Here is a 141,556-nt window from a genome sequence, read left to right as displayed (position 1 = left end):
TATTTGAGCCATCTGGAGTTTAGTTTGATGTAAGGAGTGAACCAGGAGTTAATGTGATCATTTGTTGTTCCTGAATACTCACTTTACCAGCACCGCTCACAGCTTCCCTCCCACTGGCCTGAGAGGCTGCCTTTATAACATCCTAAATACCCATATGTCATTAGGTCTACTTCTGCAATTAAAAAAAATTCTGTTCCTTTGATCTGTCAATCAACTGATGCAGGGCAGGGATTTTTTTTTTTTTTTTTGAGTAAAACTGTAAGTTAGAAAAGTAATACATACCACCGTAGAAAATTTATAAAATATAGGGCAAAAGGAAGAAAATAAAAATTATCTGTAATCCTGTCATCCGTAAGTAATTGCTTTTGACGTTTTCATGTCTTTTCTCCCAGTCACGTACTACTTAACAAAAATGAGATCATGGGTAAATACTGGTTTGTAACCTGCATTTTTTCGCTTAATGAATGCTTCATATTTTCTCATATCCTTAAAGGAAGCGAAATTTCGTTTCTAGGTCTTTATTCAAAGGCAATAATCAGAAAAGGTGCACAAATGAAATTGCTCAGCTAAAGAGAGTATTCCCAACAGTCATGCACCCTCCAGAGGATGTAGAATTTTACAATCACGTTAACAATGTAGACTCTTACCTATGTTTCTCTGAAGCCTCACCTGTTAATTAATAGCATTTTAACAACTATTCCCAATAGTTTAAAGTAAAAAATTATCGCTGGGTTTTAATTTGCATGTCTTTGAATAGTAAGATTAAATATTTTCCAGGTTCTCTGGCCGTCTGCATTTCAGCTCCCGTGTATCTGTCATATGTTCTTCTCTTGCCAGTTTTGTGTGTGTGTACCTCTCGCTGCTTAACGGCTCTGTAAGAGCCGTTTATATATTAAGGATACAACTCTAGTCTCCAATTATGCTGCAGAGGGCAGGTGTTAGTGTTTCCACTTTGTGGTTTGAGGTCACAGGGTGGTTGATGCTCTAGTGAAAGCATCTTGTTCCCACATCTGGAGAAGAATGATTGTGCTGCAGACCCACCGAGGGTATGAGTCCACATTAAGTTGTAGAGGCTGCCGAGCCAGGGCCTTGTTCGGCCTGGCCCAGGACCTCCAGGTTAACTACACGGCTGTGCAGGTCTCCCCAGGTCAGTCCTCTGTGCCGGCGTGACTCAGCGCCAGGCTCTGGCCCCATCACCAGGTGTGCACCGGGGTTATATTGGCCTTTTGGGGTGGAGGACTGTACAGAGACTCCACAGGCTGCGGTGGAGGTGAGACTGCGGAGTGGACCGGATAGGAGAATGAAAGAGTAGGAAGGCTGAGGCTAGAGCACAGATCAGTGGTGGTGGAGGTGCGCCCAGCTTCCCTGCTATGACCTCTTCCTGGGTGTGGTCAACACCTGTGAGCCCAGCTCAGCCACACCCACCTGAGGGCCGGGAGTGAGGGCCGGGAGCAGACCGCTTCTGCCGGAAGAGGGGAGATGTCTTCCCAGTGCAGGGGCCTCCAGCCCCACATCTGGGTCTCCCTCACTCTAGGCTGGATCTGAGAGCTGGAAGCCAGGATGGGTTCCTACTTATCACTGGTCTCCTGGACGTGGGACCCATGCACTTTCTCCCTCTATTAACCACCTGCTGGCCTAACCCCTTGCCTGTTGGATCTGTGGTGTCGCCCACCCTCTCTGGTTTGGCCAGTTTTCAGGACTGGTTTGCTCTTTTTCTGGATTTATCCTTGGTGAATCAGTCTCTGGTTGCCCATTTGGGTGTGTGTGTGTGTGTGTGTGTGTAGATGCAGAAATTAGACCCAGAGAGAAGGGCTACCCAAGTCCCCATGGCTCTGGGGGACCCAGTAAAGGCTGTGCTGGGAGCACCATCCCTTAGCCCCATGGGGTCACTTGGCCGACAACCTCTGGGGTAGACGACTAAGAACAAATGATCCCCGTCTCCCACCATCCCTGCCCTTACTGGACACACCGAGCCCAGGTGACATGGCAAGAGGGATGACCTTCAGCTTCATCATCGGGATGTCACAGTGCGGCAGGCAGAGGCACCCAGAGAGAACAGGGTCCCCCCCGAGAGAGGACAGGGTCTCCCCCACCGAGAGAGGACAGGGTCTCCCCCCAAGAGAGGACAGGGTCTCCCCCCCCCGAGAGAGGACAGGGTCTGCCCCCAAGAGAGGACAGGGTCTCCCCCCCCGAGAGAGGACAGGGTCTCCCCCCCCGAGAGAGGACAGGGTCCCTCCCCGAGAGAGGACAGGGTCTCCCCCCCCAAGAGGACAGGGTCTCCCCCCCCGAGAGGACAGGGTTCCCCCCCCGAGAGAGGACAGGGTCTCCCCCCCGAGAGAGGACAGGGTCTCCCCCCCAGAGAGGACAGGGTCCCCCCCCGAGAGAGGACAGGGTTCCCCCCCCCAGAGAGGACAGGGTCCCCCCCGAGAGAGGACAGGTTCTCCCCTTCCGCTAGAGGACAGCAGCATTGCTCACCTGCAGGTTGCTGTTGGTTCTCTGGGCTCCACACCTGTGCACTCGCAAATCACACTTTGAAAAACAGTCAAAGAAACTGCAGTCTTCATCTCCCGTGCAGTTCTGCTCAAGAATTTCCCTCATTTTAGGTTCGAAAAAGGCCATGTCCACGTCAATAGCCACCACCTGTAATTGAAACAGCACACGCCTCTCAAGAGGACCCCCAAGGCCGCAGCACAGAGGGAGTCCTGCAGTATCACCCCACCCCTGTTCCCCTTTGCAGGTGCAAGTGTCAGACTTCAGGGGTCACAGAAATCTGCCAGCAGGGAAGAGGAGCCAGGTTGTGCTGGGGACATACAAGCCACTGGCACAGATGGTATGGCAAGGCTTTAACTGCAAAAAGGACCTTTGTGGTCACTAGTGAAAACCTAGAATGGTGAAACTAGTATCACTTTTCATCTTTAAAAGTTTTCTCAGATTTAAAGGTTGAATCTCTGAAATATCTTTAAAATGAATTGATTTCCCCTTCTTTATCACTTTGGTTTCTGACCTTCAAGGCTCGGGAATACGAAAGCTGTGAGACACAGATAATCCATCCCTATGAATATAAGCAACAAAAGAAAACTACATTCAAGGGACAGTTGGAGGGTGTGATGGTGAGAGTGGGGCGGGCAGTGCGTAGGTCTTCTATGTATGCCGTCTGTTGCCTGAGTTGACTGGTTTCCAGCCGCAGGAGCAGGGGGAGTGCAGGGAGTGGGAAAGCCAAAGTTCTCCAATTAGGGTCGATACGTATGGACCCTGATCCAGAAGCATCAAACACTAAGGCCCACTATCAGCGCGAGAATGTGATGAGCCCCTGGAATTTCAGATTTATCTTCCTGGCTTCAACCCAGATAGGCTTCAAAACCAGAAAAAGAATAATGTCTAAATTATGCAGATGTTCCTCCACCACCTGAATTTAAAAAAAAAAAAAAAATACTCAAACCTGGGAAAACCTGGACTCTGCCCAAATCAAGCAGTGTATAGCTTCAAGGCATTAAAGAGCTATTAGAAGACTTGATGAGGTTAATGGAGTCTGTGGCATTTCACAAGCCTTCACAGGTCAGCCTCAAAATATCAGCCTTCTCCCTTTGGTCACGTCTCAAAAAAGTGTTCACTTACATCTCAGTTCTCTGCAAAGTCAGGAGGCACATACCCAGGTTGTTGTTTCTGTTTTTTCCTTCAAGATTGATGCCAGGATGCAGTAAAGCTTCTTGGGGATTATTCAGTAAAACAGAGGAGGGAAAATACTTCATTTCAAAATATGTGGAGAATAATGAAAATAAAGAAGAGGGAACTTTTCCCTATTTAAGAGCCTTGTCTAATTACTAATTCAGGCTCTACAAACAGAAATGATCATTTTAATCAATTTTTCCTATCTTAGACAAAAGAAATAGCTCACTTCATTATTTATACTGGTTAATGCCCTAAAAATATATGAGGCTGTGCTATTGAGTCTCTTGTCTTTCATAATTTATTTGGGTGGCTACAAGACACTTCTCTTCTTTTGATAGTTCTTGGCCATCTCCCCAGCTTCCCCTGGGCCCCTGGTGGAATTTCAGCTCCCTGTTACTTCTCTCCTCCAGCTCTGATTGTTCTCTTCTCATCTCCCAGGAAGAGCTAGATTTATTTTTTAATTTTAGTGTATGCTGTAGAATGGATTACAGCTACTGGAAGCATAACTCTATGTGCCTAAAATAAGAACAGTAACAAAATGAACAGAAAAACCTGCCTGTGGTTTCTTAGATAACATCGGGAGAATCATAAAATTTTTCCTGCACAAAATTACCTAACTTGCATCATCAGACATAGTCCTAGCATCAGACTACAACGGATTGATGAGGATTATTTCGTTCTCCACTGAAAAGTGTGCCTCTAGAGCAGGAAACATCATCTGTTTGAAAAGAGCACTTTCTGGCAACAGTTTGGGAGCAAGAAGTAAAGATGTTTCCCTAGTTCTTTTGCAACCGCAGGACAGATTCTCAAGACCTGCAAGGGGGGACCCGAGAAAGTGAATGACTGCGAGTCATCAATTCTTTTTTTTTTTTTTTTTTTTTTTTTTTTTTTTGCGGTACGCGGGCCTCTCACTGCTGTGGCCTCTCCCGTTGCGGAGCACAGGCTCCGGACGCGCAGGCTCAGCTGCCATGGCTCACGAGCCCAGCCGCTCCGCGGCACGTGGGATCCTCCCGGACCGGGACACGAACCCGTGTCCCCTGCATCGGCAGGCGGACTCTCGATCACTGCGCCACCAGGGAAGCCCAATAAATTCTTACATGTTACCTGAAGGACAGCGCTCCTTCCTCACTGCAACACGGACCAAAGGGGGAGCCCGCCTGCTGGTCCGTCCCTAGTTCTCACACTGAGTGTGCATCAGAATCACCTGGAGGGCTTGCTTTTAAAACACAGAGGGCCACATCCCACCCGGAGCTCCAGGCCTCCTGCTGATGCTTTCCCACCTCGGTTCATTCTTTGTAGGCCTGCACTGCCTGGAGTGGGACATAAAATCTTCCTGCCTCCTGCAAGAGCCTGCTGGGGCTGACGTGTCCCCCCGGGCAGGATTTTCCCCCGTGTGAGGCACCAAAACGCCAGTTGTCCCACTAGAAGTCTTACCCACAGAAGGGAAACTAGAATGTCTCCAGAGGAAAGTATTAGAAAAAGTTGTCCATCATCCTAGAGCATGGACAGCTTGAAAACAGTGTCCGCCTGCTGAGCCTTTGTCCAGAAGCCCCCACAGGCCGTCCTCGCTCCTCAGCCTCCGAGGCTCCTCGTCTCCTGGAGACTGTTTTCTGCACAATTTGCTTGCTTCCAAAATAGCCCTAAGAAGGCGCTAAGTCGCTTTGGAGAACACAGAGCAGCGCTTAAGGAGGACAGACCGTGCCTCCCGCTGTAAGCGGCTGTCCTCCCAGTTCGGCACCGGGCAGCCGCCTCTGTTCTTTAAATTCTCTCATTCCCACAAGGAGAGTTTGGCAGGTCGGAGTTGTCCTGGCTAGAAGGTTGCATAACGCTGCAGGGTCTCCCCCGATTTCAGAAACCCCCTCGTTTAGGACCACCCGGACCCAAGTCTGCCCTCCACGGGCGAAACACACGCCGCAGCCACTCACCGTGAAGTCGCTCCTGATGGCAAAGTTCTCGGGCTTGACGTCGCAGAGGTGCAGGCGGTGCGAGAAGTCGTGCTCGAAGTGGCGGACCATGTCCAGGAAGCTGAGCGCCACGCCGCTGAGCGCGCGCGCCTGGGCCCGGCCTCCGCGGGCCGCGCCGTCCAGGGGGAAGAGGGCCCGCAGGCGGGGGCTGCCCGCGGCCAGGTGCTCCACGGCGTAGAAGTGGCCGCAGGAGCCCAGCACGGGCGGCGCGTGCGGGCTGCGGCCCCGCAGCAGGCTGAGCAGGACGAACTCCTCCTGGTGCAGCAGCGCCCACAGGCTGGCCAGCTGACCCCGCAGCCGGGGCCCCCGCCGCCCCAGGCCCAGCCGCCCCAGGCCGCCCTCGGCCAGCTCCAGGCCCAGCGCGCTCTTGACCTCCCCGGCCGCCAGCAGGAGGAGCTCTGCCTCCGGGAAGCCCTGGCCGCCGGCCTCGGGCTGGCCGTCCAGGAGGCCGAGCGGCGGGAAGCTGGAGAAGGCCTCCTCCTTGGACTTGAGGACCACGGGCCGGCCGCGCCAGTCAGCCTGCAGCACCTTCTTGCCCCGCTCGTAGTACAGGCAGCGCCGGTACCGTAGCTGCCCCGCCACGCACAGGTCCTCGCACAGGTCTCCCCCGAGTGCGCCGCCCCGGTAGTCCTGGCACTGGAAGGAAGGGGACAGTCGGTCACACCGCGGAGGGGCAGCGAATAGACACAAGGCTGGTCCCTGCGACCAGCAGGCTCCTAACAGCTGTGCAGAGAACCTTCACCAGAGTGAACCGCGAGGCTTCTCGGGTCAGAGAGGAAGTATGAAGTGAAAGGCTTGAGGGCTTCCCTGTCGGCACAGTGGTTAAGCGTCCGCCTGCCAACGCAGGGGACACGGGTTCGAGCCCTGGTCCGAGAAGATTCCACATGCTGCAGGGCAACTACGCCCGTGCACCACACCTACAGAGCCTGCGCTCTGGAACCCACGAGCCACAACTACTGAAGCCCATGTGCCACAACTACTGAACCCACGAGCCGCAACTACTGAAGCCCGTGTGCCACAACTACTGAGCCTGCTTGCCGCAACTAGAGAAAGCCCGTGCGCAGCAACGAAGACCCAACACAGCCAAAATAAATAAATACATTTAAGTTAAAAAAAAAAAAAAAAAAAGACTTGAAAGAGCGCCTCAAGTTTGCTATTTTCTCCGTCAGGCCCAGGCCCAGGTCTCAGGAAGCAGGTCTCTGCCCTCCCCCACTTCCAGCTGAGGTGGTGATGCTGTCAAAGGCCTTTGGCAGCTGCGGTCAGTTTCCTTGACCATCAGTGACAGGGCTGGGCTAGGCCCGTGGTTCCCAACTCCTGGCCTCACGTCAGGGTCACCCAGAGAGCTTGCAACCCCCGGTCAAGTACAGGTCAGCCCGACCTCGGGAGGTGGGTCCCCGGTGACCCCAGGAGTGGCCTTTCCTCTAGAACCTCTCCTTGCACCCGTTGTGGTCTCCGGGAAGTGGTGTGGCTGTAAGGCCAGCAGGCTCTGGGGCACTGCGGGGTCTGGAGAGCCCACTGCAGGAAAAAGGAGGCAGGAGAGGCCTCGTGGCCGGCAGGGCAGGCACCTGGCGCCTGCAGAAGAGGAGCCCTGCTGGGTAAATTCCAGAAGCGGGAGGTGTTCGGTTCCTGGGGGTGGTGAGGAAGGCACTCAAGGACCCTGGAATGGGGAACTTCTCCTAAACATCAGGCTCTTAGGCCCTCCTGCCACATGGGGAACCTGGTGACCCCACCATGACACTACAAGTATCTGTCCTAAGAATACAGTCCAGCCAGGCCCTGCCCTTCAGACCTGCTAGAGGGGGAGCAGGAGATGCCAGTGTGAAACCGATTGAAAGGGAGGATTATTATTCTCTTCTCTTTCTTTTTTATCTCTTTCAGGAAACCTAAACCTCTGGACCCACGTTTATTAGGGGTTGAGCCTATTTCCTGACTCCACCTGTTTCCCCCCAGATGCATCTTCCTCCCACGTGGGCAAAGGCAGGTCAGGTACGTAATTATACGCGGGCCAGACTCTGGTGGTTCTGTGCTGCTCGGCTTTATTAACCCCGAGTAGATCATATACAGCTCCTTCAAGTCGGAAAATACACCTCCAATGCTTGGATATGTGAATAATCCCCAAATCCAAAAAGCTCTGAAAACTGCAAGTTTTTCCATGACTCATTCGCCCTCATGGAGTGTCAAATCCAGCTGAAAAGATGAGAGCCTGTCTATGATTCGAATGTATCTGGCCTGTGACTTTGCATATACTTTGCTGCAGAGTCATGAGTCAGCTGGATTTGTTTGATTACTGGTGCTGCCTCATATGCAAAATAGAAGGTTTGTATATACTGCATATTATCTAACACCCAAAACAGTGTGAATTCCAAAACAAGCCTGGCCACAGAGCATTGGATAAGGGATTGTGGATCTTTATAAATACTCTCAGTGACTTGTTCAAAGTATATGACCAAAATGCTTATTAAAAAGATATACTCCCTGTTCTTAAAACGAGTATCTGGATTTCAGGGACCATTTCAGGCAGTAACTGGACAACAGCCCCAAAGGACCAAGCCAAGCCATCAGACCTGACCCCCCAGCTTCCTGCTGAGGGGCTCCCACAAGCTGCTTCTCCTTTGCCACGTTAGGTCTCGGCACCAGCCAAACCCAAAGATGCACGTGATGGAGTCCCGATCCTGGAGTCTGGGAGTGCACCCTGTTTGCCTGGGGCTGGCTCTTTGTCTTTTGAAAACACAACCATAATGCAGCTGTATTAATAAACACCCATGAAACTGTTTTAAATACACTTGATGCTGTGTACATCTTGCAATTTAACTTAACACCATTTTGGTCAAATGCCATCCTTTTACTTTTCAGCCTGGTACCTCTTTCCAAGGTGTGGGGTCACGAGAGGAGCATCAAAGGGACCAGGACCCTCTGAGTGACTCTCTTTGCTTGGAATTGCTTCCATATCACTGTGCCTCGGAAGAAAGCATCAGCTGATTCTGGTTCCTCTGAGACCTTTCAGGATAATCTTAGAGGTAAGGTGGGAATGAAAGATTTAAATGATTGAGACTCCCAAGAGTAGAAAAAGATGTGAATGATGGAAGTAATGTGGGGTGTTCATTTTACTTGCTGCAGCTTTGTCCTGTTCTATCTGGTATTTACAGCGTTTCACATCTCTGTAATAAGCCTGACAAGAAAAGGCAACATTTCTTTCTTTCTTTCTTTTAATAAATTTATTTATTTTTGGCTGCGTTGGGTCTTGGTTGCTGCGCGTGGGCTGTCTCTAGTTGCGGCGAGCGGGGGCTACTCTTCGTGGCAGTGTGCGGGCTTCTCATTGCGGTGGCTTCTCTTGCTGTGGAGCACGGGTTCTAGGCGTGTGGGCTTCAGTAGTTGTGGCTCACGGGCTCTAGAGCGCAGGCTCAGCAGTTGTGGCGCACGGGCTTAGTTGCTTCATGGCACGTGGGATCTTCCTGGATCAGGGCTCGAACCCGTGTCCCCTGCACTGGCAGGCGGATTCTTAACCACTGCGCCGCCAGGGAAGCCCAACATTTATTTCTTGATTGCCTTATAAAGCCCCTGAACCCTTTGAGTATATCCAAAATGGTTTAATTCAATTCCATAGTCCTTTCTAGAGTGTGGTCAAATTTGTAGTTTAATCAAAGGTGTTTTTGTATGAAGGACAGAACAGAACTGGGCAAGAAAGAAAAGCAGGTGATACAGTAGAGTTTGGTAGGAGGAGGTGGGTCCTGAACTGGGAGCTTCAGAATCCTGCTGTGCTGGGCGGAAGGGAGAGGCGTGGGGAGGGCAAGATACGGGCGTGGGCCCTGGCGGGGCCACAGCACAAGGGCGGGGAGTGCCGAGGGTGTCCGCTGTGACTGCCCGGGGGCTTCACTCCCCTCATCTGGAGCTGCGGCCGAAATTGTCACTGGCCACGAGAGACACCCGTGGGCCCAGAAGCCCACTCCACACCCCCGGGGCGGGGAGTGGCCGTGGGCAAGCTGCCTCGGCTACACCCAGCCACCTTCCAGCTAACAGCGCCGTGTGTGAGCTGAGCCAGGATCCAGCAACAGGTGCCCGGCTCAGACGTCACAGAGCGAGGTGGCTGCCTTTCCGACTCCTCAAATGACGGTGGAGTGTAAGCAGGAAAGGCACGTGGCCAGGCTTGGCTTTGGGGCCGGCTGGGTTTGCCTCTGGGCTCAGCCTCTTGCTGGCCTGTGGCTGGATTCCAAGCCTGTAACATGGGGTGATGACACTGCGTCGTGGGAGACCTATGAAAGTCAACCAAGGTCATGGGGGCAGAGGACCTGGTGGCCTCTGAACTCTAGTTCCCTCCAGCCCTGGTCATTAGAAGGCAGGAGGCCGGGGAGGCTTCTTCCTGGAGAGATGCACCCGAGCTCAGTTTTGAAAGATGAATTGAGAGTCTGCCTAGCGGACCAGGAGGGAGAGGGCAGGGAATGACCTGCCGAGGAAGCCACAGATGCAAAGTCGCTCCAGTGTTCAGAGAACCAGACAGTTCAGGGGAGCAGAGGGCAGGGTTAGAGCAAGTGCCAGTGCGTCAGGGAGTGGGTGTCCTGCCAAAACCGCCACTTGCTGTGTCTCCACCTGACAGACTGCTCCCCCCTGCAAGGCTCGGACCCACCTTCCCTGGGAGGCCGCCCCACCTGCCAGTGGGAGCTCTTGTCTCCTCTGCCCCAGGTTCCGTTAAGTAACCCCCGTGAACTGCCACCGTACCATCCCCTGCCCCCGCTGGCTCCCCACAGCTTGGTGTTTTCTACGAAACTGTACCGCGTCGATGAAATCGAATTCAAATCGAACCCACACGAGATTTGCCCCTGCAAATTTAGAAGGCAGTTCCAAACAGGGGTTGCAAGGAAATCTGGCATATATAGTCTGCTGATTTTGGAGGGGAACATTACCTTTGGCTGTTTTTCTGAAGGTCAGCATGTTGAGGTATAGGCATGCCTCCAGATGGCTGGCAGCTTGTAGGGAAGCTGCACATCAGGAAGGGCGGGCAGTGGGGCTGGGCGCCCAGAGCCCTGCCGGGCCACCGGCCGCTGGAGGTGTTGTCCTAGGTTTCTGACCTAACTTCCCGTGCCCTGGCTACCTCGCTTGTCCTGGGAGATCGCTTACACCAAAGCAAAGTGTACGCAAGGGTAGTTAGTGCAGGGCTGTTCTTTGTTGTCACTCTTTGTGATGAAGCCTTTTTGGCACATCCGTCCCTACTCTGCTGATACAGAATGTAAAATTCATCCACTGCAGCTCTTCTGGTTACCAGAGTTCCAGTGAGTTCTGTAGGATCTTTTTGCATGCCTGTGCTTGCTAAACTCAGAGAAGGACTTAGCTCGGCTCTTAAAAACCAGTCAATTTACAGATTACAAGTTTACAAGCTAGTTAAACAGTGTCATCACATTAGGGACAAGAGTGAAATTATGCTATTAGCAGCATGTCCTATTGAGGTAGCTAATTTTGTTTAACTCAATAGAAGTAATGTACTTCTAACTCCATTTTTAAAAAATCACTTTCCTCTGGATATAAGGAGGCCCTAACTGCCATCTTGAACAGGTACATTTCTGTACCCAAATGTGTGTGCATACAAAATCCACAGGTATCAGATTTTAAGATAAGCTGGGAAAAATACCAAGTTAATAAAGTCTCATTGTAGTTAACTGGCATTTAAAAAAAATTAATGAAACTCACAGCGAATTCATAGTTCTTATAGGCTGTGTGCAAACGTGCAGACGCACACTCCCAGCAGCCCCAGTTCTTGTAGAAAGCGTTCTCAGTGGTGGTTACTTAGAACCTCCCTCTCTGGCTTGTATCTCAGTTCTCAGACAAAAACAAAACCTGTCCTCTCTAGTCTGGGAAACCGGTGACAGGGTCTCAGAGGTCATGCCCAGGGGCTGGGTTTTCTTTTGTGTGTTTGTTTTTGTTTTTAAGGAGAATTAAGTTCCTATGCAGTTAGCAGCCCTCATATCTCACGATGGAATTCCTTCACGGAGCAGTTACGCTGCGCATTGCAGAATCTCAGAGCAATTAGCCAGGCCACTCTGCAACCCTTCCCGACCCCTGGACAGCTTAGAAGATAGACATTACAAACGTGGCCAAAGCACTCAGGAAAGTAGAGTCATTCCCTGCTATAAAATCTCTCTGGGTATGTGCCCTGGATGCTGTAGTCCCACTGGGACCTTGGGTTTCTATCAGAGCAAAGAAAGATAAGCCTGCCCTGTTAAAAAGAAATCCCAGATGTAGGCAACTAAATTGAATCACATCAAGACCTAACTAGCCGGAAGGGACTTAAACCTCCTGAATAACAGAGTCTGTGGGAATCTTTTTGAGATGCTTTGAAAGTGATGTGCTATGGAGGGGTTAAGTATGCCCAGTTGTTACTTATGGATTTCAGTATTGGAGGAGCCAGTTCTGTAACGGGGTCTCTACTATCAGAGTCACATCGTGGCTCCGCGACACAGTAACCGCGTGAATCGGGACAAGTTACTTCACCTCTCTGGGGCTCGGTTTCGCCATCTGTGAAATGGGAGGAATAAAAGGACGTACCCGCCAGAGGCTGAGATCCGATGAATTAATACGCATAAAACTACTTAGCACAGAGCCTGCCCCGAGCGAGCCTCAGCGGGCACCCGCAGCATATGTCCCCGCTGCCCTGGGGGGCGCTCTGCCTGCAGAACCGGAAGCCAGGCCTGTGAACGGTCAGACCCAACGCTAGTCAGCCTGGCACAGCCTGCAGACACGGTTCCCTGGGAAAATGGGGCTCTGGAAACCTCACAGAGATGTCTTGATTACGGGATGAGCTGAAAAGCCACAGGAAAAAGGAGGGCTGCCGTCTGCCCAGAAAATTCTGAAGCTGGAAGACCTGGGCTCGACTCTGGAACCAATCCAGTTGGCTCTCCCAACACTCTCTCTTGAGACTGGAGTGTGGCGGGCCCCGCCAGAGGTGGGGTGAGGCTCGGGGGGGCACCAGCACCCATGACTCCCCGCTCCTAACCAGCCCCTCAGCTTCATCCTCCAGCAGTGTTCACCTGCCTGGCGTGAGGGCCCGGGAACGTGCTCAGAGGTTCACAACTCCCTTGGCTCCGCCCAAGGGAAAGGGGTTCCCTCCGGCTCAGCTGCAGCTATTCCTTCAGTGCTCTGGGATTCCGAGTGAAAGCTAATGAGAGTCTGGAGGCCAGTCAGAAAAATAACAGCCAGTTTTATTATTAAGGATAAAAGCCAGGCAGAATGAATTGAAAGGACCGGCGGAGCTGAGAGACAGAGGCTCGATTCAGTCCTGGGAGGCCACAGTGCCACAATGCCAGCCTCTGCGTGGCCGCCAGGGCCCGGCAGAGTCTGGGATGTGGAGACTGGGGTCCTATTCAAACCTCAGTCTAGTTCACAGTGTCCTGGGTGAAAGGGAGCCACGGTGCTGTGTGGGGTTCCCGCCAGCAAATCCAGAATGGAGAGGGTAGAGAGGGAAAGTCAGGTCCTGAGCAGAGCGTGAGAAACGGCGGCCTCAAAGTGGGCCTCCAAATGATGCTCCCCCCAAAGTCAGGTCATTGAGAACCGGTCAGGTGAACTTCAGGCAGACAGACAGACATGGTATTTCAGATTGTTCTTTTGGCAACAGGAAAGATTGGCTGCCACAGGAGATATGTTGGTTCAGCCTCCAAACAGAATTGGTTTTAACTTATGAGCTGGAATGCTGGGAAAGTTATGCTGAGCAATGACTTAAGTTATACTAGTCTATTTAATTTCTTTCTTTCCTTTTTTTTTTTGCGGTACGCGGGTCTCTCACCGTTGTGGCCTCTCCCGTTGCGGAGCACAAGCTCCGGACGCGCAGGCTCAGCGGCCACGGCTCACGGGCCCAGCCGCTCCACGGCATCCGCAGGCAGACTCTGAACCACTGGGCCACCAGGGAAGCCCCTAGGCTATTGAATTTCCATTAGGCCTTCTCTCACTTAACCAAAGGTAAAGGAATGAAAAAGTAGTGTTTGCTTTTTATTTTAATCTAAAAGGCTATTATGTTATTTTTGGTACATGGATATTCATCCTGGCCAAGCTATTAATTTTTTACTATAATTAGTCAGTCTCCCCAAAACAGAGGGGAAAAAATCTTTATCAGTGAAAGGAATTTTTAGAGGAGTTATTGAGGAAAATCAATGAGCTCTTGTAACTTAAAGAAAACTTGATAGAATGTCAGTGTAACAGTGAACAGATAAATGGATAGATTATTGATAGATAGGACGGAGGGAGTCGATGAGTATCTCACCAACATTATGATCAATTCACGAGGACACGTCAGACTCAATTAGGGAAAACGATTTGGTCTAGCTTGTCCATTTCATCTCATTCCTTTAGTTTTTCCAGTCTCACTTAAAAAAAAAAATCATTTACTTGAAAGCCTTTATGCTACCACGTTTTGAAATCCTACGGTCTCAAAAAGCTCACCCAGATGTAAGCAATTGGACTGAAAACTTCCCATGCGTTTCTTGAAAGTCTCTTAGAAAAGAGATCATTTTTCACACCAGATACTTAGATGGTCAGTATTTTAGGACGTGAATGATCACTCAATCAATGTAACGGTAGTTGCCGTTACCTTCACCTTGGCCTTCCTTTTAGGGATTCCTACCTTTATCCAAGTCTCCTAATGCACATCATCTTCCGAACCAAACAGAGAGACCAGAGAGCAGCCAGCGTTCCGAATCAACGAATGCGCCTCTGGGGTCCAGAGCGCGCAGCAGCAGCCTGCAAGCCCCGGCGTTTCTTTCTCTCCCTAATTGCAGGGCTCAGCTATGGAGCCCCCAGGCCCTCCCCTGCCCGGAGACCCCGCTCGGACCCCAGGGTCCGACCGCCTCCCTCGCGCTCCGCTCGCCTGAACGCGCTCGGTCTTGGGCCCCGCAGACCGCGCCAGGAAGAGCCGCGGCTCTGGGGAGCTGCGGGGCGGGACCCTACGAGCTGTCTGCATGGGGCTCGGCGAGGTGCAGCCCAGGCTGGACTCGCCGAACAGCGGCCGAGCGACCGAACGGCGAGTCCGGGGGCAGGGGCGTGGTCTCCCCGAGCTGAGCCCTCAGCGGCCCGCGCCCCGAGCCCCGCTGTCCGAGGCGGGAGACTGGGAGCAGACCCGAACACTTGCTTTAGGAGCGCGGGCTGCGGTCGGCGGGAGAGCAGTCGGGCAGGAAGAGTCTCTTGGGACAAAGGACCAATTGGGGCGAAACGGGGGAAGACATCCCCGCCCGCGCACGGAGGAGTCCCGGGCAGAGTCCCACGCTGGAGACCGCACCCCACGCACCGCGTCCGGGCCCCTCCCCTCGGTCCACGGCCGTGCCCGAGTCCCCGGCTCCCGGGGCCCGCGGAGGGTGTCCAGCCCTGCCCCCGGGGCGCGCGGCGCGGGGGCAGTGCGGCGGCGGCGGCACCTACCAGCGCGGCCAGGATGCGCCGGCTCTTCTCGTCGGTGCAGCGCTCGGAGAGGACGCCCGGGTGCGCGCGGAGCAGCAGCGCGGCCGCCAGCACCCAACCCGCGGTCCACGCGACGCAGACCAGCAGCGCGCCCCGCCCGCACCGCCCGGGCCGGCCCCGGGAGCCCGCCGCCCGCGCCCGCGCCCGCGCCATGGCCCACCCGCCCCGCGCCCCGCGCTCGCGTCTGGGCTCGGCGGCCCGGCGGGGGAGGGGCGCGGGGGAGAGGCAGCGCGGGCGCCCGGCCCGTCCTGGGGGGCGGGGATGAGGGGTGGGGTCCCGCGGCAACAGCCCGCGCCCGCCCGAGCCGCCGGGGTTCAGTGGGTGTGCGCGCGCGGGACGCCCTGCTCCGCCCGCCGCACCCCGCCACCGTTTGCACTTTTTTTGCACCTTTTCCCCAAGAAGACCAGCTCCTTCCTGGTACCGACTCTGCGTAGATTCAGGCTCGCCCCGGTTTAGACTTCTGGCTCCCTGGAAGGCAAGCTCTCGCCCCTTCTTCGGGCGGCTGCTTGGCTCCCTGCACTCTCTTTTACAGACCCCCGCCGCCCCTCGGGCCCCTGGGCACCCTCGGCTGCAGCCCTGCCCCCCATCCCCCCACTTGGGTCTCCTCCGAGCGCTTCCCGGGCTGAGATCCTGAGTCGGGGGTCCGGGACAGTCATAGGAATGTCGTGGCGGCCGCCGCCCGCCCTTCCCAGGCAGCTCCTGAATCCCACCGCCGTCTCCCAGGCTGCCAAAAACTCCAGGGCGTCCTTGCCAGGGGTAAAAAAGCGCCGCACTCTTGAAACGTTTCCCTTCCCCCCGGCAAGGAGAAATCGTTCACTGGATGTATCTAAACCTGTGTTTCTGTGTATTTGCAGCGTCCTCTGGGGAGCAGGCTTCGATGTTCCGTCGCAGTCGTCGTATGAGGTAGGCAGGAGCCCCGGCCTTCAGAGCTGCCCCTGGTTCTTTCCAGCCCTCCCTGACCCCACCCCAGCTGCCCTCCCCTCCCTGAAAGCATTTCTACCCTAAACGGAGAGCCGGGGCAGGGGAACTGTCACAGCCAAGGCCACTGAAAGCTGCCCCGCCCCAGAGGCTTCTGCATTCACTTAACAAAAGCTTATTTAAGGCCTGTTGTACAGCCAGCGCATCCCGGTAGGTCAGGCCCTACCTGACCGCCCTGCACCTGAATTTCACATATTCCCACCCTCCACCCCCAGCGAGGGGATAACAGGAATTACTCTCACCCTGATGGAGCATCCTGTAATCATCCCTGAGGAACTGGCTTCTTACCCTTGTGTATTCTGCAACTTGCTGGTTTAGCTTTCAGTTTCGTGCCCGCTGGTGAAGTTCTCCAGGAATTATGAAGCATCCAATTAACAAATGCTCAGCCATCAGGAACACTTTGGGTACACCGCAGCTATTCCCTAATGCAACAGACACTTGGGATTTGGGGATCACTTGGCTGGTAACAGTAGTGCCTGTTTGAGTTCCTTCTGTGTGACTGTTTCTCCCACCTCCACCCTACCCGTGCCCCCCCCCCCCCCAGGGCACACTCAACCAGAAGAACCACTTGGGAATATTTCCCTCGGCTGGCTCTACGAAAACTCGGTCTCTTCTTTTAAAATATTGCAGTTGTGAAGTAAAGGAGGCATCCTAGGACGCTGCTTTAAAATCTTGGCTTGATGGTGTAAAGCTGATTCCCTGTCCCAAGAATTGTATTGGGAGGGGGCGGGAAGAGGAAGAGGAATAAGATACAAAAGTGTTAACACTTCTCCTTTAAAACCTAGGTGTGAAAACCACAGGGGAAAAGCAGAACATGAAAGCAAAATTAATATTAGGATTTGCAAGGCAAGTTCTACTTTGGTAAGTTTTAAAAATACGTTATTAATAATACTTCTTTTGGCACTTTTATAAAGAAAAGTATACCAAGGGAAATGATAATCCCACAGTAAAGAGATCCTTTAAGCATTCAGCATATTTTAAATTGAAATATAGTTGACATACATGAGCATTGTTTTAAAACAGAAGATATTGTACTCTCTAGAGCCAAAAGAAAACACTTATTAGAATGCACAACTTACGCCGACTGCCACCCTCTAGTGCGGTTTGTACGCTGCACAGAGCCGCGGAGGGGTGGGTGGGGCTAAAGTCCACCAGAGCCCAGGCCAGCAGGCCCTTTTCCTGGGAGCCCCATCCAACCAGAGGGGATGCCTTTTTAAATGACCTGTGCAAAGGGGGCTTTTTTTGGGATTCACATGACAGCGCCTTACAGGCCAGCTGTACCCTTGGTACTAGATATTCCCCTAGAGCAGCAAACAACTAAACAAATACTTACATTAGCAATAAAACGTGACGCTTTGGCTTAACAAGCCAGGTAAAAGGAGTCTGGTCTCATCTCCCAGGAGCCCAGCGTGCTGGTAGCACAGCCGTAATTCCCAGGAACTGGCAGCTTCAGCAGGGCCTGGCAGGGAGCCTGTGGGTCAGGATTAGGGCACAGGCAGAGCTGGGGAGTGGCTTGGCTCAGTGCAGGCTTCACATGGGGTTGATCTGAATAGTCTTTGACTCCTTCAAAGAACTGTATGAAATCCAAGAACCATTTTTCCCCCACTCCCTTACCCGAACTGTGAAAACTGCAGTCATAACACTAGAAGTGGCTTGAGTGCAGTGACCCTGCCAGTCATACTCTGGTCACACAGATATTCACAAGGTGGTTTTCCTTTGTCTTGAAGGAGATGGAGACGTGTGTCTTTATAACCACACGAGGCAAAGAGTCCTCTGAGCCCGTGAAAGGGGCCCGGGGTTCCAGGGCCCTGTGCCCACACTCAGGCACCAGCACAGCCAAGTAGAGGGAGTGTACTACCCGGGTGTGTCTGCTTTGACTAGGCACTTAGACTAAACTGTATTTGTCCACTTACTACTTCCATCAGGCCAGAGGCTACCTGAGGGTAAGGACTGTGTCTCCCAGCACCTAATCTGGTACCTGAATCAAAGGAGGTCCTTAAAGACCTGCTAAAGAAATGAGCTTTTCCTCTGAAAGATCAGAAAACTTCGAGCACCCTGGAATTTTTCTTGAGAAAGTGCTTTTAACACATAAATATTTCTCTCTGATTTTCTGAGGCTAAAAGGAGCAATCCAGACACGTTACAGGGTTAGGAATACATCTGAACATACCCTTTGGATTCTGAACTCATCTATTGGCAGTTGAACTTGTCACTGAGAACAGAATATGAATATTTTGCTTATAGGCCTTTCTTGGAAGAAAAGGTAAAATTCTATAGTTTTGACTCTGATTATATTAGACAAGTAGGTTTATTAGTGCTCAATTCCACTACATTTCTATTAGCTCATAAAAGTATTTTTCTTCCTGAAAGGACTTTGACAACAACAAATATCCCTGTGTTTTTATAGTACTTGGTATATTCCCAGACATTAGCTCATACAATTAGCCTAGCGACCTGGTAGGGTGGATTGAGTGAATGTTATTCTCTAATATTTCATAGAAAAGGGTAACGGCCTTTTTTTTTTTTTTTTTTTTTTTTTACTATCATCTGTTAGTGGGAGTGACAGGGTTAGAGGCTGACTCACCTGCTTCCTAGGTGTGATATTCTAACGCCTGTTTCCATGTCAGAATTGCCCACCTTAGAAGTGAGCGGGTGAAGTGTTCTATGCATCTCACAATCATTTATTGACGTATCCTGCCTCAGGCCAAGAAAGTTGCAAACATTCATCAGCTTTGCCAGCCATTTGCAAAGTTACAGTTGGAATGGGATTCTAGCTCATGCCCGGCTTTGCCACGGTCTCTGTGACCCTCTCCCAGCAGTGGCGACCACATTTGCACAAGGGTCAAAGTGCAGGAAAGGGGAGGCCGCCTTTCGGAAGGGGTCGAGTTTCCGATCGCCTGCGGGGTTGCAGGGTGAGGGAGGATAAGCCTGACGAAAATGAGAGCCAGCCAAACTTCCCTCCCCACTCAAAATCATCTCCCCTCTGTGGGAGCATGTGTGTATGTATAACTGATTTAGTTTGTTGTAGAGGGAAAACTAACACACTATTGTAAAACAATTATACTCCAATAAAGATGTTAAAAAAAAAAAAAAAAAAAAAAAAAACATCTCCCCTCAAACTCATCCCACACTTCAGCAAAAGCTCAGCTACTCCATGCTTGGGGTTTTACTTTATCCAGATACTTACCTTGCTTTCCTCCGAAGCAAGACCAGCCTGTTTTAAAATGAGAGTTTTGTTTGGAAAGGAAGAAGGTACTTCGTTGTCTGGGACCAGCCTTGGGGTGGGCATGGGAGATCTGGGTGTAGCTCTCACCGGGAGCCCTTTATAACCGGAAGCCTGGGTTCCAAGAGCCGAGGAGAGAAGAGCTTAGAATGGTTAGCAGAAAAGTGGGGCTTCTCCCGCAGTTTTGCCTAGACTCCCCAAATCATCTAGTTCATAAAGATCAATAACTCTTCTACCCTGATTCGAGAGAATTAAGAATAGGTGAAGGATGCGGGCAAAGATGTCGTGTTGGGATTTCCTTTCCAGCGCGGTTGCTAACAGCAGCAGCTGGAAGTTACTTCGGTGTGTGTCCTAGGGGTCGGGTTGGTAAACGGTAGACACCCACCGGTGGAACCATGTGTACTGTCACCAGAGGGTGGACATGAAGCCTGTGTTGATAGGAAAGGTGTTATTGGAGAAATGGTCCTTTTTCCCGGCCCTGCACCGTCCCTTCGCAGCGCGCACCCCACGTCTTCTTAGGGAATCACACCTCTCACGCTCGGTCCTGTGGTGTGTCCCGAAATGCAGGGGTGGTGAGGGCTCGTGAGGAAGCCCACTGAGGAGGACAGAGACACACGCTCCCAGCCGCAGGGTTGGTCCAGGGCTCCCAGCAGGCCAGCGGGACGGAGGGGACTCACTTCTCAGCTTTGTGGGAACCATTGGGAAAGAGGAAGCTTCTTCCCCCCGAGGATACCAGCGCCGGGCTCTGAGGGTGTGGGGGCCAGAGGGCCATCGCACGCGGATCTGCTGGAGGAGGAGGCCAACCTCGAGGAAGGAGGAGATGGGGAGCAGCTTCCTCAGGACTTCATGTGAGCGCCTGGCTTTTCAGTTACCCAGCGGATAGATACCCTCTGTGGCTGAAGCCAATTTGGGTTGGCTTTCTGACGTTTACAATGGACAGTGTCTTGGTTAGTAGACATTCATAATACGTCATGGAGTGAAAACGCGGGTTTCAAAACATTATGTTCCATCTTAGTTTTTAAAAGCATGCCACGTACTTATTTATAGACACAAAAAGTCTTGGAAAGAGACATCACAATGTATGTTACCTCTAGCTGGAGGAATGACAAGTGATTTTTCTTTTTTTCTGTTAACTTTCTAATTTTATGTAAGACAGGCATGCCTTATTTGTGTAATGAAGCAGCGTTTTTATTTAAGGAGAAGAATTGTAGGAAGAGAAGCAGACACCAGGGCTCTGGGATCAGTAACTTCTAGTCTCAAGAGCTGCTGTGATGCTGGACATCTGAGAGGTGCAGCCCTTGGCCACCCTGAACCACTTTGTCAGGGCTAGTTCGTCTTCTGTGTCCTCTCAGCCTTGTTCCTTTTACTGTAAAAATGCTTACCGTGGTGGGAGTTCATTCATTCATTCACCCTGTAAGCACTGCTACTCTAGTGTTAAAGACGTCGAGATCAGTGACACAGGGTCTCAGTCCTCCTTTGCTGGGAGCAGAGGCTCTACAGCCTGGAATTCTCTGCAGAAGGATCTGCTGCACCTCTGCTCCTCTCTGTTCCTTCCTGACCCCCCGGGCCCTCTGAGGGACCCTGCCAAAGGACAGGTCTGGGGCTGTTGTTGCCAAACCTCTGCTGGACCCAGGACCACCTGCTAGGCCTTGCACTGCACGCGCACGTGGGGATCCTGCCAGGCCTGGAGTGGGAGTCCCGGGGGCGGGTGCTGTGGGCCAGGCCACGGGATGATAGAGGTTCATCCTTGTCATCTTCCAGGAGCCAGAGAAAGCCTCTCACCATCTGCCTGAAACTCAGGAACGGCTCCTGCCCCTCCCAACTCCTGCCTGGAAGATGAGGGGACACAATTTCCTCCTTCCTAAGGGGGCAGGTAGCCTCCTAGATCAGAGACCCTCCACACCTTCGGTTTTCAGATTGCTGGGCTATAGTCATCATGGTTTTTTAACAGATTTATTGAGGCACGTTTTACATACATGAAATTTCCTCCGTTTTAGGTGTACAGTGCAGTGATTTTCAGTAAATTTACAGGGGCTGTGCAACCACTCACACCATCGGCTTTGGGAACATTTCTGTCACCCCAGAAAGATCTGTCTCGGGCACCCATTTGCATTTGCTTCCTGTTCCCACCTCCAGCCCCAGGCAACTACTGGTCTGTCTCTGTAGGATTGCTTCTCTTTGGACATGTCCTCTAAATAGGATTGTACGATAAGTGTCTTTTGCTTCTGGTTTCTTTCACTCAATTGAAAGTTTTTTTTGTTTTGTTTTGGTTTTTTTTGCGGTACGCGGGCCTCTCACTGCTGTGGCCTCTCCCGTTGCGGAGCACAGGCTCCGGACGCGCAGGCTCAGCGGCCACGGCTCACGGGCCCAGCCGCTCCGCGGCACGTGGGATCCTCCCGGACCGGGGCACGAACCCGCGTCCCCTGCATCGGCAGGCGGACGCTCGACCACTGCGCCACCAGGGAAGCCCTCAATTGAAAGTTTTTGAGGTTCATCCGTGTGGTAAGAGTATCAGTCCTTCATTCCTTTTGTATTACTGGATGGTATTCTGTCCTATGGGTAAGTCATGTTGTTTATCCTTTCATCAGCTGATGGACATTTGGATTGTTCCCACTTTTTGGCTGTTGCGAGTAATGCTGCTATGAACTTTTACGTACATGTCTTTATGCAAACATGTTTTTATTTTTCTTGAATTCGTAGGGATGAAATTGCTGGGTCTTATGTAAATTTACCTCTAGCTCAAGGAACTGTCAAACTGTTCCAAAGTGCTTGTGCCATTTTACATTCCCATCAGAAATTACAAGGATTCCAGTTTCTCCACGTCCTTGCCAACACTATTACATTGGTTCTCGTGGCTGTAAAGTGGCATTTCACTGTGATCTTAAAGTGCATTTTCCTCATGAAGAGTCGTCGTCTTATTTTCCGTGGCCAGAAGTGACCCCATGATTTCTGTGATCACTCTTTCCTTGTCCTGCAATTCGGTCCTTTTGTGATAGAAACGCATTTCAGGACCTTTAGTGCAGCTCCTTGTCCTTCAGTCTGGAGCACAGGTGATGCTGGTTAAAGGGATGGGAGCTAAAGGCCGGCAGGTACTCAGCATGGTGTCCTGAGCTGTCTTGAACATGAGACTCTGGAACCACCCACTGCAGTCTTTGCTTTGCTGTTTTGCTGGTGCCTTTGCTGTGTGTTAAGATTGGCCCGAAATCTTTGCACAGAACAAATCACTGTGTTCCTTGCAGGGTTCACCTTGGTCGTATAAGCCTTGGAGTTTCCTAAGCCCCCAACACAGTTGTACTACATTGCTTGGGACAAACTTTAGGAAATCTCTGACCTTTTTTTGGCCTCCTTTCTTGCATTTTCATTTCAACTCAAGACACAGCTGCTGGTTGGGATTTCCCTCCAGTAGGAGGGGAGCGATGGGTGAGATCGCACTCCTCCCTCTCACCCGGAGCCTGTGCTCCAGCCCACGCCCTGTGAGGTGCTGTCTTCGCAAACGCACGCACGTGAAAGATCGGTATCACGCCCCTTACGTTCATGTGAAAGCACCTCGCTGGGAAAAAATGCATCCTGCGATTTGGCCTTGAGACTCCTACACAAGGGCTCTTAGGGAAGGGTGACATTCCAGAATTTATTTCCCTTTTGGCGAATGACATGCCGCTCTGCAGGGAGCCTGGGCAGCTGGAAATGCTCACCCAGCTCAGAGCTGGGTCCTGTTAAGGGGGTCTCCTTCACCAGCAGCTGAAAGCAGAAGGCCCTCAGCTCTGGCGGGTCCAGGTTGCTGAAGTCGGGAGAGCCTAATGCCTTTGCCAGATATGCGTCCTGAAAATACTGATAGTTCTGGGATGAGATTCTTCTCACCAGGTTATTGGATGTCAGCCTGTGAGAAGACACAGTGTCAAGTCACCCGCATTTCCCCTCCCCCCCATTAACCTTGGCTCTCCAAGTGCTGTTGAGAGACAGCGGTGGCCTCGTGAGTGAAAAAGATCGCATTATTACATCCAAGAGGTTGTGCCGCCTGAGCCCCACTCCCAGAAAGCATCTCCCGGCTTTTTCACCTCCTCAGGGTAGCGGGCTGGATGCCGAGGAATTCAAGACGAAGAGACACTGCTTTTCCCAGTTGGTGGGAGAACCAGGTTTGTAAAACACACACACACACACACACACACACAGGTGTTCAGACAGTGGTGGGTGGAACGAGGGGAAGGGAGTCAGGTGAGACCCTGAGGAGGTGGCCCTGGTGGTGGCTCTTGAGGGTGGAGCAGGGGCCACCAGTGACGAAGCAGGACCCGGGCCTCCACAGTGGAGACACGGAGGTGCAGGCGGAGGGCCTGGGGCGGGGCCCATGCAGCGGGGGACGGAGCGGCCCCGCAGGCCGTGCATCACAGAGCGATCAGGACCCTTGGTCTGGAGCGTGGCAGTCGGCTTCCTTGTCCAAGAAGGTAACTCATAGCTCTGTTGAGGTGGGACTGGAGGTGGCCTTTGGGGAGAGGAAGGGCCTTCATCCTGGATGGAAACCTGGATGTGAGGCCTCAGAGGACCAGCTGAGACGGTTAGTGACCCCCAAAGTACTGAAAGGGTGGTGGCACCCCGCCCCCCAACTAAGTCAGCATAAAAATAACCCTCAGCCGTAAATTAACTGCATGGAAGTCTAACAAATTTAGCTTCCCCCGTGATGATTATTACATTGCTTCTCATGAAATATCCAAAATAAAGTTGAATACTTTCAACACCTATGTTGAGTTTTCGTGCCATGCATATGTCCTAAGCCTGTGCTCACGACCCCCACTGAAAAATGCACTCAGCATCGTATGTGCTCAGGGGATTGCAAATTAAAACAACAGTAAGCTATCACTACACGTCTATTAGAACGGCCAAAATCCAAAACACCGACAAAACCATCCTTCTGGTAAGGATGTGGAGTCATAGGAACTCTTTGTTTTTTGCTGGTGGGGATGCAAAATGGTTCCATCCACTCAGCAAGACAGCTTGGCAGTTTCTGACAAAAGTAAACATACTCTGACCATATGATCCAGCAATTACACTCCTTGGTATTTACCCAAAGGGTCTGTGTCCACACAGAAATCTGCACCTAGATGTTTATAGCAGCTTTATCCATCATTGCCGACACTTAGAAGCAACCAAGTATGGAATGGATAAATAAACTGAAAGGTATATAATTCCCCATCGGGAAACATTTTTTTATTGTGGTAAAATATATATCACCTAAAATTTACCATTTTAGCCATTTTTAAGCGTATAGTTCAGTGGCGTTAAGTACATTCATTTAGTTGTGCAAATAATACCGCCATCTCCAGAACTTTTTATCTCCCTAAACTGAAACTCTGTCCTATTAAACAATAGCTCCCATTCCTCCCTCTCCCCAGCCCCTGGCCACCACTGTTCTGCATTCTGTTGTTATGAGTTTGGCTACTCCGGCTACCCCATGGATTGGAATCCTACAGCATTTGTCCTTTCGTGACGGGCTCATTTCCCTGGGCGTCGTGTCTCAAGGGTCACATCCATGTTGTAGCCTGTGTCAGAATTTCCTTCCTTTTCATGGCTGAGTCATACTCTGTCGTATGCATGGACCACGTTTTGCTTATCTATTCATCTGTCCATAGACACCTGGATTGATTCCACCTTTTGGCTGTTGGGAATAATGCTGCCGTGAACATGGGTGTACATACGTCTGCATGAGTCCCTGCTAGAATGCGTGATTGTTAATAAAGGAAAATAACAAGCGATCGCGAAGTTGAGCCTTCTGATAAAGCACGGTTGCTTCTGTGAAATCAGAAAACGGATTCTCTGTAAAGCACAGATTGTGGCTGTTCTGATTGCAACTAACATATACCAGCAATGGTTTTTTGTTTTTTTTTTAAGTTACAAAAACTATATTTTACGTGTTTGCCAAGGTACAGTATTACTCAGGAAGAAAATCTCGTACAACAAATGCCAGGCAATGCAAATAATGAAATGTCTCTCGCCATAGGGGGAGAAAAGTTGCCTTTTCATCGTGCGGACCAATTGCCTCACCTAATTCCCTCACTAGCAGCTTCTGCCAGTGTCCTGGCCCCCTTGCCAGTCTCATTGCCAAGGTCTCCTCATTCTATTGCGTAATTTTTTCCCTTACTCACGTGCTCCTTCCACCAAGTGCACTGACCCTCTTGCTTTCACAGATTGCCGTTTTCATGGGGAATTTCTGCTCACTGGTCCCTGAGCCTTGCCTGCCCCTCACATCCCAGTCGTCTTAGACTGTGAATTCCAGGAAGGCAGGCAAGGTGCTGGTCTTACTTACTTTGAGCTGGGAAGTTGCCTGCGTCCCCCACCTCTCCAGCAGCCCTGGACGGTAGATGCACTGAAGGGTGGGGAAGTGTCAGAGCAGGTCCTGGCCCCAGGGCTCCGTCCCCTCCTCACATCAGAGAGTGAACATCTCACCAGCATAATGAATGGGCTGGTCTGGTGCAGAGCAATCAGGAAGCAGATTTCTGCGTGTTTCTTTTCCATAACACGTAGTGTTTTCAATGCTCCTGGCTCCTGACATTTTTGGCAATTCTCACAGCTTAGTCACTTTCGGGGCTAAACAATAGCCTATTTTCTAAGTAGTAAAGAGTCTCATCCTGTTGAACAGGAGTGCTCCAGAGTTCACTTACAAATCCCCTCCTTTCTTGGCTCAGGTCAGCCTCGGACCAGAACATCTGTGCTGAGGAGGGGTTGCGATCTCTTTTCTTTGTATTTCTTAGCTTCCCTTCTTCCCTGCTTGCAAGTAATGATGGTGTGATTTCGGCCCTTCCAATCCTTCTGTCTTTAATTCTTTTGAACCTCCTGTCAGTCTTGTTTAGAAGTAGTAGTAATAAGCATCCATGTCTTACTACTACATTATTCTTCCCTGTGACTAAGTCAAATATTTTATTTGTATAACTGAAGAAAATGGTCAACTGGTATTGGGCACTTTAAGGAATTTTGCTATCATGGGGGCCTTTCTGACGCTGATCATTGAAAGTACATGGGAATAAACTGTGCAAGTTCTAACTGATCTTAGCTTCTACTGTTTGATTTTTAAACCAACATACAGTGGAACTGACTTCTGTGTGAACGTGTGTACCATTCTATGAATTTCCACACGTGTATATATAGAGTCAAGTAACCTTATATACAGAATAGTTCCACCATCCAAAAAACCCCCTCAGGCTGCCCTACCCCTCCACCACATCCCCTGGTAATCACTGAGTTTTGTCCTTTTGAGACCGTCACGGAAATGGAACTGATCTCGGGGGGCCTTGGCCTGCAGCGGCTTGAAGCCGGGTTCTGGTTCCCGGCCAGTGACTGAGGTCGGGTGGCGGCAGTGAGAGCACCGAATCCTGGCCACTAGACCAGTGGTCAGTGACAAGGCCCTGCCTCTACGGCTTTGCAGAAGAAAGAATTCCCACAAAGGTGGAAAGTAGTGAAACAAGTAAAGTATTTATTAGGAGGAAAAAAGAGTACGTGTGGATAGACACACGGGCGGACTCAGAGAGAGAGTCGTGCCCTCGCAACAGTTTAAATCACTTATATGGGGCATTTCTTCCGTGTTTCCTTTGTCCAGTCATTTCGCTTTGCCTGGTTCAGACTCCACATTTGGTGTATCAGGATTTTCCCGTGTGTGCGCGTGCATCTCTTAGCCAAGATGGATTCCACGGAAGAGACCTATGGGTAAGTGAGTGTCAGTTGACATCACGCCTCTTTGACCTCCAAGGAGCCTTTCTGCGCATGTGCAGTCGGGGAGGTCTCCTGACTTGAAGAATGAGGACTATGTGGTCTCTTATCTTCTACCTGGGCAGGGCCCCCCTCCTCTCTCAACTGTCCTGTGATTCCCGTCTTGGAGTATTGGTCCACAAGGAACGAACTCAAACGGTTGGCCCTGGGGACCCATCTGTCTCCTGCCCCAGAGCCGTACAGTTTTGAGACTAGCTTCTCTCACGCAGCATCATGCTTTTGAGATTCATGCAAGTAGCTGCATGTATCAGTAATTTATTCCTTTTCATTATTGAGTCGTATTCCGTGTACGAATGTTATCACAGTTTACCCATCCACCTGTTGAAGAACACTTGAGTTGTTTCCAGTTTGGGGTGAATATGAATAGACCTGCTACGAATAGTTATGTCCAGGTTTTTGTGTGAACATACATTTTTGTTTCTCTAGGAATCTCGTACCTGGGAATGGGATTGCTTAACTTCACAAGAAACTGCCCAATTGTCTTCCAAAGTGGCTGTGCCGCTTTACATCTCTCTACCAGCAGTGCTGAGAGTTCCAGGGGCTCTGCACCCTCACGGGGACTTGCTAGTGTAAGTATTCTTTTATTCCAGCCATTGCAAGAGGGAACAAGTCCCCTGCCCTCTTGGAATTTACAGTCTGAGGCGACATTGTTGTGAAGGGGCCTGTAGGGCTTGCAGACAACACACTGTGGCCTTAGTTTTCATGTCCCTAACATCTGATGGTGTCGGACATCTTTTTATGTGCTTATTTGCTGTCTGTAGATCCTCTTCGGTAAATTGTCTGCTCAAGCCTTTTCCCAATTTTTAACTGAGTTTTCTGATTGTTGAAGTTGAGGGTTCTTTATGTATTCTGGATAAATGTCCTTTAATGGCTACATGGTGTGTAAGTATATTCTCCCAGTGAGGAGCTTGTCTTTTCATTCTCCTAACAGCTGATTGCAGTCTTTGAGTTAATTTTTGAATAAAACCGAAGGATGTCGGGGTCCCTTTTCTGCATATGGGAGCCCCATTGTTCTAACACCATTTTTGAAAGAGACTTTCCTGGTTCCACTGAACTACTCTTTTGCCATTGTCAAAAATTCACTTGGCCATATTTATGTGGGTCTAAGTCTAGACTCTGTTCTCTTCCATTGATCTATGTGCTTATCCCTTTGCCAATATACACTATTGTGATTACTGTTGTCTCTATAGTGAGTCATAAAGTAGGGAGAAGTGTGATTCCTCCAACTTTCTGCTTCTTTTCCAAAGTTGACTTGACTATTCTAGTTCTTTTGCCTTGCCATATGAATTTTAAAATTAGGTTGTCTTTATCTGCAAAATAATCCTGCTGGGATCTTGCTCTGAATTGCATTAAATCTGCAGACTGTTTTGAGAAGATTTGGCACCTTTACTATTATGAGTCTTCCAATTCATGCACACAATATATTTCACCGTTTATTTGGCATTCTTTGATTTCTTTCATCACATTTTTAGTTTGCGGCATACAGATTCTGTATTTTCAGCACACAGATCCTGTTGTTTCCAGATTGTTGTTTCTAGCTTTCAAAGAAATAATTCTGTTTCCCATTTATGATGATTTATGTTGTAAGTTTTTTACAGATATTCTTTATCAAGTTAAGGTAACTTCATGAATGGATGTTGAATTTTATCATATGCTTTTTTCTGCATCTGTTGATATGATCATATATGGTTATATATAACCATATATGATCATCTGATCTCTTAATGTAGTAAATCAAATGTATAGACCTGAAAATATTAAAGAACCTCTGAATTCCTATGAATCCAACTTGATCATAGCATGTTATCTTTTTAAATGTGCTGTTAGATTCAGTTAATATTTTATTAGAACTCTTCATCTATATTCATGAGTAAAATAAGGCTCTAATTTCCCTTTTACGTACTGTTTTTATCTGGTGTTGGTATCAGAATTATACTGGCCTCATAGAATGATTTGGAGAGCATTTCTTCTGGGAGTGTTTGTATAAGATTGGAATGAGCTGGTTCTTGAAAAGTTGGCAGAAGTTTTTGGATATCGTATTCTCTCGTGGGAAGATTTTTAATTACTCCTATTTTTCTTAATAGTTACAGGATTATTGGGGCTTTCTGTTTTTTCTAGCCACATGTAGTAAATTATTATACCTTCTTATAGCTCCTATGTCTAGTCCTGTCCTCTTTTTCATTTATAACATTATTTATTTATAACTGCTCTTCTTTTTCTTTAATGAATCTACCAGAAATTTTAAAGGACCACATTTGGCTTGATCAGCCTTCTTATAGCATTGTTTTCTGTCTGGCAATGTACGGACTTTTGTTTATTATCTCCCTTCTTAGATTTTTTTTGGAGTTCTTTTGTTTTCCTAATGTCTTTTTTTTTTTTTTTTTTGTGGTACGCGGGCCTCTCACTGTTGTGGCCTCTCCCGTTGCGGAGCACAGGCTCTGGACGCGCAGGCGCAGCGGCCACGGCTCACGGGCCCAGCCGCTCCGCGGCACGTGGGATCTTCCCGGACCGGGGCACGAACCCGTGACCCCTGCATCGGCAGGCGGATTCGCAACCACTGCGCCACCAGGGAAGCCCTCCCTAATGTCTTTTTTTAAAAAATTGAACTATAGTTTGTTTTTCCTAAGTTCTTAAGTTTGAAACTTGGCTCACTGATTTTTTACTTTCTTTTGTTTAAAAGGTACAAGTATTTAAGGCTATTAATATATAAATACTTACATAAACATACAGCATACACATATAGGCTCTGAAACATCTTGTTCACTCTACTGACAACCTCGCTAGGATAAACCGCACTTGGTCATGTTATATAATTCTTTTTACATATGGCTAGATTCGGCTGGCCAGTATTTTCAGGGTTCTTGTGTTAATCTGCCATAAAGTATATGGCATATAGTTTTCGTTTCTTGTGATCTTTGTCTGGTTTTGGTGTCAGGGTAATACTGGCTTCATAAAATGATATTGGAAGTATTTCCCCCTCTTCTATTTTTTTGGAAGAGCTATGAAGGATTGGTTTTCATTTTTCTTTTAACATATGGTTGAAATCACCAGTGAAGCCAACTTGGGCTTTTCTTTGTGGGAGGTTTAAAAATTACTAATTTAATCTCTTTACTTGTTATAGGCATATTCAGATCTATTTCTTTTTTTTAAGATTTATTTTTATTATTTATTATTATTTTTTAAATTTATTTTTGGCTGCGTCGGGTCTTAGTTGCGACACACGGGATCTTCATAGAGGCACGTGGGATCTTTCGTTGCGGCACGCAGGCTTCTCTCTAGTTGTGGTGTGCGGGTTTTCTCTTCTCCAGTTGTGGCACGCAGGCTCCAGGATGCGAGGGCCCTTGTAGTTTGCAGCACGCAGGCTCTAGTTGAGGCACGTGAACTCAGTAGTTGTGGCTCATGGGCTTAGTTGCCCCGTGGCATGTGGGATCTTAGTTCCCTGACCAGGGATCGAACCCGAGTCCCCTGCATTATAAGGCAGATTCTTTACCAATGGACCACCAGGGAAGTCCCAGACCTTCTATTTATTCTAGTGTCGTTTTTGCTGGTTTCTGCCTACCTTGGAATTTATCCATTTAATTGAGGTTTTCTAATTTGTTGCCATTCAGTTCGTAGGATTCCCTTACTGTCCTTTTTTTTTTTTTTTTTTTTTTTTTTTTTTTTTGTGGTATGCGGGCCTCTCACTGTTGTGGCCTCTCCCGTTGCGGAGCACAGGCTCCGGACGCGCAGGCGCAGCGGCCATGGCTCACGGGCCCAGCCGCTCCGCGGCACGTGGGATCTTCCCGGACCCGGGCACGAACCCGCGTCCCCTGAATCGGCAGGCGGACTCTCAACCACTGCGCCACCAGGGAAGCCCCCTAACTGTCCTTTTTATTTCTGTAGAGTTGGTAGTGGTGTCCCCTCTTTTATTCATGATTTTAATAGCTTACGTCATCTCTCTTTTTATCTTGGTCAGTCTAGCTAAAGACTGTTGATTTTACTGGTCTTTCCAGAGAACCAGCTTTTGGTTTTGTTGATTTTCTGTGTTGTTATTCTATTCTCTATTTTATTTATTATGCTGTAATCTCTAATTGTTTCCTTTCTTCTGCTTGATGTGGATTTTGTTTACTTTTCTTTTTCTTCTTAAGATAGAAGATGAGGTTATTGATTGGAGATCGTTTTTCTTTTTTAATATAGGCATTTACAGCTATACATTTCTCTCCTTTAGCTGCTTTATTTCACTGCTTTAGTTGCAGCCCATAAGTTTTGGCATGTTGTAGTTTTGTTTTAATTCATCTCAGAGAGTTTTATAACTCTCATCTTACCATTTCTTCTTTGACCAGTAAGAAGTGTGTTGTTTCATTTCCACATATTTGTGACTTTCCCAAATTGTCTTCATTTATTGGTTTCTAATTTCATTCCATTGTGGAAGAGAGGTGAGAAATCGTGGCTCAGACCGTGCACTGCACAACTCCACAGGGCGACTTTCACACGTGTGTGGCAGCCTCGGGAGGAAGAGGCTGTGTTGGATGAGGACGGTTGTCATTTGACACTGGTGCCCTGGAGAGATGGTGTATTTCAAATGCTGATCTCCTTCCTCAGGAGATGCTTTAGGGCTTCCCTGGTGGCGCAGTGGTTGAGAGTCCGCCTGCCAATGCAGGGGACGCGGGTTCGTGCCCCGGTCCGGGAAGATCCCACGTGCCGCGGAGCAGCTGGGCCCGTGAGCCACAACTACTGAGCCTGCGGCGTCTGGAGCCTGTGCTCCGCAACAAGAGAGGCCGAGACAGTGAGAGGCCCGCGTACCGCGATGAAGAGTGGCCCCCGCTCGCCGCCACTAGAGAAAGCCCTCGCACAGAAACGAAGACCCAACACAGCCAAACATAAATAAATAAATAAATTTATTTTTAAAAAAAGAACAAGAAAAAAGAGATGCTCTGTCTTCAGAGCTAACCCTCCTGGGGCCGGGAGTCTCTGGCCCACAATCTCCTTGGTGGCCTAAGACTGGTGCTTATCCTCCATCTTCTGCCCTGTTCTAGGAGCCCCTCCTCCAGGTGGCTCTCTTGGGTAGATTCTCTCTCCACATGATCCAGACGGGTTCCCTTCTGCAGGGTCCACCCCTGGCCCACAGGAAGCTCTGGAAACAGGCCACTCCTGCCCCAGCCACTTCCTCTGGTTTTTCCGCGGATGTGAGTAGAGTTAAAAGGAAGCAGCCAGTGGCTAAGCCGAACTCCCCGGGAGGGGATGTGAGCCCATGTGGTTCTCTGGACACTGCAACGTTGGACTTTCAAGATGGGTCTTTTTTTTTTTTTTTAAAGATTTTTTTGATGTGGACCATTTTTAAAGTCTTTATTGAATTTGTTACAACATTGCTTCTGTTTTATGTTTTGGTTTTTTTTTTTTTTTTTTTGGCCATGAGGCACGTGGGATCTTAGCTCCCCGACCAGGGATGGAACCTGCACCCACTGCGTCGGAAGGCAAAGTCTTAACCACTGGACCGCCAGGGTCCGTCGAGTTGGGTCTTTGATCTGAGCTTGTTCATCTCCCAGGAGACTTTTCCACTAATACCTCACGTGTGGCGGGAGGCTGAATAATAACCCCCACCACACACACATGAGGATGTCCACGTTCTTACCTCTGGACCCTGTGACGCGACTCTCTCCACGGGAAAGGGGACTTTGCAGGTGTGACTAAGGGAAGGATTTAGAGATGGAGAGATTATCCTGAACTACCCTGGGGCCTGATGCACTCGCAAGAATCCTTGTGAAAGGAGATAAGATGGTCGGGATCGGAAAAGGAGATGTGAGGGACCAGGTGCTGGCGTGATTGATGCACTTGAATAAGGAGGAAGGGACCACAGGTCAAGGGTGGCCCCTAGAAGCCAGAAAAGGCAAGGGTGTGGATTCTCCCCTGACGCCCCCAGAGGAGCAAGCCCTGCTGACGCCTTGATTTTAGACTTCCGACCTAAAGACCTGTGAGAGAATGAATTGCTGCTGTTTAAGTCACTAGGTCTGTGTTGGTTACAATAGCCACGGGGAACTCATGCACCCGTCATTTACTTGGAGAACTGTCTCCTATAAACTGTCAACAGACTTAGAGGGAAAACTGGAGCACTTCAACATTCAGCAGATATTCCATCTTGGGTTAATTGAAGGATGAGTTCCTCACATCCATAAAACCAAGTTCCAATTCCTTTTCTTTTTTTTTTGAACCACAATGAATAGCGGCACTTGAATTGTGAGTGACAGCAACTGTTTACAGTTTGAAAACTTGCAAAATCATCCATGAGCAGATGGCGCCTTTGAACCCAGCACTTCATTTACCTTGCCCGTGTTTGCCCAACGGGAAACAAATGCTTAAAAAAGAAATAAAACTTTGTTCAGGGTTCCTGGCAGCATTCAGCAATGGAACCCTATCTATTCAAATAAAAGCTTCAGTTGGAAACTTGTCGTCTTGGATTGCATCGACAAAATTCTTTAACCCACCAAACTGAAAAAGGAGTTCCTGTTACTGCTGGCCTTGTGTCCCGGGTCTTAGCCGACCATAATGACAAACCAAGGATGTCCTTCTTCTCTCTATATATAGATAACATATAACATATGTTATATATGTTATAGATAACATATAACGTATGTAACGTATATCTATATGTTACAGCTGCACAACTGCCCAGACCGCTTGGTGCTATAAACACCCACCTCGTGGTGCCCCCGTTACTTCTCAGTGTCCCCGGTGGGGTGACCTAGGGCCCCACACTGCCCTCAGGCTGCAGGCAGTCCGCACGCCCCCCGGCTCTTCCTCAGCTCCAACACCTGTTGCCGCATGGGCAGCCCTGCCTGCAGAATCCCTCAGGCAAGCCTCACCCATCACCAGGACAACAAGGTCCCCTGTGGGAGCTGACGTCGGGGGGCTCAGGAGCCAGGAGGCCGCTGGCCTGGGGTGCAGGCCGGAGAACGGCTCGTCCCGCAGCCCTGCAGCAGCCCTGCCCACGGAAAAGCAGGTCCACCTGGTCTGGTCCTGGGGCCCCTCCCCTCGGGTGCTCAGAACCCATCCACACGTGGCGTCCTCCCTCCCCTGCGCTCCCCACATGCTCAGAGTCCTCGCTGGACCCACAGCTCCTGAGGGAGGAGGGCCTTCCCTAGGAATCTCAGCAACGGGTCCTGAAGGAAGTGTAGCCGAGGGAAGAAACCATCCACGCTCACCTGCAACCCCATCACCCTCCCCAGGTGGACAGAAATCCCCCCACTTCTCCCCTAACGGCCTCTCCTGACGACACAACCAGGCCAGGCAAGCAAACTTGGACCCTGTGGGCAGCCCCCAACCCGGGAGCCTGGGAGCTTTGGGAATCGTGGGTCCCAGCCCCGCCAGCTGCACGAGAACCGCCGTGAGCCCACAGGGAGACGCCGCGTTTCCTAAATCTTCCTGGGGGGATGTTCCATAGGCTGAGACAGTTCTCGAAGATAATCAAGAGGCCAAGCTAAAAGTAACAGCAGAAATGCCGGTACACGTGGTTTCTTCCATTTTATTTTCTGTAAAATTAAGTACAGTGAAAAGCTAAATGGGTTTTTTAAAAATAGCACAACTTAAATCACGAGGAGACGGCAGAAACCTCTGGGATGAAGCCCACACGTCGTCCAAATGGCGATTCCAGGCCGCAGCCTGGATCTGGGCTGGGGGGCCTTGCACATCTTGCCTGGTGGTCTGGGCAGCTCTGTCCTCCCTTGCCAGCCCAGCCTGGACTAAGGTTCGTGGGACCTGATGTCTTAGAATTCAGGGGATCTCTTTAAGAAGAAGAATACAGAACTGTGAATAAACATTAGGCACAAAAGTGGATACTTAGTTATTTAGAAGGGGCCTGCGGGAGAGGAGCCCTGAATCTTGACTGTCACTGATTTCAAGGTAAATGACTTCTCCAATTAGTCCCAAATATGCCATCACGTTCCGGCTCTACCGGTGCCGACCAGCCAGGCGCGTGCCGACGTGTCCAGCCTTGCTTGCTTCCTCGTTGTGATGACCTGCCTGGTGTCCTTAGCCCTCTGGGGAGGGACCGGCGTGTTCCACGTTCACTGGGTACTAGACAGTGGGCGGCGAGAGCCTTATTATCTTGCGGGAGCGCCTGACACACGTGGGGGGGGTGTGATGACGCGCCATGTGCCCTACGAACAAATAGCCCAGCTGAGTAAAAACTCCACCTCTGCCATCATCCCACCTGCACCATTAGGCTCCAAAGGTGCTCTCAGGACCCGGGGGTGGGCAGGTCTCACCACTGGCACACGTGTGGCCGCTGGGAGCCTGACCACCCGGCTTGCTCTGTCCTCTCCTTGCCTCGGGGCCTCCTCTCCACTAGGTATTCCTTTTTCCCATTTCCCCCCTAGTTTCCTTCCTCTTTCTGTTTCTCTCCTTCCCTCTGGAGTACGAGTAGGAGTCAGAAACTGCTCTGGACACTGATTATCGGGGTGTCTGTTGGGCTCCCTCAGCGGAAGGAGACCCAGCAGAGGGGCATGAGGGCAGCTGCGGCTTCCTCGAGGACGGGGACCTGCGGAGCGGAGTGTGTACTGTGCGCACGTGATTGTGCAATACACGTTCACTGCACTGAGCACTGTTCCCCCAAGTTCCTGCCCGTCCGGAACCTCAGAGCAGGGCCTTACTTGGAAATCTGTCTTTTGCAGGTGTAATTAGTTAAGATGAGGTCTGACTGAATTGGGGGGGGGGTGTCACCCTAAATCTAATGACTGGTGTCCTTTTGAGAAGAGGAGAGGCCACCCAGGTGCAGTCAGGGAAGAGGCCGTGGCGAGACAGAGGCAGAGACTGGAGGGCTGCAGCCGCGAGCCTGGGAACACCAGGGGCCACCAGAAGCTGGAAGGGGCAGGGAAGGAGCCTCCCCAGAGCCTTGTGCCTTGATTTCCGACTTCTAGCCTCCAGAACCCAGAGACAATACGGCTCTGCTGTTTGTCAGCCGCCCAGTCTGCCGCAGGAGCCCCGGGAACCTAGCAGGCACATAATACGTCACTTTGAGCAACAGTCTCGGGGTGGCTGAGTTCACGTGCAGTGGTAGGAGAGGAAAGCCCTCCCTATGTTGATGGCTGAAGTTTTTTGACTCGGCCTTTGTTTCACAGTCAGAGGTGAGACCTAAGTGCAAACGGGTCCGGGAGAGGCAATGTACTGACGTAACTGAGGCTGAAAACGACACTCTGGGCCAAGCAGCCTTCTGGAACCTTCCTGTGGACACCAAAGGTGGCAAATATCTGAATGTGAGCAGACATTTCTGTCGCATAACTGGACATTTCTCTGTACATCTGGTTATTTTGCTTTTCCCAGACAAGAAAATGAAAATTTCAGTCTGGGTTTGCAGAGTTTTGTGCGGTGTATAAAGAGAATTGTTGAGCGGGCTTCACCTCCCCCTGTGCGTCTGTTCTCCACCTTTGGACGAATTGTTATCACTCAAAACACACAGGATTCTTGATATTTGCTGGAACATTAGACCATTTCAATTTCCCTTTGCTTATCTGGGGGTCTTTAAACTGTTTATATTCTGAAACAGGATAGGTTTTATTGGGTTTTTTTCTTCCTCTCACTTAAAAAACAAGCTGGGAAATAGCCTCCAACTGCCAATGAAATGTAAACAGATCGTGAATTTTTAAAAACCCTCAAGTACATGCTTTGCTTCTCAAATAAGAAATTGAAAGGTAACTGGAGAGTTGGTCAATAAAAAAAAAAAAAAAGGAAAATGGAAACCCTTATCACCTAATTGCACTGGCTTAGAAATAGGTGAAGATGTAACAAATCATGGACCACAAAATAGAACATATATTTAGAGAATTGTTTTGGCAGAAATCTACTGTGAGTTATTGCTAGATGGGTATAATTTCTGGTGAGCAAACATGTTTCCATTATGTTTCATAATTTTTATTTTAAATCTGAAGTAAGTTGCAACAAGTGGTGTATGCTTTTAATTAGACTCAGCATTTGGACCCTTTCTAAATAATCAGTGCAAGATGGGGAGTGCAGGAATAGGCTTAAACATTAAAAAGTTTCTTCTTGATTAATTAGTAAATATAACCCTTAAATATTTGGATTTTTTTTTTTTTTTTTTTTTTTTTTTTTGCGGTATGCGGGCCTCTCACTGTTGTGGCCTCTCCCGTTGCGGAACACAGGCTCCGGACGCGCAGGCCTAGCGGCCATGGCTCACGGGCCCAGCCGCTCCGCGGCATGTGGGATCTTCCCGGACCGGGGCACGAACCCGTGTCTCCTGCATCGGCAGGCGGATTCTCAACCACTGCGCCACCAGGGAAGCCCAAGTAATAGTATTCTTGCAGCCAAGAGAGATGTTATAAACCCAGAAGAGTTATCACCAGCTCACAGGTGAGTCCTGAAAATTTGTCACGTTATAAAAGATGACAAATCTCAATTAATATTATTAGTGGCAAAGCTCCAAAATCAGTTTGAAATTCTCATGACAGTGTGGAAATTGGCACATGTTATTAGAGTGGAATAGATGCAAAAGACTAAAATGAAAAATCATTTTTATTGAAGTTAGTGTCATAATAAAGGTAGACGTGTAAACAGAACCCTAACAGGTAAACTTGATAAGCAGTCCTCCTCATCCCTGCTTCCAGACCTTTCCACCCTGCTACGCTGTGACCGGGAGACATGGGGTCTCAAAACTAACTCCCTGTGTTAGCATGTGGGGTGGGGTGGGCTGGCCCTGCTTTCCTTTCAGATCATGGGCCACCATGACTTCGGTTCTCTTTTTCCTTGGTCAGATACCTACTTAGAGATGCTGTGCCACCTTTTCTCTTTATTGGACAAGAAGCTAATATTTTTCTCTGAAGTCTAAAAAGCTGAAAGACTTTGTGAAGTCTGTACTTTAAAATGCCAAGTGGTAATTAAAATACTTTTTGAATTGTTTCCACATCTCGGCTATTGGAATAAAGCTGCAGTGAACATGTGGGTGCAAATATCTCTTCAAGATCCTGATTTCAGTTCTTTTGGATAAATACCCAGGAGTGAGATTGCTGGATTATATGGTAGTTCTACTTTTAATTTTTTGAAATAAGCTAAATGTTCATTGACAGATGAATAGATAAAGAAAATGTGGTATGTACGTATAGCAGAATATTATTCAGCCATAAAAAAGAAGGCAGTTATCGGGGCTTCCCTGGTGGCGCAGTGGTTGAGAATCTGCCTGCCGATGCAGGGGACACAAGTTCGTGCCCTGGTCCGGGAAGATCCCACATGCCGCGGAGCGGCTGGACCCGTGAGCCATGGCCGCTAGGCCTGCGTGTCCGGAGTCTGTGCTCCGCAATGGGAGAGGCCACAGCAGTGAGAGGCCCGCGTACCACAAAAAAAAAAAAAAAAAAAAAAAGAAAGGCAGTTCTATCATATACAACAAAAGGATGAACCTTGAGGACATTATACTAAGGGAAAGAATCCAGACACAGAAGGACAAATAATACATGATTCCACTTATGAGGCATCTATCGATAAAATAGTCACGCTCACAAACAGAGAGTAGATTGGTGCTTGCCAGGGGCTGGGGAGGGAGAAATGGGGAGATGTAATTCAATGGGTATAAGGTTTCAATTATGCAAGGTGTATAAGCCCAAGAGAGCAACATGGTACCTATTTGTGCACTTACAAATCTGTCCAGAGGTTAGATTTCATGTTATTGTTCTTACTACAGTAAAAAAGAAACTTTTTGGAAATTCTGCCAAAGTTAACTTTTTTGTATATTGAGAGTCATAACTTTTTTTTTAAGGCAAATTCATAGATTCCATGAATCCATGAATTTTAGAGGTTTTGTAAGAATCAAGGTGATGCTGTCATACCTGTAGACAGAAGACATCCAACACAGGAAGACTGGAGCAAGGGAGAGCGTTGTAACCTTCCTTCCCGGTCACCACACCTGTAAGATGCCCCGTTGAAGAGGACCATGTGAGGCGGGGGAGGAAAGAATGATAGAAAGAATAGCTTTATCTGTCCATTTGTTTGTCCACTCACTCTCCACGTTTAGTGAGCACCTACTGTGTGCCAGGCACTAGACTAATTCAGGACTTGCAACCCACCTTCAGCGTTCTCAGTTCCTACAGCTTTTTGTGGATACGACACAACCGTGATTTTCAGAACACTCTTTCCAAAAGTGTTACATTGTGAAGATCTGTGTGGCAATTGAGATCATCAACAAAAACATACCTCTGAAAAGGCGAACATGAAAAAAGAAAATTCAGCGCTAAACTGACAACAAAGCCCCTTTTCAGACACACAACAGCCGGACTCTCTCTCTAGTAAAGATAATACATGGCTAAGAACACTTGCTGTAAAACAGAGAGCAGGCTGTCCTGGATGCCTGGATGTGACAGCACAAGGCAGAGAGCCAGAACTACGGAGTCTAAATGTTAACCGTGGCACCTGGATATTTATTCCAGTTCCACGGTGCTTTTATTGACCTTTGTAAAAAGCTCCTAAATATTAGAGGAAACAGAAAAGTCATATCTTGAAGCTCTTTCAAGCTCTTTGAACTTGAAAATCTTTGGCATAGTCAACATAGACTTCATTGAATTAGAGAAAATTGCAGGGGGTTTTATGAATTCACTCAACTGACGTTCTGAAATATACTCAGAGTTAAGGTGTCACATAATTGTTCCAGGCCAGAGAGCAGGAAATTCTGATTTCAAAGGTGAAGACCAGGCTCTGCTGCAGCTGCTGCTGTTCTAGTTGTTTTTTAGTTTGGGGGGTGGGGAGGGGGGAGTTGTTAGAATAATTGGAGTTTTCTTCAAAGTAGTGACTTAAAAGCTCTCATTTCCATCTCTTAACCTGCCTACTCACATTTCTCTGCCCAGGGTGGCACCTCCAGGTTCTTGGATGAAAGTGCTGTCCTGGAAACCATTAAGTCAAGAAGTCGGTACTCAGGCGGCAGTAGCTTTTGTCTTGAGGATAAAAGCAGTCCTGTCTCTTCAAGTGCTGGGACAGCATCCTGACCTGACCTCAAATTGGAATGGAAGCTTCTGTCACTTCTGCCTGAATCCCCAGAGGGCCAGGGCCAACTGCCCCCAGAGTCCCACCTGCTAGAAGACTCTCCTGTTCTGTGTCCCGTATGCTGGGAAACGGGCCAGGCAGGGGCTGCAGTCAGGCCACCTCGTCCACGGTCAATGGCAGACGGCGTCTGTCTTGGGCTCCTGCAGCACAGAGTGCCCCGCTGAGCTGGGACGTTGCCCCCTCGGCCGGATTGGGGCTGCACCAGCTGGGGAGCCCGACCCAGAGGCAGTCATCACCATGTAGGCTGCTGGCCTGGAGAGAACCTGGCCAGACCTTCTGCCCGGCAGGGGAACTGACTGCTAGTGATGACTTGCTAAACCAGTCATACGCTCTCTTTTGAGAAGTTTCAACTTGAAGCAAAGGGAATGAATTCTCAGTGTCTGAGAAGAAAGTGGAAGCAGAGTCGCGGGGAGCAGGAGCCAAAGGCAAGGGTGCCGTGGGTCCCCCCTCGGGTAGCTGCTGGGTCCCCAGGGTGGACGTTGGCCATCCAGGGGCCGTGGCCACGCGTGGCACGCAGCGGCCCGTGGGCAGCTCTCTCTAGGAAGCCCCTTCTGTCTCAGCACCTGTGTGCTTCTCTTCCCTGGGAACTAAGGGCCTAAACCCGGGGCTCAGAAGACACACGGCGTGGGCCTTACCCTGGAGTGATGTATAACCGGTGAGGAATCAGAACAAAGGAAGGGTGTCCTCAGTAGAAGCTGCCCTACCTTTCCCAACTCATTTTCTACCTTATTTTTGAAATATCCTCCTGGGTCAGGAATAGGAAAACATGAAGATATTTGTTAAGTAAAAAAACTGTTGTCCACAAAGACTGCTGCGTGCCCTGCCTGTGAGAGCCTTAGCTCTGGAGAGAGGGGTTCTGGGTGGAGACCTAATCCCCAGCTCATAGGGAGGGTAGAGGACACCAACTGTGGCTCCTGGATGCTCTACTCGGGGACATGGGGGGGGTGGGTGGGTAAGGCGGGTGAAGTATGAAACGTGAATCCTGGTTACATGGAGCCCGTGGCCGCTACATCTATGCTGCTGCCTCCGCTGTGGATCAGACCTTCCATCTCCCTGGGATGGGGGCGGGGGGACCACTAGACAGTTCAGTCTCAGCCTTTGAGTCTCCAAGGGCTGCCTGGCCCCTGTCATAAAGAACGAGGGGCGGTGGGCTTCCCTGGTAGCGCAGTGGTTAAGAATCCGCCTGCCAATGCAGGGGGACACGGGTTCGAGCCCTGGGCCGGGAAGATCCCACGTGCTGCGGAGCAACTGAGCCCGTGCGCCACAGCTACTGAGCCTGCGCTGCAGAGCCCGCGAGCCACGACTACTGAAGCCCATGAGCCTAGAGTCCGTGCTCTGCAACAAGAAGCCACGACCATGAGAAGCCCACGCACTGCAACGAAGAGTAGCCCCGCTGGCCGCAACTGGAGAGAGCCCACGCGCAGCAACGAAGACCCAACGCAGCCAAAAATATAATATATTATTTATATATTTATATATATAAATATATATAATATAAATTAAATAAATTTATCTATTTATATATAAAAATATATATATAATATAAATTAAATAAATTTATTTATATATTTAAAAAAAGAATGGGGGGCCGTGTGTGACAGACACACTGCGGGAAACCCGCAGAGACCACTTTGGGGGGACTGGAGCTCAGCAGCCCCTTTGGGGCTGAGGCGTGTGGAGCAAGGCTGGCGTCTGCTGCCCCCTCCTAGCGTCCTCCCCCGCTGTTCCCTCTTTGTGCCATCCAACTTGGCAGGCATCTAACGCGGTGACCTACCACTTCTCTGCATCTGGGTTTCCGAGAACAATTAGGCTCCTCCAAAGTGGCCCCCGTGCTCAGGAAAATTCTCAAGCTTCTAGGGTGGTGGGTGCTCCCACGGTCTGTGTGCTTAGTTAAGCCTGGTTAAACAGAACTGCCTGGGAGTCTGCAGACTCAGCTCTGTGACCGTGCTGGGTACTGAAAATCGTGGTGATTGGAACCACGATCTAATGTTGTATCAACGGATCTGTAATCAATGGTAACTTTCGTGATGCTGATATTCCCTACATTCTCAGAATAAGTCATGTCATTTCTCTTTCTGAAGCACTCAACCTCTGGTCACCCGACCACATAACTCTTTCTTTGTCTTCTCTCATAGTGTCCCTGTTCCCCAAAAAAATCCAGCAAAGAAGAGGAACCTGTTTACTTAGCTCCTTAAACTAAGATCAGATTTGTCAATACCGAGCAATCTGCAAAGCATCCTTTACCCAAGAAGGACTGGATTGCATCGCCACCTGCTGGAGATTTCTAGCTTTGCACCCTTAGGTTTAAATATTAGCTCATTTACTTAATCGCTGGGTAAGGCAGTGGTCTTCAGACTGAAATACCCATGGACACAAGAAGACTTTTAAAGAAGGGCTCAGAAGGTTTTAAGGGCACCAATTTCCAGCTGCCCCAATTCCATGGTTTCTCTCTCCTACAGCAGATAAACCTGAGAACCGGCTGGCAGTGGAGCCACCTGCTGTCCTTACTGCCTTCCTGCATTCCTCTACAAGACACTCAGAGCTACACAGACTGCAGGTTTGTGTCCTCCCAACATTCATATGTTGAGACCTAATCCCCAAGGGGCTGGTATTTGGAGGTATTTGGTATTTAGGCCTTTCGGGAGGTGATAAGGTCATGAGGGCATAGCCTTCATTAATGGGATTAGCGTCCTTATAAAAGAGACCCCAGAGAGAGCTTTCTGCCACGTGAGGTCGCATTGAAAAGACAGCGTCCATGAACCAGGAAGCGGGCTCTCACCAGACACTGAACCCGGTAGCACTTTGATCTTAGATTTCCAGACTCCAGAACTGTTCGAAATATATTCCTGTTGTTTATAAGCTATCCAGTCTTTGATATTCTGTTATAGCAGCCTGAGCAGACCCAGACACTCAACCCCGGGCATCGTTCGAAGTGCTGTACATTTATTACCTCTTTAAAAGCCAAAATGCTCCAAACAAAGGGACATTTTGAAATACAGTTTGAAAGTATGTTGTCGGAGAACGCCTCCTCACTCAAGACCACCTGTCTGTTGCATGTTTTGCTTTATTTCAGGGGGTAGGAGGTAGAAAGTTCCATCTACTGACAATTAACATTATATTTCCAAGTAAAAGAGTTTTGTATCAAGATTAAATTGTGCATTTTCTTAACTTTTATTCAGATTTGCAGGAGAAACATTTTCATTAACTTTTGTCAAATGATTAGTAGGTACTGTAAATGCACATTCACTTTTTACTTGGACCCAAGCTTCCTCTTTGTTCTTATTTATTTCTACCACATGCCCATAAAATTTTAATGTATGGGTAACGTATTGTGGATTTTATTCTAAATCACCTTTTTTTGGCTGTGTTTTTCACCGAATCCTGTCTTATTCAAGCAATAATCTCATTTATAGATAACTGAACTAATTTTTTAAAGCCTAATAGATATGAGTAAAGGATATATTTCCAATAAATTACTTTAAATAGCTAAAAAATTCTTTACCACAGCATATAACATATGTAGGTGGTATTTTTAATCAATCATGTACTACTAATAATTGTAATGAGAATTTAGCCCAGAGGAAAGATTTAACACTTAGAACTTTCTAGCTATAGTAAAGTAAATACTTATTTAAATTTTTATACATATTCTGTTGCAGAGAAGTATGATAGTATCATCAATAAAAGACTCTCAAGTATAAATTTGTTTTAATTTGACAAAATTCTGTGAGGGATATGGATGGAAATAGAATTTCGAAGGAAAAACAAACCATGTAAAAATTTAGGTAATTTTATTTCAAAACATTTACAAGGTGTGGGAAACTACATCCCTTGCAACTATTAAACTTGTTATTAAACAAAGAATAAAGGGGGTAAAAGTTTTGCCAAATTTGGGGGGAATAGTCTAATGGAGATAATCGTACTCCCAAGGATCCTTGTAAGGGTTAAAAAGAGAAGTATTAGAGGCTGAATAAGTAAATGGTGGGTCTACTTTCTTCATTAATTCCTAGGATTATTGGAAGACTAAATACTAAAATATTTCCCCCTCTCAGCAATAGTACTGGTGAAGGCTCGGCGAGCGAAGTGCCAAAGGTACGTGAAATTGCAACGCGCGCTCCTCAGGAGCTTGCGGGGACGGGAGCTTTCAGCGGGAGGGTTCGGAGTGTGTGTGGGCGCCCCCACTTCGGACCACCTTGCACTAAAGACCACTTCTCAGACCTCTGCGTGAAAGCACTAGGCGGTGGACGGAGGGATGTCGCTGCCCAGGTAGGTGCTTCGGAGCCCCGCCTCCCCGGGTCTCAGCCCCGCCCCCGCCCCCGCCTCCCGCCTCCCGCCCCCGTACCGCGCCGTGGAAGGGCGGGACCACCGCGGGGGCGGGGCGACGCCCTCCAGAAAGGCCCGCGATTGGTGGACGGCACGGCGTCGGGGGCGGGGCGACGCCTGCTCTCCGGACAAGGGCAGGGATTGGTGGGCGGGGCGGCGGCGGGGCGGCGGTGGGTTGGGCCCGCGCAGGGGGCGTGACCGGGGCATGTGGTACGGAAGCGGCGAGGCGGCAGCGGCGGGCTGGTGAGCTGCTGTCATGGACCGCTAGGCGGGGAGGCCCTTGAGGGCGGCGGCAGCGGGGCGGAGGCCGGGAGCGTGGGGCCCCGGGCCGCCTCCGGGGGAGCAGGGGAGGCCGGGCGCGGCTGGGGTGCCGAGGACGCAGGCCCGCTCCGCGCGTGGCCGGCCTGACGGGGGAAGAGGGTGTCGGGTCAAAAGGCCCACTCGGGGGTCCGGGCTCTGGGGAGGCGGGGAGGACGCGCGCGCGCCGGTCTCTCGACCCTCCCTCGGCGAGGCCCGCAGAAAACTAAAGCCTGTCTCTTTTAACAGAGCCCTTGGCGGAAGCCTGAGTTAGGTGTCGCGGGGACGGCCTGCGCCCGGGGGTCAGAGGCCCGGAGTCAGGGGTCTCTAGCCCCCGCCCACATTTAAGGCTGGGCCTTTGCAGCTGGCCGCTCTCAGGCAGCTTCCGTTTTCTCACCTGTCAAATGGAGTGATGCCTGGTCCCGGTTCGGCCTGCACCGAGTCCTTGAAACCCTGGGCCTCGCGGGCAGGGCCTCCGAGCCGCCCGCGCCGCCGACACGGGATCCTAGTGCTGGCTCAGTGATCTGGTGCAGGTTTTATTCATGCCTTTGTCGTCCTTGCTGTTTGCAGGGAGGGGTGGCGAGAAGTAATTCTGTAGAACTGTACGTTTGGATTGAAGGTCTAGATTGGGCAAACCAGAGGTCTCCACAGCTGTTTCAGTGGTTTTACACAGATTTGAAGCCATGATTCAGGTGTTTGTTTAGGGTACCATGTGCCTTGAATCAGTGCGGGACAGGATGGGGGCACTCAGAACTGGGAGAATCATTCGTAGGCATTGCTGGATGGTTCCAGGTGCTACCGTATCACTTCTTCCTCTCACACTAGTTTCACTGTTGAAGTTATGTTACTCCCCAGAACCTTAGATTCCAAGAGGAGAGTGAGGCTGGCATTTCTTTCGAGGGGGTGATATTTGCTTTTGCTCACTCCAGCTCAGTGCTTTCACCCTAATAAATGGAGTTCACCAGGGCACATAAAAGAAGTGGTGAAACGGGAATAACCAGAACCGTGAGTGGGAGGGAGGAATGGGCCTGGCCTGACCTCTCTGACTGGGTTAGCAGTTCAGAGGAGCAGTTGCTTTTTCTCCAGCCTTGGTGAGGTGGCCTGCAGAGCTGAGCAGTCGGTCTCGGTCTCTGTTTACTCTCCTTTAATAAAAAGTGGCATGGACATATATACACTACCGAATGTAAAATAGATAGCTAGTGGGAAGCAGCCACATAGCACAGGGAGATCAGCTCGGTGCTTTGTGACCACCTAGAGGGGTGGGATGGGGAGGGTGGGAGGGAGGGAGACACAAGAGAGAAGAGATATGGGAACATATGTATATGTATAACTTATTCACTTGGTTGTAAAGCAGAAACTAACACACCATTGTAAAGCAATTATACTCCAATAAAGATGTTAAAAAAAAAAAAGGTGCAGCTTAGATAGTTGAATCTTTGACTTTTGCTAGAAGGCCATCGGTTAATTGGGCCTCAAAGAACATAATATTAATGAGAATATATCACAGTGAGTGTGGGATTTGTGGCATTTAATGACCAGAAACTCAAATGAAAAGTACCTGATGTTGCATATTGTCCTGCTAAATAAGGTTTCTTTTGTGATTGAAAACTTTGACTTGTATGCTGTGCCTCTGCATTCAGGGATCCCTGTCTTTGAGGTAAGAGCCTCAGCTGAAACCCTCTGAGTTGGCTGGAAGGTTTGTATGCTCTTTTGTGGGTGTGGGAGGAGGATTGACCTTACTGAACTCACACTGCACTTCCTCGATCTGTTGCCAGACTTCATGTCTCAGTGGATAAAGTCTCTCCTGTCTTTAGAAGTCACTTCAGAATCCTATACCAAGAAAAAGATGCTCTTTAACGACAGCGTGTCCATACGCAGGCGCTTTTCTGGCGTTCTGCTCCATAACTACAGAGATGTAATAGGGTTTTGTGACTCTGCAGCTGCAGTTCTGAAATACTTCCTGTCACTGCGGCGCTGAGTTTGCTCCCTGTCCCTGAGCACTTTCTTCCTGTCACTGCTGAGGTTTGAGTCTTGCCACGTGATGGAATCTGAGTTGTCAGTTGGAGGAAGGAGGGAGAACCAATTTTGAAAGTGCCAGTTCCAGGATTTTCTGTGCTTCTTATTGATTCCAGTTTTTAAAGAAGATTGAGTCAGGACTTCCTTGGCGGTCCAGTGGTTGGGACTCCGAACTTCCACTGCAGTGGGCACGGGTTCAGTCCCTAGTTGAGGAACTATCAATAGGATCCTGCATGCCTTGAGAGATGGCCAAACAAACCAAAAAAAATGATGAGTCACATGATTTCTTTTCCCCTGTATTTGTAAGGTGGAGCAGGACATGTTGGGTCTCACAGAGCAGAAACTGGATGTTAGAAAATGCACCTGGGAGGCTGGAAGTTTCTTTAATCTTAATTGGGTCCTAGTGGAGTTTCGTAAGTTGTCTTGGCTGTTTCTGGGCCCAGGTTGTCAGTTTCCTTAAACTGAATTACGATCCTCTCCTTGGGCTTTGTTTGCTGTGTTGTTGGTTTGTGGCATAGAGACAAGACGTGACATTTTTGCTGGGAGCCTTGGAGTGATTATTTTCTCTGTGGTAATAGTAAGGGGAAGTTGTGTCCTTTAAGATAGTAAAATTAATTTTTAAAAAACTTTTTTAAATGCCGGTATGTCAGTGCTCCTGGGGAATACCTGCTTTTAATTTATATCAGATTGTCTTCAACTCAGGCCCTTCCTTCGATTACCTTCCATTTTGACACACAATTCTGTGTACCTTTTCCTTCTGAAAAAAGAATGGAGATCAGCCTGAGCCTCTAACTGCTTTCCAGAACCACTGTATCTGCCGAGGTCACTCTCTGGAGTCCTCGTGACAACCGCATCCAGTGCTGGTCGGGGGGTGGAGTACAGTTTATGATCCTGCACAAGTGCCTCCAGGCCTGTTGATCAGTTGGACCCTGTCTCGAGGCAACGCTGACAGATTCTTCTTCCTTCCAAGAATCTCCAAGGTCTGTGGTCTGGTTGAAAGATGTCGGCCCTCACTGCTCTGTTTAAGTACGTTGATGAGAATCAGGATCGCTACGTTAAGGTAAGGGAAAGTTTATTCTAGTAAGCTTTCAAGTTCAGTTTAATTCCATGGCACCCAGAGAAACTTTCAAGGAGCTAACATGAATTATGCTGTTCTAATCAAGTGTTAAAAATACTGTCTAGATGGAGAAAGACCAACGCTAGTGTGATCTCACATGTGGAATCTGAAAAAGTTGCGCTCAGAGAAGTGGAGAGTTGAACAGTGGTTGTCAGTGGGTGGGGAACTGGGGAGGTGTTGGCCAAAGGGTACAAACTTCAGTTACAAGATGGGTAAGTTCTGGGGATCCAGTGTACTGCGTGGTGATTATAGTCAGCAATACTGTATCATGTACTTGAGTAGATCTTAAGCGTTCTCACCACACACAAAAAAAGTAACTAAAAAAATGTGTATTGTCTAGAGGTCTCTTCCTCTGCTTTCTCATTACAGTATATAAGTTGGGTTTTGACAGAAACTCTTAATACGTGTTTCTAGAAATGGCAAAGCTAATTGAAGATTTTTGTTTATTCTTGTGGTAGGTATAAAGAACTATTTTACATTTAGCATGTTTTAAATGATTTGGTAATGTTATGTATTAATCTGTTTCTTGGTGTTAACTTAAAGAATCACATTAAAATCGCCCTTGGTAGAAATATTTCAAGTGAAATCTTTAGAGTTCTCATTCTAAAACTTATATATTAGAGAACTTGGCCATCATCAGGATGATAAATAAGCCAACTTGGACTCTGAAAATATTGGGTATTTTCTGTATCTTTCAGTTGTAATTTTGTCAGATGCAGATATAAACATGTTTATGGAACTTTGTACATGTTACACTCACATCATGCTTAATGGTTAACGATTTTCCTGTCATGCTGTATAGTTCTTGGTGTAGAGTCAGTACAGGTAGTCCCTTTATATCTTAAGCAAAAAGCAGATGCCATGGAGCTCTTCTGCGTCTGGGCAGCATGTTCCAAATGGAGTGGCCTCAGGTAGCAAGTGACCTTTGTGGGCCTGACAGTGGCACACTTGTGAGTACTTTCCTTCCTCAAGGAGCACCTTTTCAGAATCCCTTCTGCTTATTACCCACAAACAGAAACTTGCAGAATGGGTGGCCATCCAGAGCGTGTCTGCGTGGCCGGAGAAAAGAGGCGAGATCAGGAGGATGATGGAGGTCGCCGCCGCTGACATCAAGCAGCTGGGGGGCTCCGTGGAGCTGGTGGACATTGGGAACCAGAAGGTATGCGGCCGGCACTCTCCTCACTGCAGAGCCACCGCAGCAGGTTTACGGAGGAGTTGATAGGCCTTGGCTAGTTCTTACACGTCTTTGCTCCAGATAACCTGCTGGTCTTTCAGACAAACAAAGAAGGCCTGATTTGGATGCTAAACTGTGTGATTTCTTGAGCTGGGTTAGAGAGAGATTTGCGATACTCATCGCTGTTCTCCTGGAAGAACTGTTGGGTGTTATCTAAGCAGGAGTTAACATAATGGCCATTCTGAGGCGAGCTGACATTCCTTCCCAGAAGTCAGTCAGCCTTCAGACCAGGAAGTTGCTCTTTGCCAATCAGATGCAAAACTAACGGAGACTCCCACTCGCACCCACTATGTCCCTAGTTGGTAGAAACAGCACTTTTCAGGACTTGTTCCTGGAAAAAGGCTACTTTATGTGTGGGACTTGGGGCTCAGTTGCATTTTAATGCAGGATTCTGACAGATTCTAACTTGAATGAACAGTTTCACTTTAGGGTACATTATTCCACTATTTTCCTTTCAGATGATTTCATTCCCATGTTAATTACATGTTTCATGGCATGCATTTTCAAAGTTTGTAACACTGTTTTATGTTGCAGTGATAACTGGGTTTGGTTTATCTTGGTTCTCTTGCCTGATGATTTATGTGTCCGTTGAAACTATATCCTGGGATTTCAGTAATGGACATTCAGCTCTTTTCATAAATGGAAGGACCCAGAGGCCCAGGTGGTCTCTGTCTCCCTGGGAACCAATAATAGGCCCATGGCAAAGGAGTTTAAAATCTGGGCCTTCCGATTCCCAGTCCAGTGTGGTTTGTGTGAGATTTTTTCTGACCACAGACTTAATAGTTAACTGAGGGTTACTTAAGACACATTAGAGCTTCCTGGCACTTTGCCCACTCATGAGAGGCTAAACCAAGTTTCTTTGAGTTAGTTTCTGTTAGGAGCATACTTGACTTGCTTCCTCTTCCTTTTTTCCTAATACATTAAAAAAAAATCTAGGTGGCAAATAATTTTTAAGAGTTGTTTTGTTAAAATAGATGGATCTAATCTGTTTAACACAGATGTTACAGTGAGGTCCTTCAGAAAGGACCTTCCATGAAAGACTGAATGACTGCCACACTATTTGAGTTCCATAATGCCTCCTTGTTGTTGTTGTTGTTGTTGTACGCGGGCCTCTCACTGTCGCGGCCTCTCCCGTTGCGGAGCACAGGCTCCGGACGCACAGGCTCAGCGGCCACGGCTCACGGGCCCAGCCGCTCTGCAGCATGTGGGATCTTCCCGGACCGGGGCACGAACCTGTGTCCCGTGCATTGGCAGGCGGATTCTCAACCACTGCGCCACCAGGGAAGCCCGTAATGCCTACTTTTATGAGGGCAGGAGCTGGCAGCTTTCATCACTGGTAGAGAAGCTCTGCCAAGGCCCTCGTGGGGTGCAGCCATAGCGCACGTGGTCCCCTCTGTCCATCAGTCACCTGGCAGCGGTGTTGCCCTTTTCTGGAGGTGGTGGTGACTTGGGGCAGGTGTGGGGTGGCTGTCAGCACTTGTATGCGCAGAAGCTGGGGTAGCTTCAGGCTCACGGAGGAGAGATGATGTTGGGGGCCCTGTCCCTGCTGGGCAAGGCTCTGGGACCGGTGTGATGGTGGGAGGGCTGATTTGGGGCTCTTGGGGCCTCCCTGCCAGGGTCGGTGCAGGAGCCGTCGTGTCCGGCCTGCCTGCAGCACAGCGCCGCCCCAGGCAGTGGCGGGCCCCGTCCCTGAGGGCCCGAGCGCCAGACAGAGGAGCTCAGCAAATGGGGCAGTCATGGCTCTTGAGCAGAGCAGTGACGGAAGAGCCCCCGGCGCCGGTGCAGTGGGTCAGGGGTCGGGAGCTGGACTTATGTGGTGGCCATTAGAATGGGTGGAAAGGAGGGAGATGTGAGGACCCCGTGTCACAGACTTGTGCCCAGACAGGTGCTGGGAGAGGAAAGCATGTTCTCCCTGTAAACACGTCACTGTGTCTCTCTCCCAGGCCTTGTCCTGTGACATCTGAGTAAGTGGGGAAACCCAGAGAGAGATTTGCAGTTTGCGGCACGAATATCTGTGGGCCCAAGTGGCTTCTTAGAAAATGCTGAAGTGTTTCAGAGGAGCTGCCTGGAGCAGAGATTTATTTAGAGAAAATCTGTTGTTTAAAAATCCCTTTCCTATGAGGCGAGCTAAAGGCCAGCTGGGACCGCAGCACCCCGTGTCTTGTGTGACCAGGTCGGGGCGTTTGGTTTCGAGCAGGTTCTTTGCCCTGGCGGCTACAGGCCGTCCTCGCGAGGACACAGCCCCAGGGCAGCTCGCGCGGGTGCGCGGTGAGGTGGAGTCCAGGATTGCGCGTGGGCAGCTGCAGGGTCAGCAGCAGGTACTTAAGTTGGCATTTATGAGTCGGGTGTACTGGAAAGACAGATCCTGTATCCTGAGAGCACGCGGTGGCCTGGAGCGTTCTCTGATGCGTGCGTGGACACGTAGAGGTGCTCAGTGCCCCCGGGAGTTTGGAGAAGGACACTTGTACCAGCCCATCACCAGCCTTGTCCTGATTTGCTTGTTGCTTTTAGCTGCTGCTCATTTTACTTCTTCACTGTAAGTCGCTACCGTAGCTTCATCACCAGTGAGGTTTGTGTGTTCTGTGTAGTTACGTATGTCTTCAGAGCGTTTGCTAGTAGCTGGCCTGACACCCAGGTGTGATGGCTCCTCTGTGACTCATCCTCGCTCCTGCAGTTGAAACGCAGGACGTGCTCCTTTCGCCCTCCCCGCCGTTGGTGGCACTTCGTAAGGACCTCGGGTTGTCCTCTTACACTGCAGGAAGGGGCGAGGAGGATGGCATGCCAGGTGTTTTGCAGGGCCTTTAGGGGCCATGGTTTACCATGGAAGGTGCAGACGCTCAGCTGATGTGAATGTCGGAAGGGACCTGAGTTTGATGTGGGGCTTGGCACTGACTTGCCTCCGTACACCTGCATTTCTACCCTAGATGAGGAGAGGATCCCGTGATTAATATCTGTCCCCCGTGCTTAGGGGACTGGGAGGCTGACATGGCCTTTGGGAGAGGCTCAGAAGGAGCCCCAGCTCGTGCGGCTTGAGGCAGCGTGGCCTGCTGCAGATTGCAGTTCCTCGCATCCCGGTCTGTGGCCCTTTCCTGTGGCTTGAGGCAGCGTGGCCTGCTGCAGATTGCAGTTCCTCGCATCCCGGTCTGTGGCCCTTTCCTGTGGCTTGAGGCAGCGTGGCTTGCTGCAGATTGCAGTTCCTCGCATCCCGGTCTGTGGCCCTTTCCTGTGGCTTGAGGCAGCGTGGCCTGCTGCAGATTGCAGTTCCTCGCATCCCGGTCTGGCCCTTTGCTGTGGCTTGAGGCAGCGTGGCCTGCTGCAGATTGCAGTTCCTCGCATCCCGGTCTAGCCCTTTGCTGTGGCTTGAGGCAGCGTGGCCTGCTGCAGATTGCAGTTCCTCGCATCCCGGTCTGTGGCCCTTTGCTGTGGCTTGAGGCAGCGTGGCCTGCTGCAGATTGCAGTTCCTCGCGTCCTGGTCTGTGGCCCTTTCTGCGCATGATTGTACTTGCCATAAAAAACTTCGAAATGTGTCTTCTGCTTTAAGATTACAGTAGTTTTTATACATTATTTTAGAAAATAATGAACTACGCTGCATCCCAAACTCATGTTTTGTTACATAAAAGTGTTTTTCAAAAATCAACCTTTAAAAATTTACCAAGCCACCTGCAGTTGGTAAACGTAATTCACTCTGTGCTCTGATGAGATGGGGCACGTTGAGGCTGGTATGGCCACAGTCCAGTCTCTGTACTCTGGATTACAGGAAAGTGTATTCTTGTTAATTAATGACTCGGTTGAACAGTATGATCTTGAACCCTGCAATAGAAGTGGTCGATGAGAACACATAAGATTGTCCAGGGCATGTTGATAACCTCTGCTGTAAACACCACCCTCTTTAAACAAAGCCTGTCCTCCATGGCCTCCTCTCCTACCCCAGCTCCCTGATGGCTCGGAGATACCACTTCCACCCATTTTACTTGGCACACTGGGCTCCGACCCGCAGAAGAAAACGGTGTGCATTTATGGACATCTGGACGTGCAGCCGGCAGCCCTGGAGGACGGCTGGGACAGCGAGCCCTTCACCTTGGTGGAGCGAGACGGTAGGGACGCTTCCCCCAGGAAGAGGACTTGTGGCATTTGCTTAGGAGGTACACCCTAAGGGGAGCACCCTAAGGCCTCTGGGTTGTCCTTCCAGAGCTGGCTGTTTGTACATGATCTAGAAATTGGGTTCTGGAAGCCTCACGTGTGTGCATCCATCCTTGAAACCTCCGAAAGCCTTCCTTTCTTTGTGGAACCGGGTCTCTGGGGCCTTGGGCCTGCTGGGCTTCCCTCTCCTGCTGACACTTTCCCGGGAAGCCCGATCTGAATTGAGGCGGTGTGGCCTCCCAAAACCTGGGATCCAAATCGGATCCAATTCGTAGCTGCTTCTGTGGCTCATTTTAGCAGCTCCCGTCAGGGTTTAGGGAAGCGTCGGCCTCTCCCCGATGCCTGCTGCCCTGGTGAGGATGGCAGTGACGGCTCAGTGAAGCCATCGAGGGCTCCCGGGCTGGGCCTCGCGGGCACCTCGCGCACCTCTTCACGGCCTCCCGCACTGGTCCCTCTACTCGCTGCCCCCCAACCCGCCCCGGGTAAAGGCTCCTCCTGCCTTCGTCACTGAACATTCACGTTTCCGCACTGGACGCGGCCTTTTGCCACATCGAGCAGCCGCTTTGTTTGTTCCTTGTCCCCTTGGGCCGAGTCCAGACCGTCTTTAAGTAAAACCTTTCTTGCGGGAAAACGCTGAGTTTCTGTCGGAGCTTCCCCGGCTCAGGGACAGTCACATCATTGCTGCGCACAGCGGTCCTCAGAGTGCGCTTGCTAACGTGTCCTCAGTCCAGGGCCTGGGCGCCCGCCCTTCCTCTCGTCCCCTCTCACCTCTCCCGGCGGCAGCGCCCCTCCTGCCCTCCCCCCGCACCAAGACCCCCGGAGGTCGTCCTCGTCCGGCCCCTTCTCTTCCCCCTTGCAAGGCCCTCCCCTGGCCTGTGGAGGTGGGTCCTGCACTGCCTCCCGCCCTGCCCAACAGCGGTGCCTCTCGGGGGACCCAACGGGCCCCATCTTCTCTCCCCTCATTGCGCCTCATCCTGTGCCAGCCCTGGTCTCCTACTGCTCAGCTCCTCCCTGACAGCCCACCCCCAGACAGACACACAGACACGCAGGATGGAAGAACCTGGAGCGCCGCCATAGCCCGGAGCCGCTGCCCACACATGCCTGCTGGCGCGCCGGCCCGGGGGTGGGTGCTCTCGGCCTCCGTCTGCCGGGCCCGAACAGCCCAGCCCCGCTCCCTGGGGACGCTTGGTCAGCGTTGCCACGGGGACGAGGATGCGTCTTAGAAGAGCTCTTCAGCTTTTGTAAAAGGCAGATTTAGTTTAGAAAAGAAATCCCCAAGGCAGTGATGGCTTTAAGCCCCATATGCTGCTTTGGGGCGGGTCAGATTGACCTGCCGAACTTGAAAACAGGCTAAGGGTGAGGAGGACAGAGGACCGGCCGGGAGGGGCCCCTGAGCACGCAGTGCCCGAGGTTCTGGCCTCCCTCGGGCCTTACACTGCGTCCGGTCCGGGAGGAGGGTCTGGGCTTGTTTTGCTCGTGTCCTTCAAGGTGGCCAGTGCCCAGCCCAGACACCCGCCTTTGTACGGGGGTCCCAGAGGTGGCTGTGCAGAGAGGAGGTGACCGGTTACACTGGGGAGGGGCGACATCCTGTCCTTCAGTGACAACCTAGAGAGGTGCGTGACGAACGTCAGCTCTGTTCTTCATCAAACGGGGCTGTGGTGTGGGTGAGAATGTGCTTCTCCTTGGTGCACCTGTGTCCAGCCAGGTTTCCCTCACCCGCTGCTGCCGGCTGGCTGTGGACTAGATTTTAACACACTAGCCATGTGGCAGTGGTCCCCCGGAGCTGAGTTTGCAGCCCGTGCCCTGAGGCGGCGGGGACCTTGGCCGCACTCCCACGGCTCGCTCTTAGATCGGGGGAGTCCTCTGGAAGATCCTAACGATCGTGTTGGGTGGAGACTTGGGGCTCCTGACAGAATGGAAACGGGGCTTCTGACACGAAGAAGGGGCTTAGGATGGCTGCGTGGGGTCGCGCTGGGATGTCGTCTGATGTTCACCGAGAGGTGTTCCTTTCTGTGCGCTGCGACCATCACCTGATGAACTTGCTGATTGCTGTTCTAGGCAAACTGTACGGGAGAGGAGCCACCGATGATAAGGGGCCAGTGGCCGGCTGGATGAACGCCCTGGAAGCCTTCCAGAAAACGTGTCAGGTACGCTGCCCACATCTAGCGCCCGATTCACCTGCTCCACCTGGGGATGCAGAGTGGGACTTTTCTGTTCCCAGAACCGCCTGTAAAGATCAAAGCGCACGGGCCAGGAGACAGCAGGCTTCCCCCGCAAACTGCAGCAGCACAGCTGGGTCACCTTCCAGTTTATAGGTTGTTTTCCAGTTTGGGGAAACATTGAAGGTGCAGTGGTTTTACAGTTGTCCCAAGGTCACCCTGTTGGTGACTCAGCAGGGACCCAGGCTGGTGAGAGTTCCGGGCTCTGACCGCGCCTGGGAAGTGGGTGCTTGCCAGGGAGTGACCCAGGCCCTGTGCTAGCCGACAAACCCTTACTTTCTCTGTGTGGTTTTTATCCTCCTAAAAGTAAATTTGATTTTTAAAAATATATTTCCTTAACTGAAACATCTGCTCCTTGGTGAAAGTTTGTAAAATACAGAAAAGTAGAGAGAAAAAAGAGGTGCCTAGAATCCAGGCCTCAGAGACTTAATATTTTGTTACTGACCAATCTTTTCAAGAATTCTTTTTAATCTAATTGTGATCATAGCATATAGGCAGTTTCTGCATCTTGCTTTTATCTTGTGTTGCGATAAGAATGATGAAACAAGCATTTTTGTCGGGACGTGGGGTGGTAGATCCGAAAAGGGTTCGAGGGAGCTGGGCTCGGGCCGGGAAGGTCCCTCTCCTCCAGGGCCGAGTGGAGGGGTGGCCGTGTGCAGGGCAGAGCCGCCCAGCGCACCTCCCCTCACCCTTGTTCCGCTGGAGTGGCAGAGGTGCGGTGCGTGTGGTGAGCAGCGCTGTCTGGGGGCAGCTCTGAGCCAGGACCCCGCAGACGTGAGTCCGTACGGGCCCAGCCTTCCATGGCCTCTGGCATCGCCTCGCTCGGGTGTGGCTTCACGTCCGCTCCTGTGGAGGGGCCACGTGCCTCACAGCACAGCCTTGGGGAGACCTAGAAGACCACCGAGCAGGAGCCAGGTGGCATCTTAGGGTCACTGTCAGCTCTGGAGGAAAGAGGCCTGCAGTGCGTGGAGCACCTTCTGAGCTGGGGGGAGCGCGCTCGCTCTTGCGTGCGCTGCTGGTGGCCACGCAGATGAAGGCTCTGGCTGTCTGTGTCGTGGCTCAGCTTTGCTGGAGACGCTGATTCGCGCTGGGTGAGTGCAGAGACCCCGATGAGTGGCAGATGTGGTCGGGCCGAGAGCTCCTTGGAAGGAGTCCTTCTAAGGGTGACCGGCCAAAGCCACACGTGTCCCCTGGTGGCCCAGCGCCTGGGGACTGAGGGTCTCTGTGGGCCACACACAGCCCGCCCAGTGGTCAGTCTGGAGGAAGTGGGTTAGTTGAAATTCCTGACTTCACAACATTGGGTGGCTTCCTGGCTGTTGCTTCTAAGTCCGTGAGTGCTGAGTGCCTTCCTTCTCTGGTCTCCTGCCCAGGAAGTCCCCGTCAACGTCCGCTTCTGTCTGGAGGGCATGGAGGAGTCTGGCTCTGAAGGCCTGGACGCACTGATCTTTGCCCAGAAGGATGCGTTCTTTAAGGGTGTGGACTACGTCTGTATCTCCGACAACTACTGGCTGGGAAAGAACAAGCCCTGCATCACCTACGGGCTCCGGGGCATCTGCTACTTCTTCATCGAGGTCTGCACGAGTTGTGCGGGGAGCAGCTGGGAGGGCTCTGGGTGCCCGTGCTTTCTCCTGTGGTTGGCATTTCCAGGAGGATTTTTTGTTTGTTGCCAGAGTTCTGGCATTTAGGAAGTACCTTGCTTTGCTTGTTGAGGGAGCAGATTTTGATTTCGAAAATGGTCGTGTGAATGTTCTTTGCTCACTTGACTGTCACGTGGTAAGAACGGGCTCCCGTGAGCAGCCAAGCAGGGTGGCCGTGTGTCCGCAGGTGGAATGCAGCAACAGGGACCTGCACTCCGGCGTGTATGGCGGCTCGGTGCACGAGGCCATGACCGACCTCATCATGCTGATGGGTGAGCGTGGGCTCCGTCACCGCGTGGCAGTCGGGCGGGAGGTTGGTGCGGGAACTGCTTCCAGGCTGCTTCATGCCTTCTGTCCCTCCCTCCCCCCCACTGATTGTTCCCTTTAAAAGACCCCCGTGCTTCATTTCTGCCTCCCCTCCCCCCCACGTCGTCTCCGCGGCCCGACTCAAGCACCCCACCTGCCCTGTCACCTGGCATCACAGCCGTCCTTCCTCTGGACGCCATTGTGTCTCACATCCCTGGAGGGCGTCTGCCTCGGTCTAGTTGACACTGTGACTGGCCGCAGCGGTGTGCTGCATGCTCAGCCCTTTGAGAGCGAGGCCACGGCACCCTTGCCTGGTGTCCCCGCCAGCACATGGCCTCTGCCTGCTGTGTGCTCAGTCCTATTTCCTTCCCTGGTGGGCGGCGGCTGCCCTGCATTGAGTCGACTTTTCTGGGACTGGAGTCTACCCTGCCCCCCTCAGTTTTCCGTCCTCAGCGTGGGAGCAGGTCGTTTCTTGTGGGACATGCCTTAAACAGGACATCTTGGACAGAGGAGTGGTTTTCAGGGCGGGCCTGCGGGGGCCCGTTTGCTCCGTGTGTATCCTGCTCCATGACCGTGGACGGCTCACCTACCTTCCGTGTCTCCATCCCTTTATCTGACACGGAAGGTGACCCCGCTCTCCTCCGTGGGTTATTACGGTAACAAAACGGCTTAAGAAGTACGTGCACGCTGAGTGCTCATCCTCCCCACTCCTCCAGGCTGCTTGGTGGACCGCAAGGGGAAGATCCTCGTCCCAGGCATCAGTGAGGCGGTGGCCTCCGTGACAGACGAGGAGCTGGAGCTCTACGACAAGATCGACTTCGACCTGGAGGAGTACGCCCGGGATGTGGGGACAGAGGCCCTGCTGCACGACTGCAAGGTGCTGCCCGGCGCCGCGAGGCCTGCCCCCTGCCGGGCTTGCAGTGTCCCCGGTCCTGGGGACCCGGGGAGGAGGCTGAGGGCTGGAAGGACTCGGGTGTACGCCGGGCACGGGAGCAGCCAGACGGTGCAGGCGCCGGAAGGCACCACGCGCCAGGCTGGGAGCTGGGAGCTCTTTAACATGTCAGATGTCGACTGTGGAGAGCTCAGGAGCTGGGGGGCGTCTGCGGAGAGGCAGGGGCTTTTCCTCATTTGCACGTGCGGGGAAGTCGCTTTACCTCCGGCCAGAGATGATTTAAGCCATCCCTGACGGAGCTGAGTGCTAAGGTGGAAACCATTTGCACAAAGCGTTTACTTAACTGTCAGGAGAAAATCGTGTTGTGACTTTTCTCTTAGTCAGCTTAGTTCCTGGTTTCTAAGGTGTGAGTATCAGTTCACGTGGTTAACTAAGCTTTAATTGAACGGCGGCAGCGGCCCTGGGGCTGCAGGAGGAGCACAGCCGGGCTTGGCCCTTGAGTGGCACCTCTCCAGGTGACAGACGGGCAGAGAAGCTTCAGGGGTGTGCGGAGGCCGCCGTGGGGTGGTCTGGCGCCTGGGCGGGGTGGGGGGAGGCCTCCTTAGACAGGAGTGCCACCGGGCCTGCAGGAGGCAGGCGGGGCTGAGCCGCAGAGCAGGGCTCAGCTGTCCCGCTCGTGGGTGGCCATGGAGGCCCGGGGTTCGGAGCGAAGATGCCTGACGGAAAGGCCTCTGATCTGCCGAGGAGCTCATGCGCTGTGCTGGAAGACGGCGGTGTGGCTGGTGTTGAGTAGAGGGACGCGCTGGTGAGACCTCGCTGGGGGCAGACTGCGGGCGGGGCGTGTGGCGGGATAGGAGCTGAGGCGCTGGGGCTGGGGGGCCGTGAGGCTGCAGGGGGCGCTGGGGGGACGGGGAGGCGGGGCCGGGGACCCCTCAGGCTCAGGACATGTCGGAGAGGACTGAGTGGAGTAAGGATTTCACAGGCAGAGCCGAGACGGGGTCCTCACGGGTGGTAGTCGGTCGGGTCCTGATGCCGTGACCAAGAGAGACTAGTCCCGGGGGAGGGACGGGTCTGGGGAAGGTTGGGCTCTGGACACGTTTGTATTTCCTCCTGCCCCGCTGCCTTGCAGTAACGTTTGCCTTTATGTGCGGTGTCTGCTTAAGGGCCGTGTCTGCTCCTTCTGGCTGTCACTGGGCTCTTTGGTTCACAAACACGTCCAGCGTTATGTGCTGAGTCGCCGAGGAAGCCCAGGGGTTCAGGCGGCGGCGTGTCCTCTCCTGATACGCCGCGTGCCACCGCTGGGACGAGAGGGACGTGAGAGGCGGCCGAGTCAAGTAGACGCTCGCGAGACGGGGGGCTGCCTTGTGCCGGTCCCCATGGCAGAGGCTGCCGGGCTTGTCCGTGGGCACCGGCCTAGGACGTGGTGCACGGCCTGGCTTGCCCTCCTCGGGGAGCTTGCCCCACCCTCGGTGTCCTATAAGCCCAGGACCTAGGATGGCTGGGGTCATGCCTCCCTCCCCCTCCTGGTGCCCCTGGCTCTGCAACAGCCCTCATATGGGTGGGGCCGGCCAGAACGCCATGGCTCCTGTGTGGTCAGTTCTGTTGACCCGGGCAGTGCGGACTCACTGGGAGGCGCAGAGAGGACACGCTTGCGGCCGTCCTGGGCGTGCGGGGCCCCCTTGGGGGGCTGTTGTAGCGGCTGCCGGGTCGCTCCTGCCTTCCTGATGGTGTGTGGACCCCAGGCCGGCCGGGCTCGTCCGTGAGCAGGCGGTGCCGTCTCCGACCCACTTTGTCGTTTTTCTACAGAAAGACATCCTGATGCACAGATGGCGGTACCCGTCCCTCTCCCTCCACGGGATCGAAGGTGCCTTCTCTGGGTCGGGGGCCAAGACCGTGATTCCTCGCAAGGTGGTCGGCAAGTTCTCCATCAGGCTCGTGCCAGACATGACTCCCGAAGTGGTCACCGAGCAGGCACGTGGGGCGCGGGGGCGCGGGGAGGGCGTGCTGTGCGCGCAGCGCCTGCCACCGGGGCTCTGGGCAGCAGGAGAGCGCGTCTCCGCCCGTGCAGCCCTGTCCTTGGCTCTCGCCAGCTCAGCGATAGCTAATCAGAGGTAAAGGTCGTATGAAAAGGCATCCCGTGCGGGTGGCCTCTGTCGCTGCGGAGGCATGCTAAAATCTCAGCTCTGACCTCATCCGGAGGCTCAAGGCCGTAGCTGACTCTGGGCTGCACGTGTTACGGTGGCGTCCACGGGCCTTGGTCCCTGATGAGCAGCAGAGGCAGAGTCCAGGACTGGGGGGCAGCGTCTGGTATCTGAACGTCAGCCAGGCTTGCGGGGCAGCAGGCCCTCGTCCTCGCCCGGGGAGGTTTCACAGAGAGATGGCGTCAAGACTTTCCCTGTTGGGAGGGGAAAGTGAGAGCCGCTCTCCAAGCCTAGGACTGAGATTTTCTCATCACGAGGTGACCCTGGGTCAGCACCTGGCTCTGTTTTTGCTTTAGACGTAACCATTTTTGTAAAGCAGGTCAAGGGGCATTTTCTTTAAACTTGATTTAAGTGTTATCATCATATGGGATTTAAATATTAACATCCTATGGGAATATCTACGTAAAGGGTGAATTGCTTGAAATTAAAACATTACCTTTTACCTTAAATAACTGAAGTTTGTTTCGTGATAAAATCCCTTTTTCTGTTATCGTAGTTATGCAGATCAGAGTTTAGCAGCAGCAGATGAGAGTCACTGTAGACCCCTTATAGACCTGTTGTAGGCGACTGTGGACCCGCCCCCGGAGACTGATGTGGATCAGATCCCCAGCACTAGGTCAGAGGCCAGGCTTGTAAGACACCGTCTGTCTCTCCTGCCTGTGCTTCAGGTTACAAGCTACTTGACCAAGAAGTTTGCTGAACTGCACAGTCCCAACAAGTTCAAGGTGTACCTGGGCCACGGCGGGAAGCCCTGGGTATCCGACTTCAACCACCCTCATTACTTGGCTGGGAGAAGAGCCCTGAAGACAGGTCAGACGTCCTCTTAGGGGGCTGATAGGCACCGGCAGATCGTGGGCGTGTGGCTGTGTCGGCTCCGTCTCTGTGCGGGCTGGGCTGGGCCACCTCCCACCTTGAGAGCAGGGCTGCTGATCTGGACTTGGGGTTGCGGGCCAGTAGATCTGTGGCGGATCCCTGGCCTCACAGCCCTAAAGCTCAGTGTCTTTTACTCCATTCTCCCTCAGTTTTTGGTGTTGAGCCAGACTTGACCAGGGAAGGCGGCAGTATTCCTGTGACTTTGACATTTCAGGAGGCCACGGGGAAGAATGTCATGCTGTTGCCCGTGGGGTCAGCAGATGACGGAGCCCACTCCCAGAATGAAAAGCTCAACAGGTGAGGGCAGAAAAGAGGGGCCATCTTGGGGTGACTGGGGTGGGCCAGTCAGGGACTGAGGCAGAGAAAGGCCCTGCTTGGAGGGCAGGGAGAGAGCACAGAGCCTTGGGTGTTAGGACACAAGGTGGAGACCTCGCATCCAGAGAGACAGAGAGCAGCTGCGGTCCAGGTAAGGCCCTTCACACTAAGTACCTGGTGAGAGCCGCGTGTTCCGTTAGACCAGGACCAGGGCTGGTCCCTGGTGGGGCAGTCGGACTGGACTTGAGAACCAAGGCAAGCAGCACTCGGGGCCAGCACGCCAGGACGGTGGGACGTCTGCTTCCGGAAGGAATGCAGCATGTGTGCCGGCCCTCGGGACAACAGCCAGCGTGGTGACTGTCCCTCCCTGTCAGGCTCAACTACATTGAAGGCACCAAGATGCTGGCTGCGTACCTGTACGAGGTGTCCCAGCTGAAGAACTGAGCACCGCCCTCCTCCCGCCACCTCGCGCTCTTCCCGTCGCTCAGGAACGCGGAAGCCTGCCTCTCTCCTTTGCCTCTCCTCACATTCTCCAGGCCTCCGGGGGTGGACGCGAGACCACCCACCTGTCTCAGGATGGGGTTAACCTGTCCCGGCAGCGATAAATGTTCAGTCCTGGGGGCTTGTAAACGACCCTGGGTGACAGCTGAATTCTCAGTGGTGTCTCCAGAAAAATAGCCGAGGCCTAAGAGCACAAGTTCTTCTGTAGAAAGTTCTGGTCGATGTCCACTGGGCTAAAGAGAGGCCTTGGTGCTTCCTGGTCCCACCTGTGCCCCCAGCGTCAGGGTTGCACACACTTGGAGCATTGAGTCGCGGGCGCCTGGTGCCTCGAGGGCCACCCTTTTTGTCTGCTGCCGTCTCGGGCACAGTCTTTCCTTTTCTCAACACCTTAACCATTACTGGTGTTCCACATCTTCTCTACTACGATCCCTCAAAACCTAAACCTACTGGGAGAGTTATTTGATCTCAATGTGAGTTGCTAAATAAAAAATAAAATCTGAGCCTCTGGAGGAGCCGCTGCCTGTGCGCCTTTCTCTGCGCAGCCCCGCGCCTGTGCACGGCGAGCTGTGCGGTGCGGGCTGGCGGGGCTGCGGGCCGGGCTCAGGGCGCCGGTGCCCGTCTCGCGCGTCCTCTCCTCTCCCCACTCCTGGTGCTGCCAAGCCACGGAAGAGCCCATCAGACTGGTTTAAAGAGCAGATTCCCCCGGCCCAGCTGATGGAGGAGGCCACACTAAAGTCCCCCGAAGGAACCAGGCTCTTGTTTCTCATGAAGTCTGTGTTTTGTCTACTTTGCTGATCCTCCTGACTCGCAGGCCGGGACTGGGATGGGGGACGGGGGTGCTGTTTATTGGGCCCTGTCACACCTGACACTTCACGGGATGGAGTGGAAGCCATGCTTTCAGCCCCTGGATCTCTCCTTCACTGCCCGGGTCCTCCTCCTTGCCCCTGGCGTCACCTCCACAGCGTCCTCAGCAGCGCTGTGAGCTGCAGCCTCCTTCTCTCCGTCCTCACCACTCATCCTCTAGTCCTCGGGGAGGCTTATCCAGGAAAACAGTCTGGTGCCAGTCACCCTGCGCCCTCCAGGCGCCGAGTCCCTGGAGCTGCCTGCTCAGGGTCTGTGCACTTTAACTCTAGGTTCAAGTTAGGGGAAGAAGCTTTACTGGGTGCTCATGAAGTGCATTCACCCCACTGTTCTGCGGGAGGAGAGGCGCTCCCCGACTGTGAAATCCCAGACTTGCCTCGAATGGTGCTGCTCCACGGCAGGAAGGCAGGAAGCTGACCACTAACAGGGATGCCCTGCCTGGCCTCGTTTAGAAAAAGAGAGCTTACCGGGCTGCATTCCTGACCCAGAAGAAAAGGAGCCCAGAGGAGTCCTGACCCGAAGGAAAGCTGAGCGTCTCCGTGCGACCAAGGGAAAGTCACAGTTCCTTTTGCTCTTGCTTTCAGTCCACGGCATCAGGAAAGAGTGGTAGACATGTCAGGATCCTTAAACCACATGTATTGGTGAGACCACTGTGACCACGACGACACAGTCTTCAAGGTGATGACAGTTTTCTCGGGCGGGCGGGGCTCCCCGGCTTCAACGTCAAGGTCGTGGCCTCTGCTCCAGCCTGCAGCCCCAGCCTGTAGGAAGGAGGGATGGGGGAAGACGGGCTTTCTCGCTTCTGGGCACCATCCAGGGTCTGCATCTTTCAGGTAGTCACACAGCCATTCCTAAGTGCACAAGAGGCAGGAAACATGCATGGATGACATTTCTGTCGCCGCAGTAGAGGAAAGACATACAAGGGAGTCAGCCTTGTATGTGCCTCTGTTGCCCCATGGTTATACCGTGACCTTTGTCCCAAGGAAAGCAGAGAAAAAAATGAGTATCCAGCGTTAGAAAGAGGAAGGACTCCAGGAGCACTTTGTCATTCACTTTTCAGAGAGAATTTTAACATCTGCATCAGCCTCCGGGGCTCTAGGGAGTAGCTGGGTGGGGGTCCGGATGGTGCTCCCAGCCTACCTGCCTTTTCCTTTGCACCTTTTCACGTCAAAATGTGACTATGGAGCGTCGCGGGCTCACGGTGGAGCCCAGTGCCGCCCGTCCCTTTCAGGTCGACGTTCGGCGTCATAAATCGGCTGTGTGTTTAGTGGAGCCCCTTTCCCCGTGTCGTGAGGGGGGGGCCCCGAAGTGGCCTGATGTGTGAAGGTACTGTTTGCAGAGCTCCTTTGACGTGTGTTCCCTGAAATGGCCTTGCAGGAGAGGCGGGTTCAATGCACAGCTTGAAAGAAACAGTCACTTAGTAGGAGCTGAAGTTCCTCAGGACAGCAGACAGTCTGGGTCAGACCCACCCAGGAGGGAACAGTGTGGACGGGGACCCAGACGTTGGATGGATTTGGTCCCGTGGCCCCAGCCGTTCATGTGGGAGAGACCAGGGACTAACCCTGCCCAGGGATAACTCTGACTCCCAGGCCTGGGGTGATTTGAAAGGTCTCTCTAAGTGCTTTGGAGACTCACAGCCTGTTAGTGGTTGAATTGCGTCCCCTCAAAATCCGTATTAAAATCCTAACCCCCAGTACCTCAGAGTGGGACCGGATGTGGAGAAGGGGGTCTTTGCAGAGGTCATGTGGGTGGGCCCTAGTCCAGTATATCTGGTGTCCTTATGGAGGGGAAACGTGTGGACAGGAACGTACCCAGGGAGAGGGCCACGTGAAGGCGAAGGCAGAGGCTGGGCCATGCGTTTGCAGGACAGGGAACACGGATGATGGCCTGCAGCCCCGGGAAGCTCAGAGAGGCCAGGCAGAGATTCTACCCCCACCCTTAGGGAGGAACCAACCCTGCCAACATCTTGATCTTGGACTTCCCGGCCCAGAACTAGGGGAGAATAGATTTCTGTTGTTTAAGACGCCTGTTCTGCCACCCTCCGCTGTGGCAGCCGGAGCAGACTGATGGCCAGCCTGTCATGCTGACGCATTCTAGGGTCACAGTGACAGCGCAGGGGCGAGGTGTCACCTGCCAAAGGTAACAGCGTGTGTGCACGTGGGCTCCCTCAGGTCTGCCGGCCTTGAGCATGTGCACGGGCTCCCTGCCAAAGGTGACACCCTCCACACGTGCCAGGCAAAGCCCCTGGGCCGTCACCCACGGCCTGGGCTGGCCTCGATGGCCTTCAGTCGTATCAGAGGACTTCCGGGCCACTGCCTCATCCCGCGTCAGTGCATGTCTCTCCCTCTGCTGGCGGGTTGGACGCATGTCTCTGAAGCAGCTGTGTTTTCCAAATGTGAATAGGTCCACTATTCCAGCCTTGTCGTCCCTCTGGGGGAACGGGGAGGGCGCAGACAGGCACCTCGTCGGGGGATGTTTAATGTGACCAGCTGAGGGCCTCGGTGAGACCTCCTCTTCCGCTTTCCTTCGAGGTCCGGGGGAATTGCTGAGACCACAGAACTGCCGCCCAATGGATCCCAAAGTAGGAAGGATGGTGAGTAGACCCTCCACCGCTCAGAGTCTAGGGGAGCAGTGAGCTAGCCTTCCGCTTGCCTAACGGTGCGTGTGCCACGCCTGTGAGGCAGGTTACGGAGCGAACCCCCACCTGCACTTAGACATGTTCTCAGGCGCTTCCTGTCTCAGCCTGAGCGGCACGGCATTTGGGAGCAGCTTATCAGCACGCTTTGGGTGGCTGTACGTTCCAACAAATAACTAAATGGCATTATTTTCAAGCATCTCATACAGTGCCTGGAAGCCACTTCCCCTCAGTGAAGGCTGGGGTCCGGGGTGCTGACACAAGGCCCGGGCAGGTGGGGTGACTTGGACGTTCAACAGCACACTTCTCCATACTCAACTTTTCGTCCCACGAAAAGCAATGTTCTTATCAAAACCACAGAGCACAGCTTCCAACTGCTGAATGCAAACGTCCAAGTACCACTTAGAGGGTGGTGTGGAGAACTCTACACACCCAGGTACAGTTCGCTGCCCTTTCTCCCTGAACTCTGAACTCTGAACTCTGCTTCCTGCTGCCCCGCCCCCCACAGAACATTAGTGTGAATAGTTTTGAGGTGGAGGTCTAGGAGTCCATATTTTTAAAGCATGTGATTCAATAATTTTTAGTATATTCACAGATATATGTGACCATCACCACAGTTTATTTTAGGATGTTTTCATCACCTCAAAAAGAAGTCCCATACTCTTTAGCAATTACTTTCCTATTCCCCTATTCCTGCCCCATCCCTAAGCAACCACTGATGTACTTGTATCTCAGTTAGGGCTCTCTATGGTGCAAGCAATGAGCTATTTAATAAGAAGCATTTCTAAGGAAACAAAAATAAAGGTTAATGATTAAAACAAACTACAAATTCTGTTTTTGAGTCCAGAGGTCAGTCAGTCAAGAAAACCTCTGGCTGTTGGGCTCAAAGCATCCTTAGATGGTGGAGAGAGGGCAATTCCGACAAATTTCCTGGTTTGTAGTTTGAATGACTCTGGGATGGTGTGGGACGTTCTGGTGAACTTTCCGAGTGGCCCACCCAGCAGCAGTCAAGCAAGTTGTCCATACGTGGTGATTCATCGTGGTGCTTTCTCTGTAGTTTATGTCAGCTCCAGTTTGTAGGGCTTCAGGAAAAGGGCAGCTTTAGTTCTTAGTGACTCCAAGTTAGCAGGGTAGGAGAAAATTGGAAATGTTAGTTTAAAGAGTTGTAGCCAGATATTGGAGGAAATTAGCAGAATTCAGGGTCCAGTTTATGAGTTTATAACAAAACCTCAAAGAGAGTGAATAGGGCTTAGATCTGATAATGGATGTACTGTAGTTTTTTTATTGTAACATAATGTTCTCTCGAAGTCACCTCCATTCCTATCAAATATAATCACAGCAAGACTAATTGGTAAACAGTCTAGTCCCATTACACTTGGCCTGATTATTTGCAGAAGTGCTGCAAGAGTAGTGTTTGATCATATCAGCTCTTAAGTCCGCTTTAGTGGAACTTTCTAAAGGAATCTCAGATTAGACTTGTAAAAGCTTCTCAAGGCCAGGAAGCCAAGCCAAGTGTCACCATCAGACTTCACCGGCAGTAACCAAGATTTGGGTGAATTCCCTTCTTCTTGAGGCCTCCAGTATGCCTAAAGATTCCTGGGTCTGCCAGAAAGTGACCTTTCTTACTCACCTGTAAGAGTAGGAACTCTGTAACAAGGCACCAGGCTGTCTTTTCAGGAGGCTTTATGGGCTCAGTAAAGTCAACTTTAGTTCCTTAAAACTTCTGTTCACATCTGATTCTATGCCTATCATTCTCAAATATGGCATCCCAGCCAAGGCCCTGGTAATAAACCAATGTTTTCAATTTAGTCCTGTTATACAGAGAAAAAGATTCTTATTTAACTTATACATTTGCACATATATATATATATATATATATATATATATATATGAACTACAGTGTCATGAAAATAAGAGCACTCAGTAAGAGTTTATAAATACTGGAGGTATGAGGGAGAAAAACATAAATGTTTCAATTCTGTTTACAAAGATACAATTTATCAGATTACTATAATTTACAGCTAGCTTAAGGGAAAAAAAAGTTTTCCTTAAACCTGGAAACAAAACATTAAAGAACTAGCAGTATTTCAAACAAAAAGTCATAAAAATTGCAATAATTCTCATCAGTTCATTCAGTCTCATATAATGATTTTTGTTTTGCTAAATCTTGGGTTCGAAGTTTTATGAATCCATCAGCTTTTCCGTTAGTTCTGGAAACGCTTGCTCAGTCCAGTGGCATGTTCTCAAAGTTAATTCAAGTGATGTCATCGTGGTGATTCTTGCCTGTAGCTGATTACAAATGTTTTCAGAGAATAATCAGAATAAAACTATAACTCTTTGTGAATGACAAAAGACTTTAAATAGCCATGGTTAAAGATATGGTGAGAGTTCATTTTAAAAAATGACTCAGTGGACAAGGAAATTTGATTATTTCTAAGGCATCAACATTTTAAAATAAAAATTGGAATTATGATGATTATATGGACAGTAAGGACACTGACAAATTTCCAGGAATTTTTACGCAATTTTGAAATACTTATATTAGTAACATATACCCATACAAATATAACCTAAGTTAAACATCACTTTTATTTGACAGTGCTTCTCAGGTAACTTAACATATCAAATAAGCTTAATTAGTTTCATATCACTATTTTTATAAAGAGAGAGAACAAATCTTTGATATTTTCTGGGGGCCCTCTGGAAAACTCCCAAAGTTGGTTCTAGGTCAAAAAGACTTCATTTAAAATTTGATTTTGGGGGGTTCTCAAATATGTCAACAGGTTTTTTTTGTTTGTTTGTTTGTTTTTTTTTTTTGCGGTATGCGGGCCTCTCACTGTTGTGGCCTCTCCCGTTGCGGAGCACAGGCTCCGGACACACAGGCTCAGCGGCCATGGCTCACGGGCTTAGTTGCTCCGCGGCATGTGGGATCTTCCCGGACCAGGGCACGAACCCGTGTCTCCTGCATCGGCAGGCGGACTCTCAACCACTGCGCCACCAGGGAAGCCCTGTCAACAGGTTTAAGACACTTGATTCAATGTGATCACAAGTCACTGTGAAACAATACTTAGTTATCTCTTTTTTTTTTAGTTATCTCTAACTAAAGTGACTTAAAAGATTTCAAAGGCATGTTCAGAAATTTGCATAGTTATAAAAAGACTTTAGTTCTTTTCATATTGAGAAGACTCAGCTTTCTTAAGTAATCAAAGAGCTGATTAAAACAACATGAAATACAGGAAATTATTTTGGTAAGTGCAGAATCTTTGTTTTCTAGGCAGATTATTCAACAGGTAAAGAAAAATTGTTTGCAATAATCCAAAGAAAACCTTGTCCTTTTAACAGAGAGAAAATTGAATTCTAGTTTTGCACAGGCACACTGTTGATATTAAAGATCTTTTTTTAAAAAACAAAAATCTTATCATAAATTCATTTAACTTTAGCCAGCTTGACCACACACGTAAGATTTCTTTTCTCACTCTCTCTTCTCCAACTTTTTATACCTATTTATTTTTTTGTTCTTTATTCTCCTTAAAAAAATGAAACAACCATTAAATAACCTCTAAACTAGGACAAAATTTTTTCTCCTTTTCCCTTAACAAAAACACATCTTCATTTTTTTTACCAAAAATCACATCTTACATCCTTGCATACTTTGTTTTTGTTTTTGTTTTGTGGTACGCGGGCCTCTCACTGTCGTGGCCTCTCCCGTTGCGGAGCACAGGCTCCGGACGCGCAGGCTCAGCGGCCATGGCTCACGGGCCCAGCCGCTCCGCGGCATGTGGGATCTTCCCGGACGGGGGTATGAACCCGTGTCCCCTGCAACGGCAGGTGGACTCTCAACCACTGCGCCACCAGGGAAGCCCGCATACTTTGTATATACAGATTTTTTCTTAAACCTTTTTATTTCTGGTAGTTTCACTTACATATAAGACTAGAATTCTTAACCCTTAGTAATTAACATCTAGTGAAAACTAGGAGTTAGGCAATCGTGAACTGTTTGTCACATACAACATTCTGTAGTAGGTGAGCAAATTTACATACATATCATGTCATAATTTCTAGGGGCATATGCTCCCTCACAGTACAGGTTATTTTCAGTGTGGCAAAAGAACATATTTACTAACCGACTCAAATATCTTTAGTCTCTCTGTAATAAGCCAAAAGTAGATAAATTTAAACTTAGGTTTAGAAATGTCAGTGTTTTATCTTATTTAGAAATGATCTGGATATTTAATGATCACCCATCATTTAACTTAACTTAATGTAAATTAAAGGTTTAAGTTACCAAAACGATTTTGGAACCTATTTTTGAGCAGACGTATTTTATAAAACCTAATTCTCACTTGGGTGGCTGCGGAGGAGTCTGTTGGCTGGTTCTGGGAGCCGGGCTCTTGGACGTGTCGTGGGAGAGAGAAGGGGTGGTGTGAGTCCAGCCTCGGTCCTCTGATCCCGTCGGGGCAGCCAGCACAGAGCCCCTGCCTGAAGGGGAGTGTGGGCACACCGTCCGTGTGATGGAGCCCAGCCCACACAAGCTGTTATACATTTAGTCTCACTGTCTTGGGGCAGGTGGAGAAACACTGGAGCCAAGGAATTGAAGCCTAAGGACATCCCTGTCCCAGCCCAGCCCAGCGCACAGGACCGTAGGTAACTCCTACACACCAGGATGCGAGGGGCTTCTGTCCCCAGAGCATCCTTCCTACTGGCCGCCCCCCATAACCTCTCAGGTGTCTGCCATCTCAGTGACTTAGGCAACTACGGTCCTCCCCATTCAGAAGTGCTCTGGACGGGACAGAGGCACCTTTCAGCACATGCACAGCACTGTAAAGGACCCCACTCAGCTTCCAGCAGCATGTAAAGTTGGGGGCACTGTCCCCTACTGACCCCCGAAGAATGGGATTCAGAGCACGCTGGGGGAATGGGGACCTCGTGAAAGGAGAGGAGGAGCAGGGGGAGGGATGTACAGACGGCGCTCCGCACAGGCTGTGGGATGAGGGGGGGAGACCCGGCCAGGTCCAGAAGCAGCTCCAGTGCCTGTGCTCCCCGAGTCCGTGGTACTAACAGATTTCAGCTTTACAGTTTGCCTGGGGCATCTGGTTGCCTAACTACACACTCCTGTACCGCAGGTCAGGGGCCTCTGCAGGAGTGCTGTCCTGGGGCGATCCCACAAAGCCCTGCACGCCTGCTGACCTTGACCTTGGCTGGATCTTGAGCTCATCATTCTGAGTCCACAGTTGTTAGGAAATGCCATCATCCGGTCCTGGAGGCTGGGGGTACCCAGGATATGGAGGTTCCTGCCTTTTAGAGTATAGCGATCAGAGCACACAAGCTTCAAGGGAGCTTTTTCTTCCCTCCAGGCTCCCCCTTCTCCACCACTATTTGGGAAAGTGTGGTGGGTGGCGTTTCTGATGGGTCTTCATGTTGAGACTGTTTACTGAGGCTGGCACAGGGCCAGGCTATAGAGATGAATTCGTGGTAGGGTCTTCTGATCAAGATTCAGTATGAGTTCACTCTTACACTCTGCCATCCTCTTCAAACAGCACAATTACATGTACTTTAAATGTTTTAATTAAAAAGACATAGACTCGGGGCTTCCCTGGTGGCACAGTGGTTGAGAGTCCGCCTGCCGATGCGGGGGACACGGGTTCGTGCCCCGGGAGGATCCCACGTGCCGCGGAGCGGCTGGGCCCGTGAGCCGTGGCCGCTGAGCCTGCGCGTCTGGAGCCTGTGCTCCGCAACGGGAGAGGCCACAGCAGTGAGAGGCCCGCGTATCGCAAAATAAAGAAAACACACAGTGGTGAGTAGGGGCTGAAGCTGTGACTTTGCTGGACTCTGGGTCCAAACGGACCATGGCACCTGCGAACGAGATGCCTGCAGGGTCACAGGGACCAAAAGCCCCCCAGGCACAGAGGGCAGCCAGAGCCAGTGCCACTGCACAGAACCCAGGGATGGGGTGGGTCTCTGCGCTGAAGACGTGGCGCCGCCCCCATCGCGCATGGGGAGTGCCAAGCCTCCAGCCTGGGACCTGGCCCCGGGCTGGGCGTCCTGCAGCACCAGCGGGAGGTAACCCCAGATTTCTAGGCACAAACCATTGCAGAGAGAAGGAGAATAAACCAATTGTCGCCGTTCAAGTTGAGCCCGCAGGTTAAAATTCTGAAGTATGTACGAAACACTAACAATGAGAAAGATAATCCACAAAATTAACTGGAAAGTGAATCTATTGCCACTGAAATGCAAACAGTAGAACATGCTTTAAAATGGATACAAAGTACGTTTAACATCTTCAAGAGACAAATGAAAGACTAAGAGTAAGAAATTATAAGACAAGAGGGCATATATGAGTCAAGAGGAGATGGATAGGAAACAACCAATTAGCAACCCTGAAAATGGAAACCAGTCACTGCAGGAACTCAGCAGGGGATGTTAATGCCAACTGGCCACAGCCAGAGAGAATGAATGAGCCGGACAGCAGGACTGAGGAATTCACCCCGGAAGTGGAGCACAGAGACGAAAGGAAAAAAAGCCAGAAAAGAGAAGAGAGCTGGAGGACATATGAGAGATTGAAAGACTCCAGCTGTAGTAGCAGTCCTAGAAAAGAGAATAAAGGAAATGGTGGAGAAGTGAGCACATAGGGTAGGGGGTCCTCGGAGGAAAAGAACCACATGCGGCTTTTGACCGAAGAGAAGCCATTTTAGCCTAAGCCATTTGGGGATCTAAGCCGGGCCACCGTGCTTGCCCTCGAACAGGTCTCCGTAATCAATGATCTTAAGGGAACAAATAACTGTCATCAGGCAATAGAAGTAAAAAGAGTGAAGATAATAAATCAGTTGTAAAGACTCCCAGTTCTGTTTCAGAGATAAAGATTAGCCTGAAGGCTCAACCCCAGAGACCAACTGGAACCTCAGGGGTGATAATGTTGACCTTTTCTGACCCTCGTGACCTCAGTCAACTAAAACTTGGACTCCGGTGACCTTTGCCCCAATTCTATGCTGAAGCCCCTTCATGAATATGCATATTCCCTTAGCTTAAAACTTCCCCAGTTTGCTGTTTGGGGGGGACACTGCTTTGGGAAATATCCCTGATGTTCTCCTCACTCGCTGCCAGTGGTAAGTCCTTCCTTCCCCTGCTCTTTGCCTCGGTTGTGTCTCTTGGCTCGACGCCCACCAAGAGGTGAACCCGGTTTCCAGGTAACAGTGATATTAGAGAATTATTAAGCATTTTACAGAATAAAAAAGGACAGAAATGAGTCTTGACTTTGAAAACAGACAGCGATGATGGAGCAGGATGTGTAAATAAGTCGGCCAGACCCACCACGGTGAGGTTGAGGACATCAAGGCACAAGAGCAAGTCTGCGCTCACTCAGGGGAAGGGGAGCTGCAGTTGGCGAGGATGCTGTGAAGTGTGAGGCGCAGGCTGTGGACTCCGTGGGATGCAGAGGGGGGTCCCTGTGAGCCTGGAGCAGCTGGCACGGCTTTGCTGATGAAGAGCTGGGAGGCTGGAGAGGAGCAAAGGACTCCCGGCAGGCAGATCAGTGCACAGAGGTCCACGTGTGGGCTTTGGGGGTCTGCCCACATTTGACCTTCACTTTTTCCCTTATTCAGGTTCACAGCGGGAATCGTTTCATTCGTAGACAGATTCTGCATTTTCTTCTACACAGTGTTGAAGTACAACTAGTGACGTCAGTGAAAATCAACTACTCTTGGTGTCCTTCAAGACTATGCCTGTAATTATTCAGTAAATACTGGCTGGACCTGGTCTTGTTCTGCGACAGGCACAGCTTAGGCTCTTGGGGACCTGGGACATAGGAAGACCAGGTCCCAGTTGTCATGCGGCTTATGTTCAGGTGAGTCAGAGGATAACTATTAAGTAAGCAAATAAGAGAAGATTAGTGACAAGAGTGTACTGGGTCCGATAATGGCCCCCAATCCATGTCCTCCTGGAACCTCAGAGTGTGACCTGACTTGGAAGGAGGACCTCTGCAGATGTCATTAGTTAACCATCAGGTCCTACTGTCTGGGGTGGTCCCCAAAGCCACTGCCCCAAAGCCACTCCTGGGATACACCCAGGAGAAGGGCAGGTGAAGACAGAGGCACCGGTGGCAGGGTTGCGGCTGTGAGCCAAGGAGCACCAGGGTTGCCAGCCACGCCCGAGGGACGAGCACGACGGACCCTCCCCTGGAGCCTCCGGAGGGCAGGGCGTGTGGCCCTGCTGACACCTTGAGCTCTAACTCCAGAACCATGAGCCTTTGAACTCCTGTTGTCCTAAGCCACCCAGCCCGGGGCACTGGTTCCAGCAGCTACCGGAGCGTGGTACACAGGGATTGCAAAGTTCGTGCCCTGTCCTTGAAATGGCCCTCGTTCTTGACTTGTCACGTGTTGAACTTTCGTCCCCAGCTGCACAGTAGCCCGTGGCACTGATTCAGGAGGAGGCCGAGCCTGGCATTCTTCCTTCCCTTTATCGCTGGGACCTTGCTTCCCAGTGTGGAAGGTCAGAAAGCCCCATGTTTTGAAATCAAAACAAGTTTGTGCTGTGAACTTCAGCTTTAGAAGATAAGATTTAAAGGAGTATCTAGGTAAGAAGCAGACGTGTTCTCTGGTGACAGCTCCGTTTGGACCAGTCCTGCTGGAACCCTGTCCTCCTCCCCCGACCGGCTGCGGTGTCTCTGCTCCTCCCCGGTCGCCCTCCTGCCGCTCTAAGCCTGGGTCTCCCTGCCTCTCGGGTCCCACTGGCCTCAGCCCCGCCGTCCTGTTCCCTGGCTCCCTCTCCTGCAGCTGGAACGCCCCGAGTTCACCTTCTGTGCCCCGAGATCATGCAGTCACTCCTACAGGTATTTTAGATTTATTCTGTTAACACTCTTATGCAAAAATCCCTCAAAAGAGATTTCGAAGAAGGAAAAGGGGGGCGGCGGCTGTGGTGTAGCCTCAGCCAGGAGCTCTGAAGATCTCAGGTTCACCCCAGGTGTGGGCTCCAGGCCGGGCCCCGCACCACTGATGCTCAGGATGGACACCCCCCCTCTGGGAGCGGGAGCCCTGGGTTCCAGGTGCGGGATCAGAGCCACAGGCTCGCCTCTGAGTTCACCATCCCGCTCTAAGTGGTGACAGCGCTCTCACCGTTTCATGCCCTCCGTCCAAACTTGGTGGACGTGGCTGCCTGTCTGTGGGAGAAACAGCAGGGCTCTCTGGCGAGTTCATTCTCTCCTTTGCTCCGCGTCTTTGTCTCCATGCTGCCGATGTTTCCAGAAGACAGAGGCTCCAGAGGCAGTGAGCCTGGGCAGTCCCTCAGGCTGATGTCAGGAGAGGCCCGGGTCCCTGGCCAGACGGGAAGAGGTGGCCTCGCTCGCTGGCAGGCCAGCCTCCTCCTGCCCGCGGCCTGTGCAGGCGGCCGGCTCCCCGCGGGCAAAGACCACAGGCGGTGGAGAAACATGCCCCCGGCCGTCAGGAGCCGGGTCTTTGGACTGGCCGCCTGCCACCCCGGAAGGAGCATTCCGGACCCCCGGGCCTCGAAGGGCCGGCCGCTGTGGGAACTGACCTCGGGCCCTTCCTGGCGGCACGTGGTGGTGCCCCCTGCCCACAGCCGGCCGTCGGCCATCGGGTGGGGCAGAGCCTGTTCTCAGCTCCACGTGCGCCCCGGGCTGGCGCCCAGGGCCTCCTCCGTCCCCGCGTCGGGTGACCTCTGCCCTCCGCGGCCCTGCCGAGCCTGTGCTGGCGTCCCAGCCGCCTGTGTGCGGCGTGCGGGTCACCTCGGGGTCTGGGAGTGAGGCTCGGCCACGGACCCCTCCTCTCTGTGCTCAGACTCACCCGGCAGACCCCATGACAGGATGGGGACACACTGCAGCTCTTGGGACTTTCTGGGGCGTTCCGCTCCTTGAAACTGCCTCCTTGGCCCTGGCGTGCGTCCAGGCTGCCCTCTGAAAGAGCCACGCCCTCACCAGCTTGCAGAACTGGTTAACCTCAGCAGGAATCGCTGGGCTCAGTTCAGAGCCAGCAAGGGAATGAACACAAGCCGGAAAAGCCTGGGGTTGGTTTGGGTTTGGAATTTTTGTTTTAATCCTCTCAGGGTGAGATAAACTAGGCTAACAAAGCATTTTTCCTGTATTATAAAATTCATCAAAGCAGAGCGCCCTCTGTAAAAGCCACACCAGACCGTAAAGGACTTGGTAAGTAGAATTCTTGGCATCCAGGTTGATGCTGGCACTGACGTTTCTTCCGGGCGGAGAACGGTTTGGCTGACGGGCCATGTGTGTACCCGGGGAGACACCCTTGGTCGAGGCTGTGTGGGGTGAGAGCGCTTGCATTTTCTATTCTTTATTCTGCGCAACGTCAGAAACTCACAGCCACCCAGGCTCCTTCTGAGATGCCTGCTGTTTTCGTGGCAGGAGATAGAGAAGTGTCACTGGTTGAGGCAGCCCATGGGATCCCAAGGCCACTGTCAGCTAGGTACACGGCCCTTCTAACTGTCTCAGTTGTTGGCTGGGGCTGGGAGAGAGCAGGGTGACCACTGAGGCCTGCGTCCAGTGGGAGGCAAGGCTTTGAGGAAGTGAAGCTCTTTGGATTAGGGGAAGGACGGGGTGGGGGATGGTTACACAGCAGAGGTGTGGCCTGACTTTGAGAAGTCAGGAGGCCCTTACATTTAAATGTTAGTACTCAGCACAGGGGCACGCGGAACTTCCGTTCCCACTCTGAGAACAACCAGCTGGAATTAACAGGAGCCTCTGGAGCAACGGGGTTTCCTCTGCAAGGTCCTGCAGCCCAGGCTGGGCCACCGGCCCCCCAGGAGGACACTAAGACCTGGGCTTCTGTCTCGGGTCCCTGACCCTCACCCTCACCTTGCCTTCTCCAGCGGCTGCTCCTTCCTGCGAAGGCCAAGGCCAGGAATACCCTTTCTAAGTCCCCAGGGTTTGGTTGGCTGACTCGTTCAGGTCAAGCATGACTGTAACCCAAGAAAACAAATAGAAAGATGAGGAACACAAGGGACTCAGGAGGGGACCAAAGGATGCCCAGGGCTCCCACCCGGGATCCTAAGAGCAGGATGAGCGCCCACAGCCGGTCTCTGCGGGCCTGACGGCGAATGGAGAGGGCAAACAGACGGGGGGAAGGCTCTGGGGGTGAGGGGTGCGGTGGCGCAGGCCCTGTGGGCAGGACCGCATCTCCAGGAACAAGCCTGATGGAAGCTCAGTCCTCAGGAAGGGCTCTCGGTCCTCACAATCGAGGTTTGTCCTTCCTCTCCTTTTCCTTTGGCTTCCTCTTCCTCTTCAGGTTTTCCTTTCATATTTCATTGGAGAGGAGCACCAAATAATTTTTAAAATTAATTAATTAATTGTATTTATTTTGGCTGCGTTGGGTCTTTGTTGCTGCGCGCGGGCTTTCTCTAGTTGCGGCGAGCAGCGTCACTCTTCGTTGCGGTGAGCGGGCTTCTCACTGCGGTGGCTTCTCTTGTTGCGGAGCACGGGCTCTAGGCACGTGGGTTTCAGTAGTTGTGGCATACGGGCTCAGTCGTTGTGGCTCACGGGCTCTAGAGCGCAGGCTCAGTAGTTGTGGCGCACGGGCTTAGTTGCTCCGCAGCATGTGGAATCTTCCTGGACCAGGGCTTGAACCCATGTCCTCTGTATTGGCAGGCAGATTCTTAACCACTGCGCCACCAGGGAAGCCCCCAAATAATTTTTAATGCAAATTGAATGAATGAAAAATAAAAATAACAGTTCAAATATTAATTTAGATGGATCGGCTTCAAAAAATTTCCTCCTCCACTTGCATGAACCTCATCGTCCTGCCACTGTGGGTCTGCAGGGGCCTTTTCCTCCTGGGTCCTCGCAGCGCCTGGCTCTAGGCTCTGCCCACGGGACTTAGCTGGCCTCAGAAGGTGAATTGGGAGCGGCGGAGGAGGACGGGGGAGATGCTGAACAGCTCACTGGCGCCATGTGCTGGACCAAGTGCTTCGTCCACTCACGGAGGAGCATGGCTCGCTTTGACCCTGATTTTACCCTCACCTTAGCTTCCTTTATAGACATTTCTCATACTCTGTAATATATTTATATTGTTGAATGAGTGCTTACATTTATTACTATTATTTTTATAACAACTGTATTGCAATACAATTCATTTCCTTACAATCCACCCACTTACAGTGTGCATTGCAATTCAGTGGTTTTTAGTACATTCAGAAGTGCACAATGACCACCACATTCAACTTTAGAACATTCTCATCATTGAAAATGAACCCCCAACTCATTAGCAGTCATACCCCATTTCCCCCCAATCCTCCCAGCCCTAGGCAACCACCAATCTACTTTTGTCTCTTAGGTTTTACCTGTTCTGGACATTTCACCTAATTGGACTGATCCAGTGTGTAGTCGTTTATTTCTGGTTTCTTTCACTTAACGTAATAGGTTCTGGTTCTTGCGTACTGTAGCACGTGTCAGTGTTTCATTTCTTTTTATGGCTGAGTAATATTCCATTGTGTGTCTGTACCATATTTTGTTCATTCAGTCGTTCATTACTGGTCATTTGGATTGTCTCCAGCTTTGGCTATTACAGATAATCCTGCTGTAAACATACAAGCACAGGTTGTTGTGTGGACGTGCGTTTTCATTTCTCTTGGGTGCAAACCTAGGGGTGGGATTGCTGGGCCGTGAGATGCGCTGCGCTTAATCGTCAGAGGAGCTGCCAGGCCGTCTCCAAAGCAGCCACACCATTTTACATCCCCAGCAATAGTGCACGAGGGTTCCAATCCCTCCACGTCCTCACCAGCTCTTGTTGTCACCTGGCATTTTGATTCTCACCATCCCGAGTGGTGTGAACTGTTGTCGCGTCGCGGTTAGATTTGCGTTTCCCTGGTGCTAACGATGTTGACCATCTCTTCATGTGCTTGTTGGCCGTTTGTATGTCTTCTTTGGAGAAATGTCTATTCAAATCTTTTGCCCGTTTTTTTTTTTTTTTTTTTTTTTTTTTTTTGTGGTACGCGGGCCTCTCACTGTTGTGGCCTCTCCCGTTGCGGGGCACAGGCTCCGGACGCGCAGGCTCAGCGGCCATGGCTCACGGGCCCAGCCGCTCCGCGGCATGTGGGATCTTCCCGTACCGGGGCACGAACCCGTATCCCCTGCATCGGCAGGCGGATTCTCAACCACTGCGCCACCAGGGAAGCCCTTGCCCGTTTTTAATTGGGTTAATTTGTCTCTTAGTATTGAGTTGTAGTAGTTCTTTATTTTCCTGACCCAAGTCCTCACCTTGGCTCAGTTGGTGCCTGCAACTGGAGGCCAAGGGAAGAAGCAGCCTGAACCTAAGGTGTCTCTAAAAACCAAAGTCTGTTTCAGAAATGCTCAGAGCCAATCCAGAAGGAAGAGTTGGTTTGGAAGAAGATAGTTAGTTTAGTCTGCAACCCGGAAGTCCTACTGTCCTCTGGACCCAGCCTTTCTGCTCTGCACCCAGCCTGGAGCCTGCTGTGGGGGTCTGGAGGAGACCAGGAAAGGATCACAGGGAGAGGGAGGGGGGAGGAAATGGGGTCTTGGGCAAAAGAAGGAAGGGACCTGTCAGGGATGGAAGCAGAGAGGCAAGATTGGTGGGAGGGAGAGAGGAGAAAGCCACGGACCAGGGGCTCCCAGGCAGAGACCGTGGCCAACAGTGTACACACGATTGCCAGACCTGCGATGTTATCTATCACAGCGGGGCTTGTGAGTTTCTTCTCAAAGTAGTCTGACCTCAGGAGCTGATGGGAAGAAACCCCACAACACTGCACAGGATTTTAGTCAGTCCTTACTTTTCTAATATTACATAACACGGTTAATCACACAAAGAAGTCTTGTTGCTGTTTTTTTTGTTGTTTTTAATGACCTCATATTTTTCTCTCTTATAAAGATTGCCCTTAACGCCTGGGATGTAGGGAGCTGACTTAGCTTTATAGGAAGTGAACCCACAGGAAAGATTGTATCATAGGAAAAAACCGAACAACAGCATTGCTTAAATACAAGCTTGTTAACTTGGTTTCCATCTTATTAAAATTCTCTAGCATTGCAGATGAAGGGTTTGGGTGAAGGTATAGCAAAAAATATATTTCCCATTCTACTACCTTGTGTTATTTTAGCTCAGAAGACTGGAATCGGCTGTGTTGGATAACATTAACTTTCTTGAAGTATTTGAACGGTGGAAAGTCCAAAACCTGGTCCTCATTTTAAAATATCTCCCCTGTCACACGCTCACAGGCCTCATCTCTCCTCGCTTTCCTGCTGCTGCTGGACGGAGGCATGTTCTCACCATCCTCCCCGCCCACCGGGCTGCTAGAGAAGGTCTTCCAATACATCGATCTCCATCAGGATGAATTTGTACAGGTGAGAGACGCAGCACGCACAAAATGCTTGGATGTGCCCTTTGGGAATCTGGGAGAATGGTGGTTTGCTAGGAGACGTGGACTTTTTTTTTGCCTGACAACTCCATTTAAAATGCCTGTGACTCCCCATTGACTTAGAATAATAAATGTTGGTTAGATTAAGGTAAGAGATCCCTTCCAGCCATTCCTTGCAAAAAGGGCATTCCCAGCACGTTTGATCCAGGGCTGTATGTTTAGCAATGACCAGCAAGCTCCGTTGAGCTCCCCTTTACTCTGGACCGTCTTCAGGTGGCCTCTGAAGGGACGTCCCCTTCAGAGAACCCCTCCACCTGCAAACCTAGCTGAAATGCATCCTCCCCGTTCCGTCACCAGCTGGCACGTCCCTCTCCTCCTCCTCCTCGCTCTCCTGTGCCCCTGGCACGCCTGGCCCACCTCCACCGCCCGGGAACTCCCTGAGGCCGCCCTGGACCCTGGACCCCGAGCCCCCGACACCGTGTCTGGCACACGATGTGTGTTCAGTGTTCATTGATTGGGTCAGCCAACCCCTGTCGGGAATATTACTGTGCAAACAGACGTGAATGCCCCATGATTCACACTAAAGCACAAAGCTCATGTCCAGGCTGCGGTGCCTAAGCTTGACCTTCATGGAGTCCTTCCTCGTATGATGTAAGTGCCCGTTGGGATGTTGAAAGCTGACTGGGGCTCGCGGTGCAGGCTGGAATGCACAGCGGGGAGAGAAAAGGCATGCTGTGGGAGCATGCGCCGTGTGGGCCTTTCAGCCCCAGTGCTGCTCCGCGCAGCGTCCGCAGATACGCCCAGTCCATTAAGTTTAGCGCTAACTCGGCAGCGTCCGCCCTATAAATTCCAGTTTAAAAATGTAAACCACAATATTCCTTCAGATCAAATACACTTCTTTACAATAAAAATAGAAGTGCTACAACCAGGATAGAAATCAAACTAAAATAAGTTAGGAAGTAGAGTCCAACGTCACATGTATGGTTTTTAATAAACACGGCGGCTGTCCCAGTGTCAGCAGCTCAGGCACGGACCCTGGGATGGGAAGGATTGTTCCTAACATTGAGAATCCGCAGCCGTTGCGGAGCACCCGCGGGGCGAGGCTGCGGCCTGGGTCTCCAGCGTGTACGTTCTTACTCGGTCCTCCCCGAGAAAGGCGTGTTTCCTCCTCTGTCCCCAGAGTGTGGGCTTCCTGCACAACAAGCTAGTCTCCAGTTCTCTGTGGGCCCCGCCGGTGTCCTGCGACGCGGCTCGCCTCTGACACTGTCTTCCTGGAGGTAGTGTCACCCCTGCCCCGAGGCCGACCTCAGACGCCAGTAGCCGGGGGTGGGTCCCTGGGTTGCCCACACTTCTGCCTGACTCGGCTACAGATCGGGGCCTCTGGTGACCCCTCCTCGGGCTCATCGTTCGCTAGAACGGCTCGCAGAACTCAGGGACACGCTTCCACACGTTTGCCTGGGGCGGGAGCTTCTGTCCTGTGGGTTGCAGGGCACCCCTTCCCAGCCCGGAAGTTCTCTGAACCCCGAGCCTCAGGGATGTTTATGGAGGCTTCGTCACGTAGGCATCACCGATTCTTAGCTCCATCTCCAGCCCGTCGTCCTTTCCCCGAGGTGGGGAGCTGGGGCTGGATGTTCTGAGCGTCTGATCACGGCTCGGTCTTTCTGGTGACCGGCCCACACGCCCAGGAGCCTCCAGAGTTCCTCACCAGAAGAAAAGTACGTTTTTGTACTGCCTTTTCACCCGGGAAATCCCGAGGGCATTAAGAGCTCTGTGCCAGGACCCGGCATCGAGACCAAATATTAGAACAAGAGATGCTCCTAGTACCTTATCACTTAGGAAATTGTGAAAGTTTTAGGAGCGCTGGCCGGGAACCGGGGAGAAAGGCCACAATGTGCATGTGTTACTGTCTCAAAGCGTTACATCCGCCATAACCCGCAGCGAGGGGGCCTCACGCCCCTCCTGCAGTGGAGAAAGCTGAGGCTAAGAGAGCTTCAGGAATGTCCTCGAAGTCACCCACTGGTCGTGGGCAGAGCCAGGACCAGGAACTCGGGTTGTCTGCCTGGCCAGCCCTGAGTTCAAACCCGGGGTTACATGCCCTCCCGGGTCCTGCAGGTGCAGCGGGGGGGACCTCAGAGCTGAAATGCACGGGATGGTCACGGGGGGTCCTGCAGCCTAGCTGAGGCCACCGTGAGGTGGATCGGAGTGACCTGTGAGGGACGTTCGTGGGAAACCGAGCCCTCGAGGGGTGGCTGCTCTCAGTTCTTAGAAACCCAAGGCGGGCGGGGACCCGCGCCTTCTGTGTGAGCCTGGTGGCGCAGAGGGGCCCAGGCCAGGCTTCAGAGGTGGCCTTCCACCAACCGTCCCGTCCTGCGTTGACCAGCCGTCGCTGGCCTCTGGGCTCCTGATCACGCCTCCAGCTGTCGGCCAGTGGCTGTGAGTGTCGTGTGTCTGCCAGCTTGGTCTCCAGGTCAGATGAGGGTGCTGGGAACCCGGCGAGGTGCGCCCCCAAGAGTGGATGCGGATGAGCCGCGTGCTGACCGCCTGTCGCCTTTCCTCGCAGACGCTGAAGGAGTGGGTGGCGGTCGAGAGCGACTCGGTTCAGCCCGTGCCGCGTCTCCGACAAGAGTTGCTCAGAATGATGGGCCTGGCCGCAGACCGGCTCCGGCTCCTGGGAGCCCGCGTGGACTTGGTGGATGCGGGTTTTCAGCAGGTGCTGGCATCCCCTCCCGCCTCCGAGCTGCCACTTCCCTGGGCATCAGCCAGGCTTCCCTTCGCGGTGGCAGGGTGGGGCTTTGCTTGCCCTGGCGTTCGGCAGAAGCAGCGTCGCGATTCCCAGTAAGGGCGAAAATCTCCACCTCATCCCACAGGAGGCTGTAGCATCGACCTCTCGCCCTGTCGGGACCGGGGCGGGGGGCGGGGGGACGGTGGAGGGGGCACGTGAAGGCCCCCCACCTGTGCTGTTCACGTCCTCCACGCGCTTCACATTTCTCCCAGATGGCTCTTTCCCCTAAGTTCAAATGCCCCTTTCTCAAAGGGCCCGAGCCCTCATCAGAATCGAGGCTTATCACTGCCCCTCGGGAGTGGATGGATCTTCAATCCACCCTCCCAGTGTCGCCTGCTTTAGCACTGACGAGTCTGAATAGTCTGTTAACAGACTGTGTGCACCTGATTGGACCTAGTAACAGACTCCTGACGCCATCCGTGTCTTTGAATTTTCTGGAAGACCCAAATGGCTCTTTTTCAACAAAAGTTATCCATCTTCCGTCTGCAGCTGCCTGATGGCCAGAGCCTTCCGATACCTCCCATCATCCTGGCCGAACTGGGGAATGATCCCAAGAAGCCCACCGTGTGCTTCTACGGCCACTTGGACGTGCAGCCTGCCAGGCAGGAGGATGGGTGGGTCACGGACCCTTACACGCTGACGGAGGTGGACGGTCAGTGACACCTCGTGCTGGGCTCTTCCGTGGGTGAAGGACTGCTCATAGGGCTTAAGAATTCGAGATGTGACTGCCCCGGGCTCCAGGCCTGACCTGTCACTGTTAGGAGTGCAGAGAACGCTGCCCTCGTGGTCCACCGGTTGGTCCAATGAGGCTGATTTTCTTGCAGTTGTGAAAGAAACCATGAACGTTTGTCCCCTGCGCAAATTAAGTCCGCACGAGGAGAGTTCTCGGGTTTCGAGGAAAATAGTTGTGTAGGTCACATATTTTCTTTTTTAAAAACACCAAATGTAATTATGTTTTATAAAGACAAGGAAAAGAAAGGTTAATGGAGAGACACATACACCCTTTTTCATTGTCCTGCTAATTGTAAAATCTCAGAGTGAGTGGCTATATTAGGTGACATTCTGCAACAAACCCACGGGTCTTCTTCAATGAACTTGGATAAAATCGCTAATTACTGTTAAGGCCAAAGGGATCTGTATATTTCAAATTAGCTTACGTTTGCTGCCTAGCATACTATTTGTACATAAGAAACAATACTTTGTGATTTCAGAGCAAGCCTTCTGCCTAGAAAAATAGAAAGCACCATTAAAACAGTTACCTGTAAAGCTACCTTTGGTTTCGGCTCACTCAACTTGGCAGAGGTGTCCATGCTTTTCTGAACATTCTTCCCCCATTTTTAAAGGCAAACTGTATGGCCGAGGAACAACAGACAACAAAGGCCCTGTTTTAGCGTGGATCAACGCTGTGAGCACATTCAGAGCCCTGGACGAGGTAGGTGCCGGCTGTGCTTGGGAGCGAGGATGATGATGGCGATGATGATGGCAATGGTGATGGCGATGGTGATGGTGATGGTGATGGTGATGTGATGATAGTGATGATGGTAATGATGATGGTGATGTGATGATGATGGTGATGTGATGATGGTGATGATGATGGTGATGTGATGATGGTGATGTGATGATGGTGATGATGATGGTGATGATGATGATGATGATGATGATGATGATGATGGTGATGATGGTGATGGTGATGATGATGGTGATGGTGATGGTGATGATGGTGATGATGATGGTGGTGATGATGATGGTGATGATGGTGATGATGGTGATGATGGTGATGATGGTGATGATGGTGATGGAGGCAGCTGGCTTTGAGCTACATGATATCCTTTACTCTTCCCAGCAATCTGCAGAGGAATGTGTTACAATCACACGCATTTTACAGATAAAGAGAGAGAGGCTTGGGAAAGGAAGGGAACGTACTCAAAGCCACCCAGCTGGTCTGGGGCAGGGTGATACCTTGATCCCGTGCTGTTGACATGCAACAATGTGACACAACAAAAAACATGATGAGCCTGTGGCTACATCACCATCTGCTGGGACTTGTCTTTTTTTATCTTCAGCTTACTCAGCTTGTCTTCTTTATCTGCAACCCGTCCTTCTTATCACAAAGTATGGTTTTGTTAATAGAGACAGACATACACTTTAGGAAATATATTAGCTGTTTTGCAAATTATCAGGATAGCGATCTCTGGGGTGTGATGTTCTGTCTGAATCCCTGAGTTCTTTCCATTCTTGTGGGAAGTGGTTTCAGTCTGTCCAAGGAGGGGTTATGGTGGGGTGCAGCTTTGAGGGGAGGGCTACTCTCTCAGACCACCAGCTAAAACTGTGTCATTTTCTGTGCTCTCGAGGATGGTTTCATCTCGCACTGCTCTTTTCTCTTCTGGTAATGAGAATGCTTACACTCCAAACAGAATCCCATCTAGCTGTGTGGCTATGGGTGGGAGACTTAACCTCTCTGGGCTTCAGATTCTATTCTGCAAAAGTGAGGGTGTTGATATGGGCGCCGGCCCTCTAACACTGGGTGGATTTGATGGTGTGATTCCATCCCTTTCATGCAGAAATGGCCCTGCTAGTCAGTGAGCTTGAGCCTGCGCCAGGGAGACCAGGCCCAGGGATGAGACCCAGCCCATTCCAGTCTGGGATCCACAGAGTATGGGCTCTGCAACCTGGGGGTGCAGAAGGAGTTTGTGGGGTCACCTTAAAACTGTGCAGCCTTGCTACCTTTCCCTCATCTTACTTGTGTGGCTGAATTGAATTAAGCACTTTGGAACACTGGGCATTTAAGAGGAAGTGGGGCCCACTTGTCGGGTTCATGGACAGAAAGGGACGTGTCGGCAGTCACAGGGCAAACCCCTGCCAACCATCCTCACCCCGTCCCCAGAGAGACTCTGGGGGCAGCACACTCCTTCCGAGACAGAGGGGCGCGAGGTCAGGCTGGGATGTGCCTGTCTGGTGAGGACTGGGGTGGGTCTATCTCCGGGCACCGTGTCCACTTGTCCACGAGACAAGTGGAGCAGCCCAGTTGTTGCCTGAGGTTTAAGTCCTTGATGCTGCTTCTCCCACATCCTGTCTCTCGAGCAGGTCGTGATGTTGCGATTTTTCTTCCTTGGAGGTGATTTCATCAGACTCCAGGGGCTTCTCTCTCATGGGTCTGTTGTCTCCTGAGACATAAGCAGAAGAGAGGGTTTAACTGCTCTCGACTTGACTGCTTTAGCTCACTGAGGAAGACACAGGCTTAGGGAGTCAGGGCGTTTCTCTGGCTGGGCCCTGCTGGCCGCTGCAAGGTTGTCCTCTGGTCCATGGCGCTCCCCTAAATAAGCCCTTGGTTTCTCTCTCTCTCTCTCTCTCTCTCTGTTTTCTTTCTTCCTCCCTCCCTCTCTCCCTCCCTCCCTCCCTTCCGTCCTTTCTCTCTCTCTCTCCCCCTCCCTCCGTCCCTCCCCAAGTCCCACCCCCTCTCTCTCATTTTCTGTCCTTTAAGAAGAGGAAAGCAATATTTGTAAGACAGGTCCTATATAAAGGTCAAAATCGGCTTTGCTTTTAAAATTCTGAAAACTCTGAAACATGTAATCGCAAACAAAACATAAGAAATCCCCACTGCCCTTAGAAAAATCAGTTCATCTCCCTGAGCCTCACTTCTCCTCATCCATGATCTCGGAGCGATCATATATCCATCTCCAGGCTTGTTGAGTGGATTCAGTGATTACGGAAAGGTTCCCTGGAGCCTGCTAGTACTAGGCCCTTTATGAGCTCTGGTTTCTCCTTTCCTCGTTCCCTTCTGCCCTCAATCCCCTCTTTCTGTCTTGCTTACAGAGCACGTAAACGTACGTCACCTCACTGGGTCGTCTTACCAAGAGGCAGAGCAAGTATTAACAGAGAAGTGGGCTGCCGAGAGGCGAAATGGCCGGTCCCAGGTCCCTGGGTGTCAAGGGACAGAGCAGAGGCCAAAGCCCGGGCTTGGCTGCCAGCCCCACGTCCTCCTCCAACACTTAATAGCTATTGACTTGTATTTTATTAATCACATTTTGCCAGAAAATTCGTAGGCTTTCCAGCTACTTCTCGGGAATTGTTCTCTAGTTAAATGTTAATCAAGAGCTTTCAAATATTAAGGTTTCAGAATTTTAGTTTAACTTCCTAAGACACATAGAAATGTATTCAAGGAATGCATTGAAAAACTTGTTATCCCCAGATGCCCTTAAACAGCGGAATGACCGAAGGTCACATCTTCTAATACATAATCCTCCACTCGTCCTGCCTTTGTTAATCTGGGGCCAGGCGATCCCACTTATTAGAGCTAATGAGTGTGTTTGCACTGCCTCGTCTGCGTAGAAGAACTGTTCACCCCAGCCCTGCACGCGCCTCATGCTCTAGGAAAAGCCATCGACCTCTCTTCTCCACACGGCTCTCAAAGACATGAAGTTATAAATTATACAGATGCAAAAAGATCAAATCCAAATGGGGGAAAGGCACATTGTAAAAATTTTAAAGACACTGTTCCATGTCCTAATATTAGAGAAAAACTCAGGGTCCTTTTTGCTGCAAGATCAAAGCCTTTGAATAAGTTAAAAGGCAGATTGAACTCGTAGCTGAAAAATAACAGATACTTGAAATGAAAATTATCCTGAGGCTTAAACATTAGACAACCTTTCAAAGGAAAGAGTTCTCATTTATCATGCTCAGATTTTTGAGGACAGAAAAGAGATTTGTAATTGAGTAAACTTTCTGGAAAAATTCCTTCTGGGGAGAAGGAGGAACGGGCTTCTCTGCAGGAGCCGAGTGGAACCCCGTATGGAGGACGCAGCCTTTTCTTTAGGGATGCCCTGCCCAGAACTTCCGTCATCAGTATTAGGTTGATGGCTCACTGGCCATTACCTTGAATTCTCTGTCACAACCTGAGTTAAAACTCCTTCGTTATAAACAGAGCTTTGGGGAATGTATATAATAATTCAGTATATTTAAGTTACATGCAAACAAATCCTGGATTTTAAAAGGTGAAAGGGCAAGGTGTCCACTTTTTTTGACAGCGTGGTTTGCTCCACTGTTAATTCAGGATCTGCCCGTGAACGTCAAATTTGTCATCGAGGGGATGGAGGAGGCTGGTTCTCTTGCCCTGGAGGAACTTGTCCAGAAAGAGAAGGCCGGGTTCTTCTCAAGCGTAGACTACATCGTGATTTCAGACAACCTGTGGATCAGCCGGAGGACGCCGGCGCTCACGTGTGGGACACGAGGGAACAGCTACTTCATGGTGGAGGTGCGTGCCAACGGCAGCCGCCTGGAGGTGGATCCGTGCTGGGGTCCCGGTGGGGAGGACAGAGAGCAGACGCCGACCCGGGGGGCGTGGCCCCGGGGGATCACGGGGTCTTGGGACTGGGGGAGTTCATGAAGCCCCCCAGCCGTGAACGCATGTGCTGTGTGCGTTTTTCTGGAGAGAAGATTCAGAGGGGTTTGTGACTCACCACGTTTTAGGAACTCCAGCTGTGAAATTTGGAGGCAGGCACGGGGGCACTGGGGTAAGGAGACTGATCGGGTTCTGAGGATGCTGTGAGCGGGCGTTGCCTGCTTTGCCCGCCACGTCCTGGACAGAAAGAGAAGGGGTGCCAGCACTGACAAGGCTGGCACCCGAGGTCTGGCTCACCCGACGAACAGCCTTGAGCGCACCTGAACCTCTGAGGCTGTTTCCTTACCTCTGAAGCGAGCCCGGTCATCCTCCCAGGGCCACTGAAAGCGACCTCGAGTGCCTCCCTGACACGGAGTCCGCTTCCTGCTCCTTTTCTCTTAATGCAGACAGGCTGTGATGGAGCCTGCAATTTAGAATCAGAAAGTCCTCCCTCATAGAGCAGCTGGAAACCGCAAAGGGGAGGGGGTGTGTATGAGAGCCGGAGGGCGGGTGCCGTCCTGAGCAGGGAACGGTCCCCCCCCACACCCCGCCCCGGGCAGCTGCAAAAGCGGGGCGGGCTCCGAGGCGTGAAGGCCGTGGAACATCGCGCTGTCGTTGGCCTCTTTCTACTGCTGAGTCAGAAGGAAGTTTCTCTGCAGAGACGTGCTGGAAGTGGTCTCTGTGGGGAACAGGTGGGCATGAAGAAGTGGCCGGCGGGCCGGTTAGGGTGTGTAGTCCCCTGTCCGAGCTAGCGGGATATCGTTTGCAGCTGTGCTCAGGAGCCGGCGGTGGAGACGCCCCAGTGGGCAGGGTCGATCCAGGGCTTAGGCTGTGCGCGACGGCGTGATGGAGAAGGACACGAAGTCAGTCAAGACGTCGCCAATGGAGAGGCTGAAGGGTTGCACAGAGGCATTCAGGTTGAATGGGGAGAAAAAGGGACAGGAGGACGAGAGGTGGGGAGGTCTTGGATGGGTCGAGGGACTGGACGTCTCGCTGTGGCCGAGAACGGGGGAGGGCGGGCTCGTGACGGGGTCCAGGAGGAGGGGAGCCGCGAGCGGAGGTGTGATCGGCGGCAAAGGTTTCACAGGTGGGGCTCTGCAACCCCAGCGTGCTTTGCTAGCTCACTGCCTGATGAGATAGAGGTCTTGAGCTACAGTGACTAAATGCAACATTCGCCTGGCAGGGCTTTAAAGATGGCGATAGAGGCAGAGAAGGGCCAGCGGGCAGGTGAGACGGAATGGGTCAGAGAGAATTAAAAAGCCCAAACTCATTAGCACTGGGGAACCGACTGGACGTAGTGTGCCTGGGAGAAATCCAAGGTCATTTTTCTTTTAAGATTTTTTTTTTTTGATGGGGACCATTTTTAGAGTCTTTGTTGAATTTGTTACAATATTGCTTCTGTTTTATGTTTTGGTTTCTTGGCCGCGAGGCGTGTGGGATCTTAGCTCCCCGACCAGGGATCGAACCTGCACCCCGTGCCCTGGAAGGCGAAGTCTTAACCGCTGGACCACCAGGGACGTCCCCACCATCATTTTAAGGGGATAGATTTATAGGACTGGCATCTCTCCTTGTTTTGGAAACGGCAAGCTAGGAGGAAGTAATTGTAGGAGAAGGTGTTCCCTTCTAGACCTCCTCAAGTTCAGAAGCTGGGAGCGCACCAAAGTGTTATGTACCGTAAGCGACTAGAAGCTTTAGGTCTTGTGAGTAGGTCAAAGGTCAGACCTACGGAAGAAGCGTTGAGAGTCTGGAGGTTGTAAAGGAAGTCCCGTGGGCCTTGAAGCTCTGTGTGTAGAGTGGTCCAAGGATTAAGCTGGGGGGCGAAAAGACAGAAAAGAAGTTATCAGAGGAGACGTAAGTAGAAAGGCCCTGAAGGCAGGAAAAGGACAAGGAGAAGAAAGTTTCTTGGAGAATTTTTCTGGAAGGAGGGCTGAGCAAGAGATGGCGTGAAACCAAGAGGAAGGCAACTGCGTTACGCGTCAGTCGTTAGGCCGAGGAGGGGCTGGTGGTCTGGGATTCGGCGCTGTTGGTGGCAAGGTTGGGGCTGAGGTCGGTTTCGGGGAATTCAGTGGGACCTGAAGACGTAGGGGGCAGACGCTGCACATCGCGTGACAGAAGCACGGTGGTGACAACGCCAGCTGAGCCCTGAGGGCCCCCCGGGGCGGGTCTGCCGCCCGGTGAAGGGTGTCTCTGAGCAGCCACAGCGGAAAGCAGCTGCCCCCCGTCCCCTGTCTTGCAGGTGAAGTGCAGAGATCAGGATTTCCACTCGGGGACCTTTGGTGGGATCCTTAACGAACCCATGGCGGATCTGGTCGCTCTTCTTGGTAATGTCTTCTCTCGTTTCACTTTTTAAGCATCAAGGAGTCTGCTAACGTAGTTCTGTTTGCCTCAGTTGTCTCCCCCTTGGTTTCCAGGCCAGCCCCGAATGAGGGTGGAGTGGAGGAAGGCCACGGTCTTAGCTTCCCCCTTGGTAAACGTCTCTTAGGCTTATCACGTCCACGTTGTTTCTCTTCGTGGACTGAAACCCTTCCTCAATTCACCCTCTTTCCTTTCACTGGATGTTGTGACACATCTGGCTGTATTTGAGGAAAGTGGCAGAGAGACCTTTCTGGAGAAGCATCCAGAGTTGGTGCCCAATCTCCCCACACCTCTCGGCTTCCTTCCTGTGAGTCCCGTGGTCCCACGTGGCTCAGCGACGGCAGTGAGTTTGCTCTTTGCCGCTGCCCGTGACCTCCTCAGGTGGTGGGCCTGGTGGATGGTGGATGCCGGCAGGAATTTTTTTTTTGTGTGTGTGTGTGCGTGTGTGTGTGTGTGCGTGTGTGTGTGTGTGTGTGCGTTTCCAGAGAGCCAGCTTGCCCACCTGACTCACCTGGAGCTCTTGCCTACATTCGGACAGCCCAGCTTCCGGGTGGATCCCAGAATTGAAGGAGGCTTCATCTCCAGGGCCTCGCTTGCACAGTCCTGGCAGGGACACTGCGCGTTCAGAGTCACAATTTGGTTCTTTTTAAAAAAGAGGTTTTCAGGTTACATGAGCCTCAGACCTCGCAGTACCTGGATCTTTCTCACCTTTCTCACCGTTGAAGAACAAAGAATATTTGTTCTTTAAAGGTAGTTGCATTACGGTTTTTACCTTATGAGCTACGGAGCATTTGGTGAAGCAGATAAACAAACCAGAAATGGTCAGGTACATCCTAAGATGTTCTTCCAGCAGGTCTGCTGATTAGCTGTGTCCCACAGCCAGGTGTGATATCCCAAGGGCAACTTTGTGCAAATTTTACAACATGCCCCTTTGGGGCAAACTGCCAAAAAGCACTCCCTCTTTGGGGATCAATTAGCAAAAATCTCTCTTTTTTCCATATTGACACAGGTCTACCTTAGCCACGCCCTCCCGAATCCCCTTGGCCTCGGCAGCCTCCGACAGGGAACCACCGCCTCTGGGTCTTCAGTATCACCTTTATCCTAGAGCTTCCTGTTCCCTCATTGTCCAATTAAATCCATCTATCTATCCACCTATCCATCCATCCATCCACCTATCTGTCTATCCTCTCCATCATCTGTTTATCTGTCATCTACCTATTTGATCTATCATCTATCATCTGTCTATTCTTTACGGCCTTCTAGTTTTCCTAAAATACAACTCTTGGACAATATTTTCCATGCTTGACACTTTTAGACAGAAAACAACAAGCCGTTTTTTCTTTAAAGTGTTTAAATTGTTTCCAAAGAATTCAGATAGCATGCAAGTTAACATTCTTTTGCCGGGGGTGGGGCGAGAGATAAAATAATCTCTAGTTTACCAGAACTCATTTTCTCCCCCCTGGGAATGGCATCACCACTTCTGTGGGACCGCATCCCCATCCCCCCTGAGCATGACTGCCGCACGGCATCCTGGGAGACTGGTGGTCTCACCCAGGCATAGAATCCCATTTAGCCCCGCAAGCGCCTATTGCCCTGCTAGGAAAAGCCAGATCGGGCTCATGCGAGGAACGAAAAGCACATGGTTTCACTTTCTTTGATTTTTGAAACAAATCAAATAATCACTCCTCCAGCCCGCCTTGGGAAGGCTGCCTCCATCCTGAGAAAGCAGTGATTTAAAGCCACTTGGAGGGCTGGGCCCTGGGGCAGTTCTGCCGGAGAGGGTGAGCTGCTCAGGCCACAGGCTCATTCGCTTAGGATGTCTGTCTGAATCACCGCTGCCCCCGTTACGGGGTCACGTCTGGCAACACCAGCTAAACCGGCACCCCCGCACGGACACTGAGCGTTGCGGCTGCTGGAGTAGCTCGGGTCTCTCCTGTTCTTCACCTTGACGTTTCAAACACACGCCTCTGTTCTCACCACCGGCCTCGGCTGGCGCAGGGCTCGCCTGCCCACGTGGGCCCACAGCTGACTCTTCACCTGTCTGTCAGGCTGGATCGTGAGCAGGGCCTGCCCCCATCCACCTCTGCAGCTCTGTCCTTGCAGAGGAGCCCGGCAGCGGAAGTTCAGGGGTACCTGCGAAAGCGGAGACTCAGTGACTGTGGCACTGGTGGGGCTTTGAAGTTTTGTTTCCGTGAGGGTGACGGGGTGGCCTGGAACTCAGAGATAGCCAGTCCCAGTCGTCTGGTGCCCAACTGATTTTTTGACTTGAATTGTACTAATGAGTTTGTATCATTTATTTGAGCTATGATGCACTTTACTGGGCTAAATGAGGGGAATTCATAACGCAGGACCCACAGGGAGGCCAATACGCACACAGCACCTGCAAGTACTGTCCCCGGAGTGCAGTTAGAGTTTTGTTCGGAGTTTATAGTGAATGTATATTATATAATAGAGTCTTTAATTTGTTCTTTATAATGAATATTCTTTAATGGTAGTTGCATTGCGGTTTTTACCTTACGAGCTATGGAGCATTTGGTGAAGCAGCTGAACAAACTAGAAATGATCACGTACGTCATCCTAAGACATTCTCCCAGCAGGCCCGCTGATTGACGTTATGCGTCGAGTTGGGAGCAAGCGGTGGTGTCGGCGGTGTCATCCTGCTGTTCTGTGTGTGTTACACCCTGTGAAGGGGGTCCCTGTCTGTTCCCCACAGGGTCATGCTAATCTTATTAATTAGAAGGCTTGGAGAAGTCCTGCGGGGGCTGGAGGGGGGCCTCGGAGGATGTGGCTGAGAACCAGGGCGGGGAAGACTTCTCCTCATGGTTTGCTGCCTTGACACCCTCACACCTCAGGGCTTCGCCTTCTGTGATCGTCTCAAAGTGCTGGCTTACGTTTCACACGACTGCCACCCTGCAGATTTTGGTGGGATGTTTACTGTGTCTTTAGTTCTGTCTACACAGGCCGAACCACCTGCCGTCCACTCATGGGGTCACGCTTGTTATTCAGCCCCATGTGGTCAGAGATGTGCCCTCGTGCTGGAAGGCGGGGTCTTCGGTGCGGGTGGGTCCCCTGCGTCCGTGTGGCGTCCAGAACACGGCAGGTGTCGCACAGCCGGGTGTGATGCCCTGGGTCTCACGGGGCCCTCCGCCCCGTGCTTTGCAGTTGTCGACTTTAACAGAAAGATTTGAAAATACAGCGCTTCACAGTAATTTTCTGACACTGTCAGGTTATTATCACATGAGGCATGTGGCATATATTTTTATGAAGTGCCTTCACTTGAATAGAAGGCCCCAGATGGACTAAAGATGAATTTAGCTGCCTTGGAGACATTTCCGTCATTTTAATTTTAGTCTACTTTCTGGTTGCCTTGGGCCTTTACTGGCAGTCCTTTCTCAAGACAGCAAGCCGTGTTTACCCAATCTCAGCATCTGCTTCTTTTATGGATGCTCACTGATGATTTTTCGCTCATTGCTGTTGATCCCCAAACTTTTCCACAAATAACAGAGCAGTGTATCTGCTTCGCCACTACGAAAGCTTTCGTGGTTATGACGTGTAGTCGTAGACTAGACCTCAAGGCTGTTATGTTTTCGATTAAAGATGAGTATTTATTATATTATTATGGTGTGTGTAGGGGAGAGAGGTTGAGAAGGAACAATGACTTTCAGTTTCTCAGGTTTGTACGTATAGTCACATACATAGATATTTAAAATTGTTTTCTAATGAACCCATTACTTTTTAACTCAGGATAAGATAAAACTAAGAAAGGAACCTTGTTTATGATGTAAGAGTGTAGCTGAGAACTTGCGTGTAACACAGGTAAGTCACTCCAAATGTAACTGGCTGCAGAGCCGTGCGTTTCCATCCCTCTGTCGACAAGGCGGACGTTAGAACAGGTCTGACGCAGGCCGAGTCTTCCTGGTGACCGGCTTCTTCCTCCCACTGTCACCTCTGGGACGTGAGCTCCTGACAGGTGGCTCTGCCGTAGGGCCCGGGGCCAGGACCCCACGCATCTGTAGCTTCCAGCTGCCTTTGCCTCCTGTGTGTCTCTCATAGGCAGCCTGGTGGACTCTTCTGGTCGAATTCTGATCCCTGGAATCTACGACCACGTGGCTCCTGTTACAGCGGAGGAAAAGAGAACATACGAAGCCATCGACCTGGACCTTGAGGAGTACCGGAACAGCAGCCAGGTTAAGAAATTTCTGTTTGACACCAAGGTAGGTCACACGTCGACGGGTAGCCTGAAAGGGGAACGGTGAAAACCCGTATTTTCCCAGTGCCTGGTTTGCTATGGGCTGCTGTTCTGCATGTCTCAGAGCTGCGAGCACGTGCTAATCAGGGGCAGGTTTCTCTGCACGAAACCTCGTGGTCCTCGTGGTCTAGATCAACTGGCCCTTTTCTTGGGGTCCGTCTGCCACTGGCCTCCGGCGTCTAACCACAGGGCAGCGATTCACTTCACAGCCGTGCGTTTCCAAACCGGCTTACGAGACTCAGCCCCACGCCAGCCCTCAGCCAGTGAGCTGGGCTTCCTATCTGTTTAAAGGTTGAGAATAGTCTGAGATCATTTCAGCTCCAAGACCCCTAATTATTCACTTCTTAAAAGACAAAACCAAGAGCTTTACGGGCTAGTGTGTAAATTGCTACATTGCTGTTTGAGTGTAGTAAGTAAATCCAGAGCCCAAAGCATTGGCTACTGGTAAATTTAGATTTCGTTCTTTTCCCTTCTACTTCTCCTCCTCCTTAAAATAACAACAAAAACCAAAACAAACAGACAAAAAAAAAACCCTTGCCTGCTGTGGTGTTTGGTAGGTCTGGCTGGCTCCTGGGCGGACGCTCCAGGAGAGGGAGAAATGCCAGATACAAGTGGGGAGTTTACTCTTATGAAGTAAGACTAGCTCTTGCCTCAGACTAGCTCTCTGGTGGCCACTGGCTCAAATGTCTGTAGATTTCTTTGAAACCTTCTGGAAAATACAATGCATTTAGCATAAATGTTATCATGGCAGTGACTGGGGATAGACATTTACAATTGAACCCCGGTTTTGGAAAGGGCCCCTTTGCCATCTATTAACTGCAAACTTCAGAGCTGGAGTGGTGCGGGGCCCTTGGCAGGTGAAGGCAGCAGAGGGTCTCAGGTCCTGAGGGAAACGTCCACCTGTACTATTAGTCCAGACGTATCTAAGTAAGGTGGTAATTAACTTGTCATGAATGGTGTCACAGATGTGGTGATACAAGCAATATAATTCAACTGGGTTTTAACTAAACACTCGTCTGTATAGTGAAATGATTTTACTTTGCTTTAGGAGGAACTTCTAATGCACCTGTGGAGATACCCATCTCTTTCTATTCATGGGATTGAGGGCGCGTTTCACGAGCCTGGAGCCAAAACAGTCATCCCTGGCCGAGTGATAGGAAAGTTCTCGATCCGTCTAGCCCCTCACATGGACGTGTCTGTGGTGGAGAAGCAGGTAACCAGCGCGCGTTGTCCTCCCGCCCCGTGGCAGCGCCATTTCTGAGCGCCGCACACCACAGTTTAGCGGGCAGTTCAGCTGTCCGCACTGAAGTATGTTTTTGTTTTGTTTTGTTTTGTTTTTCCAATACAAAAGGGACTGGAACAAATGTCAAGAAACTGATACATTTTTGTTCGGTAAAAATCTCTTTGCTCCATTATACGCCATGACAGTAGGGAAGTTAACGGTTTGGAGTTGGAGTGATGGGAAATTTTAAACAATTACATGGTAGCTATGAAGGCAAGATTGGTTTTACTCCCAGATGGAGAAGGTAACTGCCTACGGCTGGGCTGAGCTGGGAAATCTCAAGCTGCAGTCATCGGTTTGTCTGTGATGTCTGCAATCTACACTCTGAAAGCAGCCATTTTAATGAAAACGTTCGTTATCCGGAGGAAGTGCGTGTCTCCCTTATCCACCAGTCATCAGTTGACCTCAAGTTTAACAGAAAGTAGACTCTGCGTAAATAAGCTCAGGAAACACCTCTCCCACCCGCGTCCCTCCCACTGACCCTTTCATTGTCTTCTCAGTGCTGATCACACCCTAAAACACTCTCCAGCCTCCCTCCCTCCCTCCCTCCCTCCCTCCCTGTCCCTCTGTCTACAACATATACATCCCCGAGGGCGGGACCGTCCCGGTCTTGCTCACGGCAGGGGCCCCAGCACGCAGAACAGTTCCCGCCACATGACAGGCATCCATTAATAGTGGTTGAAGCAAATAGTGGAAGGATTTTTTTCTTCTTTTTTTTTGCCGCGCCACACGGCCTGTGGGATCCCAGTCGCCCGACCAGGGATTGAAACTGGGCCCTTGGCAGTGAGAGCACAGAGTCCCAACCGCTGCGCTGCCAGCGAAGTCCCTGGCAGGACTATTTTAGAGTATGGAGCTGTTCCCGGAGGATTTCCTTAGTAGCGGCTGGAACAGAGCCAAGGAAGAGAAGGGCGCTGACCACAAGGGTCCTTCACAGCTTGGCTTGGAACTGCGTCCACTTCTCAGAAGTTTCCAAAGGCATGGTCTTCCCCATAAGAGTCATTAAGGTGCTGGTAAGCCCCCCAAAGAGTGATCGATCGTCAGATGCGGAAGTTGTATTGTGTCTCACAATTACCAAAATTCGTAATAACCAAACGGTAACAGTCAGACGCCCTGGTGAGGATGGGGGGGGGGTGGTCAGAGCTGGGGTTGGAGGGTCTGGGGACAGAAGGGGACCGAGAGCTGGTGTTGCTTCCGCTGGCGAAGCTCCCCGTCCTGGAGACCCCTGCTCACCCCACGCCACCCCTGCAGAAGAACCAAAGGTAAAAGCAAAACACCTGAAGTGGTTGGGCTGAGGTGTCATCAGTTCCTTGATGACAGACGACTGCATGTTCGCGGCGTGAGAGAATAACGGGAGCTTTTCTTTTCCACCTGAAAATGTTCCTTTCAGGTGAGGCAGCATCTTGACTGTATATTCTCCAAAAGAAACAGCTCCAACCAGATGACTGTATCTATGACGCTAGGACTGCAGCCGTGGATTGCAAATATTAGAGATAATCAGTATCTTGCGGCCAGAAGAGCCATCAAAACAGGTTGGACTTCAGATATTTTTATTTTTTTATTAAAAAAAATTTTTTTAGCATCTTTATTGGAGTATAATTGCTTTACAGTGGTGTGTTAGTTTCTGCTTTATAACAAAGTGAATCCGCTCTACGTATACATGTATCCCTATATCCCCTCCCTCTTGCATCTCCCTCCCTCCCACCCTCCCTCCCGATCCCACCCCTCTAGGTGGTCACAGAGCACCGAGCTGATCTCCCTGTGCTATGCGGCTGCTTCCCACTACCTATCTGTTTTACAACTTGGTAGTGCGTATACGTCCATGCCACTCTCTCACTTCGTCCCAGCTTACCCTTCCCCCTCCCTGTGTCCTCAAGTCCATGCTCTACGTCTGCGTCTTTATTCCTGTCCTGCCCCTAGGCTCTTCAGCACCATTTTTTTTTTCCGATTCCATGTATATGTGTTAGCACGCGGTGTGTGCTTCTCTCTTTCTGACTTCCTCCACTGTGCGCGACAATCTCCGGATTACAGAGCGGGTGGTGCCTGGCAGAGCAGTGGATACAGCAGCGAGTTTAAAACTTTAGTATCTACTCTCCCTTTTCTACGGGCCATATCACCGCACACAGCGCTCTACCTCATGAGTCTTCCCGGCAGCTTTTCCCCCGTTTTACGGATTAAGGCTTGAAGAGATTAAGTAATTTGCTGAAGGGCACCCAGCTATTAGTGGCAAAGCCAGGGTTTAAGCTCACACCAGGAGATTTGAATTTGGGGCAAAATGATGGACTTGAAAACCTCCAGTACTCCTGGAAATGATGAGCGACATTTGAAAACATCCTTTTAAAGGCACAGCTGAACTTGCATGAAAGTAAAGGAAATCTTCTGGGATTAAAAATGAAGGAGCTAAAATTTAGTGGAGTGAGCAAGCTGACACGGGACCGCCGTGCAGGGACTTGTTCTTCCTGGTCACAGGAGGTGTGGGTTTTAATGGTTTCGGGTCAGCATGAAGCGGAGAACGAGACCCACTACATAAAGGCCTCGCTCCGAGAGCCTCGCTCACCCTGGACGGGGTGTGTGTGTGTAAGCTTGACCGTCCTTGCTTGGGTTTTCGGTGAACATAGAGTCTCCCCTGAGAGTTTTTAACCATGGACCTATCTTGGCATGGGTCTGGGTCTTCAATTACTGTGTGTGGTCCTGTTCTTCCCAAGCCCATCCCGGACTGCCTGGCTGGTGCAGACAGCCCCAAGGCAGGCCATGTGAGCTTTCCACTGCAGGAGCTTCCTGGTTATGAGCTCCTTGTATAAAACTACAGAACACACGAGAAACTCAATTCCAGCCTATCCGACTCTAAAACCAGCGGTCTTTTTACAATGCCATTCTGCTTCTCCAGAGGTAGGGAGGAGCTTTATTTGTAATTTCCTCAGCGGTGCCTGTTTTGACTTCACGTATTTCAAAGTCCTGGACAGGATACATGATTGGTGAGCAGGGACACAGGCCTGGGCTTCTGGCTGCCCGGGGAGAAGGAACAGCCAGTCTTTTCTGTAGCAGGAATGGGACACTGCCAACAGTTGCAAAGTGGGGGGGGCTCTCTTAGAAGCAGGGGGAGTTTTGGGATCTCTCCAGATGTTAGGCGGGAAGCCACTGGCAAGTGTTTATTAGACTATGAACTATGTGACAGCTGGGCCTTGGGCCACAGCCCCAGAGATGCTGGAGCTGGCACTGGGGGTCCAGACCTCCTTGGAGCCCTCACTCTCTGTCAGGATTATCACTACAGGGACACAGACATTAACAATCACAGGGTGAGTCCAAGACCTAGAGTCGTGCTTCTCTGCATAACCATTCCCACTGTCCCAGCTGTAGCAGCACTTTGCCAATTCTGGAGTGAAGAAAAGAGGAAGACGGGTTAGGAAGAGAAATGTAGTGCCACTGAAGAGAGGCGTGCGGTTGTCGAGGCCTGACGTACTCTTGCAGGAAAGCATGGCCACCTTTGGGCCTGTGTGCTGGACCAGTTCTGCTAACAAAGTCCATCACCTTTATTCATTCACATTCACGCCTTGCTCTGTGGATAAGGAAGGTGGGGCATACTCTCTCTTGCGACTTTCATTTTTCACTCCAGCTCCGTCACCAGCAACTTGTCCTCTAGCCTAGAAGGTTTGAACTCATCTCTTCCCAGACCCTAGGACATCCGTTAAAACTATTTCCTGGGATACCTTGGAAGTTGAGCACAAATGCTGAGACATTCAGGTGGCAGTTGAGTACACTTATTTATTTGTATATTGGTTACAAACAAAAAAGCAAAGAAGTCCCACCTTCCCCATACTTAATTCATGAAGCCGCCATCAAAGTGGGTACATACCATCTTGTGGCGCTCCTGCCAAATACGCTTGACTTCCTCCAGTCATGAGACAGCATCAGACAAACCTAAACTGAGGGGCATTTTACAAAACAACTGATCAGTACTCTACAAGAGGGTCAAGTTCATGAAAGTCAAAGAGAGGCTGAGAACCTGTCACGGACTAGAAGAGACTCAGAGCAATGACAAAATGCAGTGTGGGATTCTGGAGTCAATCCTGGTATAGAAAAAGGGAAAAAGTGGTAGAATTCCAATCAGGTCTGAGTCTACTTAATAATATTATTCCAATGTTAATTTCCTATTCTTGATAATTGTACCATAGTTATATGTTAACATTAGGGAAAGTAAAGGATATATGGGAACTCTGTACTGTTTTTGCAACTTTTCTGTAAGTATAAAATTAGTTCAAAATGCAAATTTAAAAATATTTTTAAAAAGTAGATAATTGTACTTCCCTGGCGGTCCAGTGGTTAAGACTCTGTACTTCCACTGCAGGGGCCGCAGGTTCGATCCCTGGTTGGGGAACTAAGATCCCACATGCTGCATGACCAAAATTTAAAAAAAAGTTTAAAAGTAGATAATTGTAAAGAAGGCAACCAGTTTTCTTCTTGACTATTGATGATTTTAGAGTATAAATTATGTGAAATCAAGAAGCTTACTGAACCCAAGTATCAAATTCAATGATTAAAAAAAAAGAAGAAGAAAAAAACAAAGCAAACACTACATTTGAGGAGATTACTGGGGGCAGTCTTGTCACTATTTTATTCCAATGCCTTCTCTTCCTGTGTTTCAGTGTTTGGGACAGAGCCAGACATGATCCGAGACGGATCAACCATACCCATTGCCAAAATACTCCAGGACACCATGCAGAAGAGCGTGGCGATGCTCCCGCTGGGCGCTGTTGACGATGGAGAGCACGCTCAGAATGAGAAAATCAACAGGTGAGGGCGGCCAGCAGGCGCTCACCGCTCACTTCCCCACACCGGTGACCTGCAGACAGGCTGCGTACTTCAGATGCCGTTTCTGTCATCAAGGCTTCCTGTTTAAACTGCAGACTACTTTCCCTCTGTCATCTGCATGGGAGTAACGGTGTCTCTCTCTATTTCTTTTGTTAGGTGGAATTACATAGAGGGATCCAAATTATTTGCTGCCTTTTTCCTAGAGATGGCTAAGCTGCACTGATCATGGTAGGAGCCTTCCAGCCTAGGTCTGCCCTACTGACAGGTCGCCTCGCACACGACGCTGGGCAGGAATAAGATCTAACTATCCAGAGGCATGTGGCCCCCAAAATAATGTCTTCCCTTGGACATTGGGACCAGTGATAAAATATTTCCAAGGCGCAGACATCGGACGTGGTTTTGTGTCACTGTGCACACCTTTCTAAAGCCACAGCCACCTTCAACAACCTGATTTCCCTGAGTCCTGCTGCGGCTGCCCCAGGCCTGGACTCGCGGTACCCTTCAGGATGAGGACGAGTCTCTGATGAGAGTCTCCGCTTGCAACTTGATGGGCGTAATCACTGCAGTTTGCGTTCTACGCCTCTGAGTGCTTGACACGCAGTCACCCCACCCGGTGACTGTCCATCCTACATCACCCCTGCTTTTACCACTTGTGCCCTTTACCTTATTGACAAACACGTTGGTCTCCAGCGCTGCCTACTGTCATTTCCCCGGGGGCTCATTTTCAGAGGCGTTACGGAAGCATGATACCGCATTAACCTCTTGCTTCCCCTTCATTTATTTTTCCTGCTTCTTCAAAAGTGCTGAAATGGAAATGATCACTATTCATATCCTTATGCCATCTGGGATTCCTTGTGTGAAAATGAGTACTTTTTAAGTTCTAAGCCTCTTTACCTTTGCTGCAATTGATGCCAACCGACCGCCCCGCCTGCAGCCTCTTCTTTCTTCCTGCCCCATCAGTGAAGGCCTCCTCGCTTTCCCTTCAACATCTGTGCACGTGGCAATTCGCCACAGCAGAATTAATCCTGATAGAATTTCTCTCACCCTGCTGGAACTGCACTCAGTGACTACATCTAATAAATTGCTCAAAGCTTTTAATAGCATCGGTTTTAGATAGAAAGCTAATCAACCCTGACATCAGTAACACATTCTACATTTAAAGCCGTCAGCTAATGCTGTGTTCATTAATCATTTTAGTTAACCATCTTGTTTGGCTTGATTGGATTTGACAGTGTAAACAAACAAAAAAATGCAATTTTTCTACAGTTGAGTATATTTAAACAAACTGATTTAATCTTTATAAATTCATTATTTAGTTCACATTAATGGAGAAGAATTTAAAGGTTTGTTAAGAACGTTTCTCATGATTCTAAATAAAAAACAAGCATAACACATTCCACTGCTTCATGGGTTCTTGAAATGTCAGTATTAAAACTTGCTGCACCTCATCTAAAATGGCTGGACCAGAGGGCCAGTAATTCGCCTTGTCCTGAACTGCGTCACAGAAACGGGACCCAGCTGAGGCTTTAGCCACTTTTCCTCTGATGCTGGAGAACATTTAAATGCTGTCTGTTGAGTATGGGCAGGAATTTGATTTTTTTTTTGCTATTAAGCTTGGTTTGTGCTTTGCCAGATTACATAGAATCTTTTAGACATTTTGGATTTTGTGGGGCCTAACTGGTCTCAAGAACTAAATATACAAGAAGTTTACGATCCCCATTTATATTTTTTAAAGGGTGTTCATATTAGTCAATTAACAAGGCTGGTTAAAATGTATTGTAACCACTCCTGAGCAATGTAACATGAGTTTTACCAAGCAGATAAATTATAAGATTACTCATTCACTGATCTACGTTCCTGCTGAATCTCTGAGACTTGCAACGTCTGGTTAATTATTCAGCTACCACCAGGCAAGAAAGGCAGGACAAAGGCTGAGGTCACTGAGTCTAGGAGATCCCAACCTTGGAATGTCTGGGTGCAGAGCCATGGTTTTCTGCCTCTAGGGGTCACGATGAGTGTCCCCAGCTCTCCCAGGTCCATCTGGGTTTTCTACCCGGCCCCAAGCCAGGTGCCTACCTAGGTTCTGCTGTGATCTGGAGTCAGAAGGGAAGTATTTTCAGGGCGGTTACACACATACGGGTGATAGAAATCTACCCGGTTATTGGCCAGGAGGCCAGGTAAAATTTTTAAATTTTCTCTATCTCCAATCTCTTTGTCTTCCATTTCCAACTCATCTCTGTACTTCAGGGTCCAGTGAAGTGCGCTGCACACAGTAGGTGCTCAATATTGCACGCTAAAATCCTCCTCTTGGTTCCACAGCTGCATTTTTGGGCTTTCCCTGGCCTGGACATCTATCTTTACGCCCTTTGCCTCACATCGTTCCTAGTTGAAACTGTCTTAGGAGCAGCTAGCACTGGGAAAAAGCACATGAAACAAGTCATGCTGAGGTGCCATCGACTGATAACAGCGCCTGTGTATCCTCCCAGGCAGCACTGGTTGTCTGCACAGGGGCCACAAACCAGCAGCCGTGAGCCCCATACGGCTGCCTTCAGTGTGTTTCACGTGGCCTTGACGTTGTTCTACGCACTTCTGAATTGGATGCCAGCATCTCAAAATCAGCAGACCTCACCCAAGTGATTTCTCTTGAGCAGTCAGAAGACTGGGTAACAGCGACCTGCGGTTCCTGCAGGGTGACGGCCAGCTGAGCTGAGGAGACGCTGTGCTGAGCATAGTGCCCGGTCCATAATGTGTGCTCAGTAAGTTTCTTAGACACGGAGTGAGAAGGAAGCTCACGAATAACACAGTTGTATTTGGCTTCTCACTTCTACTGATAAGTTACTCTCACTTAAAAAACAAAGCCCCCAAACAAATATCATTTTATGATAGGTCCACATGATTTTTAAATACTATACTATTTAAAGTATCTAGTGTTATATGTATTCAATGCCATCTAGCTATTATTTTTAAATTTTATGTTTCAAGTTTGAATACTAACTGAACATGCAATGGGTAAACAGTTAAATAATGAGCTGCGGACTTGATTATGTAAGATGAAATAAAATATTTGTTTCAGTGGAAATGTACCTATGGTCAAATCTAGCATAATTACCTTATCTATCTGTAATAGCACTGCCGTTCATGACAAGCAGCAAACTTAAACCAATGCCTAATACCTGCACTTATCATTTCTGTTCTTCCACTGACCAGCTCTGTAACATCTGCATTCTATCTATATTGCAGGCCACCTAACTGGTAAGAAAGATAATCTCCCTCTTTACTATATCAAAACAACTTTCCTCTTTGGGAAGCAAGCTCTGGGAGGCCAAGGCTGGCTTGGGGGTGTTCTTTGTTCAGCTGTCCCAAGGCTCAATCAGTCTATGAAGTACAAAGCCAGAAATACAGATTTTCTGAAGCAATGTGTTCTTTTTCTTTCCAGCATGATGTGGAAGAGAACAGATTAATGACTATAATTTCTTAACAGTTATGATAAGTAAATAAATGCTTCTGAGCTTTCTTCGACTAGGTACATTGAAGAGAAAAAAAATTGTCACTACGTGGAAAAATTTTATTTAAAAAATTATTCTAGTGTAATTTCTTATTGAGAATGAAAAAAGATGTCAGAGAAATTATGCCTTTGACTATAATAGAAAATATAAAGTTTTACATCATCTCACCTCCCACATTGAAATTCACCAAAACAGCATTCAAAGAGAACTTAGATTTAAAATTCTATACCGTGGGTGGTTAAGTGGTCCTAGCCTACTCTCATCGTTATTGTAGGTAGGCATGTGAGTGTAGTGGCAGAAAATGTTAACTTAAGGAAATTAGAACTTTAAATGACACTGTTAAAGTAAATGAGTCATCAAGAATGGTTAGTCACCAAAAATGACCAATGCTTCCTTTCAAATTTTAAATAATTATAGTTAAATAAAGGCAGCTATCTAAATTTTATTTAAAACCCCACTTGAAAAACTGGAAGGCAGACTTCAGGGCTCCTACACCAGTACAGGGTGAGGGGAAGAGGTTCAGGAAAGGACAGTCACAGAGGGGAAGCAGCACATTCTGTACGCTCTGCCTAAGTCTCTGGATGACCTCTGAACCATGCCTGTGTGAGGAGGACGAAAGCCTCTTGGCTAAGGCTGAGGGGACTGAATGTGACTTCAGCTGCTACCATGAGAGGAGAGACAAAGTTAAGGAATAGGAGTACAGCCAGAACAACTGCCTGTTAAAACAGCAGCGACAACAACCAACCTCTTCAGAAGAACAGAGGTGAATTCAGAGTCTCTACGTGATATTACTCAGCTATCCAGGGATACAACCCAAATTACTGGGCATTTAGGAAGAAGGGAAACATGACTCACAATCAACAGAAAAGAGCAAATTAATGAAGATTAACCCCAAGATGATTCATACGCTGGAATCAGCAGACAATAGGTCAAAGCAGCTATTGTAACTTTGCTCAACGACACAGTGGAAAACATGCCTTTAGTAAATGAACCAATAGGGAATCTCAGCAGAGAAACAGAAATGGTAAGACAGAACAAAATAGAAATTTTAGAACTAAAAGATACAATATCTGAATTAAGAACAAAAGAATCACTAGCTGTTTTTAACAGATGATTGGAGATGACAGAAGAAAGAATCAGGGAACACAGAGAATAGATCAATAAAAATCCAATCTGAAGGTCTGAGAGAAAAAAAAGAATGAAACCAAACCAAAAAAGGACAGAGCCTCAGTCAGTTATGTATAATATCAAGAGGTGTAATATATATTTAATTGAAATTCAAAAGAAAAAGAGAGAATGGTGAAAAATAACAGTATTTGGAGAAATAATGGTCCCAAATTTTCCAAACTTGGTGAAATACATACATTTACAGGTGTTCAAAGTTCCAAAAACCCCAAATAGTATAAATATGAAGAAAATCATGCCTAGGCACATCACAATCAGATTGCTGAAAGCCAAAAATACAGGGAAAATTTTGCAAGTAGCCTGAGAAAAATGACAAATTACATATAGGGAAACATAGAAGGGAGAAAAACATCTCAATGACCTCTGCTCATCAGGAAAAAATGGAGGCCAGAAGTAATGGAAAGACATCATCTTTGGCAAACGTGTCTTAAAGAAGCTCCAAAGGTGCTTTATTATATATATATGTATATAAAAAAAAATATATATATATATATAAAGGATATACATATATATTATATATAAATTTTCCTAATAAGACACAGAAAAACAAATTTTTCCTATATTCTTGGATTCTCTTGAGCATTGCATGACACGTAGTAGGTGCTTAATAAACCACAGCTATCACCGCTGTTAGTATTATCTAATGGAACACAGTCTTTTAAATGTTTTAATGAGAGTAACAGTATTAGACACTATTACTGTGGCTTAGAAATTTTAGAACCTCTTCTATTTCTATTAACAGAATGAGGAAAGACGGGAACTTTACCCTAAAAATACTGCATAGTGGGGAACTGAAAAATAAACTCAAGATTTTATTTCGCTGCTCAAAGAAGGAAGATGAAATGTTAACTCAGTTCCCAGGGTAAGAAAGGTAGCAAGATCAATCTCCTACAAATCAACAGAATGCCTCTTCAACATGGAAAACGGTGCTAGCTACTCTTAAGTGTTGAGAAATTCATCACCTTCTCATCCAAGACTAACACTCTTGAACTAGCTATTCATTAAAAGATGCACGGTGGACTGGAAAAGGTTGACTCTGGAGTTTGAAAAGTGAGTTCCACCTTTACTAGCTGTGTGATCTTGGAACAGTTATTTGACTCTTCTAAATTACAACTCTCTGTTGTGGGTGACGGACATGAGAATTCATGTGGATTACAGTAAAAATTCGACCAGATAATGTCTATGAAAAGTACTCTGTAAACCAGTATTTCAAACGTGATTATCACCTGAATATTCTGACTTAAATAGCGTTGAGCTGGAACTGGCCTCGAGAGATGGGTTTGGTTTAGAAAGCCTACCATCATTATTATAGGACCATCCTTTAAAAACTCCGTTTACCTAAAATTATACAAATCCAATTATTTAAGAGCTTTTTCCCTATACCTACAAGATAGTCAAAACTGCTGAGCAAGCGGTGTCTCAAGCTGATCCCAAGTGCGACGTCGCCGCTCATCTCTATGTAGGTGTCCGTCAGAGCACTTTGCAAGCCGCGGTCTTCCTTCCTGGATCTCGAGTTTCCGGAGAAGGGCTCTAAGCTTCAGGTCCGCGGATGCTCCCTCAAGAGGGGCAGGCGGCGGCGGGGACGACCACGCCTCGGTCGTGCCTTACTTTCTTCCTAACAATTCTTGCGCTGCGTCGCTGCCGTTATAAGAACGGTCCGGCGGGGGCTTTTTAAACACCTAGGGCGTTTTCGGCTTTTATCGCCAACTGGCCGACCACCACACTCGGCTGCTCTGCCTCCCCTTTGGTATCGGAACTCGACTCGTGGCTTCCTGCGGCCCGTGACTCCGAGGATCCTTTCTTGGAGCCCACCGACAGATTGTCCTCAACATCAGGGCTTGCGCACGCGCCTGGCCCAGCAGAGAAACCGTGTCCCCATAGACGGGCGCCTAGAAGCGCCGAGCGCCTAGAAGCGCAGGGCACCGTTCGGGCCCCGGAAGGCCCAGGGCAGCGGCCGCTCGCCCCGCGCCGCCCTCGAGGTCCTCTACGGCGGGCGGGCGGGGGACGGGGTGGGGTGATGAGGCATGGGGCACGGAAGGGGCGGACGGTCCAGAGGAATCCGCCTGGGGACTCTCCGCAAACCCCACTTGGCCCTCCGGCGCAAACACCGCCAGCCTTCCAGCAGGACGCCTCTCCCCCTTTTTAGATTGACTTCTTCGGCTTTCCGTTTTCCTCTCTTTGGGGAGGGGCGGGACTTCCGGTTCCATCTCCTAGCAACTTCCGGCGAGAGCTGGCAGACAAAAAACACCAACAGGCACATAGGTGCCCCGGCCAGTCTGGACAAAACAAGGGAACTCGATGTGGGTTTTACTAATCCAGTTCCAGGATCCTGGTTTTTGGTCATGGTGTCCGGCGCGCAGTCCACGAAGGAGTCGTCCTGAGGACCGCCGGAAGTCGCTCAGCGGAGAGACGGGAAGTCCCTCCCCTTCCTCCCAGAGGGAAGACGGTGAGCCGGAGGAGTCAGTCAGAGGGGCGAGCAGGAGCGATTCCGTCGGCAAACAGGTAAGTTATTTTCTGGCCGGGGCGGGGGGTTTGGAGGCGGGGACCGTCCAGCGTCAGCGCGGGGCCTGGGGGCGGTGGCTTGAGGGCCTGGGCCCGGGTGGCTGGGCGCCGGGAGCCCCGCCAGGGCCCTTCGCTCTTCCTCCTCCCCCCTTCCCCCCGCCTCCGCCCCTCCCCGCTCGCCGGTCCCTCCCGACGCCGCCCAGACTCACCCGACACACACCCGCCGCCCGCGCGGTCTCGCGGCCGCACGGACTCCGCGCCGCCAGCCGCCGCTCGCGCCGCGGCCCGACTCACACGGGCCCGGCTGTCAGGGCGGAGGCGGCGATCCCGCGCGCCCCTGCCCGCGGTCGGGCGCTTCTCACCGCCGGGCTTCCCCCGAGTGACACGCACACGCCGAGCTGCCGCGTGTCGGTTTCCTCCGGCTGCCCGCCCGCCCCCTCCCGGCCTCCCGGAGCCGCGCCTCTGCCACCAGCGTCGGCTTCCGTTAAGGACGCCGGGCGGGCGGGCGGGCGGGCAGCGGTCTGGAGCGCTGGTGTCCGAGAGCGGCACGACTGGAAGGGAGGGTCTTGGCCGCTCGGGTTCAGCCGCTCCGCCCTGGACGGAGACCCCAGGCTGCCGCACACCACTTTTTGCAGCAGCGGGTACTCCTCTTTCCAGCTAGCGGGCACGTCCCGTGTGTGCTTGTCCGCTTTCTGGGGACCAGTCTGGTGGAGGCGGGTGGCAGGAACGGCTGACCCCTGTGCGGCTGCGTGGGAATAGCTTGTTTATTTTCAAGGGGGAATTCTGGAGTGGGATATCTTGGCAGGGTTGGCATCCAGGGACACACGAGTAGGGTTTCTTTATTTTATAGGTAACCATAGCCCTAATGGTGACTGCGGTATAACGTTACAGCTCGTGCCCGTGGAACTAATTACAGTGTACACCTGTTGTGCGGTGAGGTGTTAGTCCAGCTGGAACACCGTACAGGGAAGGGCGCTGATTATCTATCGACTAGAACATCATTAGGAGAGCTCATTTGATATATACTCTGTATACTTTATTTAGTATAGCAGTCTTGTAGAGCAGGAATTAACCACTTTCCACCAGCTGAGACCCAGATTAAATAACTTGACCAAAGTTAACGTCCGGATTTAAATCTCAAATGTTTGTTATTCATTCTTCTTCAAGTTAGCTACATGTGAAATTACTAACTCCTAGTGTCACGTCTGGAAAACACTAAGGCGGGGACTTCCCTGGTGGTCCAGTGGGTAAGACTCTGCGCTCCCAATGCAGGGGAGCCCGGGTTCGATCCTTGGTCCAGGAACTAGATCCCGCATGCATGCCGTAACTAAGAAGCTGGCAGGCTGCAACTAAGAAGCCGGCATGCTGCAACGAATGATCCCTAGTGCCACAACAAAGAAACAAACAAAACCCGCTAAGGCAAGGCTCTGTAGTAGCTAATGTCTTCTTACGCGATGTGTAAGACAGTTGTGATGATTGCCGATAGCGCAGTTGCTATTGGTGCCTTCTTTTTAAAAAAAAAAACACCTGTTATTTTGGAATAATTTCAGATTTACACGAAAGCTGCAAGATAGGACGGAGTTCCACTGGTGTTTAACAAAGCAAAGTGGCTCCACTGAATAATCACTGTTTCCTGCTTCGTGCCAGACACCATTTTCGTGCAGGAGAGAGTAACATATTGCCCTAGGTGGTTTCAAGGTCGTTGGAGGAGACACACGTAAACAAATGTAATGCCTTTTGCCAAGTGCTGAAATGGAGATACGGGAGCACAGAGGAAATGATCACTGCTGGGGAAGGAGTGGTGGGAGCTTGCAGGATATATTGGAGTGGAGATCTTCAGGGTTAATGGGTATTCACTTGATTGATGGGACATTTTCCCCAACATTCATTCTGATTAGGTTTGTTTTATTAGAGGAGAACTCTCTTTTATAAAACAGACTCTTTTATTTGATTCACCTTCTTCTCTCACAGCCCCTCTAAGAAGAGATTTGTTTCACAGGTATCACAGGTTGGAAGAAGCATCCCAGTTTATAAATCAGTGAACAGGAGGATAAATGAAAGCTGTGTAGTAATGGAAATATCTAGATCTATACATTTAAAAATTCTTTGATTTTCTTGCTTGTAAATACTTCCTGTGGTTCAATCAGAGTCATTATGAGAGGTCATGGAGCACAGTTCTGCACTGTAACTTGGCGTGTTAGATCCCCACACCAGAGGGGACATTTGAGTGTCTTAGTCAGCTCTTGCTGCTATAACAAAATACCATAGCCTGGGTAGCTGAAACAACAAACATTTATCACAGTTCTGGAGGTTGAGAAGTCCAAAATCAAGGTGCCGATTCCTGCTGAGGGAATCTTCCCTTCTTTCTCTGTTGTCACGTGGCAGAGAGCGAGAGAACTCTGGTCTCTCTTCCTCTTGTAAGGATACTGATCCCATCTTGGGGGCCTCACCCTCATGACCTCAGGTAAACCTACCTTCCAGAGGCCCCATCTCTAAATACTGTCACATTGGGGAGTAGGGCTTCAACATATGAATTTGAGATGGGGGCTGGGGACGGGAATTATAATTCAGTCTGTAGCATAGGTTTCTTGGAAGTTTTGTTATTATGTGGAATTCCTCCAAAATAGACTTGATACAGAACTAAATAGGAAACTAAAATTAGAGTTTATATGGCTTTCACTAAAGCAAAGGTAACAGTTTTATTTAAAATAATAAGAACTATGATTCAGAGACCAGCTGATGAAAGGGAGAAATTTTAATTGTGGATGAAAGAGAAATATGTGAAATGCTGTGGTTCTCTTTTCACTTTTAAGCCTCATAGAATTGTCCCATTTTAGAGGGCATAAGGATGGTGGCAGTGATCTGTTTTCATTCTCTCATTGTCTGATGAGGGGGCTGAGCCCCCCAGAAGCTAAGTGACAAACATGTCTCAGAAATTAGTGGCAGAACAAGGATTAGAATCAGGCCCCCTGATTTATAGGCTAGTCTTTCTGCTCTTTGAAGCATCAGTAGTTCTCAAATTTAAGGTGTGTCAGAGTCACTTGGGGGCTTGTGAAAACACAGATTCTGGGCATCACCCAGGGGCTCTGATTCAGCAGGTCTGCGCTGGGACTGGGAATTTGCACTCCTGACAGGTGCCTGGGCTATGTTGAAGCTGCTGGTTCTGAGGCCACACTTCGGGAACCCTGGCCTCACGTGATGTTGCCTTTGATCTCTCGTAAGAGGAGAGTAAGTAAACCTCCGCAGGTTTTACCCGCCTAACCTTTTCCCTGGTACTCAGAGAATCAAGTTTTTAAATTTTGTATCACAAACAGTAATGCATAAACAACATATGATTAGATGAAAAATAAAAAAGGACTAGAAGTGGAGTATTTCTCAGAGTCATTTTGGTATATTCAAGGGTAATTTTTGGAGACAATTCTAGTGGTCAGAGCCACTTACTATTGAAGGGGCTACATATGAGCTGTGAGAGCCCCCAGTCTTACCAACATTCACACTGAAAAGGGTGTCCAGGTTGATTGCTAGGTTGTAGGGGAGTAAAAAGTTACTTCCAGCTTTTTTTTTTTTATGCTTTTCTGTGTTGTTTTGTGTACTAAAATGTTTTCTTACATATCAAAATCCTATCAGGCCCAAGCACAGATTACATGCCTGTAATAGATATTGAAGAAATGTAAGTTGAATTAAATTTAAAAAGAGTAAGGGGGGAAGGTAAGGTAGGTCATTTACCTGGACAGTTACTCTGCTCTCTAGATGATCCCAGTCATGGGCTTTTATTGAGTAATTGCCATTTATTCCAGTTTACGCCTTAGTTGCAATTAGTTTGAATTTTTTTAAAGCATAGTTATTGGAGGAGGTAGCTAGCATATTTTTATGTTAGAGTTAATGAACGATCCCCATACCTTTGTATCTTGAATCTTAAATTTTTTTTTTTTTGGTGGTACGCGGGCCTCTCACTGCTGTGGCCTCTCCCGTTGCGGAGCACAGGCTCCGGACGCGCAGGCTCAGCGGCCATGGCTCACGGGCCCAGCCGCTCCGCGGCACGTGGGATCCTCCCGGACCGGGGCACGAACCCGTGTCCCCTGCATCGGCAGGCGGACTCTCAACTACTTCGCCACCAGGGAAGCCCTAAATGATTTTTAAAAACTTTTTACTTTGAAATGATTTTGGAATTACAAAAAAAAATCAAAAATAGTCCAGAGTGTTCTATATATCTTCTAACCAGCTCTCTTTGTTAACATGTTATGTAACTGTAGTGCAGTTACCAAAACTGGGCAGTTGATACAATTAATCTAAAGCTTGATTTGAGTTTCACCACTGATGTCCTTTTTCTGGTTCAGCATCCAGTCCAGCATCCCACACTGCATTTAGTTATCATGCCTCCGTAGTCTCTTCCAATCTGTGACAGTTCCTTTTAGGTTTATATTCCATGACCTTGATACTTCTGAGGAGTAGTGGTCAGTTATTTTGTAGAATGTTAGTGGGTTTGTGGGTTAGTGTCATGTTCTTTCAGGATTAAATTGAGGGTTAGGCATTTTTGGCAAGAATACCACAGCGGTGAAGTTTGCCCTCAGTGCCTTTTATTGGAATCCACGTGATGTAGATACATTTTATCAGTGGTGAATGTTAACTTTGACCTCTTGGTTGAGGTGATGTCTGACATCTTCTGTGCTCTAAGATTAAACATTTTCTGATTAATGACCCTCCTAATTTGCCTGATTTTGTTGCAAAAGTTTAAAATAAGTGAACATCTAATGTCAGAATCCTTTGAACCTGACCCTAACTATGGAATACTTCTTATCTTGGGAGGCTTCAGTACTATTTGTTAGACTCAAACATAGCTGGAAAGGGTAGAGGTTTCACTGCTGGAAGAACAGTTATTTGCTCAAGAACTTGTACTTGATCTCGGGCAGTGTTCCTCTTGAATTGGCAGCAGTGGAAGCTGTTTGTCCGAATTGTTTTGCTTTGGTTCTGTGACTGTCTCACATGTGTCTTCCAGTGCATGACTTTCCATAATCGTGCTGCATTTCTTAAGAATTCTCCCTGGAGCATTTAGAAGATGGATTGACTTCCGTTCATCACGAGGCAGTTGCTCCTGGTATCCCACTGCTTACCCGCTTGCTAGCCCATGGAGCTGGGGCACATGTTTTCCTTGCTAATGGAATTGCTGGCTATATTACACATACAAATTTATCTCTATTTCCGAAATGCCTGTGCCTTAATATCCCAACCTGAGTCAGTTGGAAGATACATACCTGGTTTGTCTCCTCCCAGTGCCTGTAAGCTCCTTGCAGGCAGGGGACAGATCCCTCTTTCTGTTTACTCAGTAACGTGCTTGGTACCTAGCACATAGAGGCACTCAATAAATATTTATGAGTAAATGAATGTTGTATGTGCATCTTGTTAAGTGTTTTTGTAAGCTACCGGCATACTGTGACCATTTCCCCCTGTCAGTACAGCTCTGTAATCTGCACAGTATTCCAGTCTATGGATGTGCCATGGCAGCTTCATCTTTAACTGGTACCTCGTTGCTGTATACTAGGTTGTTCCCAGTTTTTTCTAGTGTAAACAGTTCCTTGGTGCATATCCTTAAACACATATTTTGTCTGGTTATTTCTTTAAGGTAAATTCTGTAAAGAGTCACTAATAGCTCAAAGAAGATACACATTTTAAGGTTTCTGATATATAAATTGTAAAATTACCCTCTTGAAAGGTTGTATAGATTTATATCCTAACCAGTACTATTGAGAATGCACATTTTCCGACACTTTCCCCAATGCTTTTTTTTTTTTTTAAGAATAATCCAACATTTTTTTTTTGTATTTTAAAAGATGCTTCTTGGAGTGTGGTGAGTGGGGATCATATTCTGACTAATTTGCTAAAACTTTCAAAGTTTTCATGTTGAAAATTTCCAGTTTTTTGTTTTCCTCGATGAGAGAGCAGAATAAACCTCAACAAAACAGTGATTAACATCTAAGCAATATTTCACTTGGGGCACTTACTGTGTATAGTTATTGTTGGCTGTATCTGCGGCCCTTACCAAACAGGAAACTTCTTAGCGGTGGGATATATTTCTAATTCACATCATTCACCAAAATCAACTACAGGTCAATTAAAGGCTTGTATATAGAAGGGAAAACTGTGAAACTTTTAGAAGACAATGTAGGACAATAGTTGTATTACTCTGTTAGAGGGAAAAGGTTCTTAAATTATAGAAGGTGCAAACCATAAAAGAAAGGATTGATGTGTTTGACAACCTTGATATTGACAACTTTTGTTTATTAAAAGAAACCATCAAGAAAGTGAACAGACAAGTCGCAAGTGAGAATAGATCTTTTAGTACATATTACTGATAAAAGTTTAGTGTCCAGAAAGGTGAACAACTGCAAATCTATGTGAACAATAGACAAATGGGCAAAGGACCTGAATAGGCATTTCACAGCAGAGGAAATGTGAATGCAGAGATGCTAACTAACTTCCTCAGTAATTAGAGAACTGCAAATTAGGACCAACATGGTACAGTTTCATACACGCTAATTTGGCAACAGTGTAAAAATCTGACAATATCTGCTTTTCAGGAGGGTAGGAAGCATTGTAGTGAATGCTAAGAGGGAGTGTAAATTGGTACAATAACTTTGGAATTAACTAGTAAAGTTAAAGAGGCGTGTACCCTTTGACCAAGTAATTACACTCTTTATCCTAGAGTGTTGCTTCTGCGCTATTTCCATCATCTCCTGGGGAGTTGTTAGAAATGCACATTTTGGGGACCCACCCTAGACCTGCTGAATCAGAAACTTTGGGGATGGGCCAACTTTCTGTTTTAGCAAGCCCTCCAGGTGATTTGATGCATGCTAAAATGGGCAAACCACTGCCCCAGAGAAACTCGGGTCCATGAATGACTGGAGCCATGTACAGGAATGCTCACCCCTGCACTGTTTGTAAAAGACAAACCTTGGAAGCCATGCCCATCACAGGAGAATGAATAAATGGTAGTATATTCCTGCAGTGAAGTACTGTGCAGTCATGAAACCCAGTGGACTTCGGTCACATGCATCACCAAGGATAAATATCAGGAATACTAACTTGAGGGGAAAAAAGCTACTTCCAGAAGAATGCAGCTAGTATTTTTCCCTTCTCCTTTTTTAAGTTTAGAAACATGCAAAACAGAATTGCATATTGTTAGGAATACAGGTATGGCAAAGTAGTAAAGAAAATAGGTAAATTATAAACAGAAAATACAAGTTAATGGGTAGCTCTGTAACAAGAGGGAAGGTGATAGGCACACCAAGAGGGACAAGAATTTAATTTTCTTGAACTGTGATCTGTACTCAGATTTTTGTTATATTATGCTTAGTATCTCTGTACCCATTAAAATTATTTTTATATCTACCAAATATTTTAAAAACAAACTTTCCTTTTTGCAGTGTCCGTCTACACAGGGACTATTCAGTTTGTATGAAAAAAATAATGATGGGGGTGACGGTGGTCAAGATACATTCTTGTTGGACTGTGATATAACAGTCCTCTGCGGAGTAGAGATATCAGGGAGAAGACGGGTTTCGAGGGTAAGGAGTGTTAACACTTGCTGAGCGCTCACTGTGCAGGCACACTCTGAGCTGAGTTTACACTCATTAGCTGAGGATTGAGCCACCCAGTGAACCTGTGGGGGGGGTGTCAGATCACTACCGCCCCGTGTCACAGAGGCGGGGAGGTCCTCTGGGCACACAGGGGGAAGAGGTGGAGGAAGTCTCTGACTGTCGGAGAAGGTCGGAGGAAGACAGTTGTAGACAAAGCAGAGTTGTGTCCCAGAGTGTTGTGAGTTACAGAAAAAAAAAGGCAAAGGCAAAGTAGGAATGGGGGACTTCCCTGGTGGCGCAGTGGTTGAGAGTCCGCCTGCCGATGCAGGGGACGCGGGTTCGTGCCCCGGTCCGGGAAGATCCCACGTGCCGCGGAGCGGCTGGGCCCGTGGGCCACGGCCCCTGAGCCTGTGCGTCCGGAGCCTGCGCTCCGCAACGGGAGAGGCCACAACAGTGAGAGGTCCGCGTACCACAAAAAAAAAAAGTAGTAATGGGAGCAGAGAGCAGGACTGGTGAAGGCTGTATTCACCCCCATTTTCCAAGTTACTTGATTTTGCTAGGTTTGTTTTTAAACCAGTGTACATGACTTTATTATTCTAGTAAATGGCAAGTCTAGAAAGCAGAAAAAGTAATTGTATTTTGTTGTTAGTTCTAAGGATTGCATCTTCCAGTTCATTAGAAAGTGGTAATATCATGCCATAAGATTTAGGAAATCATACTTCTTTGCTTAGGTTGCTAAAAAAGGGCACTTTTGGGAAATCCACCTTTGCCTATTTTTTTTTCTTAGCCTTTGCGAAAATTTTTTGGAGTATCGTATGTATCCCATATTATGGGGACTATTTTAAAATAAACATTACTTATGCCGTAAACCTTTTTAAGCCATCGTGGTATGACAGTGGCTCCTTGAAATGAGCAAGTATAGCAAAAATAAAAAGATGGTTATAGAAGCCCTAAGTCAAGTTACACATCCTATGGAACCAAATAGTTGTACTATTTTTGTTTGATATTTGGAGTGCTAAATTTGTCTAAAGCAGAACTGTCAAGCATTTGTAATTATGTAATGTCATACTTTCTAACCGAGCCAGCCCCTCACTTAAGAAGCTGACATCCCGTGAGAGTCCTTCCATAGCAGGATGTCTGCATTTCAGACACATATAGTGCTTGTCGCAGATCTCTGATGGGCAAATGTAGAAAGTAGGCTTCTTCAGATGGGTTTTTAAGTACTTCATCTCTTCTAGTTTCAGCTGTATTTTGCTAAAGCTAGATAATCTCAGTCTTAGTTCTCAGTGTTTGATGTTCATACTTTTGTTTTCTCTTATATGCTGTACTTTTTACTAAAAAACAAAATAGTTTTAAATAAAAACAAGTAAGGTAATAAGAAGCCTCCTTGGGAAAAGACATTGCTTAACACAATTGGAGTAGTACCAGGTTACATCATCCAATGTAACCAAAGCCTAGCTTGCTTGTCAGTTACTAAATATAATGGAAACTTTATGTTTTAAACCTAGAACAAGCAACAAACCACTTCTTTCTAAGGGTACAATTCATTTGTGAATTATTGTGAATTAGGGATCAAAATTTGATATATAATTACTGGATCAATTATTATAGAATGGGGAATCACAGTTATACAAGTGCATAAAATTATAAAACTGTTAGAATTTAAACTAAGGGGTAATGTACGCTTAAAAATAGCCTAGAAAATTTAGATCATTCAAAGAGTGGTAGTAGAAATTATAGTCTTTCAGAAAATGAGATCAAATGATTTTCATTAAGAATCTTCAGGATCCATAACCTGGTTTCCTGTAGGGGTAGTGTTTAAAACCCTAGGGTTTCAGGGTGGTAATTGAGACAGTGTTTGCTGAAAGTCACATTCAGAATACTGTTGTGTGGCCAGTTGTTATGTAGGCAAATGAGTTCGGAATCTGGTGTGATGGCCCTGTTTAGTGCAGTACATTTTTCTCCTTCCTGATTCACCTTTCTTCCTCCCCCTTTTTCCCCTCTCCTCCCCTGCACCTCATCTCTGTCTGGTAAGTGTGTGTTAAGTATATATTGTGTTTTTTTGAGGTTAGGAGGGATTTTATCCAGTGAGTCCCAAATCTGGCTCATCAGAATCAAACAGGGAGCTCTTTAGAACTACAGGCTTTTGTCCCCACCCCAGACTTTCTTAATCGGAATCTGTCCACTTGTAGGTCCAAGGGGTTCATGTTTTGATGATTAGCTAAATTTGTCAAATGACTGATATTGTCTATAATTCCCTTGTTTTACAAATGTGGAAGTAGTAGCTCTTAGTATGCTCTTCCAGGGGCAGTTGCATTTCTCAAAACAGGTCTTGGTAAGTCTTGTAAAGATCAAAAGCCTTCATTAATGGTAGAATGACAAGCAGTGTGATAATTTGGGGATTGGTGTGTGGCAGAGCTGGCTAGCTGTCCACCTAAATCAGTTCTTCCTGTCCACCAGGGACGGTTGCACAACTCTAGGTGACATTTTTCAGATTTCCTTGCAGTGAAGCAGGAATGAGTGGAAAGTGGTAGGTGCCACTTTTGAGCCAAGGATTTTAAAGAAGCAAATGCCCTGCCTCTTTCATGCTTGCTTTCGTCTTCTGTCAGCTGGATGCAGAGAATGAGGAAGCTCTGAGTCAGAGCATCAAGTTGGAAAGAGCCAGGATGTCTGCATCAGCTGGGAGCCGACTGCCTGCAGACCTGGAACACCTGCCTTGGGAGTTTACAGGAGCGAGATAGGAACTTGTGTTTGAGCCATTTTCAAGTCCACTTGTTATAGCAGTTATGGAATTAGGGCATTAACTTCTTGTTAGGGTGATTCTAGCCACTGTACCCATATGTGAAGGAAAAGCAGTTTATGAACATGTAGAAAATTAGTATTCTGCAGTTTTTCTTCTCCACATATATAATTCTCTTATCTGTTCCACAGACTGCAGAAGCGCAGTGTTACAGAGTCAGGACATTTCATTAGGCCGCAGTGTTTTCTTAAAGGTATAATCTGAGGCAGCCAGTACTCGTGTGAAAATTAATAAGTGAAGACTTGTGATGCCAGCTATGAAGTGTTGCCTGCCATGGGGAAGGGAGGGATTTTCAGAACACTCTTATTTACAGATGAATTTAGAGCTGAGAATTCTTATCTATTTTTATTGACTTCTTAGAATTTATACAGAAAATTAGTAAATAAATAAGGTATGAATGTAGAGTTTTCCACACTTTAGTCATTTATTTACTCCTTCATTGTTTTTGCTATATTGTACTCCACAGTATTTTACCTCACTTTTTATTTTTTTAATTTAGCCTTGTCATAAAAAGTAATGTATGTGGAGTCATAGGTTGGTACATTATTTTTTTCCCCCTAATATTCATGCTAATAATACACACTTATTTAAAAGTCCTTCCTTGTGGTACATTACTTTATTTTAAATGCCCATAGTGTATTTCTGTCATACTTGGGGAAATACTGTTCACACGATGAATACTATTTTAGTGTCTTCAGTGCTTAATCCATAACATTCTTACTGATTGGTTGTCACGCTGAGCGGCTTGCAGGATCTCAGTTCCCCAACCAGGGATTGAACCCGGGCCAGGGCAGTGAAACTGCCAAATCCTAACTGCTGGACCACCAGGGAACTCCCCATAACATTCTAGTAGAAGTAAATGCAGTCACCTGGAAACTAGCAGACCAGCTGTGTCTAGTGGGACTCTGGGTACAGTGTTTTCCTATTCACACTATAGACTGTTATCAGTACTCTCTTTGCTACTGGAAATAGTCATTGACATCCTTAAATCTAGTCACATTAGAGAGCCAATTCCAGAAACCTCAGTTCCAATGCAAGGGAAGATCCTGTTCCTCTAGAACCACTCTCAGTATCAAAATCTGTATCAGTCAGGATTCTCTAGAGAATCAATAGGATGTATACAAATGTATAAGAGGAGATGTTGGCTCATGCGGATGTGGAGGCCCAGAAGTCCCACATTCTTCTTTCTGGAGGCTCGAGGAACAGGAAAGCTGGTGATATAATTCAGTCTGAGTTTGATGGCTCAAGACCCGGGAATGCTCATGTCTGAGGGCAGGAGAAGGTGGACGTCCCAACTCAATCCTCCACCTCCCCACCGTCTTGTTCTATTCAGGCCCTCAACAAATTGGGTGTTGCCCACCCACACTGGTGAGGGAGGATAGTTTTTATTCAGTCTACCATTCAAATGCTTATCCCTTCCGGAAACACCCTCACAGATGGACCCGGAAATACTGTTTCACCGGCTGTCTGTGCATGCCTTAGCCTCACTCGTACAGTTAACCATCACAGTACTTTTGCTCAGCTGACCTAGCATGCCCTTAGTGGCACATTTTCCTGCCACCATAGGATCCAGTCTGAGAACACATAGCACGTTTAGTTGTCATGTCTCTTTAGCCTTCTTTAATCTGGAACATTTCCACAGTCTGTCTTTGTCTTTCATGACATTGACATTTGTGACGAGTGCAGTCCTCCCCAGATTTTTTTTTGTCTTCAAACAAAACATTGCTCACTCTGTTGTGTGCTGTTCCCTCTTAATTAGCTGCAGGTTCGTCATTCTCCACTGCAGTGATGCACAGGTGTCCTGTCCTCCTCGGGGTGTTATATCTGCAGGCATCCCTTGTCCGCCTTCACTGAGGATGTTAATTTGATCACCCCTGGCAAGGAGTAGCTGAGTTATCCACCGTATAATTACTAATTTTTTTTTCTTCCCTTGCAGCAGACAAGCAGTGTGTAGGGAGATGGTTTAATGCCATTCAAACATTTTGCACATCAAAATTCCCCCATAGAATTGGCATCCATTGATAGTTCTTGCCCGGTACAGTCTCTGTCAGTATGATTTTCTATGCCCTCACTCCCTCCACATTTACCAGTTGGCCCTCAGCATTCTGCTGTAACCTTTGCCCTGTCAGCCCATCCATTTGTCTGTCTGATCAGTCTCTCCGTCTCTCTCCCTCTCTCGCAGCCATCAGTATGGCCTTCTTCATACCTGCTTTTAATGGTTTACTGGCACTCACGACTGTGGCGCTCATGTTGTCCCAGATTTAGTCAGTAGGCGCCTCTTCAAGCTGACTCCTGTGTCTTTGTCCCAACGTTTTCTAGAAGCATCTCTCCCCGCTTCGTGACACGATGAGATGCTCCAGGCTCATGGTACTGACCCTGCCCCCGGCCTAGAATCTGCCACTCCTCGAGGAGCCGGGTTCTCTTCAGTGAGGAGGTGCCGGAGGCCGAGCGGTGGGTGCCAGCTGTGCTCGCTACTGCTCCTCCTCCTCTCTCGGTTTCGTGGGCGGTCCGATGGCCGTAGGGATACTTCTTGGTGTCCCTGGGTGTTTGACCGAAATTAGACCCCAAACAGCTCTTTTACAAGTCACCCCTTAAGTTTACTTTTATTTGTAAGATTTTGATTCCCCGTTTAGTCCTAGAACCACAATCATAAAATGTCTTTCCACCTGAGGGCTTGCTCTTCCCTTCTTGAGAGGAGCTAGTAGAGACTTTTTTTAAGCTTCCCCCGTAGTTTCCTCCCCCCCAAAGTAATATATCTAGGAAAGAGTATAGGAAAAAGCCAGTAAGAAGAAGAAAAAATTACCTATAATTTCATCACCCAGAGGAAAATAAAAACTATTAACCTTATTAGATAATTGGACTTGGTTAGAACTATATCCATTTTTTAAATTTAATACTGAAGTTTTCTCTTTTCTAAGTATACTTTCTTAACACTCATATCTCTGATACCTAATAATTTATATCCCAAAAATCTTGAGGCTTGATAGTTTTATATCATGTGTTAGTTTATCGACATTTTCCAGATTTCTTCCAAAATTAGTAGTTTTAGTCTATTTTCCTTGCCGTTCTTTGATTAGCCATAGTATTAATCCATCTCTTCAGTGGACCTGAGGAATCTGTTTAAGCAAGAACAGTGTGGAACGTGTCTTTAGCTGTTTTTTTGTTATTTTTCCTCCATTTATATGTTTTGGAAATAGCCTTTTTCTTCGTATTGTTCCTGCTGGAATGAAAAACAGATCCATTCTTTTTTCTCCTGGTTGAGTGTTCAACATTTTTTTTATTGTCAGTGAGGGATTTTCTCATGGAATTTAGAAATCTTAGTCCTTCTCTGTCACTTTGCAAATGAGGAAACAGAGGCTCAGAAAAGTTAACTGTTCGCCATGTGTCCTGCAGTGTATTGTTGGGATAGTTGGGCCTCCTCACTTGTACATTAATGCTCCTTTTCACTAGTGTTTAACATTTTCAGTGTAAATGCACTGTGTTTCTTTAATTTTTTTCCCCTCGTTCTCTTCCATTCCTTAGCATTCGTGTGCTTCATTTTCTTGCCTTTTGAAAAAGATGAAAGGAAAATTTAAGGAAAGTTTACTAACTTTTATTATGGAATGCTTTTTTTTATGGCTGCATTATAAATTCTTGAAAATAAAGGGTCTAATGGAAACACTTAATGAGAAAGCAGGGGCTCTATCACATGTACCTCCTCCCCTGCCCCTTTTAGTGAATAGACTGTTTAAATTAAGTAAAGGATATAAATTCTGTTGTTTCAGTTTTAATATTTCATGACTGATTTTATAGATGAAATTATGTTTTACAATAAATAGGAAGAAGAATTTATACAGCCTGTTCTATTTGATGTGAAACAGCAAATCCCATTTCTCTGTAGCTGTAAAGAAAATTCATTGTAATGTCTTTAGTTGTAAGAGATGGTTTCATTGTGATTAGTTACACTGATAATAAAACCACCTTTTCACATGGCATAAGATACAAACGATCCTATTTGTCTGCTTTCAATGGCATTGAATTTTTTCATTTTCTACTTTACTCATAGAATCTTCATCCCTTTTATTATTTTTTCTATTCCGGTAAGAATTTCCTTTCTTAAAAAAAATCAAAACAATTAGAAATACTAGCAAAACATTGATTTTAAAAATACTTTTTGAAAGGAGATATATTAAATACCACAAAAGGTGCATTTGTCAGAGATGGTTGATATAAGATAGTCATAAAATTAACTTTATTACAGGATCAATTAATGTATTTGGAAAATAGTACTTGAAGTGTAGGAAGATTTTTAAAAAAGAAATAGCCAGGTAAGAAGTCTGAGCTAACTTCACAGTTTATTTTTGTCCTGTGATTTTTTTTATTGGTATTAATACATCTTCACAAGTAATGTTGGGAAGGTGGCGATCTTTGATGAAGGGATGATGACCTGCTTATTCTGTTTTGGTTACCATGGTTGGATCCCTTTTAGTATGACTTTCTCGTGATTGTTTTAGCTCTCTCACTTAGGCACTAAAGAAATATTCTAATTTTTAACTTGCACACAGAATCAAATTGGATATTTGAAATAGACCATGGGTACCCCTGGAATAGAAACTATATTCTATTCTGACTTGAGTGAGAATTTTTTTTTCTCCGTCTGATAGTTTTACTTTACTCTGACCATTTGGGCTTAGGAGCACATAGTTGTAGCCTGCTTGTCTTCAGTGCGTCCTTGGACTGGCTGGGGAAGGTTCTTTTTAGGATTAAGCTGGACGTGGCACGTGAGATGCTTTGGAGGTGAAGCTTAACCAGGTACAGGTCCTGTGGCCGGAGGCCCCTACGTCACCTGAGCTTGGATGCCTCCTGCCCGAGAAGGTGTGGGAGTTACGCAGTCTGGGGGCCAGGATTGCGGCCTGTTCAGCCCCGATGACGTGTGGCTGTCCATGGGTTTACTGCATGGGCCGCCTCCTCAGGTCTGGGGAATGTTAGGTTGTAGGCTGCTACCAACCCGACTCTAGCTGGAAAGGAACTCATGGCTACCGTTAGCTCTGAGGCAGCTCGCTTGCTGTCATTGAATCTGGAGGCCCATAAGAAGGAAAAGCCTCCTCCAAAATGAGCAGGTCTTGCAGAAATATTAAGACTTTTATCCCATACAAATCTAAATTTAAAATTCCACCTCATCTCTTTAATAACTCTTGATTTTATTACACCACTTTTTCAGTGTAAGCTGTATCAGATCTGATTTTGGTAGTGGGAGAGGCATCAATGTAAATGTCAGTTTCTTAAGTTCTGAAATCTTAACGGAAGTTTGATAGGAATTCTGCCCTCGATATGCATTTCGGAGTATCCTTCACTTAACATTTATTGACCTCCTCCTGTGTAGCTTAATACTCTTTTGCTAGTATAGAAGATTCCTGTTAAAGGTTGGAGCATATAGGAAAGGAAATTATGTATAAACTACATATAAAGGAGGGGTGAACTTGAGCCGGTCTGTTCCTGACAAGGTGTAAAGGGAGAGAACGGGCATTATATTAGTAGTCCAGTGCTATGTAACAAATTACGTCAAAACATGGGGCTTCAAGCCAGGTTCTGTGGTCAGGGATTTGGGAGTGGGCTCGCCTGGGTGGCTGTGCGCCAGGTCTCGTGTGGGCCGCCGTCCCTGAAGTGCCTGAAGGCCCGCCTGGGGCTGGAGGAGCTGCTCCCTCATTGCTGTCGGCAGAGTTCCTCTGGCTCTTGGTAGTGAAGCTTCAGTCCCTCGCCACCTCCTGGAGCCCCCCCCCCCCCGTAGGCTGCAGGGGTGCCCTCCTGCTTCCCCAGACAAGGTGAGGCAAGGGAAGGGGGCAGGCCCAAAGCATGGTGGAGCACCCTCCCTCCTGCTGTTTCTGTCCCTTCTAGGCAGGCCGTCAGGCCAGCCCACACCAAAGTGAGGGCTAGCCCCACCCTTTACCGGGAGCACCAGAGAATTCTGTGGACTCATTTTGAACCACCACAGGCATTTTCCTGGGTGGGGAGAAGCACAGGTTTACACACACAGCTGAGGAGAGCTTTGCAGCCAGTTCTCGGCACAGCGAGGAGGTGGGTTTAGTGGACCCAGGTATTCATGTGCCAGCCTCATTGCAAGTAGACCACAACTCCCTGGCGCATCCGTTTGTGGTGAATTGCCTCCAGTGTTCTCTAGTAAACGGGTTTAGGGTGTTACATTATACTCTTTTGTCATGGAAGAAATTATTCAACTTGTGAGCATCTTCGTAGAGAAGTGTTTTTTTCTTTTTGGGTAGGATCAGATGCTTTGTTTTGTGGTCTCTGTTAGGCATTGATGCTTCTGATGGGAGAGTGTGGTGAGAGGAGGATTACATAAAGTAAAGTACCCTTATGTTATGCACTTGGTGTTTGTAACCACGACAACTGATGCTTCAGAGTTTCTCATTAGCAGCCTCTCCATAGGGATGTGGTGGTACTGTACTGAGTTCGTGATAGTGTAATGGTAAGAGACGTATTTTCAATAAAAAGTCCAGTTGAAATGGTAGGTTAAGAAAGAGATCTGAGTAGTCCGCTAATTTCCATTTATTCTCGTCTCAGCTGTCGCTACTGCACATCATAATAGGCTCGTAGGGCGTTTTACCTGCTCTACCTTGACCTCCCAGGCCCAAAGGGAAAGGGCGAAGGCCATGGGGAGTTTCTGTGTGTGCCTGTGTGTGCGTACCTGCCCTGCCACACACTCTTGGCCTGGTGCCAACGCATGCCAGCTTCACAGCGTTTGCATCAGGAATGTGGGTCAGTCTAGGAGGGATGAGGGCGAGCTGGCCTGGGGTGCAGGCGGGGAGAGCTGGTCTCCCACGCGGGTGGCCTCGTCCTACTCCTGGCGAGCCTGTCCCTGCCTGCGTGAGAGACAGAACTCGGCCTCGCTTACGTACACTCAGCACGAAAGAGGAACCGGGTGAAGAGAGACACGAAGGCGAGGTGCTGTGACTGAGAGGTGGACCGAAAGGGGAGAATTTCATCCGTGCTGCCCATGGTAAGGTTAGCATATGAAATGGTCGAGCAGCTGGTATGTTTCTCTACTAGTTCTTGGAATACTTTCTTAAAAATGCTGGAAAAAACTTACTGTGAGAAATGGCCACCAGGTGTCATCAGAATGCTGCTATTGATTTGTTTTATTATTGTTCTTTTTTTAATAATTTTTGAATTTTATTTTATGTATTATTTTATACAGCAGGTCCTTATGAGTCATCAGCTTTACACACATCAGTGTCTACATGTCAGTACCAATCTCCCAGTTCACCCCACCACCACCACCCCCACCCCCACCCGCCACTTTCCCCCTTGGTGTCTATACGTTTGTTCTCTACATCTGTGTCTCAACTTCTGCCCTGCAAACCGGTTCATCTGTACCATTTTTCTGGGTTCTTATTATTGTTCTTAAAACGTATATGCATGTTTTGATTTCTTTCTTGCACTTTTTTTTTTTCTTTTCTTTTTAAACTGTAGCAGAGACTATTTCAGTTAGAGCAGGGACTTTCTTTGGGGACATTTTCTTGGTGAGCTAATAATTTTTTATAGGTAAAATTGAAGATCACTATATAAAACTTATTTATTTATTTATTTTTAGTTGAGGAACAACTACTAGTTGAGAGTTTGGATGAGAGTAGAAATTATAAATGGAATTGCATATTTGAAACTCTTTGGCACAGTGAGGATGTGTGTTGAATGGTAATCGATGAATTTGTGTAGGAACCGTATGCTTTAAGAAGATTTGGTTTAATAATATATCTCATTATTTTAGTCTAAATAGCTACTAAGTCTTCTGAATTTTGAAATCTTGCTGTGGGAAGAAATCGGAGACTCACTGGCTTCTCCAATGGGTACAAATACCAGGACTTTCAGAAAGAACAGGGATTTTGCCTTACTTACTTAGAGGGTTGACAGTGAGTCCCAGGCCTGTTCTGCTGTTTTGCTTTGTTCACAGAGAATTAAAGGTGCTTTCTGGTACATGGTAGGCTTTCCATTAGCGTTGAGTGAATGAATTAAATATGCCTCCAGTAAAGAGTCCTTGAACTTTCCCAGTTGGCTGATTTTTGAATTCTGCTATAATAACCTAATAAGCTTTCTGATGAAGGTTTTTCTTTTAAAAAAAAAAAAAATATATATATATATATAAAAGGTTCCTCATTTCTGTTGAATCCCCTCTAGATCACTTTAGATACTTACTAAATCACCTTGCACTCCTGCTTCCTGATGTCATTCTAGTTCAGGCCTCATAACAAACTATTAAAATGTGGTCTTTCTGCCTCTAGACTTTCTCTACCCGCGATATGTGCTGCACATACTGAAAAATGAATCTCCCTGAGGCCGTGCTGTGTTTGGTGACTCCCCACTGACACTACTGAATAAGTCCCAGTTCTTAGTTTGGAGCCTCCTATGATGTGGTGTTGGTCATCTGCCTGGGTCTTAAGTTGCCCCGCAGTAGAAAGCCGGGGCTGTAGCCGTCTGCACTGCTGACAGTCTCACATGCTCATTGGGTGTGCTTTGCGGCTTTGCTAATCCCTTTCTTCTACTTGAAGTCTTTAACTGTTCCTACCTGCCCCCTCAACAAAGGAAAAAAACAGTTTTAGTGTCCTGGGGTTTAGCTCAAATGATATTTCTGCTCTTTTAGCCAAATAGTCTACTTGACAGTATGGTGCCTTGCTCATTTATACTGCTGTAGTTCTTAGTTTATATCACACACGTGATCATATGTGGCCTTGTATTAGAGTTCCTTTCCATATATGTCACATGGCTCCTAATAGAATATGAGCCTGCTGAGGGCAAGTGACGTGTCTGTATCATTACAGTTCCTTTCATTTTCTAGGCAACTCAATATATATATTTGTTGAATGCTTGTTGTTCTTTCTTGGTATAATGAGATGTTGCGTCGTTTCATTAATTTCAAAAGTCAATTGGGAAATAACAAATGTGGAAACATTTTCTCCTTTTGTTTTAGAATTTTTGGAGGCGTTGTATAGAAGATAATGAAGAGCCTCATTATTTTGCTTCTGCATATTAATGTAGTCATTCTTTTGTCTCCAAAAACGTGTGAGTCACGTGCCATCTGTAGAGCATTGACTCTGAATAGATGTACGTGTGTGGGTCTTCCGTGGGTTGGTGTTTGTGTGTGCTGTGCATGTGCACCTGCTAGTGTCCGTAGTGAAGGTGGTGTAGCCGCGGGCCACAGTGATGTCGGAAGAGGAGGAGATGAAAGGACTCATTATTGAAAGAAATTCTCACCGTTTTAGATTAAGTGTTAAAAGGTTTTTAAAAATAACTCCTGTTATGGACATTTTCAAACATATATGTATGCAAACACATAGAAAATTGATAGAATGGCATACTGAATCCCCACTGTCGGTACCTAGCCTTCTCTAGGCTCCTTTCCTGGACCATTTTATTTTATTGATTGATTGATTGATTGATTGAGGTACTCGGGCCTCTCACTGCTGTGGCCTCTCCCTTTGCGGAGCACAGGCTCCGGACGCGCAGGCTCAGTGGCCACGGCGCACGGGCCCAGCCGCTCCGAGGCACGTGGGATCTTCCCGGACCGGGGCACGAACCCGCGTCCCCTGCATCGGCAGGCGGACTCTCAACCACTGCGCCACCAGGGAAGCCCCTCCTGGACCTTTTTAAAGTGTATCTCAGACATTTTTCATTTCATCAATAAATACTTAGATAGGAGACATTCCTTATTTCACAGTGAGACATTTGTTCGTTCTAGTACCTGTTGTGTGCTTGGAATTGTTCTAGGCTCTTGGGACATGTGAGTGGATAAAAATAAACCAGGACCTTACGTTCTAGCTTGGGAGACAGAAAGCAAGCTAGACATAAATAACCAGAACAAGGAAAAAATTGATTTCATCAAAATTTAAAACTTCTGCTTATCAAACGACAACATTTATAAAATGGAAAGGGAGAAAATATTTGTAAAACTTGTATCTGACAAAGGATTTATATCCAGAACACATAGGCTCAATAATAAAACAGACAAGTGATGTAAGAAACCGGCCAAAGGCTAACAAGGACTTTGCTAAGCATGTAGCATCATTCACCACCGTCGCTAGTTACCGGGGAAATGCAGAGTAACTTCACACACACCCACTAGAAAGACTAAAATTGAAAAGGCTGACAGTGTCAGATATTGGTGAGGAAGTGGATCAGTCACAATTCTTGACACTGCTGGTGGCCGTATAAAACAGTACAGCCACTTTGAACATCAGTCGGGAAATTTCTCATACAGTTACGCACACACATCTGCCCTCTAGCCCAGAAAGGCCACCCCAGGTGTTTACATAAAAGAAATGAAAATCTGTGTTCATGAAAGACTTGTACAAGAATATTTACAGCAGCTTTATCATAGGAGCCAAAAAGGGAAGTAGCCCAGTGTCCATCAGCAGAATTGTAAATCTGTGCGGGGGACTAGCGCTTAGCACTGAAGTGGAGCACATTGCTGACCCCGCTGAGCAGCAGAAGCCAGAGCCTCCTTCCTGCCAAAAGCGTATACATCCTCTGACGCCATCTACATGCAAAACCCACCCGTTGTGGAAGAATTCTGAGCAGCGGTTGCCTCCGGGTGCGGGAGGGGGCAGGGGAGTGGGTTACAGGGACTGAGCGTGAAGGGCTTGAGAGAGTTTTGGGGGCATCTCTGTCTTGAGAGGGACAGTCCTGAGGGGCCCTCTGCAGCTCTCTGGGCTTCCCTTTCTGCCATCTCTCCTCTCCTTTACTCTGCCCCACAAGCTCTAGCTGCCCTCCTCTCTGCTGGGAGGTCCCTGGGCTCTGTCTGTGGCCTGCGTCCATTCTTCAGGCAGTAATCGAGGGCTCACCTGGTTTGTTTCTCATCTCTCAGGATCACTGTCTTTTGGTGCTTGATCTCCAGTGTCTTGTGCTGTTGTTTCATAGATTCTGTTTTTTTTTTCTATTTTATTTGTTTCATGCATGAGATTAAATCCAGTCCCTGTGACTCTTGACCAGAAGTCGATGTCCTGGACTGGACAATATATCTATTAAAAAAAAAGTCTCACCCCTTAAAATGTAAGGCAGAGATTTTGTGTTTTTTTCTTTGCTTTAATTCCAGGATCTAGTACAACCAAAAATACTTGGCATACAGTAGGCCCTAAGTGAAGATTTTGGAACAGACACATGATTCATTCTTTCTTACTTTCTTTCCTCCTTTTACTGTTGCATTACAAATGTTGAATAGCAAACCCAATGCTTTATCTAAAACAGCATTTTCTAAAAGGTCCTTTGGAACACCGGCCTCTTGATTCTTTATAAACAAAGGGCTCTGTAATGAAATTAGTTTGGGAAACACTTATGTACTGAGAAATTCTGTGATAAAAATACTTGTATAAGTATAGAAAACCAGAGTTTTCTATACTTATTTGACCAGGGATATTTTTTCCCCTCAAAACACCTATTGACCTTTTATATAATTTACATTTTCTGGAACGCATTCTGAAGAAATGGTGATCTGATGTTGTACGTCTTGTAAGTGTAATAAAACTATATACATTTATCTTTTTCACTCTTTTACTAGAGTGATAGACTATGTTACTATATTACAATATATTGTAATAAATACAAGATATTTTTGTATGTAAATTACATAGGATAATTTATACATTTTAAAGCAACTTTATTGGGTTATTCACATACCATACAATTCACCCATTCATACTATGATTTAATGAATATAAGTATACTCACAGACATGCACAACCATCACCACAGTGAATTTTAGAACGGCTTCATCACCTTTTAGATATTGTCCACCACCGCTACCCCACTCTCTCCCACCTCCTGACCCGTGTTCCCGCCCAGCCCTAAGGAACCACTATTTTACTTTCTGTCTCTATAGATTTGCCTATTCTGGGTATTTTTTATAAAAGGAATCATATAGTATGTGGTCTTTTGTAACTGGCTTCCTTCACTTAGTGTAATGTTTCCAAAGCTCATCCATATCGTGGTTTGTATTAATACTTCATTCTTTTTTGTGGCCGATTAACATTCTGTTGTACGGATGTACCTCATTTTGTTTACCCATGAATCTGTTGCTGAACATTTGGGTTGTTTCTACCTCCTGGCTATTGTGGATAATACGGCTGTAAAAATTTGTGTCCAAGTTTCTGTGTGGACGTATGTTTTTATTTCTCTTGGGCATATACCTAGGAGTGGAATTTCTGGGCTGTAAGATACACTGTGTTTAATCATTTGAGGAGCTGCCAGACTCTTTTCCAAAGTGGCATCATCATTTGACATTTCCACTAGCATTGTATGAGTGTTCTGATTTCTCCACATCCTCACCAACACTTGTTATTACCTGACTTTAAAAAGTTTTTCTTTTTAATTTATTATTCATTTTTGGCTGCACCGGGTTTTAGTTATGGCATGTGGACTCTTAGCTGTGGCATGCATGTGGGATCTAGTTCCCTGACCAGGGGTTGAACCTGGGCCCCCTGCACTGGGAGTGTGGAGTCTTACCCACTGGACCACCAGGGAAGTCCCTTATCTGACTTTTTGATTCTAGCCATCGTAGTGGGTGTAAAGTGGTATTGCATTATAGTTTTGATTTGCATTTCTCTGGTGACTACTCATGTAGAGTATGTTTTCATGTGCTTTTTGGCCATTTGCATATCTTCTTTGGGGAAATGTATATTCAGCTCCTTTTCTTTAAAAATTTTTTTTATTTATTAACTTTTGGCTGCATTGGGTCTTTGTGGCTGTGTTGGGTCTTCATTGCTGTGCACGGGCTTTCTCTAGTTGCGGCAAGCAGGGGCTCCTCTTCATTGCCGTGCGCAGGCTTCTCACTGTGGTGGCTTCTCTTGTTGCGGAGCACGGGCTCTAGGTACGAAGGCCTCAGTAGTTGTGGCTCACAGGCTCTAGAGCGCAGGCTCAGTAGTTGTGGTGCAAGGGCTTAGTTGCTCCGCGACATGTGGGATCTTCCTGGACCAGGGCTCGAACCTGTGTCCCCTGCATTGGCAGGCGGATTCTTAACCACTGCACCACCAGGGAAGCCTCTCAGCTTCTTTTAAAATTGGACTTTTAAAAAATCATTGAGTTATAAGATTTTAAAAAATATATATTCTAGATTAAGTCTTGTATCAGATATTGATTTGCAGAAGATTTTTCCCATCCTGTGGCTTGCCTTTTCACTTCTTTTTGGTGGTCTTTGAAGATAATGTCATTTGAAGCTTTTAATTTTGATAAAGACCAATTTATTAATTTTTTCTATTGTTACTCATGCTTTTGGTGTCATTACCTTATGTATAATTTCTAGACCCTACTTTTAGCAGAGTCAGAACAACAGCCTTCATTTGGTTTGTCATCGTGAAAAAGAAACCAAAAAAAAAAAGGTTAAAATAGTTAAAAATAGTTACCATTAGCTTTGAGGCCATAATACTTGATGAATAATACTTTTTATAAACATCAAATCAAATGGCATTTGGCTGAGAATTCCATTCATGGTGTAAACTAAATGGAAAATGATATGTTTTAATTGAATTAAATAGCATAATGAAAAATAAAATCAATGTTATTGATTTTAAAGCATTTTATTCAATAAAATTCTTCCTCCCCCCGCTAAAATTTACGTTATTAATTCTACTCTATCAGTGACATTTCCCCTTAACCTGTTAACCTTCAGACAACACAAATGACTGTTAGATGAAGACATTGGTGCTTGACTGCTGGAACAGGAGTGGTTGTTCATTGGCAACAGTGGTTGAACATGAACAATGATGTGTGATGAGCATATGCATGTTGTTAATTAGGATATACTTAGAAGGATGATAGACTCTTTGCTCTAGGGGAAGAGGATGAAGCAGTTGTTTTAAAATTATGTTTTTTTTACACTGGGACTTGGGCTTCTGTTGGGAAGCTAAAGAGGGGGTGGGCTGGCTCCCTGACTTGTATCACAGCAATCACAGCAGTTTTTGTTTAATCTGTTTTACAGAATGGGAGTTCACGGAAATGTACTTTGAAAAGAGGGTTTCTCTGGTTGTTTTTTTTAAAGTAGTAAATTGAAATGTACCAGTAAAAAGAATTAAAACATGGGAGTTTTTTTGTAAGCTGGTTGACAATTACTTTTTCTATCAAAGTAGTGTAGCATTGCTTCCTGAGTCAGCAGTATGACGATGTGGTATGCCCCAAATCTGATTTCATGCATTTCATAAAGGACTTTGCACATGCGATCAAATCCATCTCAATGTAAAGGAGACCTCGAGGCTAATTTTATGATATTTTTCGTCTAGTGTGTCACTTTATGTCAACTTTTGGACTAACTTGTGTGTCTTTTCTTTATGGTCAAGGGTTTTATACCATTTTTATTTTCTTCCCAGGTTATGTGTGCCCATTGAGCCACCCCTGACACAAGAAGCATCATCAGCACTTTATTAGTGATGGATACTGAGAAGAAACCAGAGAATGATGAGGATGACAGTGTAAACAAAGAAGCAAAAGACTTGAGAAATAGTTCACCCCATGATGTAGATTGTGGGCCTGTATCTGAGGTGATAGCAGATTCCTCTGAGAATTCCACAAGCAAAAGAGGTTTTTTAGAGTCATCAGACTTTGACACCACTGTCGTGGAGAACGATGGAAATGAACACGCTTCCAAGAGAATGAAATTAGCTGAGGCAGAGCCCTTCCAGTCGGGAGAGCTGGGCATCCATGGGTCAGAGAGGCCTGAGGGCGCAGGCCCGGAAGTGGGTGTCCCGTTGGAGGGGACAGGGGCGGGGGCCCTCCTGAGTGACCCTGATGGAGGCGTGTGTCTTCCTGGTGCCTTCACCGACCCCTGCAATGTTAGCCCCACGGACGCTGCTTCTCTGGAAACAGACGCTGAGAAGAAGCCCACTCAGGAAATGGTTTTCCTCGATCCAGGAAGAGAGCTTCCCTTCCCCCAGAACGAGATGCATGCGAGCGGTACCCTCGGAAGTGTGGATGGAGTTCTGCAGTGCAGCGCGCGTGGTCACTCGTTTGCTTCCTGCTCCGATTTGGAGAAGCACGCTGAGTGTCACACGCAGCAGCCCGAGGACCACGCCTGCGGCCCCTGTGGCCACGAAGCGGAGAGCAGCGCGGCCTTACGTGTGCACGTCGGGCAGGTGCACGGGCCGCAGAGGGTCTTTTCTTGTGACCTCTGTGGCTTTCAGTGTGCGGAGGAGAACCTGTTGAATGCACACTATCTCGGCAAAACACATCTCCGGCGTCAGAACCTTGCTGCTCGTGGAGGGTTTGTACAGATCTTAACCAAACAGCCTTCTCCTAAGAAGCCATGTCCCATGGGAACAAAAAGTGTTCACACAAAGCCAAGAGCGTCTAAGCCAATAGCAAAGAATGGCGGTTCAAAAGGAGTACGAAACGTTGGAAGCAGATTGAAAGATTTCAGAGGAAGCATTTCTAAGCAAAGTGGAAGTGGCAGTGAGTTGCTGGTTGAAATGATGCCATCCAGGAATACTTCACCAGAAAAAGTAGAGACTGTTGAAGAAAATGTAACCTCCCTCGATATACCTCGGAATCCCGAAGACCAGAGTAAAAAGCTAGGAGACTTAGTCACCTCAGAGGGTCTCCTAGAGAAATTGGAGTCTACCAGGAACACCCTCCAGGCAGCCCACGGTGTCAGTACAGCCTCAAGACCCAGACCTGAGCGGAACATCCTCATGCTGGGCAACAGCTTCCGGCGACGCAGCGGCACTTTCGCCTTAAGGGGCCAGGCAAAGAAAAGGTTCACTCTTTTAGGAATCAATAAAAGAGGCACTACTGAGACTCAGAGGCTGTGTTTGAAACACTTTAGGACACAGATGAAAACAAGTGATGCTGAGTCAACACCTCAGCATGCAGAAACCGGTGGCAGCGTCCAGGGTCTGTGCGTCACCTCCGCAGAGACCCGCGACCTGAAGCAAGACAGGAGAAGCTCCCATCTCCCGTGCTCCCTCGACTCGCTAATGGTGAGGCCGCCTTCTGATGACCAGGGGTTGTGTATGTGTACCGACTGTGGACACACAGCCACAAACAGGACAGAGCTGGAAGTCCATGTGAAGAGGTGCCATGCAGGAGAGATGCAGTCTCACTGCCAGACGTGTGGCTTTTCCCGTGCGTCCAGGAGGGACTTGGGTGCACCCCCGCACAATAACCGGCATCAGCAGACCGCCCCTGGCCTCACTTGTCAGTGTTGTCCCTTTACTTCCTTGAGCGAAGCGTACCCGAGAGACCACATGAAGGAAAAGCACAGTAGGGGGTTCCTTTGCGCGCCTTGTAATCTGTTCTTCCCATCCGAGAGAGACATGGAGGAACACAAAACAACCGAGAAGCACATTCACTTGTTGGGTCAGCCAAAGACTTCTCAATCATTTAACAGTGATTTGGTTTCACAGACTTTACCCTTAAGTAGTTTAGAATCAGAAAATACAAAAGATTCTGTGAGTGAGTCAGGAAAAGCAGCTCAGGAAGAACCAGTTCAGTCCAGGGTGAGCCATGGAAATGAAGTAAGACATGCGAATAAGCCTCAGTTTCAGTGTAAGAAGTGTTTTTATAAAACAAGATCTTCCACTGTTCTCACAAGACACATAAAACTCCGCCATGGTCAAGACTATCACTTTCTTTGTAAGGCATGTAATCTTTACTCATTGAGCAAAGAAGGAATGGAGAAACACATTAAGAGAAGCAAACATCTTGAAAATGCTAAGAAAAATAATATTGGCTTAAGCTTTGAAGAATGTATTGAAAGGGTGTGCATAGGTGCAAATGACAAAAAAGAAGAGTTTACCATTTCTGGGAATGGAAGGATAGAAGGCCATGTGGAAGGTGTGCAATTCCAGGAGCACACCTGCCTCGACAAGAGCATCCTCCTTCCCCAGGAACTGTCACAATCTGGTGTAATCACCAAAGAGGCTGAAGTAGCTTTGACCACTGCCCCAAAGAGAGGGAGACCTAAAGGTAACATCTCACGGACGTGTTCACATTGTGGTCTTTTGGCCTCGAGTATTACAAACTTGACTGTGCACATTAGACGAAAACACAGTCACCAGTACAGTTATTTATGCAAAGTGTGTAAGTATTATACCGTAACTAAGGGAGACATGGAACGTCACTGTGCCACCAAGAAACATAAAGGACGGGTAGAAATAGAAGCGAGTGGAAAACCAAGTTCAGATATCATTGTTGGCCCGGAAGGGGGTAACCTTGAATCCTGTAGGAAGAACACCACTTCAGCAGTTTCGGAAGTACCTGCCAACGAGTCAGCTGAAGCAGACACCTCCGTTTCAGAAAAGCCAGTACTAGAGCAAGGGAATCCAGTTGAAGTTGACGTTGAGAACGTATTTCAATCTACAGATGGGGAAACTAACAGTCACGTTCTTGAGAAAAAGGAACAGACGTCTCTAGAACCAGAGGACCTTATCCATCAGGGCAACGCCTGCTCCCAGGGAGATGACGCAGGTACAGGAGATAACAAATGTGCACACTGTGAGTTTAACGCTTACTCTTCTGCTTCTCTAGAACTGCACATAAAACGGAAACATACAAGAGAGTTTGCGTTTTATTGCATGGCGTGTGATTACTATGCTGTGACTCAACGGGAGATGACCAGGCACGCAGCAACAGAAAAACATAAGATGAAAAGGCAGTCTTACCTGAACTCTTCTAACGCAGAAGCCAGTTCTGCAGAAATGTCCAAAACCATAATTATTCCTGAAGGGCAGCATCAGCAAAGTTCTGAAGAATTTCAGGTAATTTCAGACCAACCCTCTGAAACTCTCAAAACTAGAAATGCCACTGATTGTTCTATTTTGGATGAGAATACGAATTTAGATATGTCCAAAGTACTCTGCGCTCCTGGCTCTGTAGAAATTGAGACTGAGGAAGAATCTAATCTCAGCGAAGATCATTCCTTTTGTGAAGCTTTCCAGCAGCCCCTTGCCAAGGATAAAGTAACAAAACCCGAGGAGATGATGCCCCTTAATATTTCCTCTGATTATGGCTCCCCAGGCAACTTTCAGAATGAAAATTCAGGAAGCTCAGCTTTGAATTATGAGACAGCAAAGAAAAACCACAGTATGTTGAATGACGTCAGTCATCCAAACACACATTGCAGGAGTGATGGCGGAAACATAGGGGACAAGGCAGATAAAGTCCTTGGCAAACGTGTGCTCCCCAGAGCTCCAGAAGGAGAGCACTCGGCTGAGAGCACCATGCTGAGAGCAGCTGGGGAAGAGCTCAACCCGGGTAGCAGTGGTCAGAACAAAGCTGGAAGTGTGCAGACTTCAGGGCATTTGAAAGATGTGCCAGAAGATCCTGTTCTAGAGAATAAGGAGATTCTGATGAATTCCCAACATGAAAGTAAAATAATTTTGGAAGAGGACGGTCCAGCTTCTGATAGCACCGTTGAAAATACTGATGCTTATGAAACTATAATCAGTATTGATGATAAAGGACAGGCTGTGTACAGTTTTGGCCGGTTTGATTCTTCCATCATAAGGATAAAGAACCCCGAAGATGGGGACCTGCTAGACCCGTCTGAAGAGGGGCTCATAGCAGCAGGAGTGAGAACGAGTGAGTTGCCCTTAAAGGACTGTGCTCAAGGTGTGAAAAAGAAGAAAGCGGACGGCGGTTCCTTTGCCGAATCCACACGAATTCGTTGTGATGACTGTGGCTTCTTAGCAGACGGTTTGAGTGGACTGAATGTTCATATAGCCATGAAGCACCCTACAAAAGAGAAACACTTCCACTGTCTGCTGTGTGGAAAGTCATTCTACACGGAGAGCAACCTCCATCAGCATTTGGCCAGTGCTGGTCACATGAGAAATGAACAGGCCAGCGTCGAGGAGCTTCCCGAGGGAGGGGCCACCTTTAAGTGTGTCAAGTGTACAGAGCCCTTTGATTCTGAACAGAATTTATTTCTGCATATTAAAGGGCAGCATGAGGAACTGCTCCGAGAGGTGAATAAGTACATAGTGGAAGACACTGAGCAAATCAACCGCGAGAGAGAGGAAAATCAGGGGAACGTTTGCAAGTACTGCGGGAAGATGTGTCGCAGTAGCAATTCGATGGCATTCCTAGCGCACATTCGCACTCACACAGGTACGTCAAGTGCAGCAAACCTCTCTTTACCCACCAGGTGCAGAGGAGTGATAGAGTTCAGACATTTGTTCCCATTCAAACGTGGAGGCCTTACCTGCATTTGCCAGTTGGCCTTCACCCAGTTCACCTCCCACTGCCTCGTGGCTCTGGACGCAGCCCTAGTCTTTGTTGACACTTAACATTTCTAAAGGTAATTAACTGAGCCTTACTGATTCCAAAGGCACGATGTTTGGCAGATTTATTTTATCAAGAAGCCTAGTCCCTCTGATGCGTTTGTTCAGTTCCCGTCTCTCAGCTTTTCAGTTGTCTCTAAGTCCTAGTTGTTTGGTTTGCCAGGGTGTCTATTAAGTGGCACTTTGGGTTTCAGAGGACATATTAAGTGGCTTTTGAGGAGTAGAATATGAAAATTTTCTTACAGTTTTAGGGATTTAAATGTATTCATTGCCAGATAGTTTATATCCCAAAGTGTAACTCCCCGGCAACAAGATTCTGCTTTCAAGGATCAAAATTAGTCAACACTTTTCAAAGTTAATATGTCCTGGGGATTTGGTTTGCATGGAGGTAGCACTTGATTTAATTTCTGTGCTGTCACATGTAGTGTTCCATTTTAATGTTCAATTTTAGGTAGACATTTTTTAAAAAAACTTTTTGTGGAAAATACGTAAGCCACTATTCTAAATTTATGTAAAAATTCGCTGCACTGTTTCTATAAACCTGCCATACATTCTTTGTTTTAAATGGACAGCTTTTCTAAATCATTGTGCTCTGCTTAGACAAGTTCTGTCTCCGTGGTTGAATTTATGAGTGGATTTGAATAATAAATTCACATTTCAATGAACATATTTTCATTAAAACTGTAAGGTTTATTTTACTGTACTTTTAAATAATGGCTTATTATTAAAGCTATACTTTAAATTCATGCAGTTTTTGAAACTTAGTGCACGGTTACAAGGAGGAAGACAAAAGGGTATGAAACATTATTAATAGTTCAGGGTGATTAAAGATAGGTAAAAGTTTTTCATTGAAGAAAGTAACAGGGCAACCTGCATAAGGCTAATCCAGGTAAATATAAACATTGTACTCTTGGTCCCAGCTCTTCCCATGTAGTAGAACCACTCCTGGAGAGTAAGGTCAAATACTTACTTCTTGGCCTTATTAATACCTCTGTCGGTACCGTCTTGCCGGTCACTTTCTGAAATGATATGGTTTTAGAAATCAGGCTCTTTCATGTGTGCAGAAAATAGGTTCTTTCTTAACATGCCCTCTTAAGGCAGATAAAACTGAATAAAACTAAGAGGAAGCTGCTAAGGGAGCTCTTTTTAGAATTCTTTATGCAACTGTCTGGCCAAGACATGTTGCTTATAATTGATGTGTCCATTACTTGAATTCTCTTGTAATTATAGTCAATAAGTCTTGTAAATGTGTTAAAGCTCACTAAAAGCATACAAATTCAAGAACAGAGTAAGGCTAATAATTTAAAATAATCAATGTAGGCATTTCAGCACTTAATTTCCCTTGTGTGTTGATAGCTGATCATTCTTAATCCATTAAGATTTATTTAGTCGTTTACAATGCAAAATAGGTTTGCACTGGTCACTTGTGCCATTTGAAAATGTCCACCAGGTTAAGTGCAGAATGTAGTCCATTAGTCTTCCTTGACGATATGTATTAATTGCATTTAAAACCAAGTTAATGTGGGTGTGAAAGTGAGGTAACTATCAATATGTGACAGAGTAACCCTACTTATATAAGTTACATCATTGATTGTAACATTTAGTAGAAGTTAGCATACTTTTCAACATCTCCTGTTGGCTTACCAGCAAGTACATTTTTATTGTGTTCTGAGGCCCCACAAAGAGCCCTCTTCCCGAGTCCCCAGTGCCAGCCTCCATTTCAATTCTGCGAGTCACTTTTTGCGGGGAGGTTGCTCTCCAGGATTTAATCCAAGGTTGTTTTTTTTTTGTTGTTGTTGTTGTTGTTTTCCTGGAGGCATCTTAAAATGAATTGCTTCTCTGATACTTTGCTTATGTCCATGAAATAGTAATTCAGGGACTGTTATTAATGGTTAACTGGAAAAGGGCTTGTTCTTCCAATCCCTGTTTTCATATTTTGTGATTTACTATATGTTTTATGTAACCTTTTCTTCCCATCCTTAACACAATAAAAGCGGCACTAGAAGAAACAAATGAGTTTTGGTTATCAAGGATTGTGGGAAAAAAGCCTCCCAGAGTTTTCCTGAGTGCTCGCTGGTACGAAGCCATCCACATGACCAGAAAGAGCAGCGTCTCCTTTCCCTTTGCGTTAGTAATACAGGAAAAGCTGTTCATTTTCTCTCCGGCATTGTTCTGGTAGTTAGAGCTTTAATTTCCAATACCAGAGGTCATTAAGTCTGAAGACTGTCTGAAGCCCTTAACTTCCTGTTCAGAGCATGCTGGTCCCTGGCGCTATTTGGCAATGTCCACACGTGGGAGAGCGTTAGGGCTGGTGGTGTTTGTACCTTAATAAGTGACGGTTCAGAAGCCAAATCAGCTTGGGAAGAGGCGGTTAGGGGGAGTTAGTGCGTCGAGTTTAAGTGCAGTGAGGGCCGGGGCTCTGCTTTGCTCACTGCTTCAGCCCCCTGCGGCGCTGGCTTTCAGTGCTGTTTGTGGAATGAAGGAGTAAACAGATGAGCAGACCCGTGAAGTGTTCAGTGTAGGGAGGGCTGTGGGGTGGAGGGGCGTTAATCAAGCATCTTACTTGATTCTTTAAGACCTAAAGTCTTCTTAGGATTTTTTAAGTGTCAGTGTCACGTCCGTGTATGCATAGCAGCTGGCAGTGAATGAAGTCGAGGAAGGCCAGTGCAGGTCTGAGGGGGAGGCTTTGTTTTTTAAGTCTTTGGAATTCTTTAGGTAACATTGTGAGGTGCCAGAAAGCTAGAGACCCTCTTTCATTTTTCCCTTTCAGAAAACCTCACAGGCCAAATTAAAACAAAACAAAACAAAAACTACTGAGGGTAATGCTATCGCATGGAGTGTGGGACTATTTGAAATAATACTGACAGTTTATAATAAATCTCAATACGCCTGAAAGACAAATTTAGAAAGATATGGTTTTACAAATTTTGCCTTAACAATACTATGCCTGGATTCATTTTGGAATGGGCCTAGCAGGCTTAAAAATGGAAATGCTATCAGTTAGGAAAAAAAAAAATGGGACATTTCTTGTTTTCTTATACAGAAAAATGTTACCCCTAGTCCTGTAGTATTAGAATTTTTATGGCCAGAAAGGAGATGTTAACACATCTCTGCATGTAAGATACAAAAAGTAGTCAGGGCCTCCGTGATTTCCGCATGGAGACAGTCAACAGGGTGACTCGGGGACGTGTTGTCAGCACAGCAGCAGTGATGGCTGAAACCCGAAGGAACTGTGGTTTCCACCAGGGAGCCAGGGACAGTCCACTGAAAGCGCTGAAGGTCTGTGTCCAGCCTCCGTGGCCTGTGCGCTGCCACCCAGAGGAACTCACAGCCTGTAGTGCAGAGCGAGCACACAAGGGCTTGAGTCACGAGATATTTTGGATCCTTTGACCAAAATTGTAATAATACACGTGTTGAGAGAGCTTTATCTTCTTCGTTTAGAGTCCTGATGTTGTTGATTAATAATTTCCTAATTACCTTTAATGCAGTTTAATTTAAAGTACAGGTAAATTGGTTCTTCTCACTCTTTTCTTTTACAAGTCCCTTTATAGAATGCTGTGTCAAGATGAAATGTTCCAAAGTAGTGATAGGCTTAGTTTTATCAGAATCATTTAAATAAACTGTAGTTTCTAATGTGACTGATAGAATGTGATTGCTATAAGCTGCAGTCTCAGCCTGCTTTTGACATTTAAACATAGAAAGCTGACTAGATATAACCATTCAGGTGCTAAATATATTTTACCTCTACTTCTAACAGTAGCAATGGAAGTATTAGAAGATCTGGCTTCATTGTCTTTGAACTGTGAAATATTCAACTTTGTCTGCCCGTGCTTAGTACTGTTGACTTATTTCTGTTAGAAGATTAAAATTAAATGCTTCACTTTTTTTTGTCAGCTTTTGGGAATTAAATTGAAATTTAAGACTCTAAAATTTTTTACTGAGCGCTTCAATTTCAACAGAGTATT

At 48.7% G+C, this 141,556-nt stretch overlaps 4 protein-coding genes across 11 annotated transcripts in view; 3 read left to right on the top strand and 1 right to left on the bottom strand.

Moving 5' to 3' along the window:
• The window catches only part of DIPK1C (divergent protein kinase domain 1C), an 18,155-nt gene extending 2,940 nt beyond the window's left edge, over positions 1–15,215 (bottom strand). Inside the window, exons 1-3 of the mRNA XM_059040332.2 lie at positions 15,024–15,215; positions 5,595–6,269; positions 2,476–2,640 (exon numbers count right to left, since the gene is read on the bottom strand). Of these exons, the coding sequence (XP_058896315.1) occupies positions 2,476–2,640; positions 5,595–6,269; positions 15,024–15,215 (1,032 nt within the window). The remainder of the gene's footprint in view (positions 1–2,475; positions 2,641–5,594; positions 6,270–15,023) is intronic.
• A 29,273-nt stretch (positions 15,216–44,488) lies between these two features.
• On the top strand, positions 44,489–62,596 carry CNDP2 (carnosine dipeptidase 2). The gene is made up of 12 exons (XM_059040071.2): positions 44,489–44,591; positions 47,632–47,721; positions 48,794–48,937; positions 52,944–53,106; positions 55,211–55,299; positions 56,742–56,942; positions 57,196–57,280; positions 58,031–58,191; positions 60,013–60,177; positions 61,076–61,217; positions 61,430–61,577; positions 61,970–62,596. The coding sequence occupies exons 2-12, from the start codon at positions 47,662–47,664 to the stop codon at positions 62,037–62,039; spliced, it is 1,428 nt and encodes a 475-aa protein (XP_058896054.1). The 5' UTR covers positions 44,489–44,591; positions 47,632–47,661; the 3' UTR covers positions 62,040–62,596.
• On the top strand, positions 61,551–103,856 carry CNDP1 (carnosine dipeptidase 1). 5 transcript variants are annotated; one of them, XM_067015322.1, is made up of 13 exons: positions 61,551–61,577; positions 65,489–65,550; positions 79,784–79,909; positions 82,484–82,633; positions 83,195–83,357; positions 84,049–84,137; positions 87,756–87,956; positions 90,319–90,403; positions 94,491–94,651; positions 95,735–95,899; positions 97,356–97,497; positions 100,609–100,756; positions 100,931–103,856. In XM_067015322.1, the coding sequence occupies exons 1-13, from the start codon at positions 61,562–61,564 to the stop codon at positions 100,995–100,997; spliced, it is 1,575 nt and encodes a 524-aa protein (XP_066871423.1). In that variant the 5' UTR covers positions 61,551–61,561; the 3' UTR covers positions 100,998–103,856. The 5 variants fall into 5 exon arrangements, with proteins under 5 accessions (XP_066871423.1, XP_066871419.1, XP_066871421.1 ...); XM_067015318.1 differs by lacking the exons at positions 61,551–61,577; positions 65,489–65,550 and adding an exon at positions 74,311–74,416; XM_067015319.1 differs by lacking the exons at positions 61,551–61,577; positions 65,489–65,550 and adding an exon at positions 75,558–75,745.
• Positions 103,857–107,605: 3,749 nt separating this feature from the next.
• The window catches only part of ZNF407 (zinc finger protein 407), a 414,468-nt gene continuing 380,517 nt past the window's right edge, over positions 107,606–141,556 (top strand). For 2 of the 4 annotated variants that reach the window (XR_010836938.1, XM_059039468.2), the window contains exons 1-2: positions 107,608–107,967; positions 132,684–137,418. Coding sequence is in view for 3 of the 4 variants with exons in the window: in XM_059039468.2 (XP_058895451.1) it covers positions 132,744–137,418 (4,675 nt within the window). In the remaining variant the exon portion in view is untranslated. Of the gene's footprint in view, positions 107,968–132,683; positions 137,419–141,556 lie in introns of all 4 variants that reach the window. The other 2 variants (XM_067015317.1, XM_067015316.1) reach the window with 2 other exon arrangements.

Source organism: Kogia breviceps, chromosome 15, assembly GCF_026419965.1.
Source record: "Kogia breviceps isolate mKogBre1 chromosome 15, mKogBre1 haplotype 1, whole genome shotgun sequence".
In the NCBI taxonomy this organism is placed as follows: Eukaryota; Metazoa; Chordata; class Mammalia; order Artiodactyla; family Physeteridae; genus Kogia; species Kogia breviceps.
Note: the sequence above shows the minus strand (reverse complement) of the source record. Positions and strands in the feature narration are given on the sequence as shown.

Coding starts and splice junctions, on each gene's coding strand:
- CNDP1 (XM_067015322.1), top strand. Junction 84,138..87,755: donor CATTCAGAGCCCTGGACGAG/GTAGGTGCCGGC, acceptor CTGTTAATTCAG/GATCTGCCCGTGAACGTCAA. Junction 94,652..95,734: donor AATTTCTGTTTGACACCAAG/GTAGGTCACACG, acceptor ACTTTGCTTTAG/GAGGAACTTCTAATGCACCT.
- CNDP2 (XM_059040071.2), top strand. CDS start 47,662: ATGTCGGCCCTCACTGCTCTGTTTAAGTACGTTGATGAGAATCAGGAT. Junction 58,192..60,012: donor CCCTGCTGCACGACTGCAAG/GTGCTGCCCGGC, acceptor GTTTTTCTACAG/AAAGACATCCTGATGCACAG. Junction 61,218..61,429: donor GAGAAGAGCCCTGAAGACAG/GTCAGACGTCCT, acceptor ATTCTCCCTCAG/TTTTTGGTGTTGAGCCAGAC.